Source organism: Adiantum capillus-veneris, chromosome 12, assembly GCF_014529385.1.
Source record: "Adiantum capillus-veneris isolate H3 chromosome 12, ASM1452938v2, whole genome shotgun sequence".
Classification (NCBI taxonomy): Eukaryota; Viridiplantae; Streptophyta; class Polypodiopsida; order Polypodiales; family Pteridaceae; genus Adiantum; species Adiantum capillus-veneris.
Window position 1 is genome coordinate 136502337 of NC_140942.1, and position 144179 is coordinate 136646515.

The 144179-nt window shown below is 43.2% G+C and overlaps 2 protein-coding genes across 2 annotated transcripts; both read right to left on the reverse strand.

Moving 5' to 3' along the window:
- Positions 1–1107: 1107 nt before the first annotated feature.
- LOC147446564 (glutamate receptor 3.3-like) lies at positions 1108–103275 on the reverse strand. Its single transcript, XM_086525764.1, has 6 exons — positions 102848–103275; positions 99298–99407; positions 60362–60772; positions 3000–3031; positions 2355–2758; positions 1108–1804 (listed from the first exon to the last, which is right to left on the reverse strand). Exons 1-6 carry the CDS (start codon positions 103238–103240, stop codon positions 1418–1420), a joined length of 1737 nt encoding a protein of 578 aa, XP_086381890.1. The 5' UTR covers positions 103241–103275; the 3' UTR covers positions 1108–1417.
- Positions 103276–110511: 7236 nt separating this feature from the next.
- Positions 110512–118610, reverse strand: LOC147446565 (uncharacterized). Its single transcript, XM_086524724.1, has 3 exons — positions 118328–118610; positions 112596–112931; positions 110512–110618 (listed from the first exon to the last, which is right to left on the reverse strand). Exons 1-3 carry the CDS (start codon positions 118608–118610, stop codon positions 110512–110514), a joined length of 726 nt encoding a protein of 241 aa, XP_086380850.1.
- Positions 118611–144179: the final 25569 nt, after the last annotated feature.

Below are 144179 nucleotides of genomic sequence, written 5' to 3' on the forward strand. Positions count from 1 at the left end.
TACTTGCGATACATCTTGCTCAATTGGCAATTTCCTTGCACTCGAGGGAAACATCCAAGAAACTATTGAACAAAAAACTCATATTTTTGGAGTAAGCTTTACCAAAAGACTTCCAAAAAAACTTTTATTCTAACTAGAGAGAAACAGGACGGCTTTAAGCCCTCCAAATTTTAGCGTCAAAGTTTAAGGGATTTGTCAATGATAATGAGGGCATCAAAAAATACTTTGTTTCAAGTAAGCAAGCAAAAAGGTGTAAACCTCTATAATCTTGTTCTAGTTCTGATAGCTCTAGGAAGTAGTTAACAAAAGAAGAGAACATTTACAATGAATCTCGGCATATGACCTCTCTCAGTTTTTTGTGAGTTTTTTTTTAGGGAAGTAGTTAACAAAAGAAGAGAACATTTACAATGAATCTCGACACAACTTACTTGGCTTAAAACAAATACTCAACTTTAAGCAAAAAAGGATAAGACATCTTAAATCATACTTCACACAACAACTTCTAAAGGAACACATTCTTAAATCCTCAGGTAAGCTAAATACGAAATCGAAAAATGAATACTACTACAAACCTATGAAGAGCAAAGATCCAAACTTGACAATATGTGACCTCAACTTCGCTGTTTGTCCAAGCAAGAAGAATAAGATTATCACCTTTATCATGCATAGCTTGGACAACATCCCTACTTACGTCGTCAGTGCCCAAGAGTAGGTGCAGGTTTGTATAGAGGTCATTCGTGTTTTGAAGTACTCTACAACGAGCAGAGTTTCTATCACCCTCCGGAGGTGATGGGCATACTCAGCCATGATAAAGGCTAGCATTTGTCAAGCTATAGTAAAAATACTAGAAGCGCTAGAGATCAAAACAACATAAGGTGTTATTAAGTCACACAATAAGTGGGCTTTTTAGCTCCCCACTTCTATTCAATTTACTACTGATTATCTTGAACAAACAAATGGTGAATGTAGGCGTCTTCTTTGGACATCCACCAAAGAGTAGATCTGGTTTTCACGAGCAGATGTTGCACCTCTAAAAGTGTGCCTCTTAACATCCGAGTACCAGAATTGCAATGAACCTTATTGTACTGAATGTCATATGCCGAAGTATAGGATCCGCAACGAATCTTCTAAATGTTTTGACAAAATGACAATTTACAATGTGTTTTCAGTGGATTTATCTCCCAAAACCACAAAACGTTGAAAATTAGCGAATCTTTTCGTAAAATGAATTTTGTCAAATAGCCAAAGATTTTGACGACCCTTTGATCATAGGCATCGGGCTATAAATAGGCCCTAACTTTTACCTCGAGTACATCCAAAAAAAAAAAAAAACATGGTGGTGTAAAGTTTAAGCATGTTAAACAATTCTAAAAAGGAAAAGTGCAGACCTTTTCACTAGGGATGTGATGTAAACATATCAAGGGATTTGATCGGCTACACTCTCATCATGTACTACCCTGTTTGAGCGCCTACTCGAGGACAATTCTCCTCTTCCTTGAATACTAGCTCCGTGCTGAGTACATGGCAGAGCTTGAATGAGAGGGCCACAGCTCCCTTCTGGTGATTTGATGGCCTTGCTCGTCAGGCGCCATATTATACATCCACCATACACAGACGCAACAATACTGAAAAGCCCTCCAAAGCTCCTTAACCTCAAATGTGTTGGCTCCAAATTCGAGTTGCATCGACCTCTTTTATCCCCAATCTTCCACGCATTCTGCAATTTCTGAAGGGTTCCATCCTCTGCCATTTCAAGTATTGCCTTTGAAAATTGATCGATTCGGGGATCTCGTTTTCGGAACGCCTTCACAAACATTCGCCTTTAATCAGTCCAGCATACTTTTTGATATAAAAGGCTATATACACACAACAAACAAGTGCGCCTATGAGGCTCATACGCTCTATTCAGCTGCTGTACAATGCATGGCTACATACACGCCCATAATCAAACATATGTGTTTCTTGTTTTTGCATGTTGCTTCTTGTCTATGCAGAGTACACAAATACTCTGCATGAGTCCAAAAGTGGTTACTACTGTTTTCTCCATCTTGAGTTGCCTGCATAGTCTTGTGCACAAAAGCATGTGTATCATCACTTGAGAACCTTGATGCCACACTGCGCACTTGATGGTACTCCTCCAATACAAGATATATAAGAGTTTTATCTGATATATTTGTGTAGATTGTCATTATGTACATGCTCCAGTCTATTGCTGCCATCAAATGTTTTGATGCTCTTCAGTTAAGTAGCACACAAGCTTTGCGCATTTGCAGGATCACGACCACGAAGACACAGCTGGGCGTAAAGTCTTCAAATGTGCAAGAAAATGAGATTGGAGCAACATGGCTACTTACAAAGCCAAATCCACCGAAGGAAGGGAGATGGTCGTCCTCCAAGGAGCTCTGGGTTAAGTCACATTCAGTTTGAAGAAGAATCTGCATGTAAGGGAGCTCTTCCAGCCCAACAAGGTTGCCCGCTCGAAGGGCTTCGACATAGTCTCTCTCTGAAGTGAAACTTTTAAGCGTGTGTCCCTCCAGGTTGAGCTTGTCCAAGCAGGTTTTCATGAAGGAGCCCTTTCGGTACCCTACTGATATGCTCTTATCTCTCAATAGGGCCTGGAAGCCATCTATGGTTGGGTACCGTCTCTGAGCTGAGAGGAGAGAGGCTAAGCTAGCAGTGTAGCTTGAATTGAATATGAGCATTACAAATAGCCATGTAACTGTCAGGATTCTTCCAAGGTGCGTTTGCACAGCGGCCTCTGCAATGCACAAGATTACAAATGTTGAGAAAGATGAGCAAGTAAGGATGGGATTTGTTGAAGTGCACGGCAAGCTCCATTGTTTTTGCTGGGGAAGTGCTAGCTGCTTTCCACTTCTAGCATACATTTGAAGCAAGCACCTCTCTTCTTATATCTGGTTTTTTGATAGATTATAGTACTTTGCAACAGTGCAAGCTGTTGATTAAAATGTAGAGATTAAGAACCTGTTAGAAGAGCTTACGTTGTGCTTGAAAAATGCAGAGGGATGTGAACCTGCATTCACAACATCGTCAGAGAGTAAGGGCATGCCAAAAAGAGGAGTGTTCTCAAAACCCTGATCTTCTTTATAATTGTTAATCAACTTCAAATAATGTATAATCGAGAAAAGTATAAAGAAATGAAGAAGATCACATTCGCAGCTTTACATTTAGCTGACCTAGCTCACACTTGGTGGACCATATTAGAGTATGATCGAGCCGCTCCACGATCATGGAGAAGTTTTGTCCGCATGTCACAAGTTCAATTTCTTCCCGTGCATTGCAAACAGAATGTGAGGATGGGTGGCATTGATTCTGGAAAAAAAAGGAATGAATCATTGGAAAACTACATCAACAGATTTTGGGAGCTCCTCCTAAAAGTCCAGCATTTTGAGAGGATAGTCAACTCAAAAAAACTAGGGAAATTTCAAGGAGGTTTGCACTTCAAACTTCGTATTGCTTTAAATCATTTTAGATGTCCTATTAATACCAGTTGTTGGGTTAAAGGCCTTAAATGACCTCTTATTGTACCTTTTTATACTTTGTCCAGGTTCACATTTGTCCAGGTTCACATTGAACCTGGACACATTTTTTAAAGTCACTTATAATAAAAGTGGGATGGCCACAAAAACCATTATTGTGGGTTTCCCTAAAAACGAGCGCGCCCTCTCTCTCTCTCTGTTTTCGATTGCTTGCGCTAGCTCTCTACTACACTCCGCCTCCTGCTTCTTGTCCCAATCTTGCACTACGTCACGACGTGCATCTACCGGTACCTTCTGCTTCGCGCTTTCAACTGGTATCAGAGCCCTAGGGTTTCAAAACAGCACTGCGCAGTCTGTTAGACAGCGAGTTAAAATTGCTCTCCCGCGATCAATTTCGATTCCATCGCGAAGCCCCTTGCTTCAAGGGTCGAAAAGGTCACCAAAACTGCCAAAACAATTTAAAACAAGCTTTTTTTAGGTCAAAAAAGGTGATTTACAGGTTATAACAAGTCAAAACAGCAATACGCAGGTGTACCAAAGTTGTGGGATCACATGTATTGATGTTTGTCACGACAAATTGAGTGAAAAGCTGAGTACAAGTGCTTGAAATTACACATTTCAGCTGAAATTTCAGATTTGGACTGTTTCATATAAAGAAACTGTGGCTCTTTGTATGCAAAGTCTTGTGGTTGCTACTATTTGCTGAAATTTTCAGCCTATTGCATCTCTCTTGTATACACACTTGTAGTTGAATTAAGATGGCTTCTTCCTCTTCCGCATCTGAGACTAAAAATTTGATGAAAATCAAACGGTTCGATGGTCAAGGCTTCAATCTTTGGCAAGAACGCATGCAAGGTAAAAGGATTGTGAAGATACATTGGAACAAAACAAGCCGCCAGGTTTGTCCGACGAAGAGTGGGTCAGGTTAAATAAAAAGGCTATGGCCTACATCAAAATGGCTATCAATGATGACATTTTGACGGACATCAAGCGTTTGGACTCTGCTTGTGCAATATGGCAAAAGCTATAGTCTAATTATGAAAACACCACGCCTGTGAACCAGGTGCATTTGATGCGAAAGTTGGTGAATATGCAGCTTGATGACTCGAAGTCGGCTTCTGAGCATTTGAGTGCTTCTATAGGTGTGTTGAGTCAATTGCATGACAGTGGGCTTCAGCAATTCGATGATAAGCTGAAAGCTATTTCTTGCTTATGACATTGCCAGATACTTGGGAAACATTATATACCTAGATGAATCCAGGATAAGCCCAGATTCACCCTTAAAGAAAAGTGCAAGGTATAGACCCATGATAGTCACCCACGAGACAATATAACCATCAACTCCATCATGCATAGTATTGACTAAATACCACGACGTCCCCACTAACGTCATCAGCGTCCAATAGTGGGTGTAGAACTGGGTATTAACATATGCTCCCAAACACAACACATACCACACGCACACACGTGAGCATACATCAATACAAAGTTCAGCGTACTGAGTTTCTGTCATGACTCCGGAGATCAAGGGCAGACTCGGCCATAATGAAGCCTAGCACTAAAAGAAGCATCAAATTGAAAAAATTAGCACAAAATATGAGGTAGTTGATAGGGCATACGCACCACAAAAGATAGAAAGAATTAGCACAATATCAACTGGGAAACATTGGTTGTCTCCTTGAGCAACAGTCCCACCCTCACGTATGACGGTGTGAGAGGGTCTATTCTCAATGAAGAGATTAGACGCAAGTCTAGTGGGGAAGGTGGCAGTTCTGCCTACAATGCAAGAGGTAGAAATCAAAAGCGTGATGCGGACAACAGCACTCAAAATAGAAGCAAAAGCAAGACAAAGGATAAGGAAGTCACTTGTTATCAATGTGGCAAAAAGGGTCACAAGAAACCCGATTGCAGGTATTTCAAGAAAGAGCAGGAAAGGAAGAAGGAAATGCAAGATAAGAAGAAGAAAGATGAGAAGAAAGGGGAAAAATCAACAGGTGATTCCTCGAGGGATGTTGAGAATGCAAATATATCCTCTAGTGTGGTCATTGAGGAGTTGTCAGACGTTGAGGAAATTTTGGTTGCAGCTTCATGCCCCTCAGATTTGGTGATAGCTAATGTAGAAGACATGTTTATCTCGAAGAAAGATGTCATTGATGCATTACTTAGTGCTAATGACGGCCTATCCCAGTCTTGGATAGTGGACTCTAGTGCTTCATTCCCTGTGACTCCATCTTCGGAGTGTTTTGCTACATATGCTGCACACAATTATAGCAAGGTGTACCTTGGTGATAATTTTGCTTGCAACTTTGAGGGAATGGGTACCATCCGTTTGGCTCTTAACAATGGTCAAGAGCTTGTGTTGAATAATGTCACGTTTATACCAGGCATTAAGAAAATTTACTATCTGTTGGCCAATTAGATACATATGGTTATACTACCATCTTTGGTAGGGGTTCATGGAAGTTGCTTAAGGGCTCTATGCTTGTTGCAAAAGGGTCTAAAAGAGGTACTTTGTACTATCTTCGATGCAAAGCTTTGCTTGGTAAGTTTCTTGTTGTTGCTGAAGTTGCTTCACACACGGAATTGTGGCATAAGAGACTTGGCCATATGAGCCAAAAGGGTATTGATGTGCTTTCCTCTCTCAAGAGAGTAGATGTAAAAGGCAAAAACTTAGATTTTGTAACGATTGTCTTTATGGAAAGCAAAAGAAATCTTCTTATTACTCTGGTGTCTCTCGCAAAGCTAATCCTCTTTATCTTATTCACTCCGATGTATGCACTATGCCTGTTAAGTCTTTTGGTGGTGCATTGTATTTTGTTACATTCATTGATGACTGTACTAGGAAAGGATGGGTGCATTCGTTGAAAAGTAAGAGTGAGACTTTTAATGCTTTTAAGAAGTTTCATGCTCTTGTCACTACTCAAAAGAGTGCTAAGATTAAATGTCTCAGATCTGATAATGGAGGAGAGTATGTATTTGCTGAATTTCAGCGTTTTTGTGATGAAAATGGGATTAAAAGGGATTTGGCAACCCCTTATAATCCGTCTTCTAATGGTGTGGCTGAGAGGTATAATCGTACTTTGTGTGAGAGAGTGCGTTGCATATTGTCCACCGCTAATCTTTCCCAAGAGTTTTGGGGAGAGGTATTGAAAACTGCAGCTCATATTTGCAATCGCTCTCCTAATAGTACGCTGAAAAATGACATTTCAAAGGAGGTTTGTTCTGGCAAACCTGCCTCTTATAATCATTTGAGAGTATTTGGTTGCGAAGCTTTCGTTCATGTACGCGATGACTTGAGAACAAAGCTTGATATGAAGTCCATTAAGGGAGTCTTCCTAGGTTATGGGGAAGAAGGTGAAATGGATTATACAGTGTGGTTACCACAATTTAGAAAGGTAATTCGCAGCCGACATGTAGTGTTCAATGAGGCAAAATTGCTTAAGAATGCTAAAAATCTGATGCTGACAAGAAAACAATCAGATTTCAGCCTTCCATGCCACCCATTGATGTTAAAAAAGAGCATCATGATGCCATTGCCTTCAGGGAGAAAGGCTCTTCCTAACAAATGGGTGTACAAGATTAAGATTGTGGATGAAAAATCCAAGTACAAGGCAAGATTGGTTGCAAAAGGATATGCACAGAAAGAAGAAATTGATTTTCAAGAAATCTTTTCTCCTGTTGTAAAGCATACAACTGCACGTGTCCTTTTTGCTCTCGTTGCGGTGCTTAATTTGGAGTTGAATCAAATGGATGTAAAGACAACGTTTTTGCATGGTGACATTGAAGAGGACATATACATGAAACAACCTAAAGGTTTTGTAGTTCCTACACGTGAGGAACTTGTATGCAAACTGAAAAGGGTTTTGTATGGTTTGAGACAATCATCACGGCAGTGGTATAAGAAGTTTGACACTTATATGTTGTCTCAAGGCTTTAAACGCAACCATGCAGATCATTGTTTGTATACGAAAAGGGATGAAGATGGTAGTCCCATTATACTTGTTCTCTATGTTGATGACATGCTGCTTGCCGGGAAACATAAGACTAGTCTTGATGCTCTGAAACGTAAGTTAAATTCAGCATTTGCTATGAAGGATTTGGGTGATGCAGAGCATATTTTGGGCATGCGTATTAAAAGAGATAGAAAGCTGAAATTATTGTTTTTATCTCAAGAAAGGTACATTGCAAAAGTACTTGGCAGATTTAATATGGCTGATGCTAAGCCTCTTGGAGTACCTTTACCTCCATATACTAAGCTTAGCAAAGCAGATTGCCCATAGGATGAAGTGGCATTGAAAGTAATGAAGGGAATCCCTTATGCATCAGCTTGTGGTTCTCTTATGTATGCTATTGTTGCCACTCGTCCCAACGTTGCTTATGCAGTGGGAGTTGTTAGTCGATACATGTCGAATCCTGGCAAAGTGCATTGGGAAGCTGTCAAATGCATTCTGAGATATTTGAAAGGTACACAATCAAGGTGTATTTGTTATGGCAAAAGTGACTGAAAGTTGCAGGGATATTGTGATGCAAACATGGTAGGTGACATGGATACCAAGAAATCTACCAGTGGATATGTATTTGCTATTGTTGGTGGTACAATATCTTGTTGTTCTAGGTTGCAGAAAACTGTGGCGTTGAGTACTACTGAGGCTAAATATATTTCAGCCACAGAGGCTTCAAAGGAGGCCATTTGGTTGGGCAGACTTGCAAAAGAACTTGGCATGACTGCTCATACACCCGTGTTGGGTTGTGATAGCCAGAGTGCTGTCTATTTAGCCAAAAATGCCATGTTTCATGCACGTACCAAACACATAGATGTGCGGTACCACTTCATACGACAGGTATTGGAGGATGGTCTAGTCACCTCGACTAAGATCCATACATAGGATAACCCTGCAGATATTCTCACCAAGAGTCTTGCTAAGGCTCAATATGAGCATTGCATACAACTGGTGAGAGTTGGTTAACTTAAAGGCGTCATTTATGCCTTTAAGTGGGAGGTTGTTGGTTAATGGCCCTAAATGACCTCTTATTGTACATTTTTATACTTGTGAACTTGGATACATTTTTTAAAGTCACTTATAATAAAAGTGGGATGTCCACAAAAACCATTATTGTGGGTTTTCCCAAAAATGAGTGTGCCCTCTCTCTCACTGTTTTCGATTGCTTGCGCTAGCTCTCTGTTGCACTCCGCCTCCTGCTTCGTGCCCCAATCCTGCACTACATCGCGACGCGCACCTATCGGTACCTTCTGCTTCGCGCTTTCACTAGTCTCAAGGAACTTAGCAATCATGCAAAAACATGGGAGATAGAGCATAATGGAGAAGACTCTTTTCCGAAGAAGGATAAGAAGAACCACTCAAATCAACACTGAGTTCTTCTAAAGGAAAAAATGTCTGTTGCATTGTCCGCGGTAGGGACATACTCCAAATGAAGATCTCCAACCAAAACCCGCTCCCGGACATAGTGATACTGCACCTCAATGTGCTTTGTCCGAGCATGGAAGATAGGGTTCTTGGCAATAGCTATGCAACTCTGATTGTCGCACAAAAGACGTGTAGTAGCAGTCTGGGGTAAACACAAATCTCCCAGTAATCTCCGTAGCGATATCGCCTCACAAGCAGCAAAGCAAGCTGCTCTATACTCCGCCTTTGTGGAAGAGAGCGCAACGGTGGGTTGCCGCTTACTGCTCCATGATATAGGTCCCGAGCCGAGTGTGAAAACTACTCCTGTAGTAGAGCGCCGAGTATCTGGATTTCCTGCCCAATCTGAATCGCACCAACCAAGCAGGATGCAACCCTTGGAGCGACCATAGAACACACCATGGTCCAAGGTGCCGCTGATATACCACAAAGTACGTTGGGCACACTGCCAATGTCGCTGACGAGGTCGGGTGTTGAAAGAACTGAGGACAGAAACTGTATAGCAGATGTCTGGTCGAGAATAAGTCAGCCAAAAGAGGCAGCCAACAACATTCCGGTAGTGCTCCAGGTCAATCCATGGGGAAGGATCATCAATCGATATGTTCTCCCCGGGCTCAAGAGGAGTGCCGATAGGTCTGCAGCTTGTCATCTAAAATCTCTCCAAGATAGCCTTCGCATACTTCCGCTAAGAAAAGAAGATGTCGTCAGGTGTCTTATAGATCTCGAATCCTAGAAAATAGTGAAGAAGCCCAAGATCGGTCATCTCGAAACGTGTTTCCATAGCTTGCATTATTGACTTGATCTTGCTGGTCCATGAGCCTGTGAAAATGAGATCATCCACATAGACATCACTATTGCAACCAAAGAGTCAACATAACAGTTGAAATCTGATGAGATACGCCGTAACCCCAGCTTCACAAGAAACTGGTCTAGTGTGAGGTATCTAAGTTTAAAACAATGCTTTTCACAACACTTCCCAGGCGTCCCATGATGCAACCACATGCACGAATGCAATGCAAACATAGATTCCTCGCGGGAAAGCGTCTGCTCTTCCCGGAAAACTCGTTAAAATATTCCGCTTTTTAAGAAAAGTTTCTCAAAACCCATCTTTATTCTTGTGCTTGCGTCTTTACGCGTATTTCTCTTTTCCAGTTCGGATTTCCTCTCGACTATGGATATCCCCTTTCCGATGCACCCGTCACCCACCTTGTGATGCATCAAGAATACCCATCACCTAGTCCTTTCCTACCAAACTTACAGTACAATCCCCTTCACGATGCTCTATGTCACCCATCCTATGACGCATCAGAGATGTCCGTTCCCGGATGGTCGGATACTTCTTCCCTATGCTCCCTGTCACCCATCCGATGTGACGCATCAGAAGTACCCGTTCTTGGTGGCCTTACAGATATTCCCGTTCACAGTGCTCCCGTCATTACTTTGAATGACGCACCAAGAATACTCTGTACTCGGATGTCTCCAGTGAGAAAAACCCTCTCACTTAAAATTCCAATAATTCATTTAGAATTATTTTTCCTGTTGTTCCAAGCAAGAAAACCCTCTCACTTATAAATCCAATAATTCATTTAGAATTATTTTTCTGTTAGATAAAGCCAATTTAGCAACATCCCTCTCACTTATAAACAGTTGTCCTCAATTGTAGAGGTCCAACTGAACTACCAGGGAGAAACTGAAAAGATTCCAAATCTTGCTCAATGGTGAGTTGAGCTAGTCCTTTCTCAAAAGAGAACTTAAAAATTAAATTAAACAATAATTCAATACTTACCTTATCGTTTCATGTCTGTCCTCTAGTACCTCGAGGATATCCTTCACCTTTCATTAAACTTACGAGCCATGTAAGAACTCATCATTCACGTCTTTCCAACAAATCGGAAGTTTTCCTTATCCGAGAATCTGCTAACTCAATTCCACCTTCTCAATCCCGAGAAGAATAATTCTCCTAGAAATCAATCTAGGTCTTTGTCCTTGCACATAACTTTGCGCTATTAGTCCTGAGGATATTAAACCTCTTGTGTCCTCCCACATAGGGAATGCCCAAATCATAGAGCATTAAGCTCGATGTCTTTCTTTCAGAAACAAAGTTTGCGATCACCTTAAAGAAGGTTCTGTGTTCTGGGCCGTCGCTCAACGTAGACGGACGGTTCCAATCCGAAGATTCTTTGTGCACGGCGGCACTTCCTTCCAATTTTCTTTTTCCTCCTGCGAGTTATTACCACCAGCAGTGTTTTCCTGACGCCCATTAGCGTCTCTTCCTTGCAGAGGCCATCCTTGCAAGCATCAATGACGACTTGCAAAATCCATAGCATTTTCTGAACGTACGTTCAAACCCGGTTCACGATAGAGCAAACACTCTTTGATTCTTACCATTTTGAAACGGTTGGCGAAATATATTCTTACGAACATAGTAGTTCGAATTTATTCCAGCATCGTGTAAATGCTACTTGACATGGAGAAACATATGCCGCAACCAAAAGTTGCAACTGTAATGGTAAAAGCACATAGTGTACTCAATGATCAACGAGCATAAGAAAACCTCTTCTCCGTAGAGAAACTCAAATTCCTTCTACCGAACACATCTCAAATAAAGATTCTTGTGTCGAAATATCCTTGCGCGAAAAAAGGCACTCGAAAGAGTATAACAAACTCTCGTCCAGTTCCTTGGCATAGGTCTACATCTTCGTGTGTTATCCATGTACTCAAAAGTGTACATAATTTTTAAGCTGTGTTAAAGTTTCGGTGAACCTGGGAAATTACCTTCCCTTCGTAAGATCCTTAGAGCGAAGACGCTCAACTTGATGATCACTTGGCTCGATCTTAGAGCAAAACCCGCTCATCAAATAATCTAGGATTTTAATCCTTGGATTCCTCAAGCACAGGCCGTAGTCGTCGCTTGTTCCTTCCCTCGTAATGAGAGTGTTCATTCACTTGTGCGGAAAGCACTACCATATCTTCCCTTACCGGGTAGGGGGTGTGGGCTTAAAGAGTATTCAAGCTTAATGACAGCTTTTCTTTGCTGGAAAACTCAGAATGATTCATTCATAATTTCCTACCCACAATAGCAAGTAATTTGTTGGAGAACTACCGGATATCACATCAATCATGGACCTTCCGGATGGTTAAGCAAAGCAGTTCATCGTATAAAACAATGTTCTGACTCAACCTTACTCTCATAAACACTCGAGAGTGATTGTCTTGGTTAGACACGTGCATATCTCGTGCATAAAAGCAATACGCGGTTGATGAGTTTCTCAAAGATTTAACTTTGATCAAAGACCTCTCCTCTCACTTAGAGTTTGAGGGTCTTCTATTCAAGCATTCAGGAGTTAGTATGAATTCTTTTACTCCAAACTTTCTCCGGATAGCAATGTATCCTTCGAGGAGAGGTAACAAAAATTCGTTGTTTCTGTGTTCAATGGTTCCCCTCCCACTATGGGAATTAGATTCTATGTACACTGAGGTGTACACTTCAGCTTGTACTACTGACTCCACCATCCGCTACAAAGTATCTTGCAGATGCGTCTACAAAATTCGGGCAAAAGTCCTTCGTTGAATTTCTTCATCTTTCCTTCCTCATAGAGGGTCAAGAGTGGAGCTACCTTGGCAAGAGTGAACCACTACTTGCTTGGACTCGCTCGTATTTCTATTGGGCAAACCGATCCCAATCTTCTTGGATGCCTTCCTCAAAGCGTAGAGGAAAAAAATTTGTCGGAAAATTCAGCCTTGAATTGAATCCAAGTCTTGTTGTAAGTTCCTTGCCAAGCTTTGGTATACCACCAAGTACTTGCAATCCCCTTGAGGTGTTTGGTCACATGCCTAATCTTCGACGCTTCTTTTTCAGAAATTTCCGTTTACAAAGGCAACTTCAAACTTGTCGAATCAAAGCGGTAGCTTTCGAGGCATCTTCCCTTCCGTCAAAAGTATCAAACTTGACTGGAACTGTTCCTAGGTCTAGAGACCTTCTTCATATCCTTCCCGAAATGGCGGGATTTCATGGCTATAGTTCTGGATTGACGTTCATGGATATTTTTTGGATTCTGAAGGATCTCGAGCATTCCGCTCCTTGGATTCTCTAGGTTCTTGAGCATCATGCTCTTGTCACCTTCTCAGAGAATCCCAAGTCTTGTGTCGACTTCTTGCAAAGAGGGAAAAAAAAAAAAAATCCAACTCTGCGAGTTTTTCCTTGCAGGACTTAGGGTTCCGCCTGCTTACTTCTCTCTTGGCTTGTCATGGCTTCTTCCCGTATCTTCCCAGAGTCGTCCTCCTTTACAGAGAAAGAGAGGAACCATGCTCTGATACCACTGTCACAAACGGGAGAGCATAACAATATAAAATATACTCGGATAAATAGAATTTATCACTTAATACTGAAGCCAAAGGATATAGAGAGAAATAAATAGAGAGAGAGAGAGAGAGAAGATCGACACAGTACTGGGGACCAGAGGATGGGCTGGTCCCCCCCCCCCCTTAAAGAGTATTCTTTATTAGGAAGAATCTTTTTACAAGCACAAGAACAGGAGAAAACCCCTCCGTTCTAAATCTCTGACTCGATGGTCGTTCCTTCCCGTAAGGGAAATCCGAGAGACGAGCTCTCAATCCTTTTTCCGTCTGTACTCGGAGTCGAGACTCCGCAGACAATTTCCGAATTCCGTTCCCGGAATTCCTAAGCGTAGGCCGAAGCCTTCTCGCTTCTCCTTCGCGATGAAGTACCTGCAAACACACACGCAAACACGCGACAACAATTCGTATGGCGAATCCACAATAGATACCTGTCGCTCTTGCGCGGGAAAAGCGACTTCCGTGCTTCTTAGTCTCGCAATCTCTCGCGTCTTCTCGCGGCAGAGTCTTCTCTTGCTGGCGTTGGTAACCCCCTTTCAGTGAGGGCATGTGGTGCTTTTATAGCTCCTTGGCCACGGCATGAATAGCTGCTCGCGTAGAGCTCGCGGCCGTTTTTTTTTTTTCATTTTTTTTCGTTTTTTTTTTTTTCCCTACCCGAAATAGGGAGAGAGAATTCGCTGGCTGGTTTTGTTGCTCTATTTTCTAAGTGGCTGCCCACTTATTAAGTGGACGGCCGGCATATTTTAAAATTGGTCTGAACCTGCCCAAAAACTCAATAAAACCTTATAAGTTTAAAACAATGCTTTTCACAACACTTCCCAGGCGTCCTTGGATGCAACCACATGCACAAATGCAATGCAAACATAGATTCCTTGCGGGAAAGTGTCTGCTCTTCCCGGAAAACTCGTTAAAATATTCCGCTTTTTAAGAAAAGCTTCTCAGAACCCATCTTTATTCTTGTGCTTGCATCTTTACGCGTATTCCTCTTTTCCAGTTCGGATTTCCTCTCGACTATGGATATCCCCTTTCCGATGCACCCGTCACCCACCCTGTGACGCATCAAGAATACCCATCACCTAGTCCTTTCCTACCGAACTTACGGTACAATCCCCTTCACGATGCTCTGTCACCCATCCTATGATGCATCAGAGATGTCCGTTCCCGGATGGTCGGATACTTCTTCCCGATGCTCCCTGTCACCCATCCGATGTGACGCATCAGAAGTACCCGTTCTTGGTGGCCTTACAGATATTCCCGTTCACACTGCTCCCGTCATTACTTTGAATGACGCACCAGGAATACTCTGTACTCGGATGTCTCCAGTGAGAAAAACCCTCTCACTTAAAATTCCAATAATTCATTTAGAATTATTTTTCCTGTTGTTCCAAGCAAGAAAACCCTCTCACTTATAAATCCAATAATTCATTTAGAATTATTTTTGTGTTAGCTAAAGCCAATTTAGCAACAGGGGCCACGTGCCAATAGAAAAGAGCAGACTGAACAGACTTTTAGCACTTCATATAACAACTGAACTGAAAGAGAGAGAGACAACACGCGACACGGAGTGGCAGAATTCCACCCCAGAGAGTATTGGTCCCAAACCTTGGTGCCTCTTTCGGTATTTCTTCATATTGTATCATCAAAGTACAAGCCGGTACTCCAGACTCTGCACCTTCTCCAGGAAGCATGCTAGAGAATGAGCCCTAACCTCATATTTAAAGGCCCTTGGCCTAAAAAGTAGTTATAGTGAAAAGCCTTCAAAACTCAAAAGCTTCTGGTCGAAAAAGCAATGCCAAAAGCTGCCAATGTAATTTACGGAAATCCGTACAGTCTGCCACGTCATCAGCCAATGGAAAACACGGAATTCCGTACGGCATGCCACATCATCATGTCAGCGTAATTTACGAAAATCTACCACATCATCAGTTTTTGTGTGTGTGCGGGTCCTGCTTTATTTTAATTCTTTGTGTCACTTGGGGCCCTATGGAACGAGGTCCCCATAAGTTGGTAGGACTTCTTCTTCTGTTACTTGTTCTTCTTAGGGTTTAGGCCCCTCGGTCGGCATCTGTAAGTTGGCTCCATTCTTTAGGCTTTGACACGTCAGCAGTTTGTTACATCTCCCCTTCTTGAAAGAGAGTAATCGTCCGCAATTACAACATATCTGCAAAACAACTCAAGTTAGCTCAAAAAATTTCCGAGGGACAATCAGTATGCTCTTTTTATTAAGGAGTTAGCTTCTCCTTTCTGCTCTTTTTATTAAGGAGTTAGCTTCTCCTTTCGGCTGTTTTGATCAAGGAGTTAGCTTCTCCTTTCTGCTCTTTTGATCAAAGAGTTAGCTTCTCCTTTCGTCCAGATCGGAACTCTTGATATTCCGGCGTAGTAAAATTAGCCTTCACACCCAAACCGTATTGATCTTCCACGGGTATCTTGATGCACTAAAATTACATACCCAAGCAATCTCATCCAATTAGGAATATTCAGTAATTGACACATCACAATGCAACACAAATGCTCACATATGCATGTTACAAGACACAACAAACAGCGCCGCTAAGCACTCCCCCGAGACAAACGGTCTACAGTATGAAGCTACTCAATGACTACCTGGTCACTCCCCTCGCAAATAACCTAAAAAGGTCCGGGCCATGAGCTCAGAGGACTGTACAACCAAACGCTCCCCAGACCGCAGTCTACGTCGCTTGGAGGTTCAAGCATACAACCAAACGCTCCCCAGGCATCGGCCTGCGTCGTTCGGAGGTTTTCTAGCATACAACGGAACGCTCCCCAGGCATCGGCTTGCATCGTTCCGAGGTTTTCAAACATACAACGAAACGCTCCCAGGCATCGGCTTGCGTCGTTCCGAGGTTCGAACAATACCAAAACAGTATTTCTCACTTCTCCACCCGGGAGTAAAATCACCAATCGTTGAAACCAGTATCAAACCAGAGTCAAACAATTCAAATCGGCACCAAAACAGGTTCAAAACACATACCCTCCATTTCAAACAAATTCCATCCAGGATCACCAAACAAGATCAAACAGAACTCAAACTTAAAAAGCAATCTCGACATCAGTCGAGCTTGAAAAGTCGACTGACTTTCCGTCTTGAAACCTGCACCAAAAATTAGGGTTAGGTTCCTTCCATGAGGTCGTAACCGAGCACAGCATGGTCCATCAGCTCTTGGACAGACAGTGTTTCTTTGGCGGCGATGGTAGTCCCAAAAGATAGCAATCACACCGAACCTCCAAGGTCATCTGCTCGTGAAGAGACATCTACTGAGAGATGTCGAGAAATTTCAAGTTATAATCTGCTAGAGTTTCCATGGCAAGCATTTCACGATACCCCACTCTGCCAGAAGTTGCACTCCGAAGGAAGATGTCAGAAACCATATAACTTCGGACAAGTTTTTTTTCTTGAAAGCTTGCCAAGTACTTGGAGTATGCTGCTTGGTAGCTGTAGACATCAACATCTGCATGGCACTGCTTCTGAGAAAAAAACAGTGACTTGAAACAAATCTGGATCCTTCTCTTGCAAGTGATCTTAATTGGCTTATGCCCTGTAAGACATGAGCGATGAAGACGGGAGCGCGTCCGATGCGCGATGAAGGAAGGGTGGGAGTGGCTAGTAAGTCTGTAACAAACTGCTGACGTGTCGACCTACTGAAGAACGGAGCTATCGGTCGAGGGGCCTAAACCCTAAGAAGAACAAGCAACAGAAGAAGTGTCACAGAGTGATGACGTGGTTGCCCGAGAGCTGAAAACCCTAATTGCAGAAACCCTAATTCTGAAAACCCTAACTGCAGAAACCCTAACCCTAACCCTAACCCTAACCCTAAGGACAGATTTCTGCGTTTTGCGTTGGCTGATGACGTGGCAGGCTGTACGGATTTCCGTGATTTACGCTGGCAGCTTTTGGCATTGCTTTTTGGACCAGAAGCTTTAGAGTTTGAAAGTTTTTCATGTAAATTGATTTTTGGACCAGAAGCTTTTGAGTTTGAAATCTTTTCATATAAACTGCTTTTCAGGCCAAGGGCCTTTAAATATGAGGCTAGGGCTCATTCTCTGGCATGCTTCAGTACGAAGGTGCAGAGTCTGGAGTACCGGCTTGTACTTTGATGATGCAATATAAAGAAATACCGAAAGGGGCACCAAGGTTTGGGGCCAATACTCTTAGGGGTGGAATTCCGCCACTCCGTGTCGCGTGTCGTCTCTCTCTTTTTCAGTTCAGTTGTTATTGAAGTGCTAAAAGAAATACCGAAAGGGGCGCCAAGGTTTGGGGCCAGTACTCTCTGGGGTGGAATTCCGCCACTCCGTGTCGCGTGTCGTCTCTCTCTTTTTCAGTTCAGTTGTTATTGAAGTGCTAAAAGTTTGTTCAGTCCGTTCTTTTCTATTGGCACGTGGTGCCCGCCTCGTGACAGTGGTATCAGAGCATCAGGCGTGTGCTTTTCTGAAAGCATACCGGTCCTACAAAAGAGCAGACAGAGCTTTATTCGAGGATATCTTCGGCCCCTAATCCGGACTTATTAGCCACTCCCACCCTTACTTCACCGCAGTGTCTTACAGGGCATAAGCCAATTAAGAACCCAATACTTGGAATTCATGGATTCAGCAGAATATTTGCAGTTCCTGCTCAACGAACTCCAAGACATTCTTTTGCGGCATCCTCAGCAGAATCTTCCAATGCTGCAAAGTTTTCAACAATTTTTGAACTTCATGTTACCCCCTCTGCTGCCCCAGGTGGTACCTCCTCCTCCGGCACCAGAAAGTACGAGAGCTTCTAACCAGCAACCTTCTCAGCCGTCTGTTCCAATCGGGGGAGTCTTCAGGAATATGGTGCAGCCATCTGACCCTGATCCAGTGCAACCGCCTTTGCCACCGCCATTGCCCCCACCTCCACCACCACCGCCACCAGGGTACAATGGTTGGAGCCCATATGGATACCCTTATTATCCATACTCGGCATATGCGCCTAACCAACCCAAAGATTTCAAGGATGGTGGCACGACAATCAAATTTTTCACTTTTTCTGGGGTGAAAGATCGCAAGAAAGCATTGCAGTTTCTACAGCAATTCGACAACATCTATGCTTTAGGGAACTATACAGAAGAATCCAAGATTTCTGGAGCAACGGGATTTCTTAAAGATAATGCTATGCAATGGTGGAGTTCAATCGCGACACAACCGCATGCTCCAAGGACTTGGCAAGCTTTCAAGACAGTTTTTGCACGTAGTTACATGACTTCTATGTTTGAAGTGCAAATTTTGGCAGAATGGGGCAACTTGAAAATGCTTGCCACTGAAACCATGGACGAATATAACCAAAGGTTTCTCGATGTGTACCTTCCGGTGTCCTTCTTTAGATCTGTTCCCTTGGAGGCCCAATGCGAGCGATACACCATTGGACTACCATCACCATTGCAGGAATATTGTCTATCCAAGCAAGTCTCTACCATGCAAGAACTTATGGACCATGCCGCGGTCGGCTACAAACTGATGAAGGGAAAGCTAAAGTTTACCACAGAAGAATCTCCGACCACTAACCACAACTCTCGGCAACAACGAACAAATTCTCGAGAGTTTCGTGAAAATCAACCGCAAAGGCTTCGTTTGACGCCTCAACAACGAGACACCTTACTACAAGAAGGCCGATGCTTTGGATGCTTTCAAACAGGGCACAATCATTCTAATTGTCCCAAACGCACTGATAGACCAGAGGGGCCGACGCCCGCACCATCGGTCGACAAAACCCCGGCGCCACCTCCTGCTAAGAGAGCTAGACCCGCTATTGGACTAGTTCTTGATATTTATGGCGTACGCCTTGAGAGTACAAACGAATTGTGTCGAGCATATGGCAAAGTCAATGGTTTCAAAGCCCTTATTTTCTTTGACCCCGGAGCTACAGAGAACTTTATCCATCCAGAATTCTTAAAGCAGATGCACTTTGATTATGATGCAGAGGGTGGAGAAATTGAAGCTGAGCTAGCCACAGGGCAAACTCAGAAAGTAGTACCGCTCATTGGTGCTCTTCCAATGACTATTCAAGATTATCATGGAAAAGCTGATTTCCACATCATGAAGTTGGGCAATTGTGACGTTCTATTAGGCATGCCTTGGCATGACAAGAATGATGCGACTCTCCAAGTCCGGAACAGAACCATCACCGTGATGCAGAAGGACAAGCAAGTCGTCCTCAAAGTTCGGTTGTCCGAACAAAAGCCTGAATGAACTCTCTAGTTGTTTTATAGTTAGATACTTTTGAACTTTGTTTAAGAAAGTATTGTTTGAAACTTTGTTTGAAATGGATGGTATCTGTTTTGAACCTGTTTTGGTGCCGATTTGAATTGTTTGACTCTGGTTTGATACTGGTTTCAATGATTGGTGATTTTACTCCCGGGTGGAGAAGTGGTAAATACTGTTTTGGTATTGTTTAAACCTCCGTACGACGCAGGCCGATGCCTGGGGAGCGTTTGGTTGTATGCTTGTAAAATAATTGTTGTTGTGACTCCCAGCCCGAACCTGGATGGTTATGCGGGAGGAGTATTAAGAAGTCTGAGCAGTGGTTACTCTCAGCACCTCCAAACGACGCAGGCTGCGGTCTGGAGGGCGTTTGGTTGTAAAAGGCCTCTATATCTCCCGGCCCGGACCTTTTTAGGTTATGCGGGAGGAGTGATGAGGGAGTCGTTGAATATCTCCCGGCCCGGACCTTGTTAGGTTATGCGGGAGGAGTGTTCATCGGCGGCTTTATGTTTCTATGTCTTGTAACATGCATATGTGAGCATTTGTGTTGCATTGTGATGTGCCAACCACTGAATATTCCTAATTGGATGAGATTGCCTGGGTATGTAATTTTAGTGCATCAAGACACCCGAGGAAGATCAGTACGGCCTGGGTGTGATGGCTAATTTTACTACACCGGAATATCAAGAGTTTCGATCTAGAAGAAAGGAGAAGCTAACTCCTTGATCAAAACAGCCGATAGGAGCAGCTAACTCCTTGATCAAAAGAGCAGAAAGGAGAAGCTAACTCCTTAATAAAAAGAGCAAACTGATTGTCCCTCAGAATGTCCCTCAGAATGTCCCTCGGAAATTTTTGAACTAACTTGAGTTGTTTTGCAGATATGCTGTAATCGCGAACGATTACTCTCTTTCAAGAAGGGGAGATGTAACAAACTGCTGACGTGTCGACCTACTGAAGAACGGAGCTATCGGTCGAGGGGCCTAAAGTTTAAACCCTAAGAAGAACAAGCAACAGAAGAAGTGTCACAGAGTGATGACGTGGTTGCCCGAGAGCTGAAAACCCTAATTCTGAAAACCCTAACTGCAGAAACCCTAACCCTAACCCTAAGGACAAATTTCTGCGTTTTGCGTTGGCTGATGACGTGGCAGGCTGTACGGATTTTCGTGATTTACGCTAGCAGCTTTTGGCATTGCTTTTTGGACCAGAAGCTTTTGAGTTTGAAAGTTTTCATGTAAATTGCTTTTTGGACCAGAAGCTTTTGAGTTTGAAAGCTTTTCATATAAACTACTTTTCAGGCCAAGGGCCTTTAAATATGAGGCTAGGGCTCATTCTCTGGCATGCTTCAGTACGAAGGTGCAGAGTCTGGAGTACCGGCTTGTACTTTGATGATGCAATATAAAGAAATACCGAAAGGGGCGCCAAGGTTTGGGACCAATACTCTCTGGGGTGGAATTCCGCCACTCCGTGTCGCATGTCGTCTCTTTCTTTTAGTTCAGTTGTTATTGAAGTGCTAAAAGTCTGTTCAGTCTGTTCTTTTCTATTGGCACGTGGTGCCCGCCTCGTGACAAAGTCCAGGTTGGCGGCCGAAGATACCTCAAATAAAATTCCAATAGCTCTGTCTGCTCTTTTGTAGGACCGATATGCTTTCAGAAAAGCACACACCTGATGCTTTGATACCACTGTCACAGGCAGATTGAACAAACTTTTAGCACTTTATATAACAACTGAACTAAGAGAGAGAGAGAGACAACACGCGACACGGAGTGGCGGAATTCCACCCCAGAGAGTATTGGCCCCAAACCTTTGGCGCCCCTTTCAGTATTTCTTTATATTGCATAATCAAAATACAAGCCGGTACTCCAGACTCTGCACCTTCTCCAGGAAGCATGCCAGAGAAAGAGCCCTAACCTCATATTTAAAGGCCCTTGGCCTGAAAAGCAGTTATAGTGAAAAGCCTTCAAAACTCAAAAGCTTCTGGTCCAAAAAGCAATGCCAAAAGCTGCCAGCGTAGTTTACGAAAATTCGTACAGCCTACCACGTCATCAGCCAACACAAAACGCAGAATTCCGTACAACATGTCACGTCATCATGTCAGCGCAATTTTCGGAAATCTGCCACGTCATCAGTTTTTGTGTGTGTGCGGGTTCTACTTTATTTTAATCCTTTGTGTCACTTGGGGCCCCATGGGACGGGGTCCCCATAAGTTGGTAGGACTTCTTCTTCTGTTACTTGTTCTTCTTAGGGTTTAAGCCCCTCGGCCGGCATCTGTAAGTTGGCTCCATTCTTTAGCTTTGACACGTCAGCAGTTTATTACAACCAGCTTCTTCATTTAAGAAGATCTCGTTTAAAGAACAGATTGAGCGGTTTTGCTGTGGCAAAGTGAAAGATCAGGAAGCCCTGATTTTCTTTGATGGAGGAGCCAAGGCCAACTTCATTTCACCTGAATTGGCGGCGCGGCTTGAGATTACACCCGATCGGATGGGACCACAAGCAGAGGCAGTTCTAGCAGCACCCGGTAGGGACGTGGCCATTACACCTGTCATTGGCAAACTTCGGTTGCATTGTCAGGGGTATTTGGGGCACAAGGACTTCTATATAATGCCCTTGGAAGGTTGTGATGTCCTCCTGGGAGTCCCTTGGTACCATAAGAACAACGCCATGGTTGATTATCGGGCGAAGAAAGCGACATTGACTATTGGAAAGGGCCGAAACATTGTACTTGATGTGAAACTGAAGGGCGAGTCTATCCCTATTGTATCGGCTTCGGCCGTTTCGAAATTAATGAAATCCAATCTATTGGTTTACTCGATCTTTTTGAAAGAGTTGAATGATGAACATAGGACAAATATGTCTCAACTTGATAAAGAACGCCAAGATTTTCTCCACACTCATGCCGATTGCTTTTCTGAGGGCCTGTCAGGCGAGTTGCCACCAGCTCGTCTTGAGGATCATACCATTGATCTGATACTTGGAAGCACACCACCGAACCAGCCACCTTACCGTGTGAGCCGAGCCCAGAATGAAGAGATTATGAACCAAGTGAAAGACCTCTTGCAAAAGAGTCTTATCCAGCCGAGTACTTCACCTTACTGCTCTCCGGTGTTGTTGGTTTTGAAGAAAGACGGATCTTGGAGAATGTGCATTGATTATAGAGCTCTCAATAAAATCACCATCAAGAACAGAAGATCCGGTTCCTAGGATCGATGATATTCTTGACCGACTACAAGGAACCTCTTGTTTCAGCGGGATCGATTTAAAGAGCGGAAATCATCAGATCCGAATCGCGCCGAGAGATGTCTACAAGACAGCTTTTTGGATGACTTTTGGTTTATTTGAAGTTTTGGTGATGCCTTTTGGCCTTACCAATGCTCCAGTGACCTTTAACCGAATGATGGACAGGATTTTTAGAGAGTACAAATCTTTTGTTGGCACTTTCTGTGATGACATTATTGTCTTCTCCAAGGATGAGGCAGAACATAGAGAACATCTGCTACAGGTCTTTCAGGCATTGAGAGATCACAAGTTGGTGATAAATGCAAAGAAAAGTGAATTTTTCTTATCAGAGATACACTTTTTGGGACACATCGTCTCAGCAGCAAGAGTGCATATGGACCCGGCCAAGATTGAGACTATACGTGATTATATTGGCCCAATTTGAAGAATGTCCATAAAGTTAGAAGCTTCTTGGGCTTATGTTCTTACTACTGGAGGTTCATTAGAAAGTTTACAGAGGTTGCTTCCCCTTTGCATATCTTGACACAGAAATGAGTCCCTTTCTCATGGGGACCCACAGAGGTGACTGCGATATTGAAAGAGAAATTGACTACAGGACCAGTTTTGACTTTGTCGGATTTGCAAAAGTCATTCGAAGTATATTGTGATGCTTGTGGTCATAGTCTGGGTGCAGTCTTAATGCAAGAAGGCCATGTCATTGCCTATGAGAGCTGATTGTTCTCAAGGCCGAAATTAACAGCACAGATATATGAGAAAGAGCTTTGGCGGTTATCCATGCTCTTACTCAGTGGCGACATTACCTACTCAGAGTTTACGCTACTTCTTGTCACAAAAGCAGCTATCAAAAAAGCAGATGGGGTGGGCGAACATCTTGTCACGGTTTCACTTCTAGATTGTCCATGTGTAAGGACAGGAGAACTTGGTGGCAGATGCTTTGTTCGGAAGCCGTTGGTCTTGGCTATTTCCGCGATCCATCATAGAAGCTTCAAGGATATGGTCGATCAGTACGCCACAGATCCAGATTTTGCAGATGTATTCCATTCGGGATATTCCATTCGGGATGGCTACTTGATGAAGAAAACGATGTTGTGCATTACACAGCCGTTGAGGGAAGGTTCTAACCGAATGCCACTGTCCACCATTTACGAGTCACCGCGGTATTGATACCACCTTGAAAGGTGTAGAGAGATACTTCTTTTGGCCGAGACTCAAGAATGATGTCACAAGACAGGCACCACATGCCAATAGAAAAGAACAGACTGAACAAACTTTTAGCACTTCAATAAAAACTGAACTGAAAGAGAGAGAGACGACACGCAACACGCAGTGGCAGAATTCCACCCCAGAGAGTATTGGCCCCAAACCTTGGCGCCCCTTTCGGTATTTCTTTATATTGCATCAACACAGTACAAGCTGGTACTCGAGACTCTGCACCTTTGCCAGGAAGCATGCCAGAGAATGAGCCCTAACCTCATATTTAAAGGCCCTAGGCCCCAAAAGCAGTTTACAGTAAAAAGCCTTCAAACTCAAAAGCATTTGGTCCAAAAGCAAAGCCAAAAAGCTGCCAGCATAAATCACGGAAATCCGTACAGCCTGTCACGTCATCAGCCAGCGTAATTTCCGGAACGTCCGTACAGCTGCCACGTCATCAGCTTTGCGTGAGTATGTGTGTGAGTCCTGCTTTTATTTTAATTCCTTTATATCACTCGGGCCCATCGGACGGGGTTCCCATAAGTTGATAAGACTTCTTCTTCTTCTGCTACTTGTTATTCTTAGGGTTTAGGCCCCTGGGCCGGCATCTGTAAGTTGGCTCCATTCTTTAGGCTTTGACACGTCAACAGTTTGTGACATCTCCCCTTCTTGAAAGAGAGTAATCGTCCGCGATTACAGCATATCTGCAAAACAACTTAAGTTAGCTTTAAAATTTCCGAAAGTCATTCCAAGGGACAATCAGTTTGCTCTTTTGTTAAGGAGTTAGCTTCTCCTTTCGGCTCTTTTGATCAAGGAGTTCGCTTCTCCTTTCATCCAAACCGGAACTCTTGATATTCCAACGTAGTAAAATTAGCCATCATACCCAGACCGTACTGATCTTCCACGGGTGTCTTGATACACTAAAATTACATACCCAAGCAATCTCATCCAATTAGGAATATTCAGGTTAGGCACATCACAATGCAACACAAATGCTTACATATGCATGTTACAAGACACAACAAACAGCGCCACTAAGCATTCCCCCGAGACAAACCGTCTGCGGTATGAAGCTACTCAATGACTACCTCATCACCCCCCCCGCAAATAACCTAAAAAGGTCCGGGCCATGAGCTCAAAGGACCGTACAACCAAACGCTCCCCAGACCGTAGTCTGCGTCACTTGGAGGTTCAAGCATACAACCAAACGCTCCCCAGGCATTGGCCTGCATCGTTCGGAGGTTTTCTAGCATACAACAGAACGCTCCCCAAGCATCGGCCTGCATCGTTCCAAGGTTCAAACAATACCAAAACAGTATTTCTCACTTCTCCACCCGGAAGTAAAAATCACCAATCAATGAAACCAGAGTCAAACATTTCAAATCGGTACCAAGACATGTTCAAAACAGATACCATCCATTTAAAACAGATTCCAAACAAGATCAAACATAACTCAAACTTAACAAGCAATATCGACATCAATTGAGCTCGAAAAGTCGATTGACTTTCCATCCTGAAACCTGCATCAAAAATTAGGGTTAGGTTCCTTCCATAAGGTCGTAGACAACCACAGCATGGTCCATCAGCTCTTGGACAGACAGTGTTTCTCTGGCGGCGATAGTAGTCCCAAGACATAGCAATCGCACCGAACCTCCAAGGTTATCAATTCAAGAAGAGACATCTACTAAGAGATGTCGAGAAATTTCAAGATATAATCTGCTAGGGTTTCCATGGCAAGCATTTCAGGATACCCCACTCTACCAGAAGTTGCACTCTAAAGGAAGATGTCAAAAACCATATAACTTCATTGCAAATTTTTTCTTGAAAGCTTGCCAAGTACTTGGAGTATGCTGCTTGGTAGCTATCAACATCTGCATGGCATTGCCTCTGAGAAAAACAGTGACTTGAAACAAATCTTGGATCCTTCTTTTGCAAGTGATCTTAATGGCTTATGCCCTGTAAGACATGAGCGGTGAAGACGGGAGCGCGCTGTCACAAAGTGATGACGTGGCTGCTCGCTCTGCAAGAAACCCTAATTTGTTGAAACCACCCTAACCCTAACCCTAATTGCAGAAAACCAAAAACCCTGATTTTGCTGACGTGGCAGTTGACATGTGGCAGCTGTACGGATCCCCGCGTTTTGTGGCCCAAATTGCGGAGGCACAAAAAGCTGCGGCAGATTTTTTTTAAAGCTTTTGGGCATTGATTTATGCTACGCAATTGAAAGGAGGGAGAGAGCTCTTTTGTTTTGCTTTATTGCCCTCTCAAGAGAGAGAGAGAAATTGTGAAAAAGCAGAAAGCTTTTAGGCTTTTGATTTTCAGCTTTTGGGGCTCTGCTTTTGGCATCCCTTATACCTTTAAATACATGAGCAGGCCTCTCACAACTCAGAGCATCTGGACGCAGAGTCTGAGTGTGAGTGTCTGCCTGCACTCTTGTACTTTGAACTCAGATTAATACAAAAAGAAATACCGAAAGGAGCGCCAGTCTTTGGGGCGAATATCTCTAGGCACAGAACTTTGTTGGGCTAGTGTTGAATCAATTGTAAACTCTTAATTGTTTTGAAGTGGTTATTTGGTGCTGTCGCGGTAGATTCTTGACTTGGAGTGTCCAAGTCTGTTACAGTGGTATCAGAGCACGGCCAATTTCTCTTCTACGGGAAATCCGATCCCAATTTTTTTTACCGCGGCACCTATGGCTTCAGGCAAGGATCAGTCGACTCCCTCTGCATCCGGAGATGCGGGAAGGGATCACAACGAAGATTCCGGCAAGGAGTATGGCCCGCCTCGGCTTACTCAGGCGGAGCGTCATCAATTGATCGGCGATGCAACAAAGATGATGCTTAATTTTGCCAAGGACCCGAAGATGGCAAAATATATGAGCAAGACCTCATTGGAGGAGGTGCACACGCAGTGGAAGAAAACCACACCACCACCCCCAAAACCCGCTCTCAAGAAATCTCTTGCTTCCAAGAAATATACAGAGAAGGAATTAGAAGAGGTGGTTGATGCGCGAATTGCTGAGCTTTTTGACGCGCAGAACAAAGCTAAAAAGCACGGCAAAAGCAAAAGAAAGGCACCAACTTCCCGGGCTATTTGGGTCATCAATCGACATTATAAAAGTCAAAGAAACAGAAAAAGCGTGTTCGATTTGAAGGAGTACCCAGATCTTCTTCTTCTTCTTCTTCCAGTTCTTCTAGCTCATCTGACTCGAGCAAAGAAGACCGCAAAGGCAAAAAGCGAAGCAAGAAACAACGCTTCGGAAAGGGCAAGAAAAAGGCAAAGAAGTCTAAATCTCGCCTAGTGAGAGACAGTTCTACAAAGGACTCGTCTACAGACAATTCAGACTCTCACGACAGCAACTTTTATGCAAAGAAGAAGAATTTTTATAAAGCCAACCAATATGACTTTCTGGAAGATAAAAGCAAGAAATTCCGAGAGTTTAATGAAGGTGGACAGTCAATTAAATTTGACACGTTTTCGGGATATAGAGATGCTTCGAAGGCTTTGTCTTTTGTACAGCGGTTTGACATCGCTTTCGCAGGAGGACGATACACAGAGCACTCTAAGATTCGGAGAGCTGCCTCTTACTTTAAGGGGAATGCTCAAACTTGGTGGTCCACGCTTCTTTTAAACAAGACTGCGCCAGTTAAATGGCTGAAATTTAAGAAGCGTTTTATTTCTTCTTGGCTGAGTATGAACGCGATATACGAGCTACTTGGAACCATCTTCGGATGACCAAGAAAGATACAGTGGACGCTTATTGCGAGAGATTCTGGAGCTCTTTTCTACCTGCCTCTTCATTCAAGAAGATCTCGTTCAGAGAACAAATTGAGCGGTTTACCTTGGGTCTACCTACAAAGATCCGAGATCACTACTTGGAACAAAAGTCAGCTTCTATTCAGGAGTTGATGAGTCATGCGAAACGGGGTTTTGCCATTCACTCTGGCAGTCTGACCTACCCCACCGATGAGATCATGACACAAAGAGCTGAACAGACTTCGACGAATGACAGTAGAAAGAGGAAGAGCAACCCAGAAAAGAAGGATGCACGACCCAAGCTTACTCCACAAGAGAGAGCTCACTTCATTAGGGAAGGGAAGTGCTTTGGATGCGGGGAAACTGGACATATCTCCGCGAAGTGCCCTAAAAAGGCACAGAAAGAACTGGTTGACAAGGACGACGAAAGGCCTGAGAGTTCGAGAGCAACTGAGGAACCGTGTGAGCCGAGCAGAGAACGAAGAGATTATGAACCAAGTGAAAGACCTCTTGGAAAAGGGTCTTGTCCAGCCTAGTACTTCACCGTATTGCACTCCAGTGTTGTTGGTTTTGAAGAAAGACGGATCTTGGAGAATGTGCATCGATTATAGAGCTCTCAACAAAATCACCACCAAGAACAGATTTCCGATTCCTAGGATCGATGATATACTCGACAGATTACAGGGATCCTTGTGTTTTAGCAGGATTGATCTGAAGAGTAGATATCATCATATCCGAATCGCGCCGGGAGACGTCTACAAGACAGCCTTTCGGACGACTTTTGGGTTATTTGAGTTTTTGGTGATGCCTTTTGACTTAACCAATGCTCCTGCGCATTTAACCGGATGATGGACAGGATTTTTCGAGAGTACACGCTATTTCTTGGCACTTTCTTTGATGATATCATTGTTTTCTCCAAGAATGAGGCAAAACATAGAGATCATCTGCTTCAGGTCTTTCAGGCATTACGAGATCACAAGTTAGTGATCAATGCGAAGAAAAGTGAATTTTTCTTACCTAAGATACACTTTTTGGGACACATTGTCTTAGCAACAGGAGTGCAGATGGATCCGGCCAAGATAGAGACTATCCGTGATTGGCTCGATTTGAAAAATGTCCATGAAGTTAGAAGCTTCTTGGGATTGTGTTCTTACTACAGGCGGTTCATTCGAAAGTTTGCAGAGGTTCCTTCCCCTTTCCATATCTTGACACAGAAAGGAGTCCCTTTCTCGTGGGGACCCACAGAGGTAACTGCCTTTCAGACTTTGAAAGAGAAATTGACTACGGGACCAGTTTTGACTTTGTCGGGCTTGCAAAAGTCATTTGAAGTATATTGTGATGCTTGTGGTCGTAGTCTGGGTGCGGTCTTAATGCAAGAAGGCCATGTCATTGCTTTCGAGAGGCAATTGTTCTCAAGGCCGGAAATGACAGCACAGATTTATGAGAAAGAGCTTTTGGCGGTTATCCATGCTCTTACTCAGTGGCGGCACTACCTACTCGGAGCGGATTTTACTATCTTTACAGACCATCAGAGTTTACGCTACCTCTTGTCACAGAAGCAGCTATTTGAAAAGCAGATGCGGTGGGCGAACATCTTGTCACAGTTTCACTTCCAGATTGTCCATGTTCAGGGACAGAAGAATGTGGTGGCCGATGCTTTGTCTCGGAAGCCGTTGGTTCTGGCTACTTCCGCGATACATCATAGGAGCTTTGAGGATATAGTCGACCAGTATGCCACAGATCCGGATTTTGCAAACGTTTTCACACGGATACGGGATGGGGAGACCGTAGCGGTATATTCCATTCGGGATGGCTACTTGATGAGGAAAACCATGTTGTGCGTTACACAGTCGTTGAGGGAAAAGGTTATGACATAATGCCACTGTCCACCTTTTACGGGTCACCGTGGCATTGCTATCACCATGAAAGGGGTAGAGAGATACTTCTTTTGGCCGAGACTCAAGAAGGATGGAAGAGTTTGTACGCAGTTGCTTGGTATGCCAGAAGGTCAAGTTTGACACGCATAAAGCACAGGGATTGTTACAATTTTTGCCCATACCCACCCGCCCCTGGGAAAGTATTGCAATGGATTTCATTTTTTATCTTTCGAGAACACAGAGTGGTCACGATGTATCTGGACTATTATTGACAGATTTAGCAAGCAAGCTCATTTCATTCCAAGTGAAGAAAACAGTCAAGCCGGATCACTTAGCGAGACTGTTTGTGGCCAAGATTTTCAGATTACATGGCATGCCTGAGACGATTGTCTCCAACAGGGACCCCATATTTACGAGTTTGTTTTGGGAGGCAATTTGGGAGAACATTGGCACGTGGTTGCAGTTCTCGTCATCGTTCCACCCGCAGACTGACGGGCAATCTAAGATTGCCAATTCAGTGGTTTTAGTATTATTGAAGTCTTATATCTCGGATCAGAAGACTCAATGGGAAAAGGATCTACCTTTGGTGGAATTTGCCTACAATAACACGATACACTCTTCGACGGGGAAGGCGGCATTTGAGATTGTTGAAGGTGCTACGAAGGTTTCACCCTTCCTAAGCACGAAAGACAAAATTTTTGAAGCGGATGAGTATACGCGCGACTTAGACACGGCTTTTGCCAAGGTCCGCGAGGCTTTGCAGAAATCTCAAGAACGACAGAAGAAGACAGCGGATCGCCATCGTCGCGATTTGAAATTGAAGGAGGATGATTGGGTGCTCTTACGTTTTGAGAATGCATGTCTGAGAAAGAAAAAGGGAAAGGAGAGGCTTTTTCCAAAGCTTAGTACGAGATACTACGGACCTTTCCAGATCTCCGAAAAAATCAATAATTTCTCCTTCCGATTGAAATTGCCTGACACTTGGGAGGATTCACAATGCATTTCATGTGAGTCTCTTGAAACCTTTTAAAGGTGATGTCCCTGATGATGGGGAGCCCGATGAGCAACCCGAAGTAGAGGAAAACGAGGAGATCCTTGTTCCTGAACAGATTTTGGCACATAAGGACACAAAGAATAAAGGTAAAGTCCGAAGGCGGTTCTTGGTTAAATTCAAGAACTATCCTCCATTGGATGCGAAGTGGATGGAGGAGGAGGACCTAGCAGATACTCCTCAGATTGTGAAACTTTACCTCGAAGCTTTTGGTTTAGCATAGTCTATTCCAAATGAAACCCAGAATTCAGCTTGGCCGGAGATTTGGTGCAGTGGGATGCACAAGAGGGGAGTTACTCCGCTCCTTTGTCAACATTGATGCCTTGATTTTTGTATACTAGAGTCACTGATAACAGTGGTATTAGAGCTCAGAAAGATTCTTCTTCTACGGAGGATCCGATCCCTTCTGCAACACACGGGTTCTTTGAGCTTCAGGGATACTGAGAGCTGACAGTATTCTGTTGTATGACTTTATGAAATGGAATTCCTGTATATGAAACTGATTTGTTCTTGACTTGTTTTTAAGTGCAGGAACTGATAGACGAAATGACTGCAGCATTTTGGTCTAATTAATCTCGAATAGACATGGTTGCAATACGGGTTAGTCAATCGGACATCGATGAGGTCCCGACTCGATCTAGATGCGATTGCTAGCTACATTGCCGATAAAGCATGGTCTAAGATCCGAATGAATGTTGAATGTCATGTGATGTCCTGTGATGTCGAGTGATGTCCTCTGATGTCGTGTAATGTGACTGTCGATTAGTACATGTGCTCGATGTGTGTTTCCTAGTGCGTAGGTACTAACAGTCAGTGTCTGCTAAGACATTTTATGGCCTCTGTCTGTTTTGCAGGCGTAATCGAGGGCGATTACAATGCTTTTAAGAGGGGGGTATGTCACAAAGTGATGACATGGCTGTCCACTCTGTAGGAAACCCTAATTTACTGAAACCCTAACCCTAACCCTAACTACTAAAAATCAGAAACCCTGATTTTGTTGACGTGGCAATTGACACGTGGCAGCTGTACGGATACCCACGTTTTGCGGCCCAAATTGCGGAGGCACAAAAAGCTGCAGTAGAATTTTTTTAAAGCTTTTGGACAGTTTTTGGGCATTGCTTTATGCTACGCAATTGAAAGGAGGGAGAGAGCTCTTTTGTTTTGCTTTATTGCCTTCTCAAGAGAAGGAGAGAGAGAGAGAGAGAGAGAGAGAGAGAGAGAGAGAGAGATTGTGAAAAAGCAGAAAGCTTTTAGGCTTTTGATTTTCAGCTTTTGGGGCTCTGCTTTTGGCATCCCTTGTACCTTTAAATACGTGAGAAGGCATCTCACAACTCAAAGCATCTGGACGCAGAGTCTGAGTGTGAGCGCATGTCCGCACTCTTGTACTTGAACTCAGATTAATACAAAAAGAAATACCGAAAGGGGCGCCAGTCTTTGGGGCCAATATCTCTAGGCACGGAACTTCGTCGGGCCAGTGTTGAATCAATTGTGAATTGTGAACTGTTTTGAAGTGGTTATTTCGGGTTGTCGCGGTAGATTCTTGACTTGGAGTGTCCAAGTCTATTTCACGCGCCCGATGCGCGATGAAGTAAGGGTGGGAATGGCTAATAAGTCCGGGGTCGGAGCACGGAGATACCTCTAATAAATTCCATAAGTCTTTGGTTTGCTCTGTCTGCTCTTTTGTGGGACCGGTATGCTTTCAGAAAAGCACACGCCTGATGCTCTGATACCACTGGCACCAGACGGGCACCACGTGCCAATAGAAAAGAACAGACTGAACAAACTTTTAGCACTTCAATAACAACAAAACTGAAAGAGAAAGAGACGACACGCAACACGCAGTGGCGGAATTCCACCCTAGAGAGTATTGGCCCCAAACCTTGGCGCCCCTTTTGGTATTTCTTTATATTGCATCAACACAGTACAAGCCGGTACTCGAAGACTCTACACCTTCGCTAGGAAGCATGCCAGAGAATGAGCCCTAACCTCATATTTAAAGGCCCTAGGTCCCAAAAGCAGTTTACAGTAAAAAGCCTTCAAACTCAAAAGCATCTGGTCCAAAAGCAAAGCCAAAAAGCTACCATCGTAAATCACGGAAATCCGTACAGCCTGCCACGTCATCAGCTTTGCGTGAGTGTGTGAGTCCTGCTTTTATTTTAATCGCTTTGTCATTATGGCCCCATTGGACGGGGTCCCCATAAGTTGGTAGGACTTCTTCTTCTTCTGCTACTTGTTATTCTTAGGGTTTAGGCCCCTCGGCCGGCATCTGTAAGTTGGTTGTAAGGTGCAGCGGAATGAATGTTGTATTTTCTCAAGATTAGTGATCTTTATTGCTCAAGGTTCCTTTTAGTTCTTAGGGAAGAAGAGAGCCTTCCGTCTTATGGAGAGTGCTATGATCACGAACAAAGTGAGTGGATATTGTGCGTGCAAGTGAATGAGACTGAGAGAAGGAGAGAGAAGAGATACGACACCCGAGAGGTTGTAAAACCCTCCTCCGAAGGCCCCACTCTCGTCGGCGAGAGTGGTCTAACTTTGATTGCACAAAGGTGTACAATGACGATGCATGGACTGGTGCAAATGGGGACTATGTCGGTGACGACGATGATGACTTTAGGGCTGATTTGGGTCCTCTTCTATCTGCTGTCCACAAAGGGGAAAATGTTGAGGTTCTGGGTGGTCTTGGGGGTGCTTTTCATGGCTAAAAATCCCTGGTTTGGCAAGGGGATTTAGGAATGACGGAAAACGCTGATCAAGCAAAGCTTTGGCTGCGTTTTTCTACTGTGATCGTCTGCTGAAAACGCTGATGAATCTGCAAGTTAAAGCTGCGTTTTATGGGCTGAGAACCTGTTGTAAAAACACTACCATAGGCTGCGTTTTTCAAGGCCTGAAGGCTGATGTAAACGCTGGATTCTGCTGATGGTTTGCGATCCCAAAACGTTGGGCTTTGGGGCTGCCTGAAGGGGGTAAAAACGCCAGGCAAGGGGAGCACTTGGATGGCGATGGCTGAACTCGGAAAGCGCCAAGGTGATGGCTCTGCTGGCGATACCAGAAAACGCTAAGGGATGCTGATGGGGGGGTACTGCTGAGAAGTTGCCTGTTGAGCGGGAAGCTCCTGCTGCCTCTTCTGCGAGAAAGTGCTAACTTGGGTTTGCTTATATATTAACTTAGCAAAATTGCCCTACCTACTTTTGTTGGAAAGTCACTTAAAAATAATAAGTGAAAATAACCAAAAATAGGGAAAACAGGCTAAATGCACTGGAAAATTCCCCTCACTGAATCTGTTGGATTCTGAAGGGAATACTGATGATCATGTTGTGTGCAACCGGAGGATATGCATCTATGCTAAGTGACTGGGCTTGCACGGTCTACGAGTAGACTCACAAAAGTGCCAGATCACTGCTAATCTATACTTGACTGTACTGACTGAACCCTGCTGTGGTGTAGTTTGTCCATGGACACATAGGGTTAGGATGTGTCACGTGACATCCCCTCCTTTTCAAAGTGAGGTATTGGTACCGAACTCTATGGCGTCGAGGGAGATCGCCAACAGCATCCGGAATACTGGAAGGGACTCGTCGCCGACCCACTCTGTTGTGCGGGTCGTGCGGTACTTGAACTTCATAAAGGTCTGCAACGCTTGCTTCTTTGGGCCGCGCCGAAAGCGACACAAAGTCTTCTGTGGCTCCTTCGATGCTTCAACTTCGTCTAGAATCCTGCTTCTTTCGCCTTCAAGAATCTCCATGGCGGAAAATTCCTGAAACCATCTCCAACACAAAACCATGAACATACCCATTTCATGTAAAGTGAAGGAAAAAAATCTTGTCTTCTCTAAAGACTGTGCATGCAATGTAGATGAACAAAGAGACGGAGTGACAACCCGTTCATCAAACACATGCAAACAATGAGATCGAATCTTTTTTGTTTGATCTAGAGCTATCAACTGTGGCAAAACACAATGGAAATGCCCACGCTTAGTGCTCACGCTATCATGTGCTCGTTCGGAGACTATGTCATGCAAAGGAAGAGACATGGAATGTGACTTCCTGACATACAAACTTTTCAGCTTTTCATAAACAATCCGCATACATTCGTGCTCATCCATGAGAGAAACGTACTCAACATACAATATATCATGCCTAGGGAAAGGGATCACATAACGATGTTGACTAAAATACAGGAAACCATCACGAATGAAACACTCGAACAATGCGTGCGTATCAATCATGCGAACACATAAGACTTCCTGTGAGGGCTCTTTGAACCAGGGCTCGAGAGCCAAGATCGGTTCGTCCTGAATCATCGAATCGTCCTGTGGGGGTTCTTTGGACCTCGACTCGAAAGCCAAGATCGGATCTTCGTGATTGATCGAATCTACAACGAGGTTAGCTTCGCTAGAAAAAGCAGCCACTAACACATCATCCTTGTGAACAATCACATCATCTTCATGCAATTCATCATGCTTGTCTTTTTCATCCAAATCATCAGGCAAATCATTATCATTCAAATCATCATGCTTCTCATAATCATGCAAATCCTGTGTGTCATGCTGTGGAGAAAAAGAGACTAAGAAAGTCTCCTTATCCCGAATCCTTTCAACCTTGTCCTGCATATTAGCAATGAGAGATGGAGAAGAAGCGATCTCCTCTCCATGAAAGACAATAGGAGAATCACTTTTGACATTGAGAGTTAAAGTGTTAGCCTCAAAATCAATGAGGGCATTAGTCTCACGAAACCATCAAATGCCCAAAATCATATCACATCCTGAGAGAGGAGAAACAACAAATCTTCTAGTGAAGGAAGTCTGGTGAATTGCAAACAACACATCAAGGCACTCCTTCGTGATGAGAGCGTCCATACCGAGACGAAAGCCAGAGACCTCGATAGGAGATCTCGGACTAACTTTGAGGCGGGCTCTCTCAACAAGAGAGGAACTGATCACATCATGCATACTACCTGGGTCAAACAATATGACAAAACGGTGCCCCGACGTATGACCATAACATTTAATGAGAGATTCATCAATGGGAGGCTCCTGAGAAACTTGGGGCACACTCGTGTTATCATTCATTGCATTGACAGAGGAAGTGGGTGTTGTGGGTTCTCTAGATTCATTCGATTCAAGCTTAGGACATGTTCGTTTTATGTGACCCTTAATGTGACAATGAAAACAACGACCTTCCTTAAAATACGTGCTTTGTTCTTCCGAAGTGATGTATCCTCCTACAATTCCTTATGCTACCTTTTCATCTGGAGTAAGCTTAGGTTTAGCAATTGTGTTAGCCTTACCCTTAGATTCATTGGAAGAATTCTTTGATGAGAGACTGTTGGAAGATTGGTTAGAAGAGTTATCATTCTTACCATTCTTACCGTTCTTACTGTTCTGAGGGTTTTGAGAAGTCTGCGAGGTACTTGTGGAAGCCTTGTTCTCCTTAGGCTTACCCTTGTTGTGTTTCATCTCCTGTGCGAGAGCAATCGCTACCACCTTGTTGAGATCCGCGGGGTCGAAGACTTCAACATCAAACTTGATGTATTCTCCAACCCAAAGAGAAAAGCCTCTTTGCGCTCATCATCCGATTTTCGTAATTGAGTGCCTAGCTGCAAAACATGGTTAGAAAAAGACATGACTGGCATACCATGTTGCTTGAGATTGCGCCAATCCTCTTTCAATCGTGCGAGGTACTGAGGTGGCATAAACCGCGCCTTGAGCTTGTCTTGGAAATCAGCCCAATCGAAGGAAAGGGGCCTGAATCCGTCGGCTGCCTCTAGGTGCGCGGCTAGCTGTGCCTCTTGCCATGCATGGTACCAATTGATGGCATCACCGGCAAGGTACATAGCTGCCGTCAAAACTTTGCTATTTCCTGTCTTCTTAGTTGCCGCAAAATAAGCATTAAATTGATGCAACCAAGAATAAATAACTGTAGCATCCATCTTACCGTCATACTTACTGAAAGTCAACTTCTCTGTGACTGGATGGTTGGAATCCGCATCGTGGCTTGCGCCACTTGATGAACTCCCACAATCTTTGGGTGGTTCAGTCTTCGAGGCTAGCACGTGGGAAATAAATTCTTGAGTGCGTAGCTCCCTTTGAGCTTCACGCTCGGCATCCTTTTCTACTTTTCGTTCATTTCGTTCATCGCGCTCGCGTTCGAAAGCAAGGTGATTGGCTTCTTGTTGTGCCAACGCAACTCGATTCGCTTCTATGGTAAGGCGAGTCGCTTCTTGTTGTTGTAGTGCGTTTCTTTCATTTCGTTCCATCGTAAGGCGAGTCGTTTCTTGTTGTGGTAGCATCATGTCCATCATTGACTTGACCATCATCTCCATAGAAGTTAGTACGACTCGTGGCGTAGATGGCGAAGGGGGAGGGTCGAAAAAGTCTCCTGTGGGGGAAAAATCTTCGCCGCCTCTCTCATGCTCATTACTTGTATGTGAAGTATCCATTCCACTTCGGGTGACGACCATGCACTATGATCTTTGGTTCTTAAGTTCACAAGGAACTTGGGTTCTTGAGGGTCTTGGTTCTTGGGTTCTTGGGTTCTTGAGGATCTTGAGGTTCTTAAGGTGTTCTTTCGCTTGCAAATCGCGTTGGAGAAGGATCTTCTCTTCACCCGAATTCTACTCTTTTCTACGGGCGCACCCCTTAGCGGCCTTGCGCTCACACCAAGGTTGCTTTTTCCCACCTCACGTCGATTGGCTGGCCGCTAAGTGCACGGTCCGCTCTCAATGAGTGAAAAGAGACACAAGGGGAGGCTGGACAAGCCCTTCTTTCTTGGGATTCCTGTCACTCTTCAACAAAACACGATTAGGAATCAACACGCCCAAGCGAACTTGGGTTCGTGCGACCGCAACAAGCAAAAACATTATTGTGGTTCTTGTGGTTCTTTCCTTGAGTAATGCAGAACACTTCCAAAGCTCTGATACCAATGTAAGGTGCAGCAGAATGAATGTTGTATTTTCTCAAGATTAGTGATCTTTATTGCTCAAGGTTCCTTTTAGTTCTTAGGGAAGGAGAGAGCCTTCCGTCTTATGGAGAGTGCTATGATCACGAACAAAGTGAGTGGATATTGTGCGTGCAAGTGAATGAGACTGAGAGAAGGAGAGAGAAGAGATACGACACCCGAGAGGTTGTAAAACCTTCCTCCGAAGGAACCACTCTCGTCAGCGAGAGTGGTCTAACTTTGATTGCACAAAGGTGTACAACGACGATGCATGGACTGGTGCAAATGGGGACTATGTCGGTGACGACGATGATGACTTTAGGGCTGATTTGGGTCCTCTTCTATCTGCTGTCCACAAAGGGGAAAATGCTGAGGTTCTGGGTGGTCTTGGGGGTGCTTTTCATGGCTGAAAATCCCTGGTTTGGCAAGGGGATTTAGGGCTGACGGAAAACGCTGATCAAGCAAAGCTTTGGCTGCGTTTTTCTACTGTGATTGTTTGCTGAAAACGCTGATGAATCGCAAGTTAAAGCTGCGTTTTATGGGCTGAGAACCTGTTGTAAAAACGCTACCATAGGCTGTGTTTTTCAAGGCCTGAAGGCTGATGTAAACGCTGGATTCTGCTGATGGTTTGCGATCCCAAAACGTTGGGCTTTGGGGCTGCCTGAAGGGGGTAAAAACGCCAGGCAAGGAGAGCACTTGGATGGCGATGGCTGAACTAGGAAAGCGCCAAGGTGATGGCTCTGCTGGCGATACCAGAAAACGCTAAGGGATGCTGAGGGGGGGGTACTGCTGAGAAGTTGCCTGTTGAGCGGGAAGCTCCTACTGCCTCTTCTGCCAGAAAGTGCTAACTTGGGTTTGCTTATATATTAACTTAGCAAAATTGCCCTACCTACTTTTGTTGGAAAGTCACTTAAAAATAATAAGTGATAATAACCAAAAATAGGGAAAACAGGCTAAATGCACTGGAAAATTCCCCTCACTGAATCTGTTGGATTCTGAAGGGAATACTGATGATCATGCTATGTGCAACCGGAGGATATGCATCTATGCTAAGTGACTGAGCCTGCACGGTCTACGAGTAGACTCACAAAAGTGCCAGATCATTGCTAATCTATACTTGACTGTACTGACTGAACCCTGTTGTGGTGTAGTTTATAACCGGCCCGTACAACATAGAGGGTGGTACTATTTCAATTACCTGTTAACTTTACACAGAGCACTGAGAAGGGAAGAGAACACAGTTGCGTCCAACGACTAGAATGTCACTACGAACACGAGACCGACACCCTGTAGGCCCCAAAGACTGGCGCCCCTTTCGGTATTTCTTTATTCAAATTAAGGTAGACGATCCGACCACTTCGCACAAGCTTTCACAAAGCTGTCCAAACCTGGCGAGGGCTGAAAACGCAGGTTTTCGACCTGATTTTGGCAACATAACGACGCAAAAACCCCTATAGGTATAAAGCACCTGTCTAGGACGGATTCCCTCGCTATCTGGAAGCTTTCTGGTGAGCTGTCACAGAAATTCAGCGGGCTGTAATTCTCTGTTTTTCACTGCCGGGTGCCCAAAAGCCTGTACACCCATCCCAATGCTCTCACGAGGCTCCCCCGGGGTTCCCTTGCAGTTTAGGTGCGAAACCCTAAACCTGCAGGAAAACACAGCAGGCTGTAATTCGCTGTTTCGGATCGTTTTTGGCGGAGGGAACACGCCTACGCGTGTCCCAAGGGCTCCCGCACGCAATGGGTCAATTCCCCTATGAATTGGACGAGTTTTCACGTGAGAAAACTCTCCAAACTCGCAATCTTTCGCGATGGAACTGTGCGTACCTGTGGGGGATTAGCAATTAGCTAATCCGGTTCCTGTTCAGAAGGCTCTTGCCTTGGCAAACGCGCATAAACCCCCAGAACTGTACATGTTCATCTGAGTAGCCCATCTAGTGGGGCATTACCATATGTGCCAAAGGGGAGAGAGAGATGCACGAGAGCAAATCATCGCGCTACATGAGACAGAGGAGAAGGCAAGCTTTCCATTAAAGCTGTAGACCTACACCCACTACTCACACACACACTGTAGGTCACTTGTGTGTGAAAAATCAGCCCCCTCTCTCTCTTGGGCGCCTCCTCTAGCTGAGGTGTCCTGCAAACTGACCTCCTCCTGCCAAGTGTCCAGTTTGCCCCTTTGAGTTAATTCCCTAGTTCCCACTCACTTATAAAGTTGTAAGTGACTTTCCGAGTGACCCAGATTTCATTTGGCGGGCACAGGCTTCCATACTCATCAGAATTCAATGCTAACTGGCCCGACCAGTCCCCGACTGACCGACCCAGACCTCCGATGTGAGAAACCTATTCGGCCGTAGCCGTTTCACACTGGCCATGCAATGTCCACTTGCACCTTTCAAGGGTCCCGGGGAAACAAGTAAAAATAAAAATAAATAAAAATATTTAGTACTTATTTATTGAAGGCAACAGGAAAAATACACCTCCTGGTGACAAAAGCGACCTCGCTTGCATGCCAATAATACATGCGGTATCCTCTGATATCACATATATTCTATGATGGGAATCCAAGATATACATGCTTCCGAAAATGTAGCGTTGGACGATTAAACAATCCCACCAACCTGGCTACGACACATATATCAAGCATAGAAGCCTTCTAGTGTACTCTGAAGCACAAACTTCTCTAGCTAAATTATGTATGGAAAGAGTAGATACAATTGCTTAACTACTCTCTTGAGCATCATGAACCATGCTCTTGCCTTGCTCCAAAAAGGCTACATCAAGTCACTGTGGGTTCCATCTGAAAGGCTTCAAGATACAATTGCATAGCTGAGGTGAATCAAGCAATTCAGACTCTTCCATCGATTTGGCATCCAACGATGGATAGTTCTTGAACTTCACCAAATAGCGTCTTGCAACTTTTCCTCTAACCTTTCTTTCCTTATGTGCCAATATCTGTTCAGGAACAAGGATTTCATCCAATTCTTCCACTTCTGGTTGTTCCTCATCAAGCATATTCTTTGGCACATCACCAACAAAGGGTCTTAGAAGGCTGACATGAAAAGCATTATGTATTTTCCAGCCTTCTGGTAGCTTCAACCTGTAAGCTACATCGCTGATCTTTTCTGAAATTTGAAAAGGACCATAATATCACATACTGAGCTTAGGAAACAAACGTTCCTTGCCTTTCCTTTTCCTTAACCTGGCCTTTTCAAAGCGCAAAAGCACCCAATCACCAAGTGAAAATACAAGTTCACGGCGGTGACGATCAGCAGCTTTCTTTTGCTTAGCCTGAGTCTTCTCAAGAGCAATCTTTATCTTCCTGTATGTTTCATCCATATCTTGCACATACTTGTCTGCCTCAAAAATCTTGTCCTTAGTCTGCAAAATGGGTGGGACTTTCTTCCCTCCTTCCACTATCTCAAATGGTGCCTTACCTGTTGACATATGCACAGTGTTATTGTAAGCATATTCAACCAATGAAAGTTGGTGTTCCCAAGTTGCCTTGTGCTCTGACACATAACATTTGAGGAGGTCCAGAACAGTAGAATTTGCCTCTTCTGACTGTCCTTCAGTTTGCGGATGAAACGAAGAAGAGAACTTTAGCGTAGTGCCCATGTTCTCAAACAATGCCTTCCAGAGAAGACTCGTCATACGTGGATCCCTGTCACTGACAATGGACTGAGGCACCCCATGGTATTTAAAGATATTGCTCATGAATATCTTGACCATGTGTTCTGGCTTTATCTTCTTCCTCACAGGAATGAAATGGACCTGCTTACTACACCTACAAATGATAGTCCAAATCCCATCATTGCCTGTTTGCGTCCTTGGAAGATCAAAGATAAAGTCCATTGCTATGCTTTCCCATGGACTATCAAGGATCGGCAATGGCTGCAACAATCCCGGTTGCTTTTGCCTGTCAAATTTGACTTTTTGGCAAACTAAGCATGATCTTACAAATGTGTCAACATCTTGACGCAAAGTTGGCCAATAGAAGAATGCCTCAACCCCTTTCACTGTCGCATCAATTCCACGATGTCCAGCATAAGGTGGAGCGTGACTTTCCATCAAAATCTTTGGCCGTAACTGTTTAGTAACGCATAACTTTCCATGCATCATGAGAAAGTCATTCTTAAGCATATAGTGCTCATGATGTTGCCCATCAACAAGCTGGTCATAGATCCTTGCAAAATCTGAATCTTCAGCATATTGTGTCTTCATTTCGTCTAGTTCACAATGGTACGGAATTGACACTGCTGAAATTTGGGGCTTTCGTGACGACGCATCAGCCACCACGTTCTTTTTCCCTTGCACATGCACAATCTAAAAATGGAACATTGACAAGATGTTTGCCCATCGCATGTGCTTCTCAGACAGCTTTGTCTGTGTGAGAAAATATCGCAAGGTTTGATGATCCGTTTGGACAACAAAATCAGCCCCTAGCAGATAGTGTTTCCAACTAGTGAGAGCATGAATTACTGCCAACAATTCTTTCTCATAGACTTGCAAGTTCCTTTCAGTCTTCAAAAGAATTCTGCTCTCATTTGCGACTACTCAGCCATTCTGCATTAGAACTGCACCAAGACTATGGCCACACGCATCACACTGAAGCACAAAAGGTTTCGAAAGATCTGGCAAAATGATCACCGGATCTGAAGTCAGCTTCTCTTTCAAGTGTTTGAACGCTAAAATTTCCTTGGCTGTCCACTTGAAAGTAACTCCTTTTGCTTGTAGTGCATGGAGTGGAGAAGCAATCTCAGCAAAATTTCGGATGAACCTCCTGTAGTAGGAACATAAGCCTAGAAAGCTATGTACGGACTTCAAGTCTGGCCATGATCTAATTGCTTCCACTTTAGCAGATCCATGCGTACCCCATCCTTTGAAACAATATGCCCAAGGAAGTGAATCTCTTGCAAAAAGAATTCACTCTTTTTCGCATTAATGAGTAGCCTGTTCTTACGTAACTCATTGAAAACTGCAGTCAAGTGATCCCTATGCTCCTCTTCAGACTTCGAATAGACAATCATGTCATCAAAGAAGGTACCCACGAAGTTTCTATGTGGTCTAAAAATTCTGTCCATCATTCTATTAAACGTGGCAGGAGCATTTGTGAGACCAAATGGCATGACAAGAAACCCATAGAGACCAAATGTTGTCATGAACGCCGTCTTATGGACATCTTCTGGCCTAATGCGTATCTGATGGTAGCCACCTCTTTAGGTCTATTCTTGTAAACAATGACGCTCCCTCAAGACGATCAAGAATGTCATCTATCCTCGGTATGGGGAACCTGTTCTTAATGGTATTCTTATTCAAGGCGCGATAGTCAATGCACATGCGCCATGAACCATCCTTCTTCTGCACTAAGAGTACAGGCGAACAAAAAGGGGATGAACTGGGCTGAATCAGCCCCTTCTCTAAAAGCTCGTTGACCTGACTCATAATCTCTTTCTGCTGGGCTGCACTAACCCTGTATGGTGGTCTATTCGGTGGACTAGAACCTGGCACAAGATCTATGGTATGATCCTCAGGTCTCTCAGGAGGTAACTCCCCTGGCAAAGAGTCTGAAAAACAATCACTAAAACCACTCAAAAAAGTTGACCTGTCTTTATCTAAGGTAGACAAATTAGATTCAACTTGAGGTACTTCTTTTGCAAAGATCAAGTATGCCGAAAGATGATTCTTTATTACAGATGAAATAGCAGAAGCAGAAACAACTGGAACAGACTCGCCTTTAAGCTTTACATCAAGGACATGAGTCTTTCCTTTATGTACAAGGGTAATCTTTTTGTTGTAAGTATCCACCATAGCATGCAACCTGTAACACCATGGGATACCCAATAACACATCACAGCCCTCAAGTGGCATAATATGAAACTCTTCCGCATCCACATAACTCTGGATGTGCAAACGAAGCTTCCCCAAAATGGTAGTAACGGGCTCTGAATGACCTGGGCATGCCAAACCTGCTTCCCCTGTCATACCTATCTTCTGTGCACGAATACCCAACTTTGATGCCAATTCTGGTGATATGAAATTTGCACAGGCTCCTGGATCAAAGAAAACCAGCACTGTCTAGTCTCTAACTTTGCCCTAAGCTCTACACAGCTCCGTGGCATCTGTGTTTGGCTGGTCTCCAACCAAATCTGGAACAAGTCCTGCACTTGGCTTTGGCTTCTTCCCTTTATGGTCTGACTTGTCATCCTTATCCTGTGACTTCTTCTGTGGGCATTCATTTGCAAAATGTCCTTCCTGTTCACAAATGTAGCATTTCTTGGCTTCCCTAAGAGCTTTCCGTTCTTCAAAAGTTTTGCCAGAAAAATGCCTTTTTTGTCCTTGTCCTCGTCCCAAAGAAGACTTAGATTGCTTCTTGGACGTATGACCTTCCTCAGTGGAGGACTTCTTTGTGGGAGGCTCAGAAGGCTTTGCTACAACATTGTCCTTGGCTGAAAACTGTTTGCCTTGGGACCCTTTCTTTTGGCTATTAAATCCATCGGAATCTCCCTTCGACAGATTGTTGGCCACTCTTGCTGGCCACATATTCATGACAGTAGTCTTTGTGCAGTAGTCCCTGATTTTCTTGGGCAATCCGCAACAGTACTTCTCAATCTGTTCTGACAATGGCACAAACCTGTAAGAGGTGACTGGCAACAGTGCGGCCCAAAACTGTTTATTGTACTCTTCCAAGTTAGCACACTGTTTAGCATTCAACTCGTGCCATTCTGTCATCACATCCACTTCAAAAGTGTTTGTCAACCATGCAGGCGCAAAAAGCTGTTTGAATTGGACCCACGTTGTTGCTGGTTCAACAATGTGGTCCACCATTGGAGCGCATTCCCTTTCAAGAAAGTGGCAGCCTTGCGTATCTTTGAAGATTCCGTGAAGTTTCCTCCAGCATAAGCTGCATCGAACTGCTGTATGAAGGTCAAACCCTTCAGTTGGTCCTCAGTTTCTCTGAAAGTTTCAAACTTCACTCCCTGCCCACCTTCCTTGTAATCCTTAAGCTGACTCAAAGGAGCCACATTATCATAAACAGGTGCCTGTAATAGTGGTGCTCCATGATTGTTCATTCCAGCACTCGCATCAACTGTTTTACCTGTCATATCTGCATTTTGTACGTATGGCTGCGAAAAACCAGCCATACCAAATTGTGTTCCAGGTACTCGAAACTTGCCATAGGCACCTTGAAAACCTGGTTGGACACCCATGTTCGCGTACATAGGGTTACCCATGCCTGTTTGCATTGTCCCGAACACATTCCCTGGCATATAACCTGTGGAAGGTCAAGCCATGGCTTGAAACACTGAACCATCTCCAAAATAACCAGGATAAGTATTAGGTAATGGAAGGGTCTGACGCATGGCGTGTTCATTACTCCCTTGACCATTCACAAACGGTTCTTGTCCAGCTAAAGCAAGTTGCTTTGGATCATTGGACACCGCTAGTTGCTCAACCACATGGGCTTTCCCTCGAGCCTCATGAGTCCTCTGCGCATTGGAAATTTCCTTTTCCTGCAACGGCTCAGTCATGCCCTGTGTAGGAGGCTGAAAACCCTGTGTCGGAGCATGTAAGAACTCCTGCATCCTTGGGTTGTTAGCCAACTGCTGAAACATGTCCATACAGCAACGCAGTTGAGTTCTAAACAACCTGTCCTCTTCATGAAGAGTTGAAGGAATTTTCTCTGTGCCATGTGAGGAAGATCCCTCTTCAGGTACTTGGTCTCTCTTCTCTGCCATATCGACAAGCTCTGTGTTGCTTTCACCCACAACAATCCACGCTGCACTTTTTAAAGAAAAAGTGACTATCCCGTCGATGGAACCATATAACCGGCCAGTACAACGTAGAGGGCGGTACTATTTCAATTACCTGTTAACTTTACACAGAGCACTGAGAAGGGAAGAGAACACAGTTGCGTCCAGCGACTAGAATGTCACTGCGCACACGAGACCGACACCCTGTAGGCCCCAAAGACTGGCGCCCCTTTCGGTATTTCTTTATTCAAATTAAGGTAGACGATCCGACCACTTCGCACAAGCTTTCACAAAGCTGTCCAAACCTGGCGAGGGCTGAAAACGCAGGTTTTCGACCTGATTTTGGCAACATAACGACGCAAAAACCCCTATAGGTATAAAGCACCTGTCTAGGACGGATTCCCTCGCTATCTGGAAGCTTTCTGGTGAGCTGTCACAGAAATTCAGCGGGCTGTAATTCTCTGTTTTTCACTGCCGGGTGCCCAAAAGCCTGTACACCCATCCCAATGCTCTCACGAGGCTCCCCCGGGGTTCCCTTGCAGTTTAGGTGCGAAACCCTAAACCTGCAGGAAAACACAGCAGGCTGTAATTCGCTGTTTCGGATCGTTTTTGGCGGAGGGAACACGCCTACGCGTGTCCCAAGGGCTCCCGCACGCAATGGGTCAATTCCCCTATGAATTGGACGAGTTTTCACGTGAGAAAACTCTCCAAACTCGCAATCTTTCGCGATGGAACTGTGCGTACCTGTGGGGGATTAGCAATTAGCTAATCCGGTTCCTGTTCAGAAGGCTCTTGCCTTGGCAAACGCGCATAAACCCCCAGAACTGTACATGTTCATCTGAGTAGCCCATCTAGTGGGGCATTACCATATGTGCCAAAGGGGAGAGAGAGATGCACGAGAGCAAATCATCGCGCTACATGAGACAGAGGAGAAGGCAAGCTTTCCATTAAAGCTGTAGACCTACACCCACTACTCACACACACACTGTAGGTCACTTGTGTGTGAAAAATCAGCCCCCTCTCTCTCTTGGGCGCCTCCTCTAGCTGAGGTGTCCTGCAAACTGACCTCCTCCTGCCAAGTGTCCAGTTTGCCCCTTTGAGTTAATTCCCTAGTTCCCACTCACTTATAAAGTTGTAAGTGACTTTCCGAGTGACCCAGATTTCATTTGGCGGGCACAGGCTTCCATACTCATCAGAATTCAATGCTAACTGGCCCGACCAGTCCCCGACTGACCGACCCAGACTCCCGATGTGAGAAACCTATTCGGCCGTAGCCGTTTCACACTGGCCATGCAATGTCCACTTGCACCTTTTCAAGGGTCCTGGGGAAACAAGTAAAAATAAAAATAAATAAAAATATATAGTACTTATTTATTGAAGGCAACAGGAAAAATACACCTCCCGGTGACATAGTTTGTCAACGGACACATTTGGGATGTGTCACGTGACATTGGCTCCATTCTTTAGGCTTTGACACGTCAGCAGTTTGTGACAAAGGATGTGGATGATTTTGTACGCAGTTGCTTGGTATGCCAGAAGGTCAAGTTTGACAGGCATAAAGCACAGGGATTGTTACACCCTTTACCCATTCCCAACCGCCCCTAGGAAGTATTGCTATGGATTTCATTTTTTATTTCCCGAAGACACAGAGTGGGCACGATGGTATCTGGACTGTTATTGACAGAATTAGCAAGCAAGCTCATTTCATTCCAGTGAAGAAAACAGTCAAGCCGGATCACTTAGCGAGACTGTTCATTGCCCAGATATTCAGATTACATGGCATGCCTAAGACAATGTCTCTGACAAAGATTCCCGCTTCACGAGTTTGTTTTGGAAGGCGATTTGGGAGAACATTGGCAACGGCTGCAGTTCTCGTCATCTTTCCACCCGTAGACAGATGGGCAATCTGAGATTGCAAATTCAGTCGTACTGGATTTATTGAAGTCTTACATTTCGGATCAGAAGACTCAATGGGAAAGGTTTTTATCTTTGGTGGAATTTGCCTAGAATAACATGATCCACTCTTCGACGGGGAAGGCGCCATTTGAGATTATTGAAGGTGCTCCGAAGGTTCTACCCTTCTTAAGCACGAAAGATAAGATTTTTGAAGCCGACCAATACACAAGGGACTTGGACACTGCTTTTGCCAAGGTCCGGGAGGCTTTAGAGAAATCTCAAGAAAGACACAAAAAGGCAACACATCGACATCGTCGCGATTTGAAATTAAAGGAGGACGATTGGGTGCTCTTACGTTTTGAGAAGGCACGCCTGAGAAAGAAAAAGGGAAAGGAGTGGCTTTTTCCAAAGCTTAGCATGAGATACTATGGACCTTTCCAAATAAAAGAAAAGATAAATGATGTCTCCTTTAGACTGAAGCTGCCCGATACTTCGAGAATTCACAATGCTTTTCACGTGTCTCTTGAAGCCTTTGAAAGGCGATGTGCCCGATGATGGGGGAGCCACATGAGCAACCCAAAGTGGAGGAAAGCGAGGAGATACTTGTTCCAGAACAGATACTGGCACATAAAGATAGAAAGATAAAAGGTAAAGTGATAAGGCGGTTCTTGGTTAAATTCAAGAATTATCCCGCATTGGATGCGAAGTGGATGGAGGAGGAGGACCTGACAGATACTCCTCAGATTGTGAACCTTTACCTTGAAGCATTCGGTTTAGCATAGTCTACTCCGATAGAGCCCCAATTTCAGCATGGGTGAATCTAGTGCAGCGGGTATGGACAAGAGGGGAGTCACTCCGCTCCTTTATCGATAGATTGCCCCGATACTTTGATTTGATATAGAGTCACTCATGTCCCTTTGGGTTTCAGAGATACTGTTGAGCTAACAGTATTCCATTGTATGACTTTATGAACTGGAATTCCCGATAATAAAAATGATACTGATTGATTTGTACTTGACTTGTTTAAGTGCAGGAACTGATAGACGAAATGACTGCAGCATTTCGGTCTCATAAATCTCTATAGACATGCTTGCAATATGGATTAGTTAATTGGGCATTTATGAGGTCCCGACTGGATCTAGATGCGATTGCTAAATACGTTGCAGATTAATCATGGTCTGAGATTTGGAATGATTTTTGAATGTGATTTGTCATGTGATGTGAAACCGGCCCGTGGGGCGGTAGGCGTTGGCTTTCACCCGAAATTCTTTACTTTAGACACACACAGAGTACTTTGCAAAGGTAACCTGTAACGGGGATTAACACCTAAGTACACACACAGCTCGAGAGCTAGAATGCTCCGAGCAGACGCCGACAACCTGTAGGCCCCAAATTTGGCGCCCCTTTCGGTATTTCTTTATTCTTTAATAAAGGGAATAAAACCTGTGATCTCCTACGAGCTGCCCCGCACAATCAAGGCTAAGAAACACCTGTTCTGGCCCGATTTCGGCAGCATAATTGTACTAGGACGCTTCACAGTCAGTATCCCCACGTAATAGGTGACTTTCCCGACGCATACGGACACTTTGCAAACCTGGCGAGAATCTGCAGCACGCTGAATTCTCTGTTTTCTGCCCCGAAAACGCGCCAGTTCACCTGTACAGCGGCCCTTCGCGTCCCCGAACCTCTTGGGGATACTAGGGTCTGTTTAGGGCCAAAACCCTAAAACTGCAAAAATACACAGCAGGCTGTAATTTCCTGTTTTGGGCTCCGTTTCACGTGCCGGTCGCATCTGTAGCAAGACCTCGAGCTCCCGCACCTGTAGGGTTACTTGCCCTTTGAATCAGACGAGATTTCTGATGTGAAACCTCTCCGAATTCACCTGTACCTGTGGGGGGTTAGCCGCTAGGTAATCCAATACCTGTGCAAGAGGCTCTTGCCTCGGCAATCGCGCATGAACCCACATAACTGTACATTGGTCAAATGAAAAGCCCACTAGAGGGGCATAACATACTGCTCATAGGGGAGAGAGAGAGCAGTGCGTAGCGTGCAGGGCATCACTCCTGGCACCGCACTGTAGATAAGAGGGAAAGGAAGCACTCCATAGCTCTTAACCTGTGACAGTTTGCAAATGAGGCCTCTCCCAACATGAAATTCAGCGCCAATTCTTCTTGCATGAGGAAAGAGCACAAGAGTGTGCCACTTGGCGCATTTACAGACCATTTCCCGTTTCGGGTCTGTCGCTTAAAAATCTCCCGACTGGTCGCTCAGTAGACTTCGCGGCAGAGTTGTAAAGTGTTCCCCTAGTCATACCGGAGGTAATGACGCGAACACATTTTGTGGCCCAAAATAGCTGTTCCCTAAATTTTAGGAAATGATTCCGTTGGGCTCCTTGTGGTCATCTGACCATCAATCCTCATTGGGACCGCATCCAAAAGTGCAATGTGGCCCAACTGTCGGATACTTAATGTTGGTAGTCACACCTTGACTTTAGGCCTTTATTGAGTTCACTTCCTAGTATCCACCAACTTGCTAAGTGCGAGGGGGGACCTATATGATCTTGCTCTGAGCCTAGACATCCTCTTACCATACGAATTCCAGTGCCGACCACTGCCCATCTGCGGGTGAAACTACTGTTCACATTGGCCATACAATGTCCGACCGTTTGCTACTTCAAGAAGAGGGTCTCAAAAATAAAACAAAACCCCTTGGAAAGAAACCAACAACTAAAGTTAGCAGTTGCCACGTCCTCGTGACATAGTTAACAGTTGCCACGTCCCCGTGACATACCCCCCTCTTGAAATCGCAAACGTCCTCGATTGCATACCATAAATACACGCCACTGATGATCTTGTGCTATCAACACTCTTTTTTCATCGCATGTATCCGCAAGAAAGGTCATAACACATAGATACAAATGACTTAATGAGGCCTTCATACTTTTGTCATTTCCATCTATTACACTGAATTCATATGTACATTTGATGTACTAGCTCTATCATTACCCCTCCTTTGGACACGTTGGGTTGGGGCATAAGTAGGCTGTAACCCAAAGGCTTCAAGGTAAAGCTGCAATACATTTGGTGACTCTAACAGTTAATGCTCTTCCATCCACTTTGCATCCATAGGCAGATAGTTCTTGAACTTCACCAAATAGCGTCTTGCAACTTGTCCTTTAACTTTTCTGTCCTTATGTGCCAAAACTTACTCAGGTACCAGGATCTCATCAAGTTCCTCAACTTCTGGCTGATCCTCATCTGGCATATCTTCTGGCACATCACCCACGAAGGGTCTTAGAAGACTCACGTGAAACGCATTATGAATCTTCCACGCATCAGGCAATTTCAGCCTGTAAGCCACATCGTTGATCTTGTCGAGCACTTGAAAAGGCCCATAGTAACACATGTTGAGCTTAGGAAACAACCGTTCCTTACCCTTCATCTTCTTTAACCTTGCCTTTTTGAACCTTAACAGAACCCAATCACCAAGTGATAACAGCAATTCACGACAGTGACGATCAACAGCCTTTTTCTGCTTTGCCTGAGCTTCTCCAATCGTCTTATACATCTCATCCATGTTCTCAACATATCGATCTGCCTCAAAGATCTTGTCCTTTGTATGCAGAATGGGAGGAATCTTTTTGCCGCCTTCAACAATCTCAAAAGGTGCTTTGCCAGTAGACAAATGCACCGTATTATTGTACGCATACTCAAGCATGGGCAAATACTATTCCCACTTGCCCTTATTATCTGACACATAGCATTTCAGTAGATCTAAGACAGTAGAATTAGCCTCTTCTGACTCTCCATCAGTTTGTGGATGAAACGAAGACGAGAACTTGAGCGTAGTGCCCATGTTCTCAAACAATCCTCTCCATCAGTTTGTGGATGAAACGAAGACGAGAACTTGAGCGTAGTGCCCATGTTCTCAAACAATCCTCTCCAGAACAAACTGGTCATGCGAGGATCACGATCACTGATAATCGATTGTGGCATACCATGGTACTTAAACACATTGTACATGAACAAGCGTGCCATCTGATCAGATTTTATCTTCTTCCTGACAGGGATAAAATGGGCCTGCTTGCTGAGCCTGCAGATAATGGTCCATATACCATCATTCCCTGTTGGCGTGCTTGGAAGATCAAAGATAAAGTCCATAGCAATGCTTTCCCATGGCTTATCCGGAATCGGTAGTGGTTGTAACAACCTTGGTGCCTTTTGCCTGTCAAACTTGACCTTTTGGCAAACTATGCATGCTCGCACAAAGGCATCCACGTCTCTCCTCAAGGTAGGCCAATAGAAGAATGTTTCTACCGCTTTAACTATTGCATCAATGCCACAATGCCCTACATACGGTGGGACATGACTCTCTTCCATGACCTTATGTCGCAGTGGCCTAGTGACACAAAGTCTCCCATGCATAAAACCATCTCTGAGGAGTAGTGCTCATGATGTTGCCTCTCTTGAAACTGTTCAAAGATCCTTGCAAAATCTTCGTCAGCAGTATACTGCTCCTTCATGTCATCTAGCTCATGATGATAAGGAATTGACACAGCTGAAATTTGTGGCTTTCTTGATAACGCATCAGCCACAATATTCTTCTTGCCTTCCACATGCATAATCTGGAAGTGGAACATGGAAAGAATGTTTGCCCATCGCATATGCTTTTCAGATAACTTTGACTGTGTCAAGAAGTATCGCAAGGTTTGATGATCTGTTTGGACAATAAAATCAGCACCTAAGAGGTAGTGCTTCCAGCTAGAAAGCGCATGAATCACGGCCAAGAGCTTTCTCATAGACTTGCATAGTCCTCTCTGGCCCTTGCAAAATTCAGCTTTCATAAGCTACTAACTGTCCATCTTGCATTAGCACTGCTCCGATGCTACTGCCATACGCGGCACATCGGACCACAAATGACTTCTTGAGAGCTGGCAAAACAATAACTGGATCTGAAGCCAACTTTTCCTTTAAGAGACTAAAAGCTGAAATCTCTTTTTGGGTCCATCTGAAAGTGACCTCTTTCTTTTGCAAAGCGTGAAGAGGCGATGCTATCTCTACAAAACACAATCCCAAGAAGCTTCTGACATCGTGCAAAGTCTTCAAGTCTGGCCATGTCTTGATAGCTTCGACCTTTGCGGGATCCATTCTAACACCATCCTTTGAGACTATGTGGCCAAGAAAGTGGATCTCTTCGAGGAAGAATTCACTTTTCTTAGGATTGACAAGTAACCTGTGACTGCGCAGCTCTTCGAACACAATGGTCAAGTGACGCCTATGCTCCTCTTCATTCTTCGAATACACTATCATGTCATCGAAGAACAACCCAACAAACTGTTGATGCGAGCAGAAAATCCGGTCCATCATTCTGTTGAACGTGGCAGGAGCATTTGTTAGCCCAAACGGCATCACTAGAAACTGATAAAGACCAAATGTCGTTCTAAACGCAGTCTTGTGCACATCCTCTGGCCTTATACGAATCTGATGGTACCCACTCTTAAGGTCTATCCTGCTGAAAATTGCAGCACCCTCTAAACGATCGAGAATATCATCAATTCTAGGAATAGGAAACCTATTCTTAATGGTATTCTTATTCAACGCGCGGTAATCAATACACATGCGTCATGAGCCATCCTTCTTCTGCACTAGGAGCACTGGGGAGCAAAAGGGTGAAGAACTAGGCTCAATCAGCCCCTTCTCTAATAACTCCTCAACCTGGCCCATAATCTCTTTCTGCTGCGCCGCACTAACCCTGTAGGGAGGTCTATTTGGTGGGCTACACCCTGGCACCAAATCTATCCGATGGTCCTCAGGTCTCTCTAGCGGCAATTGCGACGGTAATGAATCAGAAAAACAGTCACTAAACTTTTGCAAAAATGCTGACCTTTCTTTATCTAACACAAATAAATTTGACTGATCAGTATCTGAGACATCACGTGCAAAAATCAAGTACACAGAAAGATGATTCTTTATTACAGAAGTGATAGCAGAAGCACATACAATAGGGACTGACTCTCCTTTAAGCTTTACATCCAAGATGTGAGTTTTGCCCCTATGTTGTACAGTGATCTTTTTGTTGTAGGCATCCACGACTCCATGCACTCGGAACATCCATGGGATCCCCAACAAGACGTCACAACCTTCCAACGGCATGATGTAAAACTCTTCTGTGTCCACATACAACTGAATATGCAGACGCAGTTTTCCAATGATGGGAGTAACACACTCTGAGTGGCCAGGACATGCCAACCCTGCCTCTGCTGTGTACCCCATCTCTTCAGCTCTGATGCCCAGCTTCATAGCTAACTCTAGTGAGATAAAGTTGGCTTTGGCACCTGGATCAAAGAAGATGAGTGCCATCTGATCCCTAACTTTACCCCATGTCCTGCATAACTCACTGGCATCTATGATGGGCCTGTCACCCACCATGTCTGGTACTATACCTGCCGTGGGTTTAGGCTTCTTGCCTTTCTGGTCTTCTTTATCCTCTAAGTCAGCTGGTCTTTTCCTTTGTGGACAATTGATAGAAAAGTGACCAGGCTGCTCGCATATAAAGCATTTGTTCTCAGCCATTAGGACCTTCTTTTCCTCGAGCGACTTGCACACAAAAGGCTTCCTTTTCTGTTTCTTTGCCTACGCTCCAGAGGTCCCGCTTGAATCCTTGTCTTTGGTGGCCTTTTCTGACCCCTGTGACGCATCACGAGCCGTTTTCACAAAGGGCTTCTTCGCTGAATTTTTCTTTTGCTGCCCTCCTTTGTCGCTGCTCGGAAATCCACTATCCTCTCCTTTCAACAAGGCAAGACCAGTGTTCGCAACTTCCATAAGCTGAGTGAGGGTAGCCACTCTGTTCTTTGTACAGTAGTCGCAAAGCCCTTTAGGAAACCCACAACAGTACTTCTCTATCTGCTCTCTCAATGGCACAAATCTGTAGGAGGTCACTGAGAGTAACGCTTTACAAAACCTCCTATTGTACTCCAGCAAGCTCTTGCACGAAGCTGAAGTAAGCTGGTGCCAATCTGTCATGACGTCGGCTTTCAAATTCATTTGACAGCCAAGCAGATGCAAACATTTGCTTGAAGTAAACCAAAGTGGCGGGTGCCTATCCTTGCATTAACAATATGGTCCACCATGTAAACGCATTGTCCTTTAAGAAAGTGGCAGCTTTCCTGACCTCCGAGGCCTCTTTAAAATTCCCTCCCGCATAAGTTGTATCAAACTGCTGGAGGAAGGTAAGAGCCTTCGTCTTATCCTCGAAACCACTGAAGGTACTGAACTTTACAGCTGCACCACCTTCTTTGTAAGCCTTCGGCTTCTCTAGTGCCCCCAAGTTGTCATAAGGGATGGTCTGCAACATGGACACTGTGGTAGGCATGATCGGCACATCTTGGCCATTCACATTTTGCGTCAGAGGTGCGATATCTAGTTGCTGTCCAGAAAAACCAGCCATGCCAAAATGACCCTGTGGCACCCCAAACTGGCCCTGGTTGCAGTGAAAACCCTGTTGCATGCCGATACTACCATACATGGGGTTTGGCATGATGCCTTGCATACCCCCAAACATTGTTCCCGGCATGTACGGCTGACTTCCAGGCGCATAACCAGCCATACTTTGGAACACTGATCCACCCCCCAAATACCCAGGATGTACCGTGGGTGGTGGAAAAACTGAGTGCATTGCCTGGTATCCAGTTCCCTGTCCATTCAAGACAGCATGCTAGCTCTGAAAGGTGGCGGGCTGAACTGGCATAACCTGTGGAATGGGCGCTCTAGCCACCTGTTCAGGCACAGTAGGAACCTGTTTTGGAGCCCCTGACTCCGCAACATAGGAGTGTTCCCTTTCCTCCTGAGCCGCATGAAGTACCTGGGCTTGAGCATCAACAAGCTCCGTACGCGGCGTAGGTTGCCTATTTTGCTGTTGCACTGGTGGCGCTCGCAAGAACTCCATAAACCTTGGATTCTGCACCAGCTGCGAAAAGACATTCATCGTGGCAACTAACTGAGTTTTGAACGCATCATCCTCAAGTTGCCCAGTCATAAAGCCTTGTACTACTGGAGGGACATTCACATTGACAGGAGGTACAGACTGACGTGGTCGTGAGCTCTCGCCAATCTCGAAAACCATAGGGATCTCCTGCCTGTCCGTTGAAGAGGAACCCTCTTCCATAATGCCCTTCCCCTTGTCGGTCATAGTGTAATCCCGTGTTCCTGCACTCTGTGTCTTTACCCAAAACAACCGAAGCTCACTCTTTGAGGAAAAAGTGATTGATATCCCGGCAATGGAACCATGAAACCAGCCCCTCGGGCGGTAGGCGTTGGCTTTCACCCGAAATTCTTTACTTTAGACACACACAGAGTACTTTGCAAAGGTAACCTGTAACGGGGATTAACACCTAAGTACACACGGCTCGGGAGCTAGAATGCTCCGAGCAGACGCCGACAACCTGTAGGCCCCAAATTTGGCGCCCCTTTCGGTATTTCTTTATTCTTTAATAAAGGGAATAAAACCTGTGATCTCCTACGAGCTGCTCCGCACAATCAAAGCTAAGAAACACCTGTTCTTGCCCGATTTCGGCAGCATAACTGTACTAGGACGCTTCACAGTCAGTATCCCCACGTAATAGGTGACTTTCCCGACGCATACGGACACTTTGCAAAACCTGGCGAGAATCTACAGCACGCTGAATTCTCTGTTTTCTGCCCCGAAAACGCGCCAGTTCACCTGTACAACGGTCCCCTCGCGTCCCCAAACCTCCTGGGGGTACTAGGGTCCGTTTAGGGCCGAACCCCTAAAACTGCAAAAATACACAGCAGGCTGTAATTTCCTGTTTTGGGCTCCGTTTCGCATGCCGGTCGCATCTGTAGCAAGACCTCGAGCTCCCGCACCTGTAGAGCTACTTGCCCTTTGATCGAACGAGATTTCTGACGTGAAACCTCTCCGAGTTCACCTGTACCTGCGGTGAATTAGCCGCTAGCTAATCCAGTACCTGTGCAAGAGGCTCTTGCCTCGGCAATCGCGCATGAACCTACATAACTGTACATTGGTCAAATGAAAAGCCCACTAGAGGGGCATAACATACTGCTCATAGGGGGGAGAGAGAGCAGTGCATAGCGTGCAGGGCATCACTCCTGGCACCGTACTGTACATAAGAGGGAAAGGAAGCACTCCATAGCTCTTAACCTGACAGTTTGCAAATGAGGCCTCTCCCAGCATGAAATTCAGCGCCAATTCTTCTTGCATGAGGAAAGTGCACAAGAGTGTGCCACTTGGCGCATTTACAGACCTTTCCCGTTTCGGGTCTGCCACTTAAAAATCTCCCGACTGGTCGCTTAGTTGACTTCGCGGAAGCGTTGTAAAGTGTTCCCCTAGTCATACCGGAGGTAATGACGCGAACACATTTCGTGGCCCAAAATAGCAGTTCCCTAAATTTTAGGAAATGATTCCGTTGGGCTCCCTGTGGTCATCTGACCATCAATCCTCATTGGGACCGCATCCAAAAGTGCAATGTGGCCCAACTGTCGGATACTTTCTATTGGTAGTCACACCTTGACTTTAGGCCTTTATTGAGTTCACTTCCTAGTATCCACCAACTTGCTGAGTGCGACGGGGGGACCTATATGATCTTGCTCTGAGCCTAAACATCCTCTTACCATACGAATTCCAGTGCCGACCACTACCCATCTGCGGGTGAAACTACCGTTCACATTGGCCATACAATGTCCGACCGTTTGCTACTTCAAGAAGAGAATCTCAAAAATAAAACAAAACCCCTTGGAAAGAAACCAACAACTAAAGTTAGTAGTTGCCACGTCCTCGTGACATAGTTAATAGTTGCCACGTCCTCGTGACATGATGTCCTGTGATGTCAAGTGATGTGACTGTCGATTGGTGCATGTGCTAGATGTGTTGTTCCTAGTGCGTCGGTACTAACAGTCAGTGTCTGCTAAGACAGTTTATGGCCTCTTTCTGTTTTGTAGACGTAATCGAGGGCGATTATAATGCTTTCAAGAGGGGGGTATGTCACAAACTGGTGATGTGGCATGCCCGAACACAACAGGGTACAGTCCCGTAAAACGCGGCGACAGGCTGACGTGGCAGTACCGTAGGAGCTCCACTTTTCACGCTGACTGCCGTACAGAAGATCCCGCTTTTTGCGCTGACTTGCTGACATGGCAAAGCGTACAGACTTCCGGGAATTACGTTGGCTGAAAATTGGCAGCTTTTGGGGATAGTTGCTTTATTTTTGAAGGCTTTTCACTTACTGCTTTTGGGGCTCTGCTTTTGGGCATCCCTTGTAACCAATAAATAAGTGGGCAAGGCCTCACTTCTCAGAGCATCTGGACACAGAGTCTGAGAGTGAGCACCCTCCCACTCTCTTGTACTTTGAACACAGATTAATACAAACAGAAATACCGAAAGGGGTGCCAGTCTTTGGGGCCATTCTCTCTAGGCACGGAAATACGCCGGACCGTGTCGAATCAAGTGTAAATTGTGAACTGTTTTGAAGTGAATCTCTGCTGTGTCACAGTAGAATCTTGACTTGGAGTGTCCAAGTTTGTTACAGGCAGCCCTGTGTTGCTTGCCTAATTGGCAAGCCTCGCACACGCCTGGTGAAGAGCGTATTGCGGGTAAACCCTCCACGATAGAGGTCCTAGCAGCCTGCTAGAGCTACTGATAGCATAGATGTCCAAATCGCGCATGCCGTAGAGAAAAGGACTCGGAGGTCCGAGACAGAAGAGCAGTGAGGTGGTATAGGGATCCATCGCGGTCACTGCGTGCAAGAATAGTACCTATCGTAGAATCAGTAATGGTCACCTTGCCACTCTCAAAGTGTATGTCAACTCCCTGAGAATCCAAACTCGACACAGAGAGAAGGTTGAAGGCCATGTTCGGAACATAGAGCGTCTCTACTGAGCTGAACTTCGAGTCTAAGGTAGAATGGGAGAGGGTGATCTGGCCTCCACCAGACACTGAAATGTCATGGTTGTCACCCATAGTGACGGTCTACCCATGAGTCTCCCTGAGAGAGCTAAACCAAGACTGTCGGGGAGTCATGTGAGTGCTAGCTCCATTGTCAACAGCCTAAGTGTCTGACTGCGATGTAGCAAGAGCGTGGTCCGTCGTCACGACAAGAGCGGTCCCCGCTGTCTCATGAGAGGCTGCAACTGCAGTTGAGACTATCTGTTTCTCCTTGTTGGCCTCTTCTCGCTTCTTCTTTCTGCATTCATATTTTTTGTGCCCTTTCTTGTGGCAGTAGTAACATTCAATGTCCTTGTTCTTCTTCTTCTTCTTACATTTGCCTTTCTTGTTACCACCTTGAGCGACTAAGGCTCCTTCAGCATCAACAGCACCTCCTGATTTGAATGCGGAGTGCCCCTCAATTTGTCTGAGGGAAGGGAGAATCTTGTCCCATGTAGGAAAAGAGGTACATCCAAATGTGAGCAAGCTATAAAAGTAGAGATCAAAGCGTGGGGGAAGCTTGAATAGTAAGAGGCCAGCCATACGTGCCGAGGTGATGTCGCCTCCGGCAGAGACAAGGTCGTCCCGCATGTGACGGGTCAACCCATCAAGTGAGTTGAAATCCTTGAACTGGACGTTGTACAACTCCCGTTCAAGTGTGATCCGCTTGGCAAACGAGGTCTCCTCAAACTGGTCAAGAATCCATCTCCACAATGGATGTGCATGCTCCTCCTTTGGAAACTGGAAACTTCCTTCATGATGCGGTTCGAGAGGTTCATCATAAGAAAGGTGAAGACTCGTATGTCTCGATCCACCCACTCGTCGATCTGATCCTGAGTGGCGGTGGGAAGGGTAGGCTGAGTAGCCGAAATGGTTAAATCATTCAACCATTCCCACAATTGATGGTAGGCAAGGATTGCGCATACTCGTGTCCTCCATACAGCATAATTGTGTATTGAGAGCTTGCTTGTAGCGTTTCACTCCTTCTAGCGTTTTCTCTCTCTCCTCTCTCTTCCTCCAGCGTTTTCGACACGTTGATACCATGTGAGAGTGAGCAACGTAGAGGGAGAGAGCCCACGTGTGCCGAATATACTCTCTGTTGTGTGCCTTAAGCTTCCTTCGTCTTCTCCAAGCTGTGTGTGTTTCCCCGCAACCCTAATTCCAACATGTATTTCAAATCATATCACACGGTTTGGATAAATTCAAGGTGTTTTCTAAGAAACTTTTTAAAACCATAAAAAGCATCTGAAAATTACTTCATGACTTGGGACTGTACCTAGGTCTAAGGATAAAGGGCCTAACAAATTTATGAAAAATGGCGTAGGGAGTGGGCACAAAGACCAAATACTCAAGGTATAGGCTACAAAAAAAAAAAATTTGAGGGGCTAGACCATATTTGTGTAAGCAGGGCCGTACGAATGTATACCTTACGACCATGCGGTACGGATACTCATGCGTCGTACGGAAACTTCCAAGCACGTGAGCAAACATCAGATTTGCATAGTACAAAGTTTTTGTCATAACTCTAGAGATGAACAAGAGAGACTAGCCTCACAAGGCCAGGCACAACCACAAAGAAGTCCTCGTTACCTAGGAGACGACCCACCACAACTCACACACACACACATACATAGATACGTAGATACGTGTATGTATATGTGCACATGTATAGGTGTTAACATACATGTAGTTTCAAAGACGTAAGACATACTTACACATGAAGATCCCCTTCTCATAAGGTGCGACACGCGAATGTACACACAAGCACACATCACATGCATACATTTTTAAGAGCCCTTTTTCATAGTACATATAAGGACAGCGCGGATAGCATTTTAATGTTACTAGTCTTGGGGAATGGTCTAGAGAATGGCTTAAGTGTCAATATATGAGTAAGTGGGGTTTGGAAACGAAACCGTGAGACCGTTAGGGGTATGGTCTATTTCTTCTTGAAACTTAGATTCTAATTCCCATTTTTTGTAAAAATTCTTCCTTTCTTGTTCTCTTACTTTCCCATGTGCATTTTAACAGAGATATATGTGTTTTGCATCCTAACATACAAAAGTGTCCAAAAGTTTAGCAAGATTGAAAGCAAATTTTAGAAAAGTAAGTTTCTTGCCAATTAAATAATGCTAATTGAAGTGGGGAAAATCTCATCTCGCACACACAGGGAGAGTACCAAATTCCAAGAGGCATACCAGTAGGCATTCATAATGCGACGTTTGTGGGAAGCTCGATGATGAATGGGGGTATCACCGGCAGGAGGGAGGAGATTGGGGTTGTGATGGTGCAATGATGGGGTAGGGGCAGCATGGTCTGCGTCAGTTGGGGGGGCGGTAGGAGGACTGGGTGACAAGGGAGAAGGAGAGGGTGAAGGGAAAGAGCTGGTGGCTGCCACACTTGCTGGAAGAGTTGCCTGACCCTGTGTAGAAGAAGAGCCGCCATGACTACTGCCTCCCTTGTTCTTTGATGTTCTTGCAAAATCTGGATTTCGATCTTCTAGCAAATAGAGAGCAACCCCCGTGACCGCAAAACAAGCAAGTAACGCAATCCACAATTGCGTTGAAAATGGCTTCAAAAAGTCCCACAATGTCCCTGCACTCCCATACCTGCACCCAGAATGCCTGTTATGCTAATGATTGGTTTATTGTTGTGTTTGTGTTGGGTACTCGTCTCCAAGCCCCCTAAATGTGCTAGATACTTGAATATGAAACAAGGATTAGCTTTTCTTACTGCATAGCATCACTTTTTTTTAGAACTCTTTGGACTAGTACCCATAGTTTTTTTTTTTTTTTTAAAGGAGAGAGAAAAGAGAGAAGCTCTTGCTTTGTGGGTTTGTTTTTGTAAAGGGATTGATTAGGCTCAAAAAAAAAACAACCTACTTGTCTCTACTCACAAATTCTGAATTATACAAATCTAAAGATCAACATTAGTTATGTGAATAAAAAATCTAATAAAATTTTTTACATAAAAATTTATAGCTAAGTCCATCAAAAGGGGTAATGGTCTTTTGATGAAAATCAAGACAGATAATGACTTGGAGAAAGATAAAGGAAATGGTGAAAACCAATACAGATAATGACATGGATAAAGATAAGGAAAATGATGAACTCAAAGTTTAAAAGAAGCATTGTTTGGAGAGTTTTTGCCTCTCTATGTTATATTTTGTTAAATGCATAATCATTGTTTTGCAAAAAACTTTTAGCTAGTTTTCAAACTATTGAAATTTGTATTAAATAAGATTATAGGTAATCTAATACTTCTTAAGTTTTTGACGTGAATAACAATTGATAGGCTCTTTGACACCTATAATATGAATCCAATGCTAACAAAATCTTTTGTCTTGTTTATATGGATCTAGGTGAGAGTCCTATCTTGCTTAAAGGTGTTTAGGTTAGTTGCAATTTGACCTTGAAGATGAAGACCTTGTGTGTGTGTGTGTGTGTGTGTGTGTGTGTGTGTGTTGTTGTTGAGATGTCGAGCTTTACATCTTGAGTTGGCATTTACTACGGGTCTTGGCCGCTTACGGCATTTACTCATTGGGGCGTTAGGTGACCGACACGGAGGATCTCTGCCAGTGATTCTATAGCCGGACTACACTTATAGTGTCAGCTTAGTACGCTTCTAGCGAGTTCACACTTAGTGACCGCATGTACATATGTGCTACTTTTCAGTTTTAGCACTTAGTCATTTTGTACTCTCTTTTCTTAGTGAAGAAGAAGATAAGCTTTCCATCTCTGTGTGCTTTGTGCTTGTCTTGTGTAGCTCTCTTGCATCCTCATTCTTTACACGGTATCAGAGCCTAGTGCAGGCAAGAGAGGCTAAGAGAGCAAGAGTATCACAATCTCTTCGTTCGCAATCCACTTCGTTTCTGAACAGGTCTCCAAAGTGCAGTACACAGAGATTTATTGTACAAGTACAGTGGTTGTATGTACGCTTGATTGTGGACACTCGTTGAGTGTAGAAAGCGTTACAGGTACCACGATAGCAGGTTCAACAGATTTGCAGGTTTTTGCAGATTGCAGCTATTTTGTCTTAGTGCTTCAAGATGTTTGACGGTTTCAGTCAGATTGTCACTGAGAAGCTTGAGAAAAATAACTACCCTGCATGGAAGTTCAGAATAACAAATTTCCTAAAAGGAAAAGGTTATTGGGACTATGTAGAAGGAGACAATGAAAAGGAACCAGAGATTCCTAAAGCAAATGCTACAGCAGAACAAAGAAAAGCTTTGAGGGACTGGCAACAAGGCCAGAGCAAAGTGATGTATTGGCTTTCTATGAGCATCACAGATGGCATGATGGGCTATCTACAAGATGCTGAAACCCCCACCATTGCATGGAAAAACTTAGGCAGAGTGTTCGAGGTGAACACCAAGGCCAGGAAGCTTCAACTAAAGTCGGAGCTAAATCAGGTTAAGAGGAACAACCTCTCCATCAATGATTATGCCTTGAAGATCAAGAGTATCATTGAAGCTCTTGGATCTATTAAAGTCTCAGTGGAAGACGATGAAATTGTCCATGCATGCTTGGATGGTCTAGGAGATAAGTATGTACATTTCAGGTCTTCCATGAATACAAGAGACGACATCCCTGTGTTCCAAGATTTTATTTCTATGCTTATTCTTGAGGAGAAGAACCTTGGTCTTGACACATCTTCTTCTCGTGGCAGAAATAGGTATGAACAGGCCTTCTATTCTAACTCCAACAGAGGTAGAGGTCGTGGTCGAGGCCCAAGTGGTTGCAGGGGCCAATTTCGAGAAGGTCAATCAAATCAAAACAATACAGGTGGCAGGGGAAACCAGTCTCAAGGCAAGGGGAGTCAAAGAGGTCGTGGTGCAGAATCAAGCAAGCAGCAACATAATGCAGATAGCAGAGAATGTTGGACTTGTGGTGAAAAAGGTCACATGTCACGTGACTGTCCAAAGGGAAAAGCAAGTAGAAAGAGAGAACAGGGCAACTATGCATCTACTAGCAGAGATGCAGATGACAGCAGAAGCGAGCGCATGTTTGTTATGCAGCATGTAATGAATACAATGACTACAGAGAATTCCACCCAAGATGATGTTTGGTATGTGGATTCAGGTGCCTCTAATCACATGACGTCTCGTGGAGAGTGGTTTAGAGATATGCGCAAACCAGATATGTCAGGCTATGTGCAGACAGGAGATAACACAGTTCACCCCATTGCTCATGTAGGGGGCATACCTCTAAATACAAAGAGTGGAAAATCAAAGTACTTAGCAGATGTACTTCATGTCCCAAACATTACAAAGAATCTTGTTTCTGTTGGACAAATGGTTGAGCATGGTTTGCAGGTTCGCTTCAATCCGAATGGCTGTTATGTAGAAGATTTCCAGAATGGCTGTAAGCTGATCACAGAGGGCAAATGTGTGGGTAGAATGTTTGCGCTGAATGTAGACATGCCTGAGGTAAAAGCTGCATTATTTGCACAGGGCACAGGTGTTGTGGCTGATGTTGACATTTGGCACAAACGCATTGGCCATGTCAATGAGCAGAGATTGCGCAGCATGCAATCAAAACAGATTGTAAAAGGTTTGCCCAAATTCAAGGTGGATGGTATGCATAAAGTGTGTGCAGCATGCCAATTTGGAATACAGTCAAAGGGCTCATTTCCACATGAGCGCAATGTATGTAAAAAGCCACTTGAGGTGGTGCACACAGATATTTGGGGTCCAACCGATACTGCAAGTATACATGGTTGTAGGTATTATATCTCTTTCATTGATGACCATACAAGGAAAGTATGGATCTACTTCATGCGTAACAAAAGTGAAGTGTTTGGTCACTTTCAGGACTTCAAAGTCATGATTGAGAAGGAGACAGATATGCAAATCAAGACATTGAGGTCAGATGGAGGGGGAGAGTACTTCTCCAATGATTTTTCAGATTTTCTACGAATGCATGGTATACGCAGGCAGTTTACATGTAGATATACTCCACAGCAGAATGGGGTCGCAGAAAGGAAAAACACGCACATTGCAGAGGTTGCACGTGCATTGATGAATGAGAAGAACATGCCTCATCATTTCTGGGTTGAAGCTGTAAATACAGCTCTGTACATTATGAACAAGACACCTACAGCTACAGTGCATGATGTAACACCTGAGAAAAAGTTTACAGGTACAAAGCCTGATTTGGCACACTTGAAAGTGTTTAGCTGCATAGCTTACGTGCATGTACCAGATGATTTGCGTAGGAAATTGGATCCTAAAGCAGAGAAATGTATCCTTGTGGGATATTCCTTCGAACAAAAGGGATACAAGTGCTACAATCCTAGTACACGAGAATTACAAGTGAGGAGAGATGTAGTCTTTGATGAGATGAACAGATGGTACAGTAATGCACATGGCACTATTGGGGCTGATGTAAAAGATGATGTGGTTGTACAAAATGTAAGGCCACAGTCACAGGTTTTGAGTGGACCACAAGAGTACTCTTCTCGTGGCTCTGTTGAGAAGCCATGGAATGGTAGACTACGTACGTAGGTTACTCCACCAGCAGGTACAGGGAATGTATCACAAAAAGGAAAGGAAAAGGTTGATGAACCTCCCTTTATGGCTGATGCATCATCAAGTTTTTCACATGTAGACATGGATTCAGATGGTTCTGAACAAAGTCTTGATGAGGAATTTCTGAACAAAGTCTTGATGAGTACTTTCCTTACACCTAGTGTAAGGAAAGTACAAGAAGATGCTAGAGGGCAAAGGAGTGACCCAGGACTGCGCAGATCTAACAGAGTCAGAAATCCAGTTCAGAAATTGACTTATGATGGGTATCTAGCGCATCACCAAGCCTACATGGCTAAGGTGATACAGGATGTGGAGCCCACATGTTTTGAGAATACAGTTGAAAAGGTGCATTGGGATGATGCAATGAATGAAGAGATGGCTGCATTGGAAGAAAACGACACATGGGAGTTGGTGCCATTGCCAAATGGCAAGAAAGCTATTGGCTGTAAATGGGTGTATAAAACCAAGCATAAGTCTGATGGTAACATTGAGCGTCACAAGGCAAGGCTAGTCACAAAGGGTTATGCACAGACATATGGCATAGACTATGAGGAGACCTTTGCTCCAGTGGTGGCAAAGATGACGACTGTGAGAGCTGTCATAGCAGTGGTTGCATCTAGAGGATGGATTATGCATCAAATGGATGTAAAGAATGCCTTCTTGAATGGTGAGTTGCAAGAGGAAGTGTATATGGATCAGCTACCTGGTTATGTCGATCCAGGTTACCCAGATTATGTATGCAAGCTTCTCAAAGCTTTGTATGGTTTGAAGCAGGGCTCTAGAGCATGGTATGACAGGATTGCCAAGTATCTTGTCAGTATTGGTTTTAGAAGAGCTCATGCTGATCATTCACTCTATGTACGTGAGAGTGATATGGGGATTGTGGTCATTACCATATATGTAGATGACCTTATTATTGTGGGTGACAATGCTATTGAGATTGACCATGTGAAGGGTCTTCTCAAACAGGAGTTTGAAATGAAAGATTTGGGCAAGTTGCACTACTTTCTTGGCATTGAGGTGATCAGGACTCCAGAGGGTGTATGGCTATCACAGAGACAGTATACTTTGGACATGTTGTCAAAGTATGGTATGGCTGATTGTAAGCCAATTTCTATTCCCTTGGATGTGAATGCAAAGATGAGTGCAGAGAAGGGTGATGTTGTTGAGGATGTCAAGATGTACAAGAAAATTGTGGGTAGTCTAATCTACTTAACTATCACGAGGCCAGACTTGAGCTACATAGTAGGCTTGGAGAGTCAGTTCATGCAGCTTCCGAGGAAGCCACATTTGCATAGAGTACGACGCACACTTCAGTATGTGCAAGGGACTCTTGACTACGCATTGTTCTATGCAGCAGATGCGCCATTAGCATTGTATGGGTATACAAATGTAGATTGTGCAGGTAGCATTGTTGATAGGAGATCTACGAGTGGCTTCATGTTCTCTTTTGGGAGTGCTGCTGTTACTTGGAGCAGCAAAAAGAAGCCTACGGTTGCTTTATCGAGCACAGAGGCCAAGTACAGAGGTGCAGCAGTTGCGGCGTGCAAGGTACCTTGGCTACGCACATTACTTGAGGACTTGGGAGTGCAGGTGGACCACTAGATTGTTATCCATTGTGACAACCTCAGCAGCATGCAGTTGGCTAGGAACCCAGTGTTCCATGCCAGGACCAAGCACATAGAGGTCCATTACCACTACGTTCGAGAGCCAGTGTTTGCGGGCGACATCGACTTGGTCTACGTCAGCACAGAGGAGCAAATAGTGGATATCTTTACCAAGGCCCTCGGAGCTGAGAAGCTTCGACGTTTTCGGACTATGCTTGGACTCTGCGACATGCAGAGCTCGAGGGGGAGTGTTGAGATGTCGAGCTCTACATCTTGAGCTGGCATCCACTACGGGTCTTGGCCGCTTACGTCATTTACTCACTGGGGCGTTAGGTGACCGACACGGTCTCTGCCAGTGATTCGACATCTGGACTACACTTATAGTGCCAGCCTAGTACGCTTCTAGCGAGTTCACACTTAGTGACCGCATGTACATATGTGTTACTTTTCAGTTTTAGCACTTAGTCATTTTGTACTCTCTTTTCTTAGTGAAGAAGAAGATAAGCTTTCCATCTCTGTGTGCTTTGTGCTTGTCTTGTGTAGCTCTCTTGCATCCTCATTCTTAACATGTGTTGGGGGGTTGGGGTTGGGGGGGGGGGGCTGGGGGTTCCTCTCATTATATTACGTAAGTTATCCAAAATGGCTTGCACTCTAACTAGAGATCATGAGGTGACCTCTACTTTGAAGGGTGAGTCTCAATATTCTCTAGAGCACGGCAAGGTGAAAAATAATGCTTCTAGTCCTCACATTTGAGGTATGCTTGCCCCTACTCTATGGCCATTGGACCCGTTTGTGCAAATTGGACATGAGTGCCTTGAGAAAGAGCTCCTTACTAACTTAGATACATTGGCACTAGATCATTGGTGACAAGCACAAACTCAAGAGTAGAGCACCAAGTTTATGTGCCCTTTTCCTCATTGTCTCATGCTAAACAATAATATCACTACAAATGCAATACCTATGCTTGCATATTGAAGGCATGTATGATTGCACAAGAAGTTGGCAAGGGTAGACACTTGCAATCATGTTAGTTCTTCTTGTCAGAGTGTAAGTTGTTGACAAGCTTCTACTTTAGGATGTCATCCCTTGAACTACACTTATTGCAAAGGTATGTTCACAACATAGGGAGGGAAAATAAGATCCAGATTTTTCTCATTGAATGAAAAGTGAGGGCCTCTCTCCAAATGTGGGCTAGCATCTTGAAGGCATGTGGGATCTTGCAAGATACTAGCATGAGCAAACACATACAAGCAATATGTGTGGTTGTCCAAGCACAAGTCATTGTGTAAAGAGATACATAAGGAGAGATCTAGTGCTCTTGCAAGCATGCTTGCACACGTGCACACACACACACACACACAATGGAGATGGAAGCACATACCTGCTTCTTCTTCTTCACTACTCAAAATGATGATAAGATCTACATAACATAAATGAGAAATACAACATAATAAGAACTATGTACAACAGTCAATGTGAAACTGCTAGTTAATGAGTTGGCAAGAATAGCATCCATCACTCTTGCCATGTCGGTGAAGTCCAACTATAGTACCACTTGCAATGACCCTCATGTCTGCTATCTTGTGCCAATAATAATGTAGGCAAGAAGTAATCCAAGCCTATCATGTGTTGAGCTTGATTTCTCAACACTCCCCCCAAGCTCAATGCCATCTCTCTTACTCCAAGTATAGCTCAAAATCACCTCAACTTTTATGGTCCCAAGGCCTTCGTGAAGATTTCTGCAACTTACGAATCTATCCTCATGTGCCTATAAGGAGAGAGATTGAGCTCTTTCAAGCACACATGAACATGACCAAGAGAGCCCACAATGGAGATGGAAGTACTAAGCTACTTCTTCTTCTTTGCTACTCAAGATGATGATAAGGTCTACAAAATCAAAGTGAGAAATACAATTTCATAAGAATTATGTACAATGATCAATGTGAAATCAATAGTGAGTGATCTAGAAAGATAAGTCACTGTCACTCTCTATAGGTAGCTAGACCACATCAATAAAGTCTAGGTGTAGTACAACTACGAATGATCCTCATGTCTACCATCTTATGCCAATGATAATGTAGGTGAGAAGTCATCTAGGCCTATGTGTTGAGCTTAAAATCTCAACACGCCCCAAGCTCAATGACATCTCTTGTAGTCCAATCATAGATCAAAATTGCCTTAACTTCTCTACTTCTAAGGCCTTTGTGAAACTGTTTGCAACCTACTTATTTGTCCTTACATACCCAAAGGTCGATGTCACCAGCCAAGACCCTATGCCTGATGAAGTGGTAGTGCACCTCAATATGATTCATCCTCACATGGAGCAATAGGTTCATTGCCAATTGTATGCCATTGAGGTTGTTGTAGTAGATGAAAACCAGCCTTTGAACTTGTCTACCTAGCTCTCCAAGGTGCATCTCCAACCAAGCCACCTCACGTGTGGTGACTACATCACCCCTATACTCTGCCTCTATACATGACAAGGAAACCGTGGGTTGCTTCTTGCTTCTCCAAGTGATAGCAACACTTCTAATCTCATTGGTAAATCACCAATCATGACTCTCGGTCCAATCTGCATCCATGTAACCATAGAGACTCACCAATAGGCTCTTTACATGTTCAATTTGAGTCTTATGATGACACAATCAAATCATCAACATAGATGCATATCTCACATGACTTACCTCATTCTCCCCTTACACACAAGGAGTGATCCGCATTAGCTATATGAAAACCAATACTGGTCAAATAGGTTGCAATCCTCCCATGCTAGGCTCTTGGGGATTGCTTGAGATAACAAAGTGATTTCCTCAACTTTCATACATATTGTGGATGTCTCACATCCTCATATCCTTGTGGCTTCTCCATATACACCTCTTCTTGTAAGTCATCGTGCAAGAATGCTCTCTTCACATCCATTTGATGCAATACCTAACCTTTTGTTGTAGCCAAAGCAATAATAGTATTGATAGTAGATATCTTAACTACAAGGCTAAAGATATCCTAATAACCAATTCCATAATTCTATGTATAGCCTTTTGCTACCAATCTAGCCTTGTACTTGCTCACTTTGCCATTTGCGTTGTGTTTTACCTTGTAGACCCATTTACATGTAGATCCTGTGATGCAGAGAGTGCAAGGGAAGGAGAGAAGGGAAAGGAGATGAGAGGAGACAGACCTGTTTTGGTGGATCTTGTGAGACTAAATGTCTCACTCTCATTATTGTTCATTACAAGCAAAAGAACTTAACAAAATCAGAATGATGAGGGAACCATCGTTCAACCTCTTTGTGTACAAGCAGTGATCCGCTTGGCTCCGTACATAACCCTGGGACTAAATGTACTTATCAAACTTGATGTACCATTGCCTTGAGCCTTGCTTCAATCCATACAAATCTTTCTTGAGTCTACACACCAGTTCTTCCCATGTTGGCTTCTCATGCTTTATCGCAAAACCTTTTGGTTGTTTCATGTAGACATCCTCTTCAAGATCCCCATGAAGAAATGATGCCTTCACATCATTTGGACCAATTCCAAGTCCTCGATGGCTACTAGAACAAACACAAGACGCAATGTAGTCATCTTGACCATTGGAGAAAAGATTTCATCAAAATCCATGCCTTTCGTTTGCTTGAACCCTTTTACAACCAATCTTGCCTTATACTTAAGCTCAGGATCATGTGTGATATGTAACATTTTAATGGCCTAGTAACTTGTGTGTAGCGGAAAATAGCATGAACATAGTGAGCATTTCATTAGAATAGATTCCTAATGAGATTAACAAGAGTGTTTGGGTGGAGAAAGCAACAAAAAGCATAACACCTAGCTAGATAGCATGAACAATACTTCAAAAGAGAGAGAAATTAAGCAATTGACAACAAATGAGGACCGGAGTTGCATGGAGCCGGTCCCCCTCCAACGGTCCCCCTCCAAAAGGCTTTGTATTATGGTTTCTCCCATCAAGAGAGACATTTTACAATACAATTTCTTGTGTTCCTTCAATACTAGATAGTGCAATGAAGATGGAAACTTCATGCACTACGCAAAACACTTATCAAACACAACATCAATTCCCTTACGATCTCAGACCAAGACCTCACACACCTTCCAAGATGGTGAGAGCTAGCGGGGTATGAGAGTAGATTGAGAGGAAGGAGTATTCTTACGAGAAAGATGTACATCTCCTCACATAATCACTCATATTAGCATAGCTTAGCTTAGTAATTAGCATGGTAGAGGAGATGAGCATGCATTGAAGCTTGGCTCTTGGTTGGATTTGCATCACAAAGCCAAGAGTTGTTGGTGTAGGCCTCCCTTCTCACAAGCTTGGAGTAGGTGATAAGCTTTCCATTAAAGCTTGAGAAGGAGAGAGAGAGTCTTCTTTACTTCACACATGAGATTGTGTGAGTGTGTGTGTGATAATTCCTTGCAAAAATCAGCCCCCTCTCTCTCTTGGTCGACCCCTCTTGCTAATTTGCTCTTGATACAATCCTATTGGACCTCCCCAGGCTTAGCCAATGGTTATTAAGCAGCATAAGTGATAGCCTTCTAACATGTGTCCCCCTTTCCCCTTCTGTGAGAGCTTTCGGTAATTATTTAATTCAACTAAACTCTCATTGGACCCCTTTGCCTTCTGGCCAATAGGAATCAAGCAAGCCATTGGGCTGCTGAATGCTCATTGGTCCCCTTGGGAGACTGTCCAATAGTCTTCTAGATAGCTTAATTCTTATTGGTTCTTTTATTAAGTGTTTTTAAATTAAACTAGATTTACTCTAGCCTAATTCTTATTGGTCCACCTCCAAGGCCATCCAATAGGAATTGGGTACACTTTGTGGGCATCTGGGCTAGGGAGCTGACATGTGTCCCTCATTCCCTTTGTGTAAAGGGAGCTTGTGTGTGTGTGTGTGTGTGTGTGTGTGTGTGTGAGTTTCTCTCTCATCCCCTACTTGTAAGGCTTGCCCCCTCCTATGTAGGGATTGACAAAGACTTTTTGGGACACACACAAAGCATCCAATTCCCCCAATGTTTGACCTTTGGACACAACCATTGAATTTTGGAACCATAGCATTTTGGAAGTCTTAATGGGTTGAACCTTAGGGTCTTTTAAACCCATTGTTGCACATGGCTCTTTTACAGATGGCCCCCCCTTTGGATCCCTATTTTCCCTCCTTTGGATCCCTACTGTGGCTGGTCTGCAGCTTAACCAATTTCTAGCTTTTTCTCCCTTGGCACTTCCCCATATTAAATGATCAGTTTAACATGAGAAAACCATTTAGGAGAATGGATGACTAGTCCATTTGGCGCTTGAGAGCCTAAGCTGTCGCAAGCATGTCTGCACATTAGTCCTATCAATCTTCCATAGTAGAGTGATAAGCTCTACTTGGTGTTCAAGGACGTCGTCTCCGCAAACTTGATCTAAGCATGCATACTACTTCATTTTTGTGCACAATAAAGAAAAAGAGAGTCTTATAAGACAAAAAAATTTGTTCATTTTTAATATTTGTACATTTGCTTACTCTTGGGAAGCATTGTAAGCATTGACAAGGTTTAGGTTATTCTTTAATTGTATGCCTTGCATCCATCTAGCATCTTCAAAAGGATAATTCTTAAACTTAATAAGATATCATCGGATAGTCTTACCGCCTCTTAGTACCTTGTCTTCATGTCAGAGAATGGACTCGAGCTGCAGCACCTCTTCTTGGTCCTCGATCTCCGATGGGTCTTCAATAGTTGGCTCTTGAGGTGGCTCTCCTTTGTAAGGCTTTAGTAGGCTCACATGGAAAGCATTGTGTATGAGCCAATGGTTGGGCAGCTTGAGTTGATAGGCCATCTCATTGATTGGCCTAAGAATCTGGAAGGGACCATAGTACCTTTTTGCTAACTTAGCATAGTACTTTTGGTGTCCCGTAGGATTCTTGTCCGTCATGTGCCTTAATCGAGCCTTGGGAAATTTGAGTAAGACCCAATCATTTTCTTTAAAGATTGGGCTCTTCTGTGCTTGTTAGCAGCAGCCTTTTGCCTTTGCTGTGAGATAGAGATAGCATCCTTAATATTTTGGAAAGATTCTTGTAGGTTCGGCTATGCTTATCTGCAGCGAAGATCTTTGTTTGGCGGCTAAGTCAACAATGGCCAAACGGACCAGTCAAAGATGTTATTTACTATTTTTAGTAAATGCTAACGAGGCCAGATGATGCGGATGCGAAGTAAAGATGAAGATGAAGCAAATACAAGCAACAGATGTAGAGAAGAGTTGGAATTGATGACTATCTATGGAGTTACGGTCACACTTAACGGTCACTTAAGTTTTAGGATTTTCCGTCAAATGACCACAAATGCGGGTTGTAATTATATTTTGGGCTCATCAAGAGTTCCAAGTTGTAAACATTGAGCTATATTTAGATCCTAGGCAGTGCAGATAGCAGATTAAGTGAGTTTGGTCATTTGGGTGCCCGGCCACTTCTAAAAAGCCTAGTGAGTATATAACTCAAAACACATAATGTGAAAGGGGATTCTTACTCACTTGAGATAAGCTTGGTGAAGAAGGTGATGGCTATGGAGTTCTTGAGCTCTCTACGCGCGTACATGGACGATTCGACTTTATGCCATAGCTACACTCTATCCTCTTCTCTCTCATTTATTGATTGTGTAATCAATGCTTGATTAATCAAAGATGAGTGTTGCTTTTGTCGATTAATCTCTCTCTAATTTCATGTTTCCCTCTTGTTTAAGCATGCTACTAAGTGTGTGTAGGCTTGTGTAGAGTGTGTGTGCCCAGCGTGGTCATTCTATGCTAATCTATGCTCATTGTGTGCTTAATTAGAGTCGGATTAGTGATTGATTAGTGAGTGGTGAGCGTGATTAAGATTGTGTGAGAGAGATTAGGCCGAAGGGTAGAGTAAGTAGCGTGCTTGCTCCTCGTAGCATCATCATACCTTCTCCGTAGCTTTCTTTGTGTGTAGGTTTCACCTTCTAACCCTCCATTTGGCACGCACAAGCCTCTTGTGCGTTTCCATGCCCTAGCCGGATCGTACTTCTCGGATTGACATTATGTTGATGTTCTCCCTATGCTAGGATGACGTCTCAACAATCTTCCCGTGTACCTTAAGTATCAAGGGACTTTTTGATCTTCCCTCAATTACCTCAAAAGGTGCTTTTCCCGTGGAAGTATGTGCAGTGTTATTGTAGGCATGCTCCACTAAGGGTAAGTACTTCTCCCATTGGGATCTTTGATCTACTTCCGTTACATAGGCTTTTAGTAGATCGAGAATTGATAGGTTAGCTATTTCACTTTGGCCATCTGTTTGCGGGTGATAGGCCAAAGAGAAGTTTAGCCTTGTTCCTAAATTCTCAAAGAGACCCTCCAGAAATTACTGGTCATTCTAGGATCTCTATTCGACACTATGGACATTGGCAAGCCATGGTACTTGAAGATTTGTGAAATGAAGAGGGTTTCCATTTGATGGGCTTTGATAGTCTTTTTGACAGGTATAAGATGAGCTTGTTTACTGAACCTGTCTACTATTGTCCATATTCCCGTATTCCCATGGATAGACTTAGGCAATCCAAAGATAAAATCCATGGATATGCTCTCCCATGGTGTATTAGGGATTGAAAAATTTTGAAGAAATCCAAGTTGCTTCCCTCTATGAAACTTCGTCTTTTGGCATACCACATTTAGAAACATACTCTTGTATGTTTGCTTTCATGGTAGGCAATAGAAATATGTCTCAATGCCCTTTAGGGTAGACTGAATCCCTCTGTGTCCTGCATAAGGAGGAGGATGAGATTCATACATTACTTTCTCACGTAGTGAGCTAGTAACGCATAATCTATTGCCATAGAGAATATGAGGGCAAGGGAACTGACATGCTAATCTCCACCCAGCCATGCCCTATATAGCCCCTGGCCTTCTAAATATAGGGACCCCCTTGACTGCATGTCCGTCCTGGCCCTTGGCCCTGGCCCTGGCCCTTGGCCCGGACCCGTGTCCTGACATTACTCCCCCCTTAAAGAAGAGTTTTCGTCCTCGAAAAAAAAAGTGGGAAACTTCTTCTTAAGAACACGAATGTTTTCGCAAGTGGCATCCTTCATGGATCCAGCTGTTTTGTTGATCGGAACACGGTTACGCAGGAGGTTCAATGAAACCAAGAGTAACAGCTTGGTTTACGACATTGTTGTCCATTAGTAACCAGCTTGTGTTACCGATTTCTATTCCATTCTTGTGTGTAGACTCCCTTTAGAACACACATGAGTATTCAAAACGAGTTATCACACAAAGATGTATCCTAATGAGTACCTCTGTTCACTTTCCATGAAAGTAACGTCCGAACATACTCATCAGCCAAGCTTAAGTCCTTGACTTGGTCCCAATTTTCATCATCAGTAAACAACCCCACCCTAACGAGTGTTCAAGGTTGAGAACCTGAGTTATACATGAAGAGACTACCTAGTCACAACATGCGTTAATTGATAGTAAGTACTCCAAAAAGAGCAATAAATTCTTATGAATTTGATTTCTTGGCGCTAATGTACACACTTTGCATATCCTTTAGCCCAGGATTACACTTTGTAATCTGTCAATCCCCTTGGATACTGACAGTACTGAGGTGTGTTTCCCCCATGGTCTACAGACAGTCTTCCCAGACAACTGGTAAACGGGGAATTACAACAGCGTACATTGTTGATAAATCAACAACGTGCGGAATAACCATTGTGGTTAACATGAATAAAACCACAAACACCCAAACTGAGTTATGACCTCGATTGGTGATTTAGTAGACTGAAAAGTAATCTCATAGAGATAGTGCACATAGAATGCAAAATGCTTCATAAGCAACAACCTGAGGAATATGCATGCCGTTCCAAATCAGCCTGTGCTAAACAGTAGGGCCCATAACACCTAGTGTGCATGCATTTAGCAAAAACTACCCCGAACCTGTATATCCATAAAGCTCCTTGCCAATACTTATGGCAAATGTGATGCGCCTAGCACACATTAAAGAGGAATGTAAATAGTTCTGAAAAGAAACTAAATAGTGTCAGTTGCAAGCTTTTGCAAGTCTTGCTGAAACGTCTGAATGGCAATAGAAGGTGAAACATTGATCACTTCTAGGTACAAACAATGAAACTTTTTCATGAACAACTTATAGCCTTGCTAGATGTATAAACAACCATCTGTAAGGTTGTTTAGCAGTACTTGTACCTTAACAAGTCATTCTAGGTATCCGACAATTTCTGGCCACCGAAATTGCTCCTGATACGTTGTGCTAAAAATGGTCTAGAAAATAGATGTGACCAGCACCTAGGGACTTTGTCGTGACACATTTTTGAAATAATGGCGCCAGTGTCAGTCCAGAGACTCATATTCTCCACATGGGGAATATGTCTCAACTAAGGATGTCTGAAAAAGAACATCCTACAAGTACAATATGTACTTGTGTGTGGAGGTAGCTCTAAACACTTTACGACAAGAGTGAGAGGGACCCTCATTATCTTGCTCCACACTAGCTAAACCGAACTCCTGGAGTTCCTAGACCATGTTGTATCCCATGTGACAACATGTGCCAAATTGAACCCTACAAGTAGGTTCGTAACAGCATAAGGCAGAAAAATAGATTGGACACTTGGCCCAAAATACTTTGTGCCGACATGCCCTTGGCATGGCTCTGTAACATTCAAGCGTACTTATACGTCTTGAAAAACCAAGCAAAGCATACTAAAAATGGAATAACACCAAATCAATAGATGCGTACCTGAAGATTTGAACGTAATGTTCACTTACCCGTATTCAAATGGAGAGGAGCTGAAAAAACAAACAGCATTGCACTGGGAACCATGGGTGTTGCCCTCACAATCCCACCCCGTTGGTTAAAATCTGCATAGTCAAACCCTTTGGTAAGACCCTGTGTAGAAACTGCTCAACTAGCAGGTAACAGTAACCAACATAGTTAAAAAGTTGAATTTGTCTGCTATCGCGTGGTAGATTGCAGAATTCTTTCCTTGAAAGTCTAACTGGGAGAGATCAACTGTGATTATCAATGAAAATCAACCTGTGATCTTGAATGCCTATGGGGTGATGTAGCAGTCACCCGCTGGGTCGCACCCCAAAACAATATGTCCATAGACACTCTGTAGTGCTATATAGAGAGCAGGGAATCCACACAAGTGAACTTCCTAGCTCTGGTGGACAGCCATGCTATCTCAACTGATTGTTGCATCTATACTTCCTTGTAGAGATCAACTGCTGTGAGTTGAAGATTTATCAAAAACTCAACTTGAGTGTCGCATTGAAAACATGTAGTGCAAAAATGACTCTGTAAACATCTTGAATGACAAGACTCTTGCTTGTCCATTAACGTCGATGTATACTTCCCTAGGTAGATCTGTTCAATCTTGAAAACAATCACCCAAAGAATGCCAATAGTTGGGTCTTACCCTTGGCCTGACAATGGCTCTTAGCCTGTGTGGCTCATAGCCCTTTTGCAAATTAGTGTTCAATGGACGAACCGATGAAGACTAATTTGAGTAGCATCGTTGCCACGTGTTAGCTGAGAGTTAGAGCACCTTGGCTCAGACTGACTCACGAGCAAAACACGTATCAAAAGCTTCTTAGAAGATTTTCATTTTTTCTCGTAAACAGAGAGAGAATGAGAGAAGAAGAGCATGCTATGCTGAGGAACTGTCCTTAAGTTTTTAGAGTGTGTTTCCAAGCGGTGTGCTCTTACGCATCTTATGCCTGACTTGCAGCTTATCGTATAAGCATTCCACAGGTTTTCGGTATGAGTCGCTCATGGAGCGAGGTAACAGAAAAACACAACCACATCTTAATCTACCTGCCTTGAAGGGTCGTGATTGTATGAAAATGACTTAGCATTGGCACTTTGCCTGTGAAATAAGTCCTAGATGTAGGTTTCATATACTCCCTCTTGTATCATATACATCCGTCGTATACGGAATGAAATAATCTATAAACAGTTTGCCAAAGCCTTCCCAAGGTTGTATGCTCATATCATATGCCAAACGTGGTGAGTCTCAATTCAAGATGCATAAATAGAAGCCTTGCTTCACCTAAATCGGGTAGTGCTAATAGCCAACTGATGTGGCCGCAAATAGCATGACAAAAAGAATCGACCTTGTCGAGCGATTACAACTGAAATTAGCCAGTACTATGGGGCAAACATCCTTTGTCTACTTCGAGAAACAGTGATAAGTAGTCGGCCATGCCGAGCAACTTGCTGCCTTCAACAAGTCCAGTAATAGGCCATGTCTATCTCCTTGAGATACTGAAAAATTGGCGCTTGGCCTTGCCTTTGAAAGAAAATGTAACCTTTGACGAGCGTGCTCTATCAAGGTACTCAGGAGAAGCGATGCTTCATATAAGTATGTCCGGCCTCCTTGCCAATAAATGCTATTAGCGACCGATGACATAGCAAAAAGAGTCGACCTTGTCGATCATGCAAAAAATAGACCTTGTCTACTTGTAGATCTTTTGGAAAAATAGAATTATATGTGCAAAGTGTGTGCATCTCATACATACTTGAGTCTAGGAATGGTTGCCGTGATCAAACATAAATGCCCAGTACATACCATAGGTATCAAGCACATAAACAAATATCAACTGTTTACCTCATTAAGCACACCTGCAGATGAAGGCTGCCGCGGTAAGAAGCGAACAAGTTCCTGATGCGAATGGCCTAGCCCAATTCGCTACCCCAAACGTAGAGGTAGAAAAAGAAATGGAACAAACAGTCGGCCCTGCCGATTAGCTTTACGTCCGCCAAAAAATTGAGCAATAGGCCATGCCTTTGCAGCAATTATAGTATCAAATTGGAACCTCAGACAAACATGTGTTAGCAAGGTACTCTCGAGAAGCCCTGCTTCTAATCAACATTTGATGTACGCAAGCCATGCTTGAGTCGGATGTACATCTAATCATTGGCCCTTGCCAACAACAGGTTGAACAAATTTTAAATGCATAATGGAACTGTCACAAGCCGTGCTTGTGCCTGGAGTGCCGAAAGCACGCACACGTCTGCTGCATACAAGAACTACATAGTATATGTTAATACTTGCTGAAACCAAACAAAAACAACTGCATAACTCAGCACAGGAATCATCTTGCCGAGGACCTAAGAGATGGCCTGGCCAATCTCCTCAAATCACTAGCAACATCGTTGTCGCTGTGATCTCTTCATCTAGGGTAAGACTCCATGCTTAGATCCTTTTCGAGGACATTTCCGAAGTCGTTTCGTGCAAACAAGCCCGGGTCGGACAACCTGTTGTCCATCCCGGATCCTTGACATCTCCTTATCCCGGATCCTTGACATGTCCTTGTTGGCTTCCATGCATGCTGTGGAGTTCCTGATGATCATTCGCCATAGTCGCGCTTCTGATGCAAGCAATTTCAGAAATTTGCTTGCAGACCATCCTGGGCATGCTCGCAGAATTGGCCGTGCTTGAATGCCAACCTGTGACGTAATTTTCTGCACATAAAAAGTGCAGAAAACTCTGATGGGAAATCCGTCCAAATTGCCTCCCGAGGCCTTGCTTGATCCGAGCGCATCCAATTTCTGCAGATCCGTGGGACAATGTCCTTCAAATTTTGGCTGTAGCGTCTTAAATCTTTTCTGAATCCTTAATTGGGCACATGCCAGGCGATGCGAACGTTGCGGGGTTTGTGCGATGCGAACGCTGCGGCTGCAGGGTGTGTGCCTGGGGTGGGCATGCACCCTTGGAACTTTAACAAAGTGGCCAACTTGTGACCATGGGCGGCCAAGGTGAGAACACCCAAAGAAAAGCAAGGCGAAAGTAGCATGCATAGCGATGGCGTTCAGCGTGCAAGGTGCAACGAGCAGAAAACGGGCGAGAACATGGCGAACCGGGGCTCCGCCCTGTGTCGAAAGTGCATGCCTGGGGCCTCGCGAACCTGATGAGCCCATCCCGGTTCAATTTCATGCACCTCGAGCAACCCGTCTCCTCGACACAAGCCCCCTTGCACGCGGGTCTTCAACCTTGCCTTGTCAAGCATGGCTGCACACACCTTGAACTTCGACCCCGAGCTTCTTTTCTCAAACATGCGCTCCCACGGCCCTGCTGCTTGTGTCGATTGTCATCTTCTTCGGGCAATCTCTTGAAGGGGCCATGCCCACGCAGCTTTGCCCTTGCAAGAGGGCTTGCCCACGACCCGAGAGAGAGAGAGAGAGAGAGAGAGAGAGAGAGAGAGAGAGAGAGAGAGAGAGAGAGAGAGAGAGAGAGAGAGAGAGAGAGAGAGAGAGAGAGAGAGAGAGAGAGAGAGAGAGAGAGAGATAGAACATGCAAAGCCTTGCAAAGGCATGCCAAATTTCTCCCTTCCTCCATAGCCTCCTCCTCCACCGAGCTCTGATACCAATATGAGGGCAAGGGAACTGACATGCTAATCTCCACCCAGCCATGCCCTATATAGCCCCTGGCCTTCTAAATATAGGGACCCCCTTGACTGCATGTCCGTCCGGCCCTTGGCCCTGGCCCTGGCCCTTGGCCCGGACCCGTGTTCTGACAGAGAAGATAACCATCTTGTAAAGTAAATGATTCCTCTTTCTTCCCTAGTTCAAGGGCTGAAATCACATCTCTAAAATCGGGATCAATAGCATACTCATCTATCATAGAAGATAGATCATTGTGAGTTGCTATGGAAACCCATTCACTCTCGAACGTCTTGAGAGTGCATCGGCTACTTGATTATGCTTGCTAGCAATGTGAGCAATATGAAAATGAAATTGCGAAAGAAAATTTGCCCACCTCATTTGTTTTTTGGAGAGCTTGGTCTGCGTCATGAAGTACTTAAGACTTTGGTGATCCGCTCGCAGAATGAAAGGAGTCCCCAATAAATAGTGCTTCCATGAGTCTAAGGCATGTAGAACTGCAAGGAGTTCCTTTTCATATATGCCTAGAGCTTGCTCAACAGGGTCGAGCCTTTGACTTTCATAGCCTATAGCGTGACCTTCTTGAAGCAAAACAGCTCCAAGGCAATCACCACAAGCATCACATTGGACCTCAAATGGCTTTGAGAGATTCGGTAGTGTAAGGACAGGTTGAGAGATAAGCTTTTTGAAAGTATTGTTCTCCTTGGCAGACCATGTGTACCTAACGTTTTTCTTTGTTAGGTCATGTAATGGTCCTGCTATTAGTGAGAACTTTTCTATGAAGCATCTATAGTATGCACACATACCTATAAAGCTTCTTAATTCATGAAGATTCCTTGGTTTAGGCCATCCTTTTATTACCTCTAATTTTGATGGATCGATTTGGATGCCATCTTGAGAGATAATGTGACCTAAATACTGAATCTCTTGTAAGAGAAATTCACTTTTCTTTTGATTAACATAAAGTTTATTCTCTCTTAGAACTTGAAATATTACTTGGAGGTGTTGCTTGTGTTCGTCTAATGAATTAGAGTAGATGATGCTATCATCAAAGAACACTCCAGTAAAGGTTTGGTGAGGCATGAATAGCTTCTCCATCAAGCGGTTGAATGTGGCTGGTGCATTGGTCAAGCCAAAAGGCATGACAATGTATTCATAAAGACCAAACGTAGTGCAAAATGCGGTCTTTACAATGTCTTGATCAACTATCCTTATTTGATGATAGCCACTTTTTAGGTCAATCCTACTGAAGTAGGTGGAGCTTTGTAGCTTATCAAATAGGTCTTCTACCCATGGAACGGGAAACCTATTTTTGATAGTGATCCTATTTAGTGCTCTATAGTCGACACACATATGATATGTGCCGTCTTTCTTTTGCACTAGTAGCACAGGAGAACAAAATGTAGATGAGCTAGGCCTAACCATGCCCTTATCAACTAACTCATGCACTTGCCGCATAATCTCCTCTTGTTGAGCTTGAGAAACTCTATAAGGAGGTTTGTTAGGCGGTGAACTTCCTGGAAGAAGTTCAATTGCATGGTCATCATTGCCTCGTTTAGGAGGTAGCTCACAACGGATGTCGTCAATAAAGACATCTTGAAACCCCTTGAGAAAATCGGATAACTCTAATTCCTTTTGATTGTGTATATTTTCTTTTGCTAAAACATTAGGTTCATTTTGAGAATCTTTAACAAAAATCATGTACATAGAAATAGAGCTCTTTATTGACTAATTGAAAGCTTGTGTATGTACAATGGGTATAGTGTTACCCATTTCCTTAGCATCTATATACATATCTTTTTCCCCGAACTTAAAGAGATTCTCCTTTCAGGGAATTTAACATTGGCAGCCATGCGATCAAACCATGGTGCCCCTAGGATTACATCCTCATGCTTGAGAGGAGAGATAAAGAAGTCTTCTTTGTCCACATAGCTTTGGACATGGAGCCTCACTTTCCCAATTAAGGGAGTGACTGAAGCTTCTTGCCCCTTGAAAGCACCGTCTGTGGGTAGGACATCTCCCATCTCGTAGGCTTGTATGCCTAGCTTGGTGGCCAACTCTATAGATATAAAATTATGAGTAGAACCGGGGTCAAAGAGAATAAAAGCATCATGTTCTCTTATCTTTCCCCAAGCATGGCATAGAGGAGATCCTTTGTGGTGAGTTTCCTCCTCTTGGATTTCGACCAAGGTAGCTCTAGGAGGATCATGACGGTTTTTCTTTTGGGGACAAGCACGGTAGCATGCCCTTGTTCGCTGCACTTGAAACACCCGGTTATCCTTGCAATAACGGTCAAGCTCTTCAGGAGAGAGTTTATTTTTGCCTTTGTAAACTCCCTTCTCTTTAGCTTTCTTGGAATTTCCCTTAGGAGACTTTTGGACATTGTCCTTCCCCTTAGGCTCATTGGAACCCTTGTTTTCAGGGGGCTTAGAATTCCTCTTAGCCCATGTTTGGAAACTGATTCGAGAGGCCACCATAGTATGATGTATTACCGCCGATATGGTGCATGGCCTTTGGGAGTTGACATACTCCGCCATTTCTTCGGTTAAGCCCGCACAAAATTGCTGATTTCGCTCTCCAAAATGCAACTTTTTGAAGACAGTGGCTTTGAGTTGTAGGTCCCAAAGCTTGTCTACATATTTGTGGATGGATTCATAGGGAGAGAGCTTCAAGCTTCGCATTCGGTGAGTACTTTGTCTTTGGCATCGGTGGCCAAAAACTGCTTCATAATGGAAGCTCTTAAAGCTTTCCATGTTCGTGGAGCTTCACCGTTGGCCCGTAGGCTAGACCACCATTGTCTGGCGGACTTTTGAAAGTGCATAGCTACATGGCATAGCTTAGAGGACTCCATGAAGCCCTCATCTCCAAACACTGCATCGAATTGTTGGATAAAGGCCAAGACTTTGTCCGTAGCACCAAAAGTGCCATCGTAGGTAAGGAAGAGATGCTCTTCCCTCCCTCTTTGAACTTCTTGAGCTTGGATGACCTCTTCTACGCGGCATAGGATTTCCTATGGCCTCTTCTTTTTGATGGTTCAAAGGTTGCACCATCACTTTGTTCAGAAGATGAAGAATTTGAGAAAGATGGAGAAGAGGGTGACCTCTTTCTCGCCTTTTTCTTACCTTGATCTTCCTTTTCTTCACCATCACTTTCATAAGAGGAAGAGGATGGAGAAGAGGGTGTCCTCTTTCTCGCCTTTTTCTTCTCTTGCTTTTTGTCATCCCTCTTTGAAGTATGGTGTGGAGAAGTATACGATGGTCTTCTCCGTTTTGGAGGTGATGGAGAGCGTTTAGCCCGCCCTCTTCGTGGAGCCATCTCTGTCAAGGTGGCGGGAGACTTACTTCTTTCTCGTTCCTTCAGTGGAGGCTCTTGAATTCTCCTTTGAGAAGGAGATGCATCATCAAGGAACAATTTTTTGAGCCCTTCATAGGGATCCTCTTCTTCTTCCCGAATCAGAGAGAGACCTCTTTTGGAAGGCTCGCAAGGAGGCTTCCTAGGTGTTTTCTCGTCATGGTGGGGAGCTTGGAGAATCCCATGAGCATGAAGCTGCCGTTGCACTTCACTTTGGAGGGATGGATTGCCCATGGCTTGTTGAAGCCTAGAAACAAGATAGTTAATAAGCATCGGGAAACATCAATTCCCTCACGGTCTTAGACCCAAGACCTCACACACCTTCGAAGATGGTGAGAGCTAGCGGGGTATGAGAGTAGATTGAGAGGAAGAAGGAGTATTCTTACGATAAAGATGTACATCTCCTCACATAATCACTCATATTAGCATGGCTTAGCTTAGTAATTAGCATGGTAGAGGAGATGAGCATGTATTGAATCTTGGCTCTTGGTTGGATTTGCATCACAAAGCCAAGAGTTGTTGGTGTAGGCCTCCCTTCTCACAAGCTTGGAGTAGGTGATTAGCTTTCCATTAAAGCTTAAGAAGGAGAGAGAGTCTTCTTTACTTCACACATGAGATTGTGTGAGTGTGTGTGTGATAATGCCTTGCAAAAATCATCCCCCTCTCTCTCTTGGTTGACCCCTCTTGCTAATTTGCTCTTGCTACAGTCCTATTGGACCTCCCCAAGCTTAGCCAATGGTAATTAAGCAACATAAGTGATAGCCTTCTGACATGTGTCCCCCTTTCCTCTTTTACGAGAGCTTTAGGTAATTATTTAATTCAACTAAACTCTCATTGGACCCCTTTGCCTCCTGGCCAATAGGAATCAGGCAAGCCATTGGGCTGCTGAATGCTCATTGGTCCCCTTGGGAGATTGTCTAATAGTCTTCTCAAGAGCTTAATTCTTATTGGTTCTTTTATTAAGTGTTTTTAAATTAATTAAACTAGATTTACTCTAGCCTAATTCTTATTGGTCCACCTCCAAGGCCATCCAATAGGAATTGGGTACACCTTGTGGGCATCTGGGCTAGGAGGCTGACATGTGTCCCTCATTCCCTTTGTGTAAAGGGAGCTTGTGTGTGTGTGTGTGTGTGTGTGTGTGTGTGTGTGAGTTTCTCTCTCATCCCCTACTTGCAAGGCTCGCCCCCTTCTATGTAGGGACTAACAAAGACTTTTTGGGACACACACAAAGCATCCAATTCCCCCAATGTTTGACCTTTGGACACAACCATTGAATTTTGGAACCATAGCATTTTGGAAGTCTTAATGGGCTGAACCTTAGGGTCTTTTAAGCCCATTGTTGCACATGGATCTTTTACAGATGGCCCCCCCTTTGGATCCCTATTTTTCCTCCTTTGGATCCCTACTGTGGCCGGTCTGCTAGCTTAACCAATTTCTAGCTTTTTCTCCCTTGACACTTCCCCATATTAAATAATCAGTTTAACATGAGAAAATCATTTAGGAGAATTAGATATTGATTATTATGACATGATATACTTCTTCTTGTACACCCATTTGCATGGTAATGCCTGTTACCCGTAGGTAACTCTGTCAATTCCAAGTTTCATTTGCTAAGAGCGAGTTATACTCAAATTGCATAACCTCTTCCCACTTCACACTATCATCCATTTGAGTGGCCTCTTCGTAGCAAGTGGGTTCACCGCAATCAGTGACTAGCAAGTAGTCCAATCCTGGCTCAAAACGCTCAAGTGCATGAGATGTACGAGAAGATCTCCGAAGTGCCTGACTGTTGGATTCCACTCTCTCTGGAGCAACATGTGTGTGTGTGTGTGTGTGTGTGTGTGTGTGTGTGTGTGTGTGTACTAGTGAAAGGTGCATCACTAGCATGTCCAACATTCTGTGTACCTGGCGCTTCTTGATAATCCAAGAACCATGAGCAAATATGGTAGTGTAACCCAAATCATCCAGCTGTCCAAATGACATCAAACTCTTTGTCAATTTGGGTACATGTTTGACATTATGCAGCATAAACTCAGTGCCATTACGCATAGAAAACTTGACGCTGCCCACACCGCATATATCAAGCTCATAAGAATTGCCTAGCTTCACTGTGCCATGTGTGGTAGTGTATGTAGAAAACCACTCCTTGTGAGGAGTCACGTGAAAGCTAGCACCTAGATCCACAATCCAATTCTGTGCCTAACACTTGTCATGAGCTGACAATGCATCATGACTCAAATCCGATGTGAAATTCAACACATCATTTGACACTTTAGAAACTTTTTCAATGGTTGGAGACTCAGCCACATTAATTTCTTCAATCTTCACACTGCTTTTAGGTTTGTCAGACTTTGCTTTCTCTTCACCTTTATCACATTGCATTGTGCGGCAATCTTTCTCCAAGTGTCCCTTTTTATGGCAGTAGTAACACTCTAGATTTTGCATGTCTTTGCCACGAATCTTGCTACGACCTTTCCTGTGATTCTATGAACGACCGCGGCTATGACCACGTTGCCTTTGCTTGTCACGATTGCCACTAGCCACATATGCATCACCATGCCCACTCACATCAAGAGATTGACATCGAATCTCCTCAGTGAGCAACGCACCAGCAACACCGCTGACATCTAGCTTGCCATTGGGTGAGAATTGCTTATGGCTGTGTTGAAGGGATCCCATGACGATGGTAGTGAACATAGCAAGAAAATGGCCTTCATTTCATCATCGAAATTGAGACCTTTTGAAGTAAGCTGTGAAAACACGTTGTTGAGCTCGTTCAAGGTGAGAACTAACATTATTGCCTTCTTTCATGTTCATGCGCATCAATTTCTTCATCAAGAAAACCTTATTCGAGGCATTGTTGTCATCCCAAGCATGACATAGAGCATTCCATAAATCTTTGGCATTGGTCTTATCCATTATGGTAAAGTAAATGGATTCACCAAGGTGTAGGCGAATGGTCGCCATAGCACACTCATTCAAGTCATCCCACTCATCATTAGTGTACGCATTTTGTCTTCTTGCACGCAAGGGTGCGGGTGCTATCAAGCCTTTGTTGATCAAAACATCTTGCATACGCTGCCGCCAAATGACAAAGTTTGAGCCATCAAACTTTTTGATGTAGTATTCTCCTCTTTCAAAAGCACTACTCACAACCATGATTAAGAGAATGTAGCCAAAAACTTTATGGCAAATTGTATGGGATAATTTTGGCAAAGTTTCCCCTAGAATAGGAGCAAAAACTCAACCAAAAGTAGTAAAATCATTGTGTAATAACAGCTAGAAGTGCCAAGAACACATAAAACGGACACGCGCGAAAAATCCGGCAGAGTCTCCTTTGTATGAGGAGTCAAAACTCAACTCAAAAAACACATAAACTGCTCAAAAGAACCAATGGCCATCAACTGCTCAAAATCACTGCTGTGTGACCGCCAACTCGGCATCAAAAGCACAAAAAATCGTCCAGATACATGTCCTATGGCGAGGGTACCGTAAGTGGGGAACTTCAGCTACCTATATCACCAAAGGTATCTCAACGTTAAAGAATACCCCAGATCAAAGAAAACCTCACGTTATCGACCCTCCAAAGGCTAATGTAGACACAAAGGGACTAGCCACAGTCTTAGAGAGGGCTCTTTTGGTCCGAAACTCAGAAACGGCTGGGAAAACTGCCAAAATAGCCAAGGAATGGCTCCACACAAAGTACAATGGGCAGTGTCCACAACTCAACGTACATAAGTGACCGCGCTCAAATAGGTGTTAAGAATTGTTGCATGCAGGAAAAGTGATCCCTCCGGGGATATCTGCTCTCAGAAGAGCTCAAATAGCACTATGGTGTGCTAAAGTAAATATGCATCTGCCAACACATCTGTCCGCAGAGAAACTGCTGTCAAAATGATTGCTAAATTGCTTGTGAAAGTGTTGTGGCTGTAAGTGTGTGGAAACCTGGAGAATATGTGTGTAAACGGGCTTAAAAGCCCCTTGTAACCTGTGTGTCAATGTCGGTATGTACCGATTTTCGATGTCGGGCGAAAAAGTGCTAGTCAAATAGCCGCTAAGAGTGTCATAGCCAAAAACCATGCCGTAAGGTCCGATCAGTGTGCTCGGTGCCGATGCCAGGTGTCACTCCTCTATGATAGAGGCACCTCACTTGTGCATGTCTCAAGCATGACCATCCACGGGAAAGTGCGGGAAAGCGCTCGTCTGCGAGAACACTCGATGTCGGGGTCGGATGTCAAAAATCCGTCCCAATGAGAGGTGATGTTGAGCCGATGTCAGATTGCAAGAATTAGTGTCGAAACGGATGTAAGATGTGCCGGTGGTGCAGAGCGGCAAGTCACCATTGTCGAGGCCGCTCTCGCCGATGTCGGTGCCGATATCGAGGTCTTCCCACACATTGTATCTGCTGAAACCAATGCTAAGCTCGCCGATATCGAGCCCGCTGAACGGAGTTTCGATGTCGAGAAGTTGATGTTGAGGTTGGAAAACCCTATTCGCTCTCACTCTTGCCAATTTTCAGCTCAAGTTCGCTCGCTCCCACTCAAGCTTGATCGCTCTCTTTCTCTTAATCTCTCTCTCTCTCTCTCTCTCTCACACACAATCGCTATCTCTCAAGAAACTCAGGGTTTGTGTGTGAGCGGGGAATTGGAGAGTCAAGGGGGAGGGGGCGTAGTCGATGGCTCCGTGGGAGCGGGCCCTTGCACACATGAGGTGTGTGTAAGGCTCAATTTTTAAAAAAATCAATTTTTAACTGCACACTGACGAGCATGACGAGCGTGTATGGAATTGACTAGCGAAAATCAATTTTTAACTGCACACTGACGAGCCTGACGAGTCTGACGAGCGTGTATGGAATTGACTAGCGCCATAGACTGGTGTGTGTGTGTGTGTGTGTGATCTCGATTGTCTTGCTTGCAGGTTCCTACATGCTATATTACTGCATGGTGCTGCCTCTCCTTTGCTGTCGAATCTGCTTGCAACCTGAATTCACACAGCAGTTTCGATTCTCTGCAATCGGCTACCCATGCCTGCTTGCAATCGAGTTCTACACTTGCTGCCAATTCCCTTGCTTATGGCTCTGCCTGATTGCACTTGCTCATGAGCTGCTTGCTCAAGTCCCCCAAGCCCTCCTTGCTGTCGATTTGATTGGTTGCCCCGACTCCCTGCTTCGGCCTTGCTGAGTGGAGTTAAAGCTCTCCTTGCTCGATATGCTTGGATTAAGTCTTCAAGGTTTGTCTGCTTGCTACAAGCCAAGAGGCCTTCAAAGGCTTGCTCTGTGCTCCTTGCCCAACTCTCTCTGTCTCAATTTCCTGCTAGGTTTTCTATCCCAAGATTCCTCTCCTTTGTTGTTGCTCCAAGCTCCCAATCCCAACCTTGACTGAGAGCGTTGCACACTTGTAGCTCACTTGTAGATCCCACGATGTGGAGAGTGCAAAGGAAGGAGATGACAGGAGACATACCTGTTTTGGTGGATTTTGTGAAACTAAATGTCTCACTCTCCGTATTGTTCATTATAAGCAAAAGAATGCAAGAGGGTGGGCGCCCTGCGACAACCCGGCCACGGGGCCTGAAACCCAAAATTACATGGCACTTCTCATCTCATTAACATCAAGGGCATCCATCTCCTTATCCTTAGCTTGATCCCATTTGGGATCTCCAATTGCATCCTTGAAACAAGTACATGCTCTACATCCAACACAATATTCGCCTTAAATGCACAATGGCAAACCACAACTACCATAAGCCAACCTTTGCATATGATTCCTTACTCTCCCAAGTCTACATGGTCCAAGATCACTACCAAGTTCCCTCTTCTCAGCATGTATCCTTCTTGTAGCATGTATCCTTCTTGTACATAGAGTCTTCACAGAGGGTATACCAAATTCCTCATCAAATTTTGCTCTGAGCCACTTGAATCACCACCATCATGAGCTACACTCAAATTTGGCATCCTTGGGCTATAATCAACCTTTTCTTTTCCTTTCCTTGATAAAGTTGACGAGTTTTCAAGATTTAATCTCTCATGCAACCTACCACTTCATGGATTCTCAATAATAATTGAGATAGGTAACCCTTGCAATCCATTGAAACCTATGATCACACATCTGCATTTTTTGCAGCCACATTTTCCTTTACATCAAACACAACAATCATACTTTATAATAACGTACCAACTCTTTAAAGCATAAAAAAAAACATCCCTATTTGCCCTCACTTAATCCCTGGCAGGTTTGTAACATTTATATTGTATCTGGTCAACGGAACATATTTTTCCACTTTCAAGTCTAGCTTTATGTGCAACTTATCCAACACATGCACATAAGCAATACATCTAAATACTTTAAGGTGTCCCAAATAAAATTTTATGCTAGTAAACTTCTCCTTGGGTGTCATATTATTGTGATAGTAGCAGTGAGTGTCATGTTTATGAATAGATAACTATAGATACTGCCTTGTCCCAATAACAATGAGGCATGTTCTTTTCATTCATCATTCACCTTGAAACTTCTACAATGGGCCTATTCTTCTATTCAGCAAATTACATTTTTTTTGCGAGGTATACATGCATGCTGAAAAATATCTTTGAATTTCATGATTTCTTAAGAAACTGCAAAACTCATTGGAGAAGTACTCTTCCCCTCCATTTGAACTCAAGCATTGCACATATTTTCCTTTTTTTTAATCCACATAACTTTGAAATTTTGAAAGTGAGTAAACAAATCACTCTTCTTCTTCATGAAGTACACCCATACCTTCCCTATATGGTCATTAATGAAAATAACTTAAAACCCATATCCACCCATAGACATAGTCTTTAAAGAATCCCATACACATAATCAACTATCTCTAGCACATTTTTTATACATGTTTGTTATGAGGAAATGGCTCTTTTTCTTGCTTACCAAACTGAAAAGCCTCACACACCTTATGCAATTTAGCCATTGTAAACACTGACAAACCTATCACAAGCTCTTGACTCTACATAGTCTTTAGCCTTTGCACATTTGTATGTCTAATATGCTTATGCCGAATTTCAATATCTCCAACAACTTCTAACCATTCTAAAACATAGCAAATTTTATCTTTGGTACATCTACATCCAAAATGAACATTCTACCCACCTCATTACCTTGTGCAGTGAGCCTTCCATTCTTCTTGTATTTGTCTACATAGAGGCCATTAAAATTGAACTTGACCTACAAACCATGCTCAACTATTTTCTCAATAGAAACCAAGTACTTTGTAATGTTGAGCACATGCAATAGATACTTTTCTTTGCCATCTTCTTTCAATGATAATGGCATATCTCCTATGTGTGCAATAGGATGTGTTGCATCATCCGTAGTTTCAACATAAGTAGGATTTTCAAAGGTTTGCATGTCCGACACTAGTCGCCATCGCTGGTCATGTAATTTGATGCAAATACCATACAATATCACCACATTTAGATACACTTATAGGCATAGTGTTCATCCAAAACTTTAGTAGTACATGCAAAGTTGTTTTGTTGTCTTTTTTTTGGACAATCACGCTCAAAGTGGTCTTGAACTACATCCCTTGCCATTATGTTTCACATTATTTGTGTGTTGACTTTCCTTGCCTTGAAAGTTTTCTCTACCACTTGTAAACATGCATTGATTGCCTTGATTTTGATTTACATGACCATGACCACATTCTTGGCTTGCATCACATCCTCTACCTCTATATCTATTGTGATTGTTATTGTGATTGTTATAAAAAACCTATTTAGAATTACCTAGACTTTGTGAAGATGGATTTTCACTATGTTCTTCTCCTCCACACTCTTAGTCCTCCACACTCTTAGCAATGACACAAGGTGTGTAAAATGTAAATTTTTTCCAAGTATTAATAGAGGTCTTGAAGTGCTTGTACATTGACCCTAAACCATTTAAGCATGCTTTGTCCTTGACATTACCATCAATTATAACACCAATAAATGGAATATATTCACATATGTCCTTTATCTTTGAGACATAGTCGTTCACCTAATAGGCCCATCTTCTTGATGATGTTGATCTCTCTCTTCAGTTGCAACTTCCTTCCCTTATTGTCTAATGAGACCGAATTGTTCCACATCTTCTTAGGAGAATTGACATTCTGTATATGGCGAATTATAGAGTTCTTCACACTAATAAACAACCAATACATTACCTTCTATGCTCTTTAATTCCAATCTTTGAACAATTTCACCTACTGAGGAGTAGGATTCTCCTCAAGAAACACGTACTAATGTGTCTTTATGTTTGTTCACCATCAATGTACTTCCAATAACCTTCACCCATTAGGAAATTGGTCATTTTGAACTTCCAAGCATGAATTTTTTCCTTTTCTAGATCTTGACTAACAATACCATTGATTCCATCATTTTTAGACATGTTTGTAGAAAATCATTGCACAAAACTTGGAGTAGACAAAAAATAGCGTATACTTGTCACAACGTGTGTGATCACATTATGCATACATACACCCAATACAACACTTCACAGTACGATATATATAGCTATGAAAGTTGAAGCACCAACCAAGCTTCTTGCTACACAAAAATATGAAATTTGCATGTGAAGGCACTCCAACTCCAAAACGGAGACCAAAATGCACCCAAAATTAAAATTAGAATATAAAAATTCAATCCTAAGTCCTAAATATTTAAAAAAATTTGAAGCCACAAGATCTTCCACAGAACTCACCAAAATCGGAGATCGTTTTTGCTGATGCCTCCCAAAAATCGCGGGGTTGAGTTTAGTACCAACACACAAGGGAATAGAATGGGGAAGCTCTTACCCTCAACTACTTCTTTTTATGCTCCTATTAATGCTCATGACTCCTTAGCCACAACCAAGTTCTGAAACCATGTAAAGAGATAGATTAAACATACACGCAACCAAGAAATCAGACAATGGGGATGGAGGCACAAAAGGTGCTTCCTCTACTTCACTACTCAAAATGATGATAAGGTCTGCAAAACATAAGTGATAAATACAATATAATAAGAACTATATGCAACGATCAATGTGAAACTACTAGTGAGTGATGACCTAGCAAGATATGAGACCATCACTCTCGGTAGGTAGACCATGTTGTTGAAATGTAGTTGTAGTACCAATAGCGATGATCCTCATGTCTGCAATCTTGTGCTAGTGATAATGTAGGCAAGTTATCCAAGCATACAATGTGTTGAGCTTGATATCTCGACAATTGATTATATTTTCATCTCTCAACTTTTAGGTATTGTAAGGTATGCTTAACATGGATATAGCAAAAACCATATATGGATGTGTTCATAAGATGTAGAGTGGGGCTTGTCCCCAAATGCAATCACCTATGCTTGCATCTTAATGGCATGCAAGGTTATGTAAGAAGTAAGGATGGGTAGAATAAATAACATGTATGGTATAGGATTGGCTGCAAAATGAGGACCTCTCCAAATGCAATCACCTTAGTGGCTTGTATGTGGAAGGCATGTAGGATTATGCAAGAAGTTGCATTGTACGATTCCCAAAGCGCAACAAATTGTTGATTAGATTTTGGTATGTGATGTCCTTTGTTAGAATGAAACTATTGCAAGTTCAACTCAACAAGGGAATAGCAAACAAGCTCTATATTGTGTTCTCATCAAATACAAAATAATGCCCTCCCTCCAAATGCAATCAAATATATTTGTGTCTCAAATGCATGTAAGAAGTTGGCATAAGCAAACACACAGAGCCTTGTGGTTGTCTGAGCACAACAAGCTATTAGACAACTTTAAATTTGAGGTGTCTCTCCCACTCCCTAGTACTCTTTGATCATAAAGCATGGCCAAAGGAGTGGGATAGACTGGCTAGGGAGTGTCTCTCCCACTCCCTAGCAGTTTTTCATCATAAACCATTGCCAAAGGAGTGGGATAGACCAACAAGGAGCATTACCTTTTCCCAAATAAGCTTTGATTCCTCGCGCTTGAAAATTATGCAAAAAACATTGCCAAGCATGCCTCTCCTTGCCCCCACAACCATATCTAGGAAATAGTGAGTATCCACTCTTTGCAAGAACAATGATGATTCACAAAACGTCTAAAGCTTCTATGGTAAGAGCATTGCACATAGAGCACATTATCAAACATTCAAAAATCAAGCATTGTGTTGTCATCCATAGCTACATTGATTGATACCTAAGTGGAGGGTTCAAAAATGGAGAAAGCTAGAGATGATAGGCCATGGTTCTAAATTTAATTTAGACACATGTTTGTGGATTTTTGTATGTGTCCCTTGTTCCTTATACCCTAGGTAACACAACCTCTAGAGGTGTCTATAGTCCCACTTTCATAAAAGATTTATGATTAGTTGGGCTATGCATGGTTTTCAAAATAGTCTAATTGAAAGCACTTTGTATGTCAAGCATGCTAATGATGTATTTATGATCATTGTGCTCTACGTTGATGGCATGTTGCTCATTAGAACAAATGAGGAATAAATGTTCGTGCTAATTTGAATGAATCTTTTAAAATGTCAGAGTTGGGGCTTTTGCATCATTATTTGGGCATACAATTTAAGCACGTTGATGGAGGTATTGCTTTGTGTTAAACAAAGTACATTGAGACATTGTTGCATAGATTTGGACTTAAAGATTTTAAGCTTATTGTTATACATATGGTGACAAGTTCAAAGCTTAATCATCATGATGATGATGACTACTTTGACATCATTCTCTATCAACAAGATGTTGGTTGCCTGATTTATGCATACATTACAAGGATATACATTTAATATGCAGTCTTGTACGTGAGTAGATTTATGCATAGCCTAGGGTCTATGTAGTGGGAAGGCAATTAAGTGGATATTTCATTTCATGAGTGGTACTATACGCCTTGGGTTGTTTTCTGTCAACGGGGGATCATTGTAGCTAGATATACTTTGATTTTGGACACTCGATTGGGCTGGTTGCTATGACACATGAGTGTCGATAAGTTGTTTTTGATTCATGCTCAACAAATCATGTATATCCTGGTTGAGCAAGAAGTAGCCTAGAATGGCCACTTGTAGTTGTGAGGCCGAGTATAGGATAACTTTCAAAGTTGTTGTTGAGTGCATTTCGCTCCGATGCCTTTTAATTGACTAGACTCATTGGACAAAATTCTACCACCATGATCTTCGGTGACAGTGAGAGTACTTTGAAAATTGAGAGGAACCCAATGTTCCATGCTCGCACAAAGCACATCAAGGTGCATTATCATTATGTTAGAGACAGAGTCTCTACGTGAGGGTCAGCATGGCTTACGTGCCTAAGCATGATAACCTTGCTGGTTTTTTCATGCCATGAAAAATTCAAAGCTTTTTGCAAAACTTTGGGCTTGCTCACCTTTGTGGACTGATCGCATAGGGTATGATACTTTCCTTTACATGAGTGCTCGAGCATGTTCACTGCATCAATCCCAAGAGCATGTGTTACCATATTATGGTACTGATGTGTGAGAATACATACAATAGGATTGCCATGCCACTTTTTGCCCTCGCTAGGAGGTCATTCTACCATTTCTTGTATGAATGCCCATCACCTCTAGGGAACACATTTATGAGCACTACAATCCATGGTGTGTTGTCTTGACCTTCTCCTTCACCTTCTCCATTTTTGTGTGCATTCTTGTGCAACTGTATTTTTGATATTTCTCTCTTTCACTCTCAATTAAGATTATTATTATGAGAAAAGTCCTTTTATTGTACACTTTTGCTGGCTTAAAGTAATCTTTAAAAAATAATCTATATCAACTAACTTGTGACAAATGGTCCCTTTGTATCTCATATTTCTAGTCTTGCCAGGAACCATCAATTATATTTTTTTGGGGGGGCCTAAGAAGTAAGATTTCTTGGGGAATCATTACAACTTAACGAGAGTCTTAAATGATTCCTTCTTTGAACCTACATACCCTCAGAACTATATAACACATGGAATTTGGGGGGGGGGGGGCATGGCGATGCTGGCAGAATTTTAGATGGGGATAACCTGGTGAAGGGTGCCATGTTAGTAGGGTAAAAGGGGGGTTGGGTACAAATGCTAGACCTCAATGTACTCTAGGAGGCAAAACAAGTTATGTAGTCCATTGACCTAAATGTACCCTGGGAGGCAGAGGGAGAGGGAGGGATGCAGGGTAGGATGGAGGCACGATTGGATGCTTTCAAGGACTGGGAGAAACAAAAGAAATATCGTGTACTTGATTTGAATGAGGAGTTGGAGGAAGGAAACTTTTCATCAACAAGCTCAAGTAGTGCTTCCATGGAATCAAGATACCATTCTAGTGGTGGTGACCAAGTAAAGGAGTTTACCAAATCCCCTTCAAACTTCCTTGCAGATTCAATCCATGGGAGGAAACCCGTGACCCAATCTTTTGACCCAGACTTGCATGCTTCTCACCATTTCTTTAGCTTTTTTTGGGAGAGATATGCCCTTATCCTATTAGATCTTCAAGGGATTTGTAAGCCAACATTGGGTATGCTACACAACGTTGGCATGCATGATGTAAAACGGTGGAACAAGATGAAGGACAATCTTGCAATTCGAGGATCCCCATGGCATGGATCAATTAGGATCTTCTTGAAGGGTGTCCCGCCCAAAGCCATTGCACCAAAGGAGGAGTGGACAACCATTACAGAACAATGTCACGTCGTTCAGCAAGGGGCTCACTTGAGCATGATGGAAACTATGAATTAGGTGAAATCTGCATGGTGCACAGATATCAAAAGGCATGGCATACCTACTTCATTCATTAGAGATGCGATTAGAAATTGTCAGGTATGTAAGAAGGATCCTATCCTCCAATCTGAATTGCTTATGTTTCAGAAGGAAGAGCAATGCTAGTGAGAAAACTCTGAGTGAAAGAATTATTACAGATAGATTCCATGTGTGTGATGTGCTAGAGAGTATTATGATAAACCATAAAGTCAGGCTTGTTAAGATAAGATCGGCCAAGGTAGGCAGAGGTAAGGTAGAGGACTGCTATGTCTACCATCGTGGTGGTTCAAGAAGGAATCGTGGAGAAAACAAGCATAGAGAGATGAAAACAAAGAAGTGCGGTTGTCCTTTGAAGGCACACGTGCAATTCAATGAGGGAGTTCATGAGGTCACCCATTTAATTTCGTACTATGCATGAGGGCCATGTTCCTGGCTCTCGGGCTGACTTATAGCATCTACCTGTTTATCCAAGTGTGCTTCAATGTTGCATGGGGGATTATTTTGATGTTGGAACATGTCACCATTTTGCCAAAATGTCAATGTCAAAAGAAAACTTTCACATGCAACCATCATCCCTGTTAGATCGCACAACTTTTTGATTCTTCATGATCTCAAAGGAGGTCCAACAATTGGTATATAGACTACAACATGAAGGTAGTAAGATAATTTTCTTTTCTTGTCACCCCTTTAATTACTTAACCATTTTGTTTTTCTCTAGGACATGCATCTGGGAATGATTGGTTTGTGATGTACATGGAGGCTCTGAAGTTACAAGCCGCAGGGAAGGTACTTTGGAGTGCCTTATGTTCATTTTTATGTTTTCCTTTTCCTTGTGTCCTTATTTAGTTGCTTGTTTCTTTTGCAAGGTCACACATGTGCAACCATACAATCGAAATTCTTTGCAAGACATCAACAAGACGTTTGTCGTCATCATTCAAGATGATTGGATGCTTGAGATGTGTATTCGGTTCTCACAACATAATGCCTGGGCCGTGGGCAACACATTCAATACAAATGCTTATGGATTGCCATTGTATGCAGTTGTTTTGCCAAATCAAAATGGTACCGGGATTCCCCTGTGGTTGATGATGTGCACAAGTGACCCTGGGACATGTCACGAGAGCGTTTCCCTTGAATTGACCATCTGGATGATATTCTTGAGAATGGGCTGCATTCGACCGAATGTAATTGTGATAGACAAATGTCCCCAGGAATTGAATGTCATCTTGAGAGCCATCAAAGTTGATCCTGCTTGTTGGGATGGACACAATGAAGGAAAACGAGTCCAAGTAGCATGTCACGTCTGGTTTATTGGTTTCATGTCAAAAAGGCTTGAGTGGAGAACCTTTTGCTGCAAGTGCCAAGACACATGCAAGACCATGTTTATTCTTCAATGTGTAACTTGATGCACTCCAACTCTGAGGATGACTCCAAAGCTTGTTTTAGCGCCTCTTACTGGACTACTACAATCATGCAAATATTCAACATTATGTCTCCAATGGATGGTGCTCAAAGTCATGTGTATGGCATGAACACTGACTAAAGTTTGGACGTCTTTTTCCCTATAGCAATGTGGACACACCAAATCTGGTGGAAAGACTTTGGCAATATGTCAAGTAAACTCTCTTGGATACGAGTATAAAGGTCAACCTTGGATCTACTACATGCACTTGTTGGCGAGGCAAGGAGTGGAAGTTGGATGGGAGGGCGGATAGCGTGCATGCAATGGATGACCTTGCAACAAGCGATGGAATGCAACAATGTGCCCAAGTTTTGGAAACAGGGAGTGAATGTGATGACAAAGCACTAGATATTGATATGAATGGCATTGGACCAGACTTGCAACAGATTGACATGGATAGCCAATTGTATCGACAAATCTAGAGAGTTGCTGTTACAATTGGCTGATGTATTACCACAGTGGACATTGCAGCAAAATGAGGTTGCTCTTAAGAAATTAAAGATCTCTATGGAGAACTTGAAGAATCTCCATGAGCCAGAGGAGATCAGCTTGCCAAGAAATTGTTAAGGGATATAATTCGCATACAAAAAGAGACTCTCTTGCATGTAGTGCCTCAATGCTCTGTCTCACATTTAAGGGAATGGGCCAAATGGCTGCTATGGTATAGAACATGGGTAAGGGAAAGCATGTGAATGGTTGAATACAGTCTTCTGTCTCAAAGAAGAACATGCATGTGTGTGTGTGTGTGTGTATTTTGCAGCACGCCCCTTCTTTTAGCATGATGCCCAAAACTCTTGCAAAGAGAAACGATTGAGTGAAAATTTTGGCTTTCATTGCCCTCACATTTTAAGGTGCCAATGGTGCCCAAATATACACAAACAAACAATATGCACCTTATATTACTAACCTGCTTATGGTCAATTGCAAGAGACCTCAACATCCATGTGACGAGTCTTGGTAGATGTAAGTGTACATGCTAGCTAGATTGAGTGCAATCCAGCCTGTAAATTTTAAAATTTATCCACATATAGAGACAAAGCTGCTATAGCCATGCAATCACCCCTAGGTCACACATCCATCATGAATGCTGCCTTTAAGAAGCAAACGACACACAGCTCACCAAATCACTTGTGCATACCAATGGAAAAGTTTCTTCTACTACTATGGTGTAATGTTGGCATGTTGGGTCATGGCTGGTACATGCATCCTAAGTGCCAACAAATAGTAGCTGACGACTTAGTTGACTGTGATGCCCCAAATGCAAGACCAAAACTACATGAGAGAAGCATGCGAGAGTTGCTATCATGACCAATGCCTTGATTGGTAAGGATGGTGAAAGAGGATGCTAATGCATCTAAAGAATTCGTGGTTCAATGTAAACACTATATCCAAAGAATTCATTCCCAAGAGACCTCAAATTGACGTAATAATTCATGAACTCAAAACACACACACACACACACACACACACACACACACACACAGATAGAGAGAAAGGCAAGGGATCATAGGCATTTTCCCACATTTGCCCTCCATGTGAAGGGAAGGAGAACAATGGTTGCTTCAATTGACGCACATGTAGCCGCAACAACGCGCGGGTCACATACTAGTCAAAGTGCTAGAAGTAAGATTTTCGAGCATCTCCTAATAAATTGCCTTCATTATAGCAAAGCCTCTCTCTAGTTACAAGATTGGATGATTTGTGTAGGTAAATAATTGAATATTATGGAGTTCCCATACTACCAAAGGTAATATTTCTTTTGCTATACTATTATAGGGAGGACCAATGCAAGAACACTGCTTGCTTCCATCGATCATGAAATCAGGAAAGTGGGGGGTGATCTTGGATGTTTGAAGCTCTATCTTGTTCATTTATTGGTGCTCACTTGTACAAAGCTCTATGCTAGTATTAGGGGCCATTATACTATTCCCCCCCTTACTCTATATGTAGAGGCCTCTACCCATTTTGGCAAGCTTGTTGATAGTTGGTGATGTGTAAATGCCCTTTAAGAACATGGTGGTAAGGGGGTTGGGGTAACTACAAGGAGTTAAGTTAACAGGTACCTGAAGGGAGTGATCATGACAATCGAGGAGGCCAGGTATGGCATCGTGAATGCCACTTTCTCCAATCTATTTGCTGTGATAGTAAGGTCTGCCACCACTGCATCCACTTCCTACATACAATACACCATGAATCATTGATCGGGAAAAGTGTTACAAGTCGAAGAAAAGAGAAAAGGCAAAGATGGCTTAAAAATTGTTAAATTATGTTGAATAAGTTTAATATTTTCTCTAGCAAAAGCGTTATAAGGAAGCACGTGTAGAGATGTGGACTCGGTTACAGAAAGAATTGCAAGTTGCACATGAGACAAATAACCGGTGCACGTGTAGCCAAGTATGAGAGGAAACCAATAACTACACATCACGTGACCAATGGATGAGTATCTAATATGTATAGAATCTATGGAACATATTTGTTTGAACATATAAACAAGGTGAAGGATCAGAGTGGCCTCTTAGGAAGTACAATGCAAAAGTAGACTAAGATTGTGTTTGTAGAAATTACTATTTTTTTAAATCTACAACAACAATTTTAAAATGTTGCAGAGAGGGTGTATGATTAAAAGAGTAATAGATAAATCACAATAAGGAGATTAAATAGGTCAAGTTTGTTGAGAAGTTACTTGTTGACCAAATTTGGTGCAACTTGTAGTTTGTTTCTTTTTTAGATAATTGTTTTAGTAAACTATGTGAAGAGATCGACGTGATGATTTCAATATATGCAAGAATTTTATAGGTAAAATCGACATTGAAACAACTTCAAAGTATGATCAAACGCTTCTAAAGACTGCAAAGTTACGTAGGGTGCATCTCAAGCAAGGTGTTGGAGTTTTTTGCTTGCATGCTTTTGCTAGCATTTTAAAAAGCTGCAAATTGGCCTACAAAGGTACTTGTGTCGCTTGTTATAGCGTTTCAAAATGACTATTGCTACAACATGGAGGATTTTTTGAGGGATGAGCATCATGCAAAACCTTCTACAATATTTATTAAATCTCAAAAGAAGCGGTCTATTGTTGATGGTAAGGATGTTGATATTGAATTTGATCTACTAGTCAACAACTCGGTTTTGGATATTGATGCCTAGAAAAAGCATAAGGGTCACTTCAAACATCAAAGCTTATCAAGAAAGAAAGCAAGTGAAGACTCATCCAATGGTTTTCTTGGAGCACTCGGTACATCAACAAAGAGTTCAAAAAGTTGTTATTCCTTGTTCAGTGTCATAGATTTATGGTTTTGTCTGTGGTCAACACTATCATTTATATTTCATATGTCATGTGCGCACTTTACTTGCGCTACGTGGACATGTTCTGCCATAGCCTAGCACGATCCAGTAGCTTAGGATTGAGCCTTGAACCTTTGTGAGCCTCTAGCAAGACGTGCATGCCCATGCCGATCACACTTGCATACCCTCTCTTGCACATGACATCATTTCATCATGGCATTTTATCGCGTGAACCACCTCTTATAGGTCATTTATTAATAAGTGACTTTTGATTTACCCTTGTTGGAATGTAGGTAGGGCAAATGACTAAAGGAACTATAAAAGGAAGCATGGGGCACGAGTAGAGAGCAGATGAACGTAGAGACAAAAGGAGGCAACACCGGATCGGGAGCTCTAGCGTTTTCTCAAGATCAACCCAACGTTTTCAGCATTAGAAGATTAGCATTTTTAGTCCATGAAACCAACGTTTGCAGATCATCCCTGAACCTCGCCATACCGCACCCTTCTCGGTTGCAGATCCTCGTCGCATCGACACCTAGACCAGCCTAGCGTTTTTGGTTTCAACCGAAAGTAGCCAACAATTTGTAGATTCATCCCAGATCAGCTAGCGTTTTTGCATTCCAGCTTTGCTTGCATCGACGGTTGCAGCTCCTCGTCGTAGAACCGCCACATTAGCAGATCCACAATAGAACACCTAGTGTTTTTAGATTCAACCTTGATATCATCGTCGTCGTTGTCGTCGTCACCGTCCACATCGTCGTCAGCATAGACCCCAACAATACCTCATCGTCGACATAGACCCATCAGTAGTCAATACACATTATTAGTACCCCTTAGCATCAATACCTCAGTATTTAGTATCATTGTACCAACATTGTGTAAGAATATAGAAAGTACTTGCTTTGACAATAGAGCAAGGGGGTCCTTGAGAGTTGGGACCCAACATCCATGTGTTGTCGCTTTTCTCTCTCTTCTTTCAATTTCAGTTCAGTTCAGTCTTTCAAATGAAGTAAAGTGTTCCTTGTGTTTGTGTGGAGTACTAGATCCGAGCTAAATCCATAAACACGTCCGTTGCACGTGACATCATCAAAGATTTGTTTTAGCTCATCAATTGTCAGTTACTGCCATGTCAAGATTGTACGGGTTATAGACATTGCCACATGATGAAAGTGGTAAGACCTCCCAAAATCTCTTTGGTTCAAGTCCTTGTTGTAAACCACTTCTCATGAGGTTATTGGGTAAACCTAAACCCAAGGTTTGGAAGTAAATCAAAAACTCCATATGATGGTAACTATTTTGACATACATCCTATGTATTCAAGGGGGGGTTCATTGTCATAGCACTAGGTTATGGGTACTCATGGTTGACGAGTAAACCTAAAACTCTATGTCATAAGAGTGGTCAGTTTAGTTTGGACTTGAGGGGGGGATTGTTGGGTTTTCAAGCCCATTACCCGTGGGAACATGCCCTATGGCATGCAGATACACTCAATTGAGCCGCTCTTTATGTGGAGTTTTTGCATAGTAATGTAAGGCTAATATTAGCCTTACACTCTCTATATATGTAGAGATTCAATCAATCAATAATATATAGCGTGTTCTTTCTTTTCTCGAGTGTCTCCGCACTCTCTCTCGTTCCCCGTCCTTTCTGCTGCACACACTCGCCCCATCTTGCCATGGCTCCTTGTTGCTACCGTCCTCCATAGCCGCTTCCCTTACAACCTTTGCCAGTCGTCTATCCTAACCGCCTCACCTGTGCGTGGTGCTTGAAAGCATTGGGAGACATGTTCCTTTGATCGCAAGACTGCCGCATTGTAAAGTCGCATCAATTTAGTAAATTCGAGCAAATTGGTAAACTCGAGCGGCATCGCAAGATTGACAGCCCACGATGCCTCCACTCTCAGAAATAAAGATGGGCCATTGATCTCCTCTTGTGAATGCCCATCATGGCTGTCCAACATGTGCTGCTCAAAACATTTAGTGTATCCAATCTGCTTTTGAATCTTGGCCTCTCCACATTGGCCCCTTCTCTCTAAACATGGGCACCCAAAATAGTTGTATGGCAAGAAAAGGGGAGTTTCTTTGTGGGCTTCAAAATGAAATGCTACTTGTGCATGGCTCAGCTACACACACACACACACACACACACAGAGAGAGAGAGAGAGAGAGAGAGAGAGAGAGAGAGAGAGAGAGACTTGTGCATGGCTCAGCTACACACACACAGAGAGAGAGAGAGAGAGAGAGAGAGAGAGAGAGATATGTTTCTTTGTAGAAAATGGCAAGAACGCTCATTGTGTGTGTGTGTGTGTGCGCGCGCGCGCGCGTGTCTCACCTTTTTGACAAGCATGTCGATCATGGCGTCGTAAGAAGAAGGCTCATCGCCCGATCCATGAAGCACAAACTTGTACTGAGGGGGTTGGTGCATGTGACGCAGGGCTTGGAGGAAGACTTGCACGGAGAAGCCATCCAGCAAGCAAGAGTCAGACCGAAATGTCACAAATTGCTTGAAAAAGAGCTTCCAAGGCACCACAACCAGCAGCGTACTGGAGTTGTTGCGGGCCTCGCCGCTCGTCAAGCTGGCATTGGTGAGCAAGCTGGGGCATTTGGCAGAAACATCAAAGGCCTGAACTCTGCTTGCACAGCTCAAAGAGCAGAATATGCAAAGCAGCAGAGAAATCCTAGTAAGCAGAGAGAGTGATGAGCAGAAACTGCTGTTAGCAGCCATTGATGAGCCAAAGTGTAACTTTGCTCGTAAGGGCACCTAGTAATACACACATACATTCTCCCCGGCGGGATTCAAAGGTCAGTCTGCACTGATTGATCGCGAGAGAGAGAGAGAGAGCACCACTTGACTCGTACTCTTCACTAAGGCCCAAGTGGCAGCCTTTTCATGTCACACAGGTCAATACTAAAATGTTGGCCATAGAATGCTGTGAACAGGCGTTGCCCAAGTGGTTTGTCGCGCGCATGTCACGTTGCAAGGCAGAGCTCAAGGCCTCTCCCATGCATTCTTGCCCTCACTTTTCCAATTGTCCACCGCTTTGAGAAGATGACCTGACAAGCGAGGCCGCCCCTTTGACAATACCTCGCGGCTAACTTCGCTTTTTTCCCCCAACGAATAACGGCGCAATCTCAGCTTATACTGCATTTGCCTGTCGAAGTGTGACACACGCCTAATTCAACCGCCCCAGCAGACACGCCATAGTGTCCTTCGTCAGGTCCTGCAATGTATGTCCTTGTTGAGGGGCTTGTCATTTTTGGCCTTGATATCCATATGAATGAAGGTCGTCCAATTTTTGGTGTTTGACAAGTGTCTTTCAAAGAGCCTTAAAAGTCTTGAAAACCTTGAAGAGCATTCAATAGAAAGCCTTTCACTTGATCTTTCCCAATGCTACATTTACTTTATTTTGGAAAGGATGCAACAAATGATAAGCCTTGAAGAGCATTCAAGAGAACTAGTATGTGACAGCGCTTTGGTGCGGCCAAGGAGTATCATTCAATTTTGTGTAACCCCCCTCCTCCCTTCTTTAAAAGGATAACATGTGTAAGTATTTTTTATGCATCCAGTTCAAGGTAGTGACAACCATATTTTAAATGTTTTATTATGTGCAATAATGCATTATGGTATCAACCTAAATCACATTGGCTTTGTGGGACAATAGAAAGTGCATAGAGAATTGAATGAACGTAACAACTACATAACATAAACTTAAAAGACTACACATGAGGTGGGGGGGGGGGATGGAGAGAGAGAGAGAGAGAGAGAGAGAGAGAGAGAGAGAGAGAGAGAGACATGAAAAGAAAAACAACAATCCACTTCCATTATTATAAGTAGTCTTTGTAAGCATAACCTAATATTCGTCTTTAAAGAAAAAGTTTTTTGCAAGCCACTAAATCTTAACTAACAAAACAGCTGCAACTTCAAAACGACAGCCTTCGGGATGTTGCATTTGGTACTCGTAGAACCCATGGACCCACACAATGAACGCTCCTACCAAAATGACGACACCCCTCACACAGGGTGTATAATACAATCCTTCAATTCTCATATCTATCCCTATAAGAGTATTCTGCATTGGTCGCCAAGCGATCTCCGAGCTCGCGAACCCGTATGCGAGCTGAACCTGCAATACGATTCAAAGCCACACTGATATGAAAGTATCCTTGGAGTCCTCCAAAAAACTCATGCACTTCCATTAAAATGTTATCACGATAATAGTGATTCTTGCAAGCTAATTGGTTAATTACAATAAGTTCAATAACAAAAAAATATTAAAAAAAGCATTGTGCTTCATTGATGTTCTTTACCTAACAACTTCAAAGCTTTCAATAATGTGTACTACATCATGCGTACTAAGTGGGCCTCTCCAACCAGGTGGATCTAAATGAGAAAATTGTTAGTTTAAACACCAAGCTGGAAAATTTTCAAAGGATATACTTAGATCCTACCATAGATAAGAAACGGCGGATGATGAAGCATCCAGCTAAACGTAGATAATATCCAATGCCTTCTTTGACGTGGCATCTATAGATACAATATTTCAACCCCGTCCAAGAAACATCATAACATCAGCTTTTTATGACAATCGAAGTGTATAGAGAATTGAATCAACATAACAACTATAGTATGTGATCCACATCTTGGTGTAATCCAAAAGAGCACACTATTGATACCATTGAAACTTTGAAATTTGTAACAAAATTTTAGTTCTCGATCACTTATAGACATGCATAAAGAGCTACACAAATCTACTCATTTATGTGTACATAAGCCATAAAATTTCAACATTTTCACATAATGAGATGAAAAAACATGAAAAATATCACGCATATGCAACAACTTAAAGAAGAGGCAACACATAGTTTTGAGATTTTAAGAAAAGAAAATAACTTCAAATGCAATACCAATAAAACTTCAAACATCGAAAGATCTTATTTACTATTTACATTGTCCACTCCATGCAAAATGTCAAAACTCTTAGGAAACAGTCAAACAAAATAGTTAGTGGCATAGGATGCTTTGGTGGAGTTTCAATTGGTAATATATAATAACATTCAAATTTCCTACCCTATCATACATCGATGACCCTTTTGTAAAAATAATCCCACAAACTCTATCGTCTTGTTTGAACCTTCCACAATTAGGATACATTATACATACTTTGTGGATACACATCATAACAGGGTCTCAATGGTCCCTAATTTCCAAAAGCAAAGGGTTTCATAGAAGGAAGTTTGTTGTTTGCAAAGAGAAAACAAACTTTAGGCACGTGCATATGCATCAATATAATAAAATATCCCATTGAAGTGGTTTGATGTGCATGACCCCATTCTGAAGTTGTCTACAATGGTCATTACAAACTAATAATGGGGTCTGAAAAGTGCTACCCAATTATTTGAGAGTGCAGAAAGTGAACCAAATCTAAAGGAGTAAGACAATTTCTACTTGTAAACCTAAAGATAACTTTCAGAATGAAATATAGATAGTGGAAAAATATCATGGAATCTATCAAGCTTCTAAGTATTTCATTGCAACGTCCTTGAAGCTTACATAGCTAAGCATAGTTGTAATGATGGAAGCCTTTTTTCTAAAAACATGCTACCTTATGTCCCCAAGCCACAAAGTGAAGGGGATCGGGGAGCACCACAGACGGAGAGTGAGAGAGAGAGAGAAGGAGACACACGACACACAGATATGGGTGGGGAGACTCCAAAAAGTGAGCAGCCCCCTATACACTTATGCTATGTATAAGGTATACAAGTCAGTGGGTGCCCAGACTCTGGGCGGCCGGGCAAGGCACAGGCGCCTATACCCCAACAACCTCCCACTTAAAGGCGACTGTGCCTTTAAGCAAGGGAACCTAGTCTAAAGACTACAAAAGGTGAGAGAAAACCGCTCTCAACCGATGCCCACTGGCTGGCCATGATCGTGTGCATCCGGTTGTCCTGCTCCCGTGTAAGTCCATACACCACCAGACGTACCGCACACGTACTGCAAGTATGTACGCAATACCTGCATATCTCCCTCGTGCATTATGCCATCATCAGTCAACAAACGACTGACAACCCCAATTGAAAATGCTCCCACTGCAGCTGCGATATCCGGTCTCAAGATCAACATCTCATACATGAGACCACCGAATGCCGATGCAATGCTAGCGGGCCCTGCTAGCTCTACGGAGCATGCATCAACATATATATCCCTCGCAATAGGCATCTCTGACTGACAAGGCGTGTCAGTCACATGCATCTCCTGACTGTCCACAAAAGACGCATCAACCTGTCGTGCAACCTCAGAGCAAACCAGCTGCTCTAGATGTCCGCTGGAAGACATATCCTGCACAACTATATCCCCATGCTCACTGTCGAGCATAGAAAGGAATGACTGCATAATTGCTGACATCTCAGTCTCCTCTGCAATCATCCACTGCAAACATGACCACTCAATCTGCTGTGACTCACTAGAGCTCTCATGCTCTAACTCCGTATGCATAGACTCTTGCACAATGTCCTCCTGTCGTGACTCACTAGAGCAAGACCGCTCTACCTGTCTATCCTGCATAGAAGTATCTCACACAACTGACTCTCTGCTTTGCTCAGTCACTAGCAAAGCATGCATGTCTGACTCTGTCACCTCTCTGTGTGACTGCTCAAGTCGTGCCCCAACTGTGTGCACAACGAGCTCACTACTCTGCACTCCATGCAAAGTACCCTGCAACCCATGAGCAAAAGAGACTCGCCTGCTCTCTTGCTCTCTACCTGGTTGCGTGATCACAGAGACAACACCGTCTCTCCCGTGATCCACATGCAATGGGTAACCTGTACCACTCTTGGCACCTCTCGCAATCACTAGCGAACTTAAATGCATCACAAAATCTCGCTCTCGTAGCAAAATCTGACATCCACTATCCCGTAACTGTCTGATTGAGATCAAATCCCGTCTCAGATCTGGCACATAACGCACATGACGCAGGGTAAATCTCATACCACTGGGCAAGGACAAACATACGTCTCCTGCACCCTCAATGTCATACACAACACCATCAGCCATGTGCACACAACCAAGTCTCCCACTAGAAAACGTGCTAAACCACTCACGATGCGACGTGACATGGAAAGTAGCATCTGAATCTAGTAACCAATGTGAAGACAATGTGCAATCCGATATGCAATCCGTAGACATAAGATCATCTGAAGACAAGCTAGATGTAAATGTGACATCGCCATCACAAGCATACTCAGTAACCACCGTACTGATCTCACTAGCATCTGTCATGCCCAAATCTGCATCACGCATCTGTCGCCTCCGTTGTCTCAAACACCTGAAACATCGACGCCTAATGTGCCCTCTATGTCCACAATGCCAACGTGTCAAGTCTCTATACCGTCGAGACTTGCGTGTGGGATCAATCTCTCCCATGGACATAGAAGTGGGACTAGACTTCCCTGTAGACATGGATGTCGCGTACATAGCATGTAAACTCTGCCATAAAGCATGAGTTGTAGTCTTCCTCGAGACCTGCGAGTCAACAGACTCAACCAGATGCAAACGAATCGTAGACATTGCTAACTCATCAAGATCCTGCCAATCATCATCACGCATAGACTTGGGCTTCGCCGATAAACCACGCAAGGGTTTATCCTGCCCCAAATCCGCCAATGCAACAAGCATATGCTCCTTCCAAGCAACACAATCTACACCATCAAACTGTGTCAGACCATAACGCTGGAAGTCAAATGAAAAATCAGCCATAATGCTCGCAAAAGAGCAACCAACAATGAGTAGCAAATGTCAACCAAATCAGCCCTAAACTGGCTCGAATCGCATCAACAAAAGTCTGCAAATATGGCTGTAAGATATGGTTGCAAATCAGCCCCAAAACAGCCCCAAAATTCAGCTCTTAAACAGCTGCATAAACAAGTCACAAATGTGTCCCAAATCAGCCTACAACTGAGCCATACATGGACACCTGCAAAGAGAAAACAATGGCTGAATATTCAGCACCCAAATAAGCCCTCAAACCTGCCTGTAAACTTGTAAACCTATAGCTGAAACCTGCTGAAAAACCTCAAGCCATTAGTGCTCGAATCCGGCTACCTAGCTCGTAGCCACACAAGCATACATCACAATACTCACTCCTGTGAGTGTGCCAAGATAACTGTACGCCTGTCAAACCGTGAGCTAATCACCAAGCCCGCACTGTGCGGTATTGATGCATACACACGCACAAATCTCCCACCTGCAGAGAACACCGCACGCAAATGCTGAGTGCAACCCGCAATCTCTACCTAGATCGCATAAATGATACGCATAAAACTCCTGGGAAAATTTCGCCAGAGTTTCGTCAGTAAAACGGCCACAAAACCAGTAACCAAACTGACTGCATGCTCAAAACCATGAGCAACCAAAGCGCATCAAATCACACTCCAAATGCATGCACCAATCTCCACACTTTGCATACATCATTGCAAACAGCTGCAAATCTAGTACACAAATATCTGCTCTACCTATGACTGCCAAAAAACATGCTCAAGGTATACATTGCCGAGCTCAAAATGCAATCACATTAGTCTCCCTGAGCATCAAACCACATAAGGCATATATCGTATCCTCCCACCTATGAGGAAACTTGCAGCAAATATCACTCTCACATTTGAGAGCAAACCATGTGTGGAATCCTTGACACACAATAAACAATTGCTGCTGCAGAAAATTCAGCGTTCAGAATTTTAAAATTCTGATATGACGAGCGTGTCCGGAGCGTGCCAAAACCCCAAGGTAGACTCCTGGATCACATGTATCCGAGTCCGGGTGTGAAAGCTGTGCCAAAAAACCTCCGGTTCGACCCAAAAACGCAGCATAAACTGCCAAAAGAGGGCTGAAAAATGCAGCTCCTCAACCGTAGCTCGAATGAGGTTTCTGATGGCTCGAATGGCTTCGAAAGGGGGATAAAACAGGAGGACACCTGGAGGAAACGCTCTCGGAAAGCTGAATTTGCCGATGCCGAAGTCGAAACCCTGTTTGCACTCTTGAAAGTGCGCGTACGCGATTTCGGGAATGAAACTGGCTCTCCACTGTCATCGTGACTGTGCACACACGCGCTCCCTCCGCACCTCCGATACCAATTGAAGGGGATCGGGGAGCACCACAGACGGAGAGTGAGAGAGAGAGAGAAGGAGACACACGACACACAGATATGGGTGGGGAGACTCCAAAAAGTGAGCAGCCCCCTATACACTTATGCTATGTATAAGGTATACAAGTCAGTGGGCGCCTAGACTCTGGGCGGCCGGGCAAGGCACAGGCGCCTATACCCCAACACAAAGGTGGTGCCTCATATTGTTTTGACAAAAAATATCATCTCAACCAAAGTCTCAAAACTTAATTTAAGTATACTCTATGGCTTCATTCCATGTAGATCAAACAACACAAGTATAAAACAATAAAAAACAACATGTTCACTAGTTTATCCTACCAACGCAGTTCAAAGCAAGGTATGCTTTAGTACATCAACATAGTGAATCAAATTAACACACAAAAGTACGTGCTTCAACTATTTCTAGTAGCCAAGGTTAAACGTTGCTATATGGCATGGCCATCAGAAGCTCAAGCCATCTTGGTCATCTTTGCCACCTCTCCTTCTAAAGCAAGGACCTGGTCCTTAAGTGCATCAATTTGGACCTAGATTTCCCTATTGGGCATGTGTGAACTTTGCATTGATTCAAATTGTTGCTCCATGCGGACCACTATGTTGAATTGGTTCTCCTCAACCTGGGCCATCCCTCCATTGAAGAATTGTGCACAAAACGCACCTCATTGCAAAGGTCTAGAATTTGTTGGCCATTCGCTTGCTGAGCCATGTCCAAAAAGTGCTTCTAAGTGTCGTTCAAAGTCCAACTGCCTAACTCACTACGGACAAAGAAGTCTCATAATGCAGCCATGAGTTCATGATTCCCATCATTTACCACAGGATTAATAGAAGAGGATCCCACACATCAAGCACTTCTCTTTGCCGCTCGAACATTGGCAAACCTTGGAGGAGTGGACTCAATACCATCCGACTCGCTCTCAACGATGGCATTGTTATTCGTATTTTCCATAGCTGCACCATTAAAAAGTACATCACAATGCATATAAAGTTGAACTATTTGTCAACTACCACAAAGGAAGCAATCCCTTGCACAATATTACGAACATAACATCTTATCATACAAAAAAACATAATCTACACAAAGCATAAGAGGTGTAACTTTTGCTCAAGCAACATGCATGATTTTCTCTCTTCCTTATTGCACATCTCTCTCTCTCTCTCTCTCTCTCTCTCTCTCTCTCTCTCAACATAGCAACCTATCCTCTCACAAATGTGAGGATCAATGCATAGAATTGTTGTGCTTAAACAAAGATCTCTAAGATATGAACCTAATATCTTGGATCCCTCAAACTCAAATCTCAAGTGGAAAACTCTATTGCATAGAATTACAAAGTCATAATAAACACCAAGACATTTAGAAATGTATCCAGATTTTCAAAGAACATTGCCTAAAATGGATCACAAGCATGGCAAAGCTATTGATTTGTTTGTGATAGAAGCAAACACAACAAGGACATTATTGTGCCACAAATGATCTAAGAGGCAATATCAACGTAGCTCGCTTCATCATGCAATTGGCAATTGGCTTGGAGTTTCTTCATTCCTAAATTAAGGACCGTTTTTCCATCCCAAGGTTGATTATCTTCTGGATTAACAAACAATAGTAATAAAAAAGGGAGACGTTTTTTGAAATAATACAATTGAAGCACCAAACACAACAATTTACACATACCAATTATTGCAGCTATATATGGTACTGCCAAACATGCAAGTTGTTTAGGCAAGTAGATTTGGTAGATCAACTCAGCGAACCTAGAACTCTGGAGGTACTCCCAATCATTGGGAACGGAGTATCCTTCATATCTAGCAAACCATTGAGCATCATCTTCATCTTGGGAAGACACACACTCCTTCCTTACCGAGTAGGCACCGTACTCAACGTCGGAGGAGTATGCCAAAATACGCAATGTAAAGATATCGATAGATGGCAACTTCCTAAGGTCCGTAACACATAAAGAAACAAAAAAACCATGAATCTTACTTTATGCCAAGTGAATTCCTGATTTCATGTACACACACCTGGTCTTGTAGTGCTTGCGGATGGTCCTAACAAATGTTTTGTACGGCAAAGGTGCACACCCAAAAAGTGGCTCTGCTTAAAATAATGGAAAAAAAAATCTAGGTCTTAAACATAACACAATAAGTCTCCACATCATGTCTTAATGGTGGACAAAAACATACCAGGATGTGGATGATCTTCTACATTTAATAGAAAGGACACGTCGGAGATGTAAGTCATTTGATCCATGATCTATATACCCAAATGGAAACTACAAAATAGACAATGTGAGGAAGGAACAAAACATTCACATGACATAGTTTAGTATATGTTATGGAGAGAGGTAGAAAATTAATTCACAAAATATTTTAAGATTTGAAACATATACAAAGAAGAAGACAATGATGAGAAGATTGGAGCCTTCATATGGCATTGATTGATATCTCATGGTACATAATGTTTATTGTCAGTGCAATTGTTTTGTAAATTACATCAATGTCATGTAGGAGAATTTTCACTCCAACAGTTGAGTGTGTGCGTGACAGTGCAACATACAATTGTCCATGAGTGAAGACCGAGTGTCACTAGGTATAGGCCCAACATGGTAATGCTTTGACCATGTGACTTATTTATCATCATACAAAAAGAAGGATTGGAACCTTTATATGGTATTGTTTAATATCTCATGGTACACAATGTTTGTTGTTAGTGCAGTTGTTTTGTTTACATCAATATCACGTAGGAGAATCTTCACTCTAGCGGCTGAATGTGCACGTGACAATGCAACATACAGTTTTCCATGAAAGACCGGTGTCACCAGGTATAGACCCAACATGGCAATGCTTTGTCCCTGTGACTTATTTATCGTCATACAAAAAGCCAATCTAATTGGGAACTGTCTCCGTCTAAGAACGAATGGCAATTTGTACCAGAATGCACAAAACATATTCGAGGGATGAAAATCCGAGTGCCAACCCGTGTCCCTGTAATAACTTCTGCCTCCATAACTCTTGCATGAAATGCCTTGCACACCAAGCGTGTCCCATTACATAGACCTCGACTTGCATCAATGTTCCGTAGTAGAATTATTGGGGCATTCATTTTCAACTCCAAGCAATGAGTTGGAAATCCACCACCCAAGGTGAGACTATTTAAAAACTCCACAGAGTATAAGAAAGGATCTTGCATCGAGTTTTCCAAAATAGAGTCGGCAATATCAACTTCAGAGTTTTTTGGAGCAAGGATGGCCCGCTCTCTGAAGTATTCTGCATGGACCACATCTTTATCAATTTTTGAATAGATGCAACCTATCAATGTTAGGGAATAAAGGCCTAAGTGCCTTGTACTTATTAACTTATAAGTTAAAAGACTTATAAGTGAGGGGGCCCAAGTGTGAATGGCCCCCTAGTCACTTACTCATATACTCAAAGGTCAAGCCCAAAATGTAACAATCGTGACTTTTCCCAGTCTTCTACGATTTCTCTCTCTCTCACGTTTTTTCTCTGCGTAAGCTTCTTCTGCGCCACTCTCCCCTTCTCCTTCACTCTCATTGCATAGAGTAGCAAGTGGGCTCTCTCTCCTGCTCCCCCACACATGGTATCAGAGCTTTAGGGTTTCCAAGAGAGCCATTTTCGCAACACAGATCAGAATTCTGTTCTTGCTCGCTGTGGGAAGGATATTCAACCGTTTTCGATCAACTCTGTCGCGAAGGGATCCTCTCACCGTGTAGAATCGACCTCCGGTGACAGTTTCCCCAAAATTAGGGTTTCAAAAACTGGCGAACAACAGCCTATTTCTGCTGAAATTGACCAATTTCGGGGTCAATTTGATGCAATTTCATTAGGGCAAGTCTCACAGGTCAATCTTACAGGTGTTTCCACCAACGAGGTTCTGAAAATTCAGCAAAACAGGTGTTTACAGGTCTGATTTTTGCCCTAAAACAGGGAATTTTAGCAAGCAAATGATGTATACACCTTGTGGAAACCTTTGGTAAGGGTTTGGCAGTGAATGTACGCCGTTTTGGGGTGATTTCGCGTGAAATTTGCTCGCTGTTTTTCTGTAACAGCAAGCTGTTTTTTGCCCGATTGCGCACATTTGGGCGTGTTTAGGTCGGCAAAACAGGGTTTCAGTGTTTGCAATCACTCAGAATGGCTTCTAGCAGTGAAAGTGGCAATTTGTTGCACATTCGCAAGCTTGAAGGTGCCCATAACTTTGCTATATGGAAGAAGCAATGTTATAATGTGATGTTGCAGAAGAAACAGGCAAAACCTATTAAGTTACAGGGTGTGAAACCGGTTGATATGGAGGTTGAAGAATGGGAAGAAGTGGACGAGTTGGCTCGCTCCACGATCATGCTTTCGGTGTCTGACAATTTACTCTTCAATGTAGAGAATGAGCAGACAGCATGGGGCATGTGGAAGCGTTTAGACGAGTTGTATGCACAGCAGAGTGCTGCCAGTAAAGTGTATTGGCTTAAGAAGCTTATGGATCTCCGCATGAAGGAGGGCACGCACATGTCAGTGCACCTCAATGAATTCAATTCTATTTTCAGCCAACTGACAGAGCTGAAATTCACGATTGATGAGGAGTTCAAAGCTACTTTTCTGCTATGCACATTGCCCGAGAGTTGGGATGTATTCCGGACAGCTCTTAGTAACTCAAGTGCGTCACTTAAGTATGCAGATGTAGAGAGTTCTCTCTTGATGGAAGAGATGAACAGGAAGAACACCACAGGTGGGTCTTCTAATGCATTGCACTTGAGAGGCAGGTCTCAACAGAGGGAGAAATCTGACAGTAAGGACAGGGCACGCAGCAAATCTCGTAGGAAAGATGTTGTGTGTCATCATTGTGGAAAGAAAGGGCATTATAAACGGGAATGCTATGAGTGGAAGAAAGAGAAGAACAAGGGTGCTGAAACTGATGCAAAGGACAAGGGAAATGCCAAGAAGAGCACTGTGTTGATTGAGGAAATCAATGTTGCTAGTAGTTGTGACAGTGACAGCAGCACTGATGTACTCAATGCCTCTTCTGTGGATGCACATACCCTTGCTATGGGTTCTGATGTGGACATGCATACTTGGATTCTTGATTCAGGTGCCTCCTTTCATGTAACACCTCATAGGGATTGGTTACACAGTACTCAGGTGAGGTGCAGGGCACTGTTTATTTGGGAGACAACTATGCATGTGACATTGCAGGTATTGGCAGTGTCGAGTTTTCCTTTGCTGATGGTATGACTTTTGTTTTGCACAAAGTACGCCATGTGCCACAACTCAAGAAGAGTTTGATTAGTACAGGGCAGCTAGATGATGCAGGCTATCACACCACTTTTGGTGATAGCAAGTGGAAAATTTGTAAAGGGGCCCGGGTTGTAGCCAAGGGTTGTAAATCGGACACTTTGTATCCTTTGCATGTATCTAGTGTGAGTGACCATGTTGTCGCCGTAACCGAGCAGCCAAGTGTTTCTTTGTGGCATGGCCGGTTAGGACACATGAGTAAAAGAGGAATGGAAACTCTGTCTCGTTGTGGTTATTTGCCGTGTTTGAGGTATGCTGATTTTTCTCATTGTGAGCACTATATTTATGGTAAGCACAGTCAAACACCGCACAAAAGGTCTCTTTCTTTGAAGTCTGACAGGTTAGACTTAGTGCATTCCGATGTATGTGAAATGCCACAGTTGTCCTTAGGGGGAAAGAAATATTTTGTCTCGTTTATCGATGATGCTACACGTAAGGTGTGGGTGTATCCAATACGTGCTAAAAGCGATGTTTTGGATACTTTCAAGAAGTTTCTTGCGTTTGTTGAGAATCAAACTGACAAGAAGCTTAGGTCTTTGCGCTCAGACAATGGGGGGGAGTATGTATCAAAAGCATTTACTGACTTTTGTGCTACTAAAGGTATTAAAAGAGAGCTCACTGCTCCTTTTAATCCCTCTCAGAATGGAGTTGCAGAGAGGTTGAACCGGACTATCCAAGAGAAAGTTCAGAGTATGCTGTCACATGCTGCATTACCTCATGGTTTTTGGGCAGAAGCTGTGCAAATAGCTATTCACTTGATTAATCGCTCACCTAGCAAGGCTTTGGGTGGAAAGGTGCCTGAGGAGGTGTGGTCTGGCAAGCCACCCTCATATGCACATTTAAGAGTGTTTGGTTGTGAGGCCTATGTTCACATCCGGAGTGAACTGCGCACCAAACTAGAACCAAAGTCTCATAAGTGCATTTTCCTAGGATATGGTGAGGATGGTGAAATGGGGTATAGATTATGGGATCCCGCATTACGGAAAATCATACGCAGCAATGATGTCATCTTCAATGAGAATTGCATGCACAAACAGCCCACAAAGGTCGAGGAAGTGCGCCGGGTTGTTTTTCGTGAAGATGTTACATATGGACAGCCAACAAGGCCCAATGTTCAGCAGCCTTTACATTCTGAAAATGGTGTTGAAAATCAGCCATTAGCTGCTGAAAATCAGCCCCAACAAGTTGCCATTGATGCACCACAGGTAGGGGAACATGTTGATGCTCCTAGACCGCCCGTTGTTGCGATGCAACCGGCTGAACAGCCTGCTGCTTTTGATGGTTTACAGGCTGAAAATCCACCTGTTATGGATCATTGGGTGCGTAGGTCTACTCGGGTGACGAGGCCCCCCGATAGATATGAACCGTATTTGGACTATGTCATGCTTACTGATTGTGGTGAGCCGTCTTGCTATAAAGAGGCTATGCAACAGGAAGACAGTAAGAAATGGTTCAAAGAAATGGTTTCGGAAATGCAGTCTTTGGAGAAAAACCATACATGGGACTTGGTTGATTTGCCTAAAGGGCATAAGGCTCTGCCATGTAAATGGGTTTACAAGACCAAGGTCACATCTGATGCTTCTTCTAAGTACAAGGCACGTTTGGTTGCTAAAGGGTACAAGCAAAAGCATGGTGTTGATTTTGATGAGATTTTTTCTCCTGTTGTAAAGCTTGCCACATTACGTCTTGTTGGTTGCTTCTGAAGATATGGAGTTAAAGCAAATGGATGTCAACAGCGTTTTTGCATGGCGATTTGCTTGAGATAATCTATATGATGCAGCCAGAAGGTTTTGTGTCAAAGGGGCAAGAGAAGAAAGTATGTAGACTCTTGAAGAGCTTGTATGGTTTGAAACAGTCTCCCCGTGCATGGTATCACAAGTTTGATACATTCATGAGGTCTCAAGGATACAAAAGAAGTAATTCTGATCACTGTTTGTATATCAAAACGGCAAGTGATGGATCTCTTCTATTGCTGATTTTGTATGTTGATGACATGCTTATTGCGGGTAACAATGTCACGGAGTTGGATGCATTATAGCAAAGCTTAAAGAATCGCTTTGACATGAAGGATCTTGGTGATGCTAATCATATTTTGGGCATGCGTATCTCTCGAGATAGACCCAACAGGCGTCTGTATCTATCTCAACGAGATTATGTTAATAAGGTGCTACATCATTTTCATATGGATGGGGGAAAGGCACTTGGTACTCCGCTGCCTCCATATGTAAAACTGACTGCACATGACTGCCCAAACACAGATGATATGCGGGCTGAAATGGCCAAGATTCCTTATGCATCAGCCGTTGGCAGTTTGATGTATGCTATGGTTGCTACACGTCCGGACATTGCATTTGCGGTGGGAGTGGTAAGCAGGTACATGAGCAATCCTGGCAAAAAGCATTGGGAAGCAGTGAAGTGTATCTTGAGATACTTGAAAGGCACTAAAGACTTGTGCATTTGTTTTGGGAAGAGTGAGACATCTGTGCATGGCTTTACAGATGCAGATTTTGCTGGACATCCAGATTGCAGGAAGTCTACCTCTGGATATGTGTTTACATTCACAGGAGGTGCAGTTTCTTGGATTTCTAGACTGCAAAAATGTGTTGCTTTGTCTACCACTGAGGCTGAGTATGTGGTTGCCACTGAGGCATGCAAAGAAGCTTTGTGGCTCATGCGTTTGGTAGAAGAGCTTGGCATTAAGTCACCGGTTTCTGTGCTACACTGTGATAGTCAGAGTGCTATTATGCTTGCAAGGAATCCTGTTTTTCATGCCAAGACAAAGCACATAGAGGTGAAGTATCATTTTATCAGGAGTGTGCTTGATGACAAGAGCATTACACTTGTCAAGGTGCACACAGATGACAATCCTGCAGATCTTTTGACCAAGAGTCTTCCAGCAGAGCGGTTTGCATATTGCCGTCAGATGATGGGTGTTGGATGAGTAAGCGCATGATCAGCTGATGTATCATAGTTAGCTGATTCTTTGATCTCCCAAGGTACATTGCCTTTAGGTGGGAGGTTGTTAGGGAATAAAGGCCTAAGTGCCTTGTACTTATTAACTTATAAGTTAAAAGACTTATAAGTGAGGGGGCCCAAGTGTGAATGGCCCCCTAGTCACTTACTCATATACTCAAAGGTCAAGCCCAAAATGTAACAATCGTGACTTTTCCCAATCTTCTACGATTTCTCTCTCTCTCACGTTTTTTCTCTGCGTAAGCTTCTTCTGCGCCACTCTCCCCTTCTCCTTCACTCTCATTGCATAGAGTAGCAAGTGGGCTCTCTCTCCTGCTCCCCCACAATCAATACATCCAATGAAGATGAAGAAAGCACCATGTGACGGGGGATTTCTATCATTTGTTCATCACCGATTGTCAAAGTCCCATTTCCTACATCCATAAGCCATTCTCTATATGCAAAATTTGCAACATCACCACCTCCCACATGCATGTTATGTGCCAATCTAAGAATCTTCACACGATTCCATAAGTGCGATCGACAAAGTATAGCATCAACAATGTCAGCACGCGCTCCCTGGAACACCACTGGTAAGATCTGTATGAAATCTCCCCCAAGAAGCAATACTTTTCCACCATGGATTTCTTGAGCACATGATATCTTACAAAGACCTGTCCAAAGCTTCAAAGGCATATCGATGCATCATAGGAGCCTCATCCAACACAATCAACTTGCACATTCTAAGAAATTCAACAAGTTGACCTTGAACAGGGATATTGCATGTGCTGCAACTATCAAGGTCCAAGGGTATCTTAAATCTAGAATGTGTAGTGCATCCATTTCGCAATAGCAATGCTGAAATACCAGAAGATGCTGTGGCCTAGGCAACTTCTCCTTCTCCAAGCACACGTGACAACAAACAATTATACAAATAAGTTTTTCCAGTCCCTGCAGGACCATCTAGGAAAAAAATAGCCCCACCATCAATAGTGAATCCATGCAACACTCCCTCAAAAGAAATCCTTTGATCTTCATTTAGACTTTGCTCCAATTCACGTGACATGGATAGCTCTTGCATTGTGTCAAGGCATTGCTCTTGGAAAAGCAAGCTATTTTCATCACGTGTCACAAAGCGTTCATCAGGCATTGGAATTCCAAAAAATTCAGTTAAACTTCGTCCAAAAGTACCAAGAATGTTATGCAAATATCTCAATGCATACCCTTCAGCAACCTGTGTACAACCATCTAACGACTCATATCTCATCTCCAACATGTGTTGATAGTCCTCAGACAAAAAATGTCGAAATCTTTCCCATAAGAGATGAGGGGAGGAGGGTTCACAAAACAATAGAATGGTCACAAACAAATGTCTCAATTGCAAGCCTATATGTGTACTGCAAGATTCCTCCATGCATCCGAACCATTCCCCATCATCTTCCAAGATACCCCTTGCAATGCATGCTGCCTTGAATGTTGGAAACAATACACCATTTGCGGAGCGTAGATCCTCAAATGATTTACATCCTTTACAAATAGTCAAAAGCAAATGGACATAATATAGTTCACCTGCAGAGGGCGACACAAAATACATCCGCCCAATAGTGTCCCCACGATGTCTCTTTGTCCATTTCTTGGAACCCGAATTCCACACCCACTTTTGAGGAAAATCAATGTACAAACTATTGTTTGCTTCAGGATTCTCCAAGTTGCATGTGAACCACTCTGTCAAAGTGTTCTTCTCTGCATTATCTCTTTGCAAGACATCATTAAGTCTATCATGATCTCGAAAAGTCACCATTTGACCACCCGGAACATGCACGCTCAATCTCTGAACAACTAGTGCGTCATTGTGCAAAGGATATTCAAAAATTCTCCAGCAAGACTCAAATGTAGATACATAGCGGCCATCCGTGTACATGTCTATCTCATCAATGTTCTCCCTTTCTGCATCAGGTACCGATGTATGGAATCTTACAGTTGCCCTATCATGCCCCTTGTAGATGTACTTATAGACATACTTGACGGCTGAAATTGTAAAGCATACCTCAACATTGATATGCGCATTAAATAGTGTTGACAAAATAGGATTATATGGCACAACCCATCGGTTATCAATAGTAGAACCTCTAACCTTGGCGGTGAAGCCATTGTTTTGTCACACATAAATAGGGTAGCCATTATTATCCATGCTTGTTTGCTCACAAAATGAATGTGGATATTTTCTAATACATCGGCCCATCAACCATGCAAGGAGATGAACTATTGAACTCACCACATGGACCATGAATGTTACAACTAACAATGATATCATGCAGCACTGGAAATCGATTTTTATCTGGCAGCTCTGCACATACCATCTTGTCATAGTCAAATGTTGATTGAGGCTTACATCGAGGATCTAGAATCAATAATGTATGAGAATGTGGCAAGCCTCTCTTTTGGAACTCCACGACAGACATGTAAGCCACCACTTTCCCAAAAATATCTCTCTTTAAAATATACTTCATCATGCTCGAGTGTTTCAAGAAGAAAACCCTGGTGGTTATGTCTGGTCGATCAGAGGAAACTTGTCCTGGAAGTAATGCCTCATTTATTTTTGGCCATTTGGGGTTACATGTGAATGTGATAAATAGGTCTGGCTTTCCCTTTGCACGCATAATTGCCATGGCATCTTGATACAAGTGGTACATGTGCCGAGGGCCGCCTATAAAAGATGAGGGTAAGACAATTCTTTGACCTGTAGACCGTCCAAGTACAACATCACTCCCAGGCAAATGCACCATGTCAAACAAGCTTGCATACAATTCTGCCCTCAACGTCTGTCGATTTGTACGGACCCATGCAAGACGACATTCCTCAATGGCACAATATGCATCAACCATAAATTGTTGAAGTAAACGATCCCCACAAAGCAAGCATGACTCCGTATCAGCACGAACCTGTAGTCGATATGCATAATAGTACTCTCTTTGAGTGACACATTGTCGACCAACCAAGGCATCCAAAGGGCCATGCAATTATCATAAGGAAGCTTGATATGCCATCCATCTTCTACCCGTGGAAAGGGAAGAACATACAATAGTGGCATGTACGACCTGTGTGGATTTGAAATCCTTTGCAGCCTTCCATTTTGACAATGTATCACAATGTCTTGATGGCCAAATGTTTGTACATCCCCTTGACCTGGCATAATCGCAGCAACCTCATTGTCAACAGGTATCAAGTATTGCCTGGAAGTATTTCTATTCTCACAAATTGTCATTTTGATCTTCACACCAGGACTGTCACATAACATTCTACCAACATTGTAGAAGGCATTCGCATATGGATTACATGATCGCATCATCATTGATAATGCTTCAAGAGTGGACAAATTCAAACCATCCAAGGCACTCATACGATTCCAAACCTCATGCTCAGTATCATATACATATATCTGGGCAAATTTTGGAGCCCCTGCTTCATGTGGTAGCAAAGAACCAATTCGATGGTACACACCGCCATGTACAGAAAAGCAATATGCACTAGACCTACCCATCAATGTCTCATCAATGGTAGCTCCAAGAGATGCAAATGCCATCACACTATTGTAACTCCTGATGTTTTTTGTGAAAGACCTACTCAAAGCATCACTATTAGTGAGTAGCCTCTCCAATACATCTGGCGGTCTTGCAATAGGAAAGAGGGATACTTTCCCACCTTTGCAACGATATTTCCAATTGATGATGTATCTTCCGTCTTCATTTCACACGGCCAAAGACGTGCACCACAAAACTCACAGAAGGAGGACATGGTTCCTGTATGATCTGTAGGCAATGAGACATGTATCAATGGTAGCATGGAAGGGTGGACACCTCGTAGACATGGATAGGCATGTAGAATGCAAGAAATTCCTCGAAGTGATGTGTCATGAACATACGGGACTTGTTCCTCATTTTGAGCGTCTATGAGAGGGAAAAAGTGTCCGTCATGTTGATGGCGCTGCTGTCTTATGTTGGAGGTGCGTTGCCTTGCCTGTTGTTGACGATATCTTCTTGTCACATCCAAACATGAAAGAGTGTGCTGTCTTCGTCCTTGTCCTTGCATGACAATTTGCAAAGGAACTTGTGGAATAGTAACATCAACATGGATAGAGCCCTCCACAAATGTGGAAGGACTCCTACCACGACCATGGCCATTTGTTGAGCATGGCAAGGCATCCTTTAGCAAGTATATCATACGCTGTATAGCGAGTTGACGTCGATAATTTCGTGCAACCTTTCGACGTGCACACGCATGAGAGGAATGACTTGTAGATTCAGGAAGACAAAGACATGTGTCCCTTGTCCTCATAAATGATTCTGTCAAGCAACAGAGAAAACACTAAGCTCATAATGAGTGCATAAGTTTTATCATTTTAGTTACTCCCAAATGCAAGCCTAAAATATCCTCAATACATCATAGTATTAATTAAAGTAATGTACTTAAGGTAGGGAAGTTCCTTATCTATACTAACTTCCAAATGCAAGCATATAATACCCTCAACACATCACAATATTAATTGGAGTATTATACTCAATGAAGGAATAAAGAGTGCGCATGAGCTCAAGCCTCTTGTTTGATAGATCCTTTCTATTGCTTTAACAAACCTTTCCTTTCATGCATCCTCCCACTTCTTCTATTAGTAAGATATAATAAATTTAATAGACATCATAGGATAAATTAAATATGAAATGACACCATTGGAGTTGAAGACTCAATTGTGAAACTTCTTTAAGGTTATTTAGCATCTCCTATCATTGGTTCTCTCTATGACATCAAGAACAAATTTTTCATGGATTCTTGCATGAAGAAGGAGAGAAATCCTGAACCACCCAAGTGTGGTAAGAGTGGTATTGTTGGTTTTCTCACCCAATGTGGTAGATTGGCTTTTCCAATTCCTTCTCCAAATATTGTAGGTTGGTTATCCCAATTCACATTGAAATAGTATGCTTAGGTACCAAGACTCATCGGCAAGTCTATTAGCATTGCCCGTATGACATTCAAAACCTGCCCCGTAATGGGGACTTCCTATTGTGCTACAAAATGTGCTTATCATGGCTACCTGCATGAAGAAGAAGAGGAATCTTAAAGTTTGGTAGATTGGTTATCAAAGTTTCTTGCCCCGTTGCAATAGACTTGCTCTCCCAGCTCCCTCTCCATTTTTGCCTGCTACGCTAAGAGCAAGAGTTTCAAGGGGTCTTGCTTGTCTCATGCAATATTTCTCAGAATAACGTAAATGAGGTAAGGAGCTCTACGTTTTCCACTGTAATATGAGGAATCACTTGGGTTTCCTTTGAAATAGAAAATTTGGGGTTAGTTTTTGTCACAAATTTTCTTGACCGCTCTACCTCTCTCTCTCTCTCTCCCCCCCCCCCCCCCCCCCCCCCCCCCTCTCTCTCTCTATCTATACCTCACAATGCTAGGAATTGCATGTGCCACATGGTTTTTTTAATAAAATACAAAATGCCTTCTTTTATATCGGGGAATGTTGAGATGAGGTTACATTGGACTCTTTTATGTCTCTCTATGGTACTAGAAAATGTGTTTATCATGGCTACATACATTAAGAAGGAGAGGAAGCTTGAAGTTCGGTAGATTGGTTATCAGAGTTTCCTGCCCGGTTGCAATAGACCGGCTCTCCTATTTACTTCTCCATTTTGGATAGCTATGTTGCGCATGATTAAGAGGAAAAGTCTATTTCATTGACATGTGGACATGTCAAGGGGCCTTGCTTGTCTCATGCAATTTTTCTTTCTTAGAATAACACAAATGAGGTAATGAGCTCTATGTTTACGACTGTAGTATGAGGGATTACTTGGGTTTCCTTTAAAGTAGAAAATATTTGGGCTAGTTTTTGGCACAAACTTTCTGGATTGCTCTGCCTCTCTCTCTCTCTCTCCATATATATATATATATATATATATATATATATATATATATATATGCCTCTGCTTCATAGGGCTAGGAATTGCATGTGCCATGTCGTTTTTTAGAAATATAGAGTGCCTTTTGTCATGAGTGTGAATCATGCACTTGCCTGCTGTTAAGAGATGTTGAGATGAGGTTGTATTCGACCTCTTTTCTCTCTCTCTCTCTCTCTCTCTCTCTCTCTCTCTCTCTCTCTATCTCTGTGTGCTTCACAAGGCTAGGAATTGCATGTTTCATGTGTAAAAAAAAAGAAATAGAGCGGCTTTTCTTATGAGCGTGAATCATACACTTGCCTGATGCTTGGAGATGTTGAGATGAGGTTCCATTGGGTCTCTTTTAGCAGTGCAATATGTATAATCAATTTAGACATCATGGCAGCGTGATAGAACATAGGTGTAGTAGTCCCAATGGCCTCGAAGGCTATGGTGCAAAGGTATAGAGAGGTAGCTAGTGGTCAAAAGTGACTGAGAGAGAGAGAGAGAGAGAGAGAGAGAGAGAGAGAGAGAGAGAGAGAGATGTTTTAGCAGGGTGATAGACTAAATCAATCCAAAAGAAATCTTAAAGCTCTCAAGTATTGTAGCATTGATATTTTTTATCCAAGTGATAAAAAAAGGGCTATGTTTAGTGTAATCCCACATAACTTTTACTTTTGAATTCATTATTTGAAGCTGAGAAAACCTACAAAGACATAGAGGATAGCTCGTGGCCAAAAGTGGCTATGATAGAAAGAGGGATGGGGGAGGGAGACAGTTGTCTCAAAAGCTATAATTTTCCTTTAAACATTGTTCAAAACCTAGGTTTAGTGCATTCTCACTTGCAAATTTGGAATTCATCTCTAAATTCCAACTGGAAAGCAAGAACACCTCCAAATCTCAAAGGAATTTAGGGTGTAAAAAAATTCAAATATAGGCAAGGGTTTCCCTTTGCCACCACCCATCTTCACCACTCACATTTTGGGAAAAATCATTGTGTATTGGAGTGCTCGAAGATTGGTTTAATGTACTTCCATCCATGGATATCTTATTTTAAAAAATAGGGCCAAATAATCTCAATCATGATAAAGTCAACCACACAACATTGAGTGTAGGTGAGACCATTTGAACCATCATCAAATTAAAGGCTTTTGCTTCTCTTTCTGGTCCCAAGGGAGAACACACCACGTCAAAAGACCACCACTCATTGACACTCAGGAAAAACCCAAGTTTAGTGCAATCCCACCTATGAATTTTGAGATCCACCTCTAAACTTTCACCTCAAGGTGATAGCACCCATGAAACTCAAAGCACCCGTGTTTTGGAGAAAAGCATCCTAACTTAAGTGAAATTACACCTACGACTTTTGAGATTTATCTCTAAATTTCACCCCAAGGTGATAGCACGCATAAAAGTTGGAGGAATTTAATTTAGAAATCTCCAAATATAGTGGAGGGCTACCCTAATTCGTCGTGCCGTTCGTCATCGGTGTTTTGAAAAAAAACATTTGGCTATGAGAGTGCTCTAAAAGATCAGCTTAGTGGAGTCCCACCTAACAAATTTTAATATTTACCTTGAGATTTTCATTTTGACCTTGAGAACACCACAAGGTGATTGCACACACGCAACACAAAGAAAATGCAATGTCAATACGACCGGTTTAGTGTAATCCCACCTAACAAATTATGATATTTACGCCTAAAAATTGTAATTTTCAAATTTTCATTTAGACCTTGAAATCCCAACTCAAAGGTCAGAATGGCATACAATTTAAAGAAAACCTTCAACTTTAGTCAAGATTTTCCTCCGCCTTTTGTCGCCTCGGATTCACTTGTGCCGCCTTGGATTTTCTCACTCTTTGCCTCGAATTTGCTTGGCTTCAACCTTGGACTTGGCTTCTTGCTTTGGGCCTTGTCAATGCCAAAAACCAATATATGGAATTAGCATCTTATTTTCTCTCTCTCTCTCTCTCTCTCTCTCTCTCTCTCTCTCTCTCTCTCTCTCTCTCTCTCACACACACACACACACACACACACACACACGCACGCACGCACGCACGCACGCACACACACACACACACACACACAATGTGTTTGGGAAAAATGTGTCTCAGCTTAACATCGTGCCATTTTCAATTTTAAAAAATGCCAGTTGAGGGCAAGGGGGAAAGCAAAAATGCTACCCCAAAATAGAGAAAAATTGTGTAAAAACCGTTTTAGAAAAACAGTTTTTCTAAACACTCCACTTGTCAATCAAGAACGCCAGTTGAGGGCAAGGAGAAAAGGAAATTTCGACATAAATTTCAGTCTTTGAAACACGACATTGACAACATCACACTCATCTTGCAAATATAACAAATTGTTAATAAAAGTTGACATTGGACAATTTGTTGCTGTTGTCATAAACCACTGACGTTTCAAAATTGGATTTGAAGCATTTACAGTTAGTGATCATCCTTATGTAGTTCCTAAATTTGATAAAGGAATCTCTATCTAGAGTGCTTGTCATATTTAAAACATTCTTTTCGGTATATGTAACCCCAAGCTTGGATTTTGAGTATCATATCCTTTTATCGTTATGGTTTTACTGAAAGCTAGAAGTCAAATTTCCTACCATTATAATAATAGACTTAGTTGTGGTTCACTATCACATGAATTCCTAAGCTTATACACCAATTCCACCCCAAGATCGAGGAAAACAATGCAAAAACACCCTAGTTTTCAAACTCTTAACTTGTTAATAAAAAGTCCCGGTTGAGGGCAAGGGGAGAAAGTGAAATTCCACCCCAAAATAGAGAAAAATTAGTGCAAAACCTTGGAAAACAACCAATTTTTAAAAAAACTTTCGATCTAGCAATTGGAAAATGCCAATTGGGGGCAAGGGGAAAAGGTGAAACTCCACCCCAAAAAATTGAGAAAATAAGTGCAAGCTTGGCAATAACTTGAGGGCAAAAGGAAAAGGCCAAACTCCACCCCAAAAGCACGGGTGCAAGACAATCGTCAAAGTACATGGGTTCGCCTCACAACAATGTTTGGAAAAAATGTGTCCCAGTTTAATATTGTGTGGTTCTCAATGTCAAAAATGCCAATCGAGGGCATTTGCAGTTAGTGATCTCTTTCTAGAGTGCCTGGCACACCAAGTAGGAATTATATGTAAACTTTTATTAAAAAAAATTCCCCTTGTCAAATTAAAGGAAAGGAATTTTGTATGAATAAAAAACGGTTTTCTATACTCCAAAAGCAAGGTGAGGGCAAGGGGAAATTGCCAAATTCTGCCCCAAAAGCATGGGTGCGAGATAGCCGTCAAAGTACATCGGTCCACCTCGCATGGCCTGCAATGTTCAGGAAAAATGAGTTTCAACACAATATTGTGCCGTTTTCAATTTCAAAAGTGTCGATTGAGGGCAAGGGGAAAAGGAGAATTTTCACCCCGAAATAGAGAAAAATAGTGTAAAAATAGAAAAAGTAAACTTATTTTTTTTAAATTTCCCCTTGGCAAATTAAAGGAAAGGATTTTGTATGTTTTAAAAGGTTTTTACACCTTAATGTCCAAACTTTCAAAACAACTATTTCCCAAAGTTTCATTTTAGGGCAAGCGAAAAAGGCGAAATTCCCTGGATAACAATATTTTTTTATTATAAAATTTCGGTATAGCAATCGAAAAGGGCCAGTTGGGGGCAAGGGAAAAAGCGAAACTTCGTTCCAAAAAATCAAGAAAATTACTGCAAGCTTGGCAATAAGGTGAGGGACAAGGGGAAAAGGCCAAATTTCGCCCCAAAAGCATGGGTGCGAGATAACCGTCAAAGGACATGAGTTCATCTTGCATGGCCCGCAATGTTCGGGAAAAATGTGTTTCAACTTAATATTGTGCCGTTCTCAATTTCAAAACTGCCGAATGAGGGCAAGGCGAAAAGGAGAAATTCCGCCCCGAAATAGAGAAAACTAGTGTAAAAAGTTCAAAAAATAAACTTATTTTTTCAAAATTTCCCATTGGCAAATTAAAGGAAAGGAATTTTGTATGTCTGATAAACGTTTTTTACACCCTAAATAAGTATGGCCAACATTTTTTGTGCTGCTTCATTAAGAAGATGCTTGTCAAAGACATCATCTCTCCTGACTATGATATCCTCCTACACCAGACCATAAAAGCGCTAGCTTTTGGAAAAAGTGTTATAGCTAGCATACATCATTTTATTGGACTTTTAAGACAAACTTCCCCCTCTACTTCTTTGGAAATGGATTGAGGCATCGAAAGTACTGCTTCATGAGCATATACCAATTTATCAAAGATCTCATCCTTATGATCAACAAGTAACATCAAATAAAGGGCACTCTCAAGTGATGGAACTTGCATAGGTACATGAAGGTCGATGTAAACCAGCTCCAAAATCGTCAAGGCTTACCTAATAGAGTACTTTCATAAAGTCTCTCTATGTTGCTTCCCTCAGATAGCAGAACTACATCATTGCATTGGAAGTACTTCTCCACAAGTGTATGCCATTTATAAAGGTCTCACAAGTCTCATCCTTATGATAAAGAAACCATATCCAGGTGAAACAATTTGAGTCATCAAAGAGCACCATGAATTAAGGCCACCATCACCACCAAGTAATGGAACATGTATAGGTACACATAGGTCGGTGTAAACCAACTTCCAAAATGCAGTGGAATGCTTTCATGTAGTTTCACTATGTTGCTTTCAAGAAATTCATTGTCCTTGTTTACCCCCAACATCTGGTCCTTGAATACTATGAAATCTCAAAAACATTGACGTAAACCCTCAACTTGGACATAACCCTTCTCTAGACTCTATGTCCCACCACTCCTCCAAATCATGAATGCCCACTTGTGTATTTCCAATGTAGATGTGTACACTGGTGTTTATACCAACTACAAAGCAGATCCTTTAACCTCCCTCGTGGATCAATGCAGACGCAAGTAATCCATTTCATCTCACTAGAGTCTTGACGCTCGGCAGCCCCCTCTCTCTCTGCTCTCTCTCTGCTCTCTCTCTCTCTCTCTCTCTCTCTCTCGCCACGTGGAATGCCAAGGATCGGAGAGAGAGAGAGAGAGAGAGAGAGAGAGAGAGAGAGAGAGAGAGAGAGAGAGAGCATATTTCCTAATTCATCACCGAGCTAATTAATGGACCATACAACTACCGCTTCTGCAGAGTGGTACCAAGCACCTGCAGATTGTTGCCTCATTTCAATTATGGAAGGTGTGCATGTCTTGCCATGCTGGATGCCAAGGCTGAGAGAGAGAGAGAGAGAGAGAGAGAGAGAGAGAGAGAGAGAGAGAGAGAGAGAGAGAGAGACCTTATGTTGACCTCGAGCCGCACACACAGCGAGCCACGATCTTATCTTTGTCTCCCCCTCTCCCTCTCTCACGCACAGACGTTAAAACTCTCTTCTTCTTCGCTCTCTCTGTCTCATTCTCACACGCAACAGTAGTAGGAGATCTTCTCTTGCTCTCTCTATCTCTCACACTCACACACACACTCACACTCACACACACACACACACACACACACACACACACACACACACACACGACAAAGATTGCCTTGATTGGGCTCTCCATCGTAGCCTTGATTGGGAAGTGCATGAGAAACTTATTGAAATGACAAGCAAAAAATTATACAGTATCTTTTTATTTATTTTTGCGAAACTCACAATTGTGAGTAGATATATTGTATTAAACATCAAAAAATGTGTAGTAGCCTCAAGCTTATTTTGAGGGTTTCGTTTGAGACATCAAAAGTCTTACACAATGCCAAGTAACATTGAACCATTACACGCGCACCCTTAATTGTTGCAAGAGTTCATGACCGCTAGAGATGCTTAGCTCCACTTGTCCAAATTCTTCTTTTTCTCCATGGCATTGGCAATAATTAGTTCACTGCTTTTGTGGATAATATCTTTTAAGCTAGCTGCCATGGTGTCATTCTCAAAATTCCTATAATTCTTGGCTTTTCACATGTGCTAAAAATAGCAGAATCTTACAGTTTGATTACATATCAACGGTGCTTGGCTTTCAATTGCAAGTGAGAGGTTGAGTTTTTACCTTTTTAAAATAGTTTTTTAAACTCTCATGACCCCTCAATAGTCACTCTTTTGCCTTTTGAAGGCCCCCGTGAAGACTTGAGCTTGTTACCCTAATTCTTGACCACTCAAAAGTTCCATGTTGAACAATTGACCAACCCGTAAAGGTGATGGGTCTAAGCGCACCCACCATGGTCCAACCTTTGAGACATGCAGGTGTGGGTGAGTGGACACAATCCTATAAAATTAGTTCGGGCGAAGCTTCGAACGGCTTTGACAAAATATAGATTTCCCCTTTAATTTTAAAATCCCACTAGTCTTGCTCGTTGGCCTTGTTGTAGAATTTCCTTGTTAATGTGTTTCTGGTGTAAATTATAAATAGAAGTCATACTAATTGATGTGTAAATAACGGCTTTGACAAAATATAGATTTCCCTTTTAATTTTAAAATCCCACTAGTCTTGCTCGTTGGCCTTGTTGTAGAATTTTCTTGTTAATGTGTTTTTGGTGTAAATTATGAATAGAAGTCATACTCACGTACTGGGTCTAAATTCTAAACACCCAATTAATTTGTTGCGAAGATTCGATGCACTTTAACTTTCCTAAGCTTCCACAACGCTCAAGCCCTTGTTCCCACCACCCTACCACTAGGCATCGTCGTCCGTCGCCCCCACACCCAAGTGAGCTGTTTCCTCTGTGCAAGACAAGAAGATGAAGATTGCACTGGTCATTCCCATTGCAAGCGTGTTCGCCATGCCAAGCAAGCAACGAGAGCCAGCCTCTTGGTGAGCCATCCGAACTCTCCGCCTGGATTGCAACTGCAGCTGCACACAAGACCGCCATGGCCCCCACACCACCCCCCCCCGCGTGTAGGCCAGGCCCTCTTCAGTCATGCTTGCGTGCAAGGCAGCAACGGATCTCCTAATCCCATAGACTCCATTCGATCCTCCGTGCTGAAGCCACACATTGTGCAGGCCTCCTCAGTGACGAGCTCTCAGCGACTGCAAGAAAAAAGAATCGGCGCAGACTCCCTCCTGCAAGTGCCCCTGGGCGTCCGCCGACTCTTGCTCCACCTGTCCCGTCCAAGCCCAAAAACAATAAAATCTCTCTGTCTCTCTCTCTAACGTGTCATCTGTCCCATTTTTCTCCTCAAAGACCGTCTGGGCATCTAAGTAGATACCCACTAATCAACCCAAAAACCCACTAATCAACCCAAAAAAAGTCGTTTTGGTCTCCTACTGGTAAATTGTTGGATAAGTAAAAGATAATCCAAAAAGATTAACACATATAATTTTGTGAAATATATTGGTCAAATCAAACCCTCAGTTTTTTGTAAACCATGCATGCAATATGTGCATCAAGACAAAGGTAAGGTTCAAAGAAGCCTGGAGGAAGAATAACGAGTTGCAAGTTTGCCATCGCCTCATCTGAATAACCTTGGAGGAGGTAGAGTGGTAAAGAGGGGGAGGTTGAGAGAGGCATGCAGGCTTTGGGGGGGGGGGGGCAGAGGAAAAGAGAGCTTGATTGCAACAAACCAGACCAAGCCACGACAGTTTGACATCCCTTGCGTGTGATCTCCACCACATCGTTTGAACCTAGCCAAAGACCCAAAGTTATGAGTAGTGTCTTCACTTGAACACGTTGGGATGTCCAAATCGAACTCGCTTTTCGAGGAGCTACAAAACAAAAAACAAAACATGAGCTACACTTTATGAACAAAGAAAAATTTCAAAAACTATCAATAAAGTAGATCATGCACGGTCTACATGAGTGCCATACAAAAGTGCCATACAAAAGTATGGTGGAGAGTCTACACAATGTCTCTCCAATATTGATAAAAAATTGAAGTTCTGGTTTGCTTTGTAGTCTATTTCCTACTACACAATCATGGCATGCAAAACCAAAACAACGAAACTGAATTTCTCTTTCTTGAAAATTTGTTGTTGGCACTGCAATTTAGTCGATTTTGTTATCAATGCACATTTACTAGAAATCAATATGACAAAAGAGGTGTAAGTTTCAAAGATTAAATCACATAAAAGATACAAAACAACTTTATATCTTAAAAAAAGGATTTAAAAGGTATTCCTAATGGTTTCAAAAAAAATTAAAAGATATTCTTAAGTTTAAAGATTTTTGAATAACAACAAAAATAATGCACTAGTCTATAACATGCAGTAAACGAGCGCAATGACGAAGCACATAGAGTTGCAACAATATCAGCTAGACGTGAGGAGGACGGATACAACATTGAGAGAGAGAGAAAGAGCAAGGATACTTTAAGAAAAAAATGGACCAATGGAAAGTAGATCAATTTTTTATATGGACACAAAAGCTCTTTTGAATTTCCACCTTATGTGTCTTTTCATTTCCTAAACTCACGTGTCTTTTCATTTCCTAAAGTCACCCTTGCACACTTAAGATGTTTTGAAAGAATTTTTAATTTTTTGAGATTGGGGAGACCTAGTAGGCAGCCAAAACGACTTTTTCACAAACCATTAATTAATTAGTTTTGGGGGAGGGGGGGGAAAGGAAAAGGGAAGGGTGGGGGAAAAAAAGCCAAAGGAGAAAGGGGGGGGTAGGGGTAGGATAGGGTAGGTGTGTGGGGGGGTTTGGGGATTTTGTTTTTTTTAGTGCTTAAGGGAGCCCTAAGGGCAACCAAGGCGAATAGCCTAGTGGTTTAGGTTGAGTTTCATAGTATGTACGTGGTGAGTTCAAATGCTACTCATTAAGGTTGGTTTTAAATGGTGATGTGCATGGACATGCTAATTGGAGATGCTAAAGGATCTTGGGGAAAAACAAAAGTAGTAGAGCCAGTAGTAGACGATAATATGTCCAGCCAATTTCTGATTTGGGTTGAATTAAAGGGCATGTAAGGAGATGCTGCACTAACGTTGAGGGCAAAAAGAAAAATGACGTGGAGGAAAGTAAGTTTGCAAAACAATTATTTTATTTTTTTGAGTCTTATTTGATTCCACCTTCTCACTCACGCTTCTCCCTTGCGAGAGTCCCATTGAGGGATTTTTTTTAATGTTCAAGGTTACACTAACAAATGGAAGAGAGAGAGAGAGAGAGAGAGAGAGAGAGAGAGAGAGAGAGAGAGAGAGAGGGCACGAGCGATTTCGCAGTACAGATGCTCGCTTTTGATTGGTTCTTGATGTGCAAGCATTGCCACCGCTCCCTCTACCATGCTCGTTTGCAAGGCAAGCTCGCGTGGAGTCACAGACTCTCTCCTCTCCCTCTCGCGTGGAGGTGCAGGGAGTCTCCCTCTCATCTTCATCTATTGCTTCCGCACAGAGTCCTGGTTTCACTGCGAGGAGGATACTCATGAATGGAGGATCTCTTTCTCTCTCTCTCTCTCTCTCTCACTCTCTCTCTCTCTCTCTCTCTCTCTCACACACACACACACACACACACACACACACACACACGCACATGCTGTGAGCCAAGGTACGAACGCCAGACGGTATGTGTGTGTGTGTGTGAGAGGCAAGGTAAGGGTGAAACTCTTGTGAAAGAGTAGGCGAGGTGGGAGGGTCGATGCAACAAATGCCAAAGAGTAGGACAGGAGGGGGAGAAGTGCAGGAGGGCATCGATCAGCAGAGTAAGGGTCAAAGCTGGCCTATAGTGAAGAAGGGGAGGCACAAGACTGGAGCACGTGACAGAGGGGACGACGATGGTGATTGACATGATGGAGGCGTGATGAGACAGGCAGGGTTGCGAGAGGGTTGCCATTACCTGAACAGAGGAGCAGGCAGCACAGAGAGAGAGAGAGAGAGAGAGAGAGAGAGAGAGAGAGAGAGATGGACGATGGGAGACATAGAGAGAGTTATGAGGATGAGCAAGTCGGAGAGGAGCAGGATTGGTGGACTGTCGTGCGATGGCAGGCGAAGCATGGAGCAAGCAACCAAAGAGGGGGGGGGGTTCCCTTTTCGAAGATTCCAAAAGGAATCTTGAAATCTTCTTAACTAATTAATGGCTTTTGGAGAGTGTAGACCCGTAGGTCTTAGGTCCCGAAAACGACTTTTTCATTTGTTCATTAGCAAGAATCTATGGAGATTTTTTTGAGATTGGGGAGACCTAATAGTTGAAAGTCCCTAAATATGCGTCTTTTTTATATAACCTAGCTTATTGTGCATCCTACTAACTCGATACAAATCCTTCTTTTGAGCACATGACTTTTGGCTAGGTAAGAAAAAAAGCCTCCCTACTCTTGACTCCTCACCATGCTCTTCGTGTATATACTTGACTTGCATATATCAAATTCTACTACTTCCCTAGATTTTTTAGTGGACTTTCAGTAACTCTGCGGACACAAAACCACCATTGATGTTAATAAGATATTCATTAATCGTGAAAAAAAAAACTATGTTGTTGGCATATCGTACAATCAACACATTTCAAAAGTGACATTTTGAATAAAAAGCTCATCAAGAACTTCAAGCACTTTTATAAGGGCACCACATTTGACATGCATATCGACCAAAGCATTGACAATCATATAAGGTTTCGCCAATAGCATGTGACCAACAATCTCATCATGAATTCTCTCACCCATGTGAACATCCTCTATAAGGGCATATGCCTTCAAGGAGCAAGGATAGTTGGAGAAAGGCGATCCCTTAGCATTTGGTTAAAATAACCTAGAGTTTGCTTAATAAATGCATTTGGAGAAACGCCTTCCCAGTTCCCTTTAGATTCAATTGAAACAACCCATAGCTTCCATGCCACAACGATATTGGGCATATCCTACAATCAACACAAACACAATTTAAGAATCGACATTTTGAATAGGGTAGAGGGGTCAGTTGTGGTACGGTCTAGAGAAAAGACACATGAATCCCTAATTTTAATATGTTTGGGGACCAGAAGAAGCACAAAAAAGTGGAGTTGAAATGGCTAGTTCATTTGAAATAAAGCCTTCTCATTGGCCAGGACGTGGGTTCAAGACGTTGTGGCTGCATTTTACCTCTTTTGGTCCCCATTGGTGATCTTATTCATGCCAATTTTTGATACACTTAATTCCGAAAATCGCGCCGCGACTATCGACTTTCAAATCCGACCAATCCCAAATTATTTTTTCGGAAAGCTTATGAAAAGGCGATTAAATTGAGCTACTCAATGAGCTCGGAAAAGAAAGATTCAAGCTTCCCAAGTTACCCGTCCCCCTACTGACTCCTCTACCCTATAAAGGTCATCAAGAACTTTATGTGCTTTCGTAAGGGCACCAGATTTGAAATACATGTTGACCAAAGTGTAAGAAAGCACATCATGTTTCTCCAATGAACTTGATCTCAAAGTGACGTCTCTCATTCATGTGAAGATATTTTGCATAAGTCTAGATGCCTTCAAGATGCAAGCATAAGTGAAGAAAGGCCATATGGTCTTTTGCATATGGTTAAAACAACTCGGAGTTTCTTCCTTGCCACAACACATATCCTTAGATAAATGCATTACAAAGAGACAAAATTTCAAATTGAAAGCTCATCAATAACTTCAAAGTGTTTTCACAACGTCTAAATATTTTGGTTACACATAGACCAAGGGATTGTCAAGCAGAACATGTTTCTCCAGCAAGCAATCTGTGTCTAGGAACCTCATTGTGGATTCTATCCTTGCTTAAGGCCACATGCCTTCAAAGTGCAAGCATAGATGATTTTATTTGGAGAGAGGCAACACATTTGCATCTAGGTAAAATAGCCCAAATCCATAGCCATGTTGGACACATTCTGCAATTACAAGCCCATAACCTCTTTGCCGCAACCATGTTGGGCATATCTTGCAATCAACGTGTTCTTAAGAGACTACATTTTGGAGAGAACTTTTGTCAAGAAATTTTTGTACTCTTGTAGTGGCTCAACGATTTGCATGCATATAGACTAGACCAAAGCATTTCCAAACACACCATGCTTCTCCAATAGCCTGTGACCAGCAATGTCACCGTGAATTCTCCCATACATGTGAAGGTTTTGTGTAAGCTCCATAGATCTTCATGGTGCAATTAGAGGAGATTGCATTTGGCAAAAGGCCTTCCCTTTGTATTGGTTAATTCATTCCTTGCCATACTCATGTGGGTGGTATCGTGAAATCAACACATTCCAAGCACTACTAGGCCGCTTTGTAAGTAGGGACACTTGGAAAATTAACGGGCGTCGCTTAATGGAAAATTAACGAGCTTCGCTCGTTCATCGCTTAAGCGATGCTAATGAATTTGCCCAAAAAGTAAGAAAAGCTTTGCTCTTAGCATCGCTTAAAGTATCGATAAAAGCGTCACCTTATGTGACATTCATAGCGACATTTGAAAACTGTTGTGAGTCGCCTAAGTGACGGCGTCGCTTAAGTGACGCCAAAAACTTCAAAAAAGCCCAATTTTGTCGAGGGAACCCTTTTTTTGCTGCTGCAACAGTTTGAGTAGAGAAAGAACGAATTGAAGGTCCCATTGCCCGTACACAGACCCCCGAGCTCCTTGCTCTCCTCTTCTGACCTACTCATAGCAAACCTGCAAATGGCACCCCCGACCTCCTTGCTCTCCTCTTATGTCGCTGACATCAAGCTTTAGTCCCCCCTGCAAGCTCTCTCTCTCTCTCCATCTCAAAAATGAAAGAGAGAGAGAGAGAGAGAGAGAGAGAGAGAGAGAGAGAGAGAGAGAGAGAGAACCTAACAGAAATTGAATGAAAAGTTATATTAACATCTTCAAAAGGCCAAAATGACCTATGAGACCAAAAGGTTACAAACCACCTGTGACTCTAGTACATTGACAGGGAAACATAAAGATAAAAATAAATGAGGGTACCTAGAGTGGGTAGGTATGTAAGCCTAGCTTATATGCTCATCATCATCAATGTACTCATCACATAATACATCAGCTCAAAACATTTGGGGAGTGGGTACATTCACATGAGGGCTAATGACGTGCACAACGGGGGAAGTAGACAACAGTGATCATCCCATGAGCTCTCCCATGGGTCAATGAAGTATGGCATCAATGTCTTCCATGGTCAGCTCGGGGGGGGGACTTGATGTCGCTCAATGATGCTCTCTAGCCTCCGATGTAGACCTTGTCTACGGTGAGAAGATCCTCGCATCCTGCAATGTCATGAGCAACCAAGCTGGATGTCTTGATCAAGAAGAATGCCCCGATGAGGGTGTGACTAGGTAACTTGTGGTGGGCCATTTGAAGAAATCCCTCTGTAAAAAGTAGTGATCTGGCTCTGTATGGGTATTCTCTCTGAATCTACGGATCTCCATCAAGAAGAGACTTAGGCACCTCTGATCATAGTAATGCATGATGCGGGATAAAGGGCCAAAGCCCTGTCTGAATAAGCAATGAAAACGCCCGTGGATCTCGTAGTATGTTGTGCATTGGCAGATATAGTGCTCCTTTGTCTCCGGCTCTTGTTAGCAAACCTGGCATAATCTCTCCTTTGGAGGTATACATCTGTATCGGGCAGTCTATATCTCCAACCGGTGAGATGAGGTGCGAGCTGACCAATAACACATCTAATACCATGAGATAGGTGGGTGTCCATAATATACTTGGGGCGTGAGATAAACCCATCATCTATCATTTGGAGATATGATCTTAATAAAAAGCCATCTTCGTCCCCATTTCATGTGATGGAGATAGCCAAATCCTTCTAGTATCCAGATGAATGAGATCATGTTTGATAATCTTTCTAATTTTTGAATGTGTGAGGGTGAGGGAGGGTGCATCCAGGGAATAATGATAGAAGGGCAACCTCTCCATAATAAATCCATGTAACTCAAACAAAGATGATACCTATGCAAATTAGCATAAAGTATCACCATCACTGGCCAGTTGTCACGATGACTCAAGCGCTAGTCATGCATATCTGATTCGTGGTAGCTCCCATGTGCTATGAATGAAAGACACTGATCTAGCAAGAGCCTGCACTACAATTGGTGGTGTGCTCATCTCAACTCTAATAATCTCATGTGGCATGAGGCTTTCACCCGGATCAGCTTGGAGATCATGGATAGAAGTGGTCTCTCCATGGATCTCCATCCATCATATGTGTGCTTTGATCTACTATGATATCCAAGCTAGGACCCCTTATCTGCACTCCATAAAGCAGGGTGGAAGTGACCAATGTGTCAAATAGCCACAACTTAGTGGGTGGCTCCTAAAACTGCACTTGACAGCTGTGCTCCTCTATCCGCTACAGTCTCAATATAGTCAACAATCTCATCAATATACAATCCGAACAAAATCAGAGAAAGTGGGCATCCTTGCTTCACCCCAATAGTAGAGTGAACAAGGACCTCTAATTTTTTTACTCTCCCTATAACAGTCTCATATAGTGCCATGAGAGAGAGAGAGAGAGAGAGAGAGAGAGAGAGGGGGGGGGGTAGAGAAAATGAAATGTTATATTAAACCTCTTCAAACGGCCAAAATGACCTATGAGACCAAAATCATCCAATCTTGGTGGATCTAATACAATGTGGGCACAAAAATAAAATTGAAGTAAAGTGAAAAACTAAAATCATCATCATGAAGGGCCAAGGATGCCTGGCATCGGGCGTTGTCCAAGAAAATTAGTGCATCGGTCATTGAAGAGATTTGTGAATGTCCACCTCTGTAAATAGTTGTACTAGGAATCTCCCATGTCATGCTAGAATAGCCCTAATTCTCTGATGAAGCCTCCATTGATGTCATGGTCACCCTTGTAAACATGGGCGTCTATCTCTCCTGGCTCAATGGCTTTGCCAACTAATATACCTTTGGTATAAGTGGGCTTTGAAGTCTACTGTGAAGCATGCTCATCTAGCTGTTGAGTCCCTGTTCTAAAGAAGTCAATGATCTCCCTTTGTGAATGTCTCCCACTATCTAATCTCCTCATGAGACTCTCCCAATATATGAGTAGCTCTAGCAAAAACAACTCAAGGCATCTCTGATCTTGATATCTCATGACTCTAGCCAGCGGTCCAAATCCCTCTCTGAAAAATCAATGAATGCGGCCTCGTATCTCATAGTATGCCAAGACAATGAAAAATGTGATGAAGCTCTATCTTAAGCTCTATCTCTGGCTCTATACGATACAACTGGAAAATTGTGGCCTCTGTTGGTACTCTCCTAAATTTATCAGTCTCAATCTCTAATTGATGCGATGATGTGCCCATTTGACCAATAGCACATCGTATCCCATGGGATAAATGAGTGTCCATATTGGCCGGTCTAATCACTTATCCATCCCTATATTAGTTGGAGAAGATGCTCTCTATAGAAAGCCATCTTCGTGCCCAACTCCTTTGTCGGCTGTATCCATGTTCTCCTGGTATCTAGCTAAATGAGATCTTGACGTATGAGTCTAGTGATCTCTGTCCATGTGCGAGATAGGGGGGGTGCATCCAAGTGTTAACCCTCACGGCTCACGGACACCCCATCACCTACGACGGACATGTATTATGTATTTGGTAGAGTCAGGTACCGGGCTTGTCGGACCAATAGGAAAAGGGTAAGAGTGATCGCCGATGAGAGGCGCACTCTAACTGGGACATTCAAGGGATTAGTTGGCTAAGCATGGGCGCCCAAGTGTGAATGGGGTGAGCTCATATAAAAGCCAACTAAACCTAAAATTCACTTATTCTCTCATTTGTGCAATAGAAGAGTGCTCTTGCTCCATCTCCATCTCCATCTTCTTCTTCTTCACCTCCTCGTGTGTGTGTGTGCATGTGTTGTTGAGATGTCGAGCTCTACACCTTGAGCTGGCATCCACTACGGGTCTTGGCCGCTTACGGCATTTACTCACTGGCGCGTTAGGTGACCGACATGGAGGATCTCTGCCAGTGATTCTACAGTTGGACTACACTTATAGTGCCAGCCTAGTACGCTTCTAGCGAGTTCACACTTAGTGACCGCATGTACATATGTGCTACTTTTCAGCTTTAGCACTTAGTCATTTGTACTCTCTTTTCTGTAAAGAAGAAGAAGAAGCTTTCCATCTCTGTGTGCTTTGTTCTTGTCTTGTGTAGCTCTCTTGCATCCTCATTCTTTACATGGTTTAAAATCAATCAGGATAAATATTGAATCCATTCTTTACAGGAACCACGATAGCAGGTTCAGCAGATTTGCAGGTTTTTGCAGATTGCAGCTATTTTGTCTTAGTGCTTCAAGATGTCTGACGGTTTCAGTCAGATTGTTACTGAGAAGCTTGAGAAAAATAACTACCCTGCATGGAAGTTCAGAATAACAAATTTCCTAAAAGGAAAAGGTTATTGGGACTATGTAGAAGGAGACAATGAAAAGGAACCAGAGATTCTCGAGGCAAATGCTACAGCAGAACAAAGGAAAGCTTTGAGGGACTGGCAACAAGGCCAGAGCAAAGTGATGTATTGGCTGTCTATGAGCATCACAGATGGCATGATGGGCTATCTACAGGATGCTGAAACCCCCGCCATTGCATGGAGAAACTTAGGCAGAGTGTTCGAGGTGAACACCAAGGCCAGGAAGCTTCAACTAAAGTCGGAGCTAAATCAGGTTAAGAGGAACAACCTCTCAATCAATGATTATGCCTTGAAGATCAAGAGTATCATTGAGGCTCTTGGATCTATTAAAGTCTCAGTGGAAGACGATGACATTGTCCGTGCATGCTTGGATGGTCTAGGAGATGAGTATGTACATTTTAGGTCTTCCATGAATACAAGAGACGACATCCCCGTGTTCCAAGATTTGATTTCTATGCTTATTCTTGAGGAGAAGAACCTTGACACATCTTCTTCTCATGGCAGAAATAATTCTGAACAGGCCTTCTATTCTAACTCCAACAGAGGTAGAGGTAGAGGTCGTGGTCGAGGCCCAAGGGGTTGCAGGGGCCAATTTCTGGAAGGTCAATCAAATCAAAACAATACAGGTGGCAGGGGAAACCAGTCTCAAGGCAGGGGGAGTCAAAGAGGTCGTGGTGCAGGATCAAGCAAGCAGCAACATACTCCAGATAGTAGAGAATGTTGGACTTGTGGTGAAAGAGGTCACATGTCACGTGACTGTCCAAAGGGAAAAGCAAGTAGAAAGAGAGAACAGGGCAACTATGCATCTACTAGCAGAGATGCAGATGACAACAAAAACGAGCGCATGTTTGTTATGCAACATGTAATGAATACAATGACTGCAGAGAATTCCACCCAAGATGATGTTTGGTATGTGGATTCAGGTGCCTCTAATCACATGACGTCTCGTAGAGAGTGGTTTAGAGATATGCGCAAACCAGATATGTCAGGCTATGTGCAGACAGGAGATGACACAGCTCACCCCATTGCTCATGTAGGGGGCATACCTCTAAATACAAAGAGTGGAAAATCAAAGTACTTAGCATATGTACTTCATGTCCCAAACATTACAAAGAATCTTGTTTCTGTTGGACAAATGGTTGAGCATGGTTTGCAGGTTCGCTTCAATCCGAATGGCTGTTATGTAGAAGATTTCCAGAATGGCTGTAAGCTGATCACAGAGGGCAAATGTGTGGGCAGAATGTTTACGCTGAAGGTAGACATGCCTGAGGTAAAAGCTGCATTATTTGCACAGGGCACAGGTGTTGTGGCTGATGTTGACATTTGGCACAAACGCATTGGCCATGTCAATGAGCAGAGATTGCGCAGCATGCAATCAAAACAGATTGTAAAAGGTTTGCCCAAATTCAAGGTGGATGGTATGCATAAAGTGTGTGCAGCATGCCAGTTTGGAAAACAGTCAAAGGGCTCATTTCCACATGAGCGCAATGTATGTAAAAGGCCACTTGAGGTGGTGCACACAGATGTTTGGGGTCCAACCGATACTGCAAGTATACATGGTTGCAGGTATTATGTCTCTTTCATTGATGACCATACAAGGAAAGTATGGGTGTACTTCATGCGTAACAAAAGTGAAGTGTTTGGTCACTTTCAAGACTTCAAAGTCATGATTGAGAAGGAGACAGATATGCAAATCAAGACATTGAGGTCAGATGGAGGGGGAGAGTACTTCTCCAATGATTTTTCAGATTTTCTGCGAATGCATGGTATACACAGGCAGTTTACATGCAGATATACTCCACAACAGAATGGGGTCGCAGAAAGGAAAAACTTGCACATTGCAGAGGTTGCACGTGCATTGATGAATGAGAAGAACATGCCTCATCATTTCTGGGCTGAAGCCGTAAATACAGCTGTGTACATTATGAACAGGACACCTACAGCTGCGGTGCATGATGTAACACCTGAGGAAAAGTTTACAGGTACAAAGCCTGATTTGGCACACTTGAAAGTGTTTGGCTACATAGCTTACGTGCATGTACCAGATGAGTTGCGTAGGAAATTGGATCCTAAAGCAGAGAAATGTATTCTTGTGGGATATTCCCTTGAACAAAAGGGGTACAGATGCTACAATCCTACTACACGAGAATTACGAGTGAGCAGAGATGTAGTCTTTGATGAGATGAGCAGCTGGTACAGTAATGCACATGGCACTATTGGGGCTGATGTAAGAGATGATGTGGTTGTACAAAATGTGAGGCCACAGTCACAGGTTTTGAGTGGACCACAAGAGTCCTCTTCTCGTGGCTCTGTTGAGAAACCATGGAATGGTAGACTACGTACGCAGGTTACTCCACCAACAGGTACAGGGAATGTATCACGAAAAGGAAAGGAAAAGGTTGATGAACCTCCCTTTATGGTTGATGCATCATCAGGTTTTTCACATGTAGACATGGATTTAGATGGTTCTGAACAAAGTCTTGATGAGGAATTTGGAATTCCGGCTGTCAGGACACCTGGTGTAAGGAAAGTACAAGAAGATGCTAGAGGGCAAAGGAGTGACCAAGGACCGCGCAGATCTAATAGAGTCAGAAATCCAGTTCAGAAATTGACTTATGATGGGTATCTAGCGCATCACCAAGCCTACATGGCTAAGGTGATACAGGATGTGGAGCCCACATGTTTTGAGGATGCAGTTGGAAATGTGCATTGGGATGATGCAATGAATGAAGAGATGGCTGCATTGGAAGCAAATGACACATGGGAGTTGGTGCCATTGCCAAGTGGCAAGAAAGCTATTGGCTGTAAATGGGTGTATAAAACCAAGCATAAGGCTGATGGTAACATTGAGCGTCACAAGGCAAGGCTGGTCGCAAAGGGTTATGCACAGACGTATGGCATAGACTATGAGGAGACCTTTGCTCCAGTGGCAAAGATGACGACTGTGAGAGCTGTCATAGCAGTGGCTGCATCTAGAGGATGGATTATGCATCAAATGGATGTAAAGAATGCCTTCTTGAATGGTGAGTTGCAAGAGGAAGTGTATATGGATCAGCCACCTGGTTATGTCGATCCAGGTTACCCAGATTATGTATGCAGACTTCTCAAAGCTTTGTATGGTTTGAAGCAGGGCTCTAGAGCATGGTATGACAGGATTGCCAAGTATCTTGTCAGTATTGGTTTTAGGAGAGCTCATGCTGATCATTCAGTCTATGTACGTGAGAGTGATGTGGGGATTGTGGTCATTACCATATATGTAGATGACCTTATTATTGTTGGTGACAATGCTATGGAGATTGACCATGTGAAGGGTCTTCTCAAACAGGAGTTTGAAATGAAAGATTTGGGCGAGTTGCGCTACTTTCTTGGCATTGAGGTGATCAGGACTCCAGAGGGTGTATGGCTGTCACAGAGACAATATGCTTTGGACATGTTGTCAAAGTATGGTATGGCTGATTGTAAGCCGATTTCCATTCCCTTGGATGTGAATGCAAAGCTGAGTGCAGAGAAGGGTGATGTTGTTGAGGATGTCAATATGTACAGGAAGATGGTGGGTAGTCTAATCTACTTGACTATCACAAGGCCAGACTTGAGCTACACAGTAGGCTTGGAGAGTCAGTTCATGCAGCTTCCGAGGAAGCCACATTTGGATGGAGTACGACGCACACTTAGGTATGTGCAAGGGACTCTTGACTACGCATTGTTCTATGCAGCAGATGCACCATTAGCATTGTATGGGTATACAGATGCAGATTGGGCAGGTAGCATTGTTGATAGGAGATCTACGAGTGGCTTCATGTTCTCTTTTGGGAGTGCTGCTGTTACTTGGAGCAGCAAAAAGCAGCCTACGGTCGCTTTATCGAGCACAGAGGCTGAGTACAGAGGTGCAGCAGTTGCGGCGTGCGAGGTAGCTTGGCTACGCACATTACTTGAGGACTTGGGAGTGCAGGTGGACCAGCAGATTGTCATTCATTGTGACAACCTCAGCAGCATGCAGCTGGCTAGGAACCCAGTGTTCCATGCTAGGACCAAACACATAGAGGTCCATTACCACTAC

Bases quoted from the DNA above. Each gene is read 5' to 3' on its own strand.
- LOC147446564 (XM_086525764.1), bottom strand. From the start codon at position 103,240: ATGGCTGCTAACAGCAGTTTCTGCTCATCACTCTCTCTGCTTACTAGG. The intron at 60,773-99,297 runs GTACCTGTTAAC...TTCTGGGTGCAG, and splicing joins GTCATGATCACTCCCTTCAG to GTATGGGAGTGCAGGGACAT. The intron at 3,032-60,361 runs GTATGCCTCTTG...TTGTGAATGCAG, and splicing joins CGCATTATGAATGCCTACTG to GTTCACATCCCTCTGCATTT.
- LOC147446565 (XM_086524724.1), bottom strand. From the start codon at position 118,610: ATGCCTTTGAAGCTTTGGACAGGTCTTTGTAAGATATCATGTGCTCAA. The intron at 112,932-118,327 runs GTGATGAACAAA...TGGTCCATGCAG, and splicing joins AAATGGGACTTTGACAATCG to AATACTTCAGAGAGCGGGCC. The intron at 110,619-112,595 runs GTACAAATTGCC...TTAATGGTGCAG, and splicing joins AATATGTTTTGTGCATTCTG to CTATGGAAAATACGAATAAC.